Here is a 140,442-nt window from a genome sequence, read left to right on the forward strand (position 1 = left end):
TTGTTTTGGTCCACATCCGAACGTCCACATTCACTTCAATGGGGCTGCAAAAGATACGGACAGCACTCCGTGTGCTGTCCGCATCCGTTGCTCCGTTCCGTGGTCCGCAAAAAAATAAATAACCTGTCCTATTCTTGTCCGCACTTTGCGGACAAGAATAAGCAATTATATTAAAGGCTGTCCGTGCCGTTCCACAAATTGCGGAACGCACATGGACACCATCCGTGTTTTGCGGATCCACGATTTGCGGACTGCAAAACACACAACGGTCGTGTGCATGTAGCCTTATCGGAATCATTACAACCATTATGTCACAATTGATCCCTGATGGCCAGTCTAACTATGTCTATATAAAAAGTTGCATTCCAGCTCACCGTATCTTTCCACTGCACGGAACAGACCGGACAAGTCCTTCATACCAATACATGAAAAAGAACGGTTAACATGTTTTGAACTTAGTAGTTCTTACTTATGAGTAAGAACTACTAAGTTTGAAACATGTTAACCGGGCGGTGGAGGGTGGTGATGTCTACACTTGTATTTTAACCGAAGATTAATAAAGACGACGGCAACATTTATAATCCCGGTTGCTGGAACCTTTTCTTTTTCATGTATCATTCTAACTATGGTTGTGTATATTTGTTAGTTATGTCTAGAATTTTTATGGTACCTTACCTCTGAAGATACGAGTTGCTTATCCGTGCTGCTTGATAATCTTCTCCACCTTCTGGAACCCATTTTATGGATCTATCAACACCGACTCCAACATGTCCTTCTGCACCTGATGATATGGGCATTATTTTCCGAATGGCAGCAAGAATTTCGCTAACTAGAACAAATCTGTAATTCCATTAAATTCATTGGATTAAAAAAATAAAAGATAACGTGAGATCGCACTCTCACAAAAAATTGTATACAAAATTGTAAAAAAAAAAAAAGACAAATTAGAAATTCTTCATAAAATGTCAATAAAAATCTCTCTGAAATGCAAATAACAATAATATATCCTTAGGCTACAGGTGCAGAAAAAGTTTTTGGTTCTGTGACCTGTCACACACACAGTGTAAATGATGTGTAGTGACAGAAAAGTGTGTGTCTACAGTGTATGCGACGTCTTGCAGACCTTCAATGAGACGTGGTTTGTTTGTTAGTGTTGCTTGACTACAGTAACTCTATAAGGTTTTAGTTACCGCACCAAATGCATTGCTGGTCAGGAAGACCTGTCGCTCACAAATGACAAAAGTTAAGAGGCAGCGCCAGCTAATCTTTAATCCTTTGAAAGGGAGACGTAAGCGCCTAAGCCACAATGGAATCTATTTCTCTACTTGATGCGATTTACAAAACTGAGAGCACAGTGATGAGAAAGAATGTTGCTTGTGACAGTTCTTTATAAAATACAATTATGAATTTCTCTGTATAGTTTTCTTTTAAGGGATCACTGAACAAAGTCCAGAAAAATGGTGGCCCCTGGTCAGGACTTGTCTGTCATGTCTGAGTCTTCAGTGTGGATTTATACTGCACACCTTTTAAAGGGAACCTGTCACCAGTTTTATGGTGTCCTAACTAAGGACAACATAAATAAGTGACTGATTCTCTTAGCAAAATGCTGGGTCACTTTCTTTAATTGACCCAGTCAATCTGCCAACATCTTGTATTGAAAAGCTCCAGCTGATAATGATGAGTCCTGAATATTCACGAGCTCCTGACTGTTAGTAGCTGTTAATTAAATAAACGCTGGACTCACTGACATCACGCTGGACTCAAATCAGCTCATTAGCATGCGGCATCTGTGTGTGTATATTATGAGGTAACCATCTGTCACACCAGTAAGTGAATACATCTAAGGTACTTTTTAGTAGTTAATGATTGTATGTTAATGATTGTATATAATTAGTTAGATTATATTCAAATATCCACATGACAGGTTCCCTTTAATCATCTCAAAGAGTTAAAAAGATTGTGTCAAATTTTAAAGTGAATATTTAACCAGGAGCTAGCCTCTACTAGGAAAGACAATATTTCAAACATAGCTTTTAATTTGTTTTTACATTTTAAGAATTGGACCTCCATTCTTGTGATTTGGTTGGACTGATCAGATGATTATACCCTATCCTATGGATATAAGATCACTTTCAAATTTGTCAAACTATAAAAACCCAAGTTATGTGGTGGTATACACTTGAAGGTATGCCCCTAAATAATATTGACAGGGAATCACATTGAATGTGTAACCAGGAGCATGCCTCCATCGGGAAAGACAAAATGTATAATGTAGCTTTTAATTAGTGTAGATGAAATTAAAAAAAAAATATATATATATATATACACAAAAGAGAAACGGTCTTACTGGTTCTAGTAGAATCTGACTACTGTAAAATGAATACTCCAGGTGGGATCAGGAAGGGAAGACCTGGCTGTTCCTAGTAATCCCTACACCTTGATCTGCTTGTCCAGGTGGGCAGATTAGTAGATGTTACCTGCAGTCCTATGTAACACCACAGATAACACAGTCATAACTCTGAGTACTGTGAGGATTTGCTCTGGTAGGCAGGGTAAGCGGATGCAGTACAGAGGCAAAACAAGTTCGTAAATCAAAATGCCAGTGTTTATTCACACAAAAGGCAAAGGAAAAAGGACTCATTACAGTCTTGGTGTTAATTCACACAATGAAAATAGTCCATAGAACAGACACGTCACCTTTCTAGCCGTTTTATCCCCGGCAGTTCACAGCAGGCTTTATGGGACCTGTTTCCCAGCGTGCGGCTCTCAGCCTTCCAGCACAGCACCATGCTTCAGATCCAAAAACAGAGACCCAGCTACTGAGCCCAGCTGCCTATTTAAAGGACAGCCAGGTGCTGCCAAAACCCGGACCGGTATTTGATCTCGCCTGGCTGGAAATCAGCTCAGCCGCCCATGTTGGGAGGAAGATACCTGCCTTCCCAAACAAAACCCCTTGCTATGTCACAGAACATATTACATGGGACAACAGAACAGCAGATTGGTGGAGGTGGTGGAGAGCGCTGCATTTCCATATAATATAGCTAATGCCATCGCTCTACCCCATACTGACTCGTTGTTTTCCGACAGCAAATCGTGTTTACACAGTTCCATCTGCTGCCAGCAAACGTGTGTGTGCACAAATGATTGGATTGCTCGTTCATCGGGTAATCAGCGATAATTTACACCGCCAGATAATTGCTATTCCCATGAATGCTCGTTAGTGATTATTTTTTGGATTCTCTGCCCGTGTAAAGGGCCCTTATGTAACATCACAGATAACACAGTAATAACTTTGAGTACAGATAATTTAGAAGATGTAAGGCTACTTTCACACTGGCGTTTTGGCTTTCCGTTTGTGAGATCCGTTCAGGGCCAGGACGGATCCGTTTTCTATGACACATTCTGGCACAATAGAAAACGGATACGTCCCCCGTTGACTTTCAACGGTGTTCAAGACGGATCCGTCTTGGCTATGTTAAAGATAATACAAACGGATCCGTTCTGAACGGATGCAGACGTTTGTATTATCTGAACTGATCCGTCTGTGCAGATCCATGACGGATCCACACCAAACGCGAGTGTGAAAGTAGCCTTACCTGCAGTCCTATGTAACACCACAGATAACAAAGTGATAACTCTGAGTACAGATAATGTAGTAGATGTTATCTGCAGTCCTATTTACCACTACTAGGGATGAGCGAATCGACTTCGGATGAAATATCCAAAGTCAATTTGCATACAATTTAGTTTCAATACTCTATGTAGCGAGCACTCCGTACAGTATTAGAATGTATTGGCTCTGATGAGCCAAAGTTATTACTTCACGAAGTCTCACGAGACTTTAGAAATTGATTTATACTGTAAAACACCATTTCCCGAACTCGGATTCGGTTCCAAGGTACCATATATGTTTTAACATGTGTTTTCTATTTTGTATCAAATTTTTATATCTGTGTTTTTTAGGTGAAGGTTGGATTGCATTTGGATCCCCCATCATGCGTGATATGAATACAGTAAATATGAAGTTAGACTAGTCAACGTTTTTCATGTTACCAATATAGCGTATACCTACCCTGTGGTTAATTATAGCCTAGGATGATTTTTATATATACTGCGGGTGTGGATCAGCGGATATACTATAGGAAGCAGTCGGTCTCTATGGTGATGGAGACGCTTCTAACTTTAGTATGTTCCGGGCCGGGTCAAGTGAACGAGATTTTCGCGATCGTGTGATCTGTGCAGAGACACATGACTGAGACACAGGACCGCAATGCGTCATAGCCTAGGCGGATCACGTGGACCAATGTCTTGCGGTCACGTGACCTACGTTGGGGGAGGTTCAGAAGTATACTGAACATGCGCATTTGAAATTGGGGAACGCCAAGTTGATGTGCAGACATGCGATATGGGGCGTCCAGCTGCAGCCATCCTTCCTAAGGTATCGAGTTCTCACTGATTGGCTATTGGTGACGATGTATATGACCTACAGTATATAGAGCCTATTGGTGGGTTTACTTTACACAGGTGGTATTACGATGTGATTAAGCACTCCATTGGTACATTGGTATGGGAGGAGTGATCAAATGTACTTTATATACCTTTGTTTTACACTTCAGACGTAGCTTGAAAAATGCTACCATGTAGCCAAAACGATGCTGGTTTTGGACCTTTAGTACTGTCTCATGCACCACTTGTGAATAAACCTTGTTGGGCTGGAGATGCTACCATCTGCTTCAATTTGAACATTGCCGTGGTGACCCCTATGGATCTGGGGCCTTGGATCGGCTGATGCATTCCTAAAGTCCAATGCGAAGGTACTGTTGTGCTGCTCTATATGATATATTGTTTGAAGCAGTAAGGCTATTTTCACACTAGCGTTCGTCGGTCCGCTCGTGAGCTCCGTTTGAAGGGGCTCACGAGCGGACCCGAACGCAGCCGTCCAGCCCTGATGCAGTCTGAATGGATGCGGATCCGCTCAGACTGCATCAGTCTGGCGGCGTTCAGCCTCCGCTCCGCTCGCCTCCGCACGGACAGGCGGACAGCTGAACGCTGCTTGCAGCGTTCGGGTGTCCGCCTGGCCGTGCGGAGGCGTGCGGATCCGTGCGGATCCATCCAGACTTACAATGTAAGTCAATGGGGACGGATCCGTTTGAAGATGCCACAATATGGCTCAATCTTCAGGCGGATCCGTCCCCCATTGACTTTACATTGAAAGTCTGGACGGATCCGTACGAGGCTATTTTCACACTTAGCTTTTATATGCTAAAATAATGCAGACGGATCCGTTCTGAACGGAGCCTCCGTCTGCATTATTATGATCGGATCCGTTCAGAACGGATCCGATCGAACGCTAGTGTGAAAGTAGCCTAACAAGGTCCCTCTGAGTACAGATCATGTAGATGTAGTAGATGTCACCTGCCATGGTGAAGACTCCGTGGAGGAGGGGCCTCCTGTGACTAGGTTTCTGTACAAGCTGCAGCTTCACAGACTATAGGCCTCAGTAAAGGACTGCCTGTGCTGCCTGGCTCCCGCAATTATCAAGCCTCTCTTCTATGAGTCCACACAACAAGCACAGTTTAGTGCATGTGCAGTACGCAGCCCTGCAGGGTACTGCGATGGTGAGGTCACGGTTACTTAGGCAAACGAGGGTTGCTCTGGGTTACTCACAGTTTCTTGAAAGACCCTGGGCAGGCGTACAGCAGTGATGTAGAGGCTGGCACAGGAGACCTCTGGGGCACTCTCAGTGCATAGGGACCCGGCCTGATGGTAGATGAGGTGCCCCGGATGTTGCAGGTGTTTAATGTGCCTGGGGCAAGGTCCCTTTAAGATTCGTGACGCCAGTGCCGGTAACAGTGGCACACCGATTTATGATGGGAATAATTGAGGAACACGATGTTGTGGTGAACCAAAACTTCCTTTTACTGGAAACAGTCAACTATTTACAGTCTGGGTTCAGTTCCACATACAATTAGGTTGTTACAAGCAGGCTTTCACAAATGGCAGGCACAATGTTCTTGCAAGGTACTCAGAGGGTTAAAACACAGACACGGCTGCACTTTTTCTCAGAATCCTGTCTTTATCCCAAGGCCCGTACGCCCTATTGATGGCTTTATCCTTGGTTAGGGAAACTTCCTCAGGTATATACAGTATATATCCTTGCTTTAGGTAAAATCCTTCTGCCCTTCAGCCCTCAGGTTGGCTGGTTACACTTCTGCTCTGCTCTGCTCTGGTTATGGGAACTTCAGGTTTCTCTCAGGAGGCAACTTCTTCTCCTGGTGGCAACTAGAAGCCTGGGCTGTCTAGCTGCATGTCAGGAGGTGGCCTTCAGCTCCTCTCTGGCTAAAGTGCACACTCTCTTCTGGCTCTACACAGACTCCTGACTCTACACTCTGCCTTCCCTGCACAGGACCTGACTATTTATACTAGGGGTTGCCTAGCTCCCTCTACTGTCTAGGAGGAGGAACTACACCCTAACAGGCCTGATACACAGGGAAAATACACATAAAACATAGCAATATACATTAAAATGCAATGTAAAATACGATGCCACTGTTCCACAGGAGTTGGAGAACAACGTGGCCCAATTGACCCTTTTGTAGTGCCCACATTTACCTAGTGGGACACTACATATGGATGCATAAGTGCCTGGGATGGCATAATAACTGGAGGAACTAGGCAGAGTTATGTGTGTAGCAGTGCAGAGAGGACTGGGAGAAGGGCCCAACAGGGCTCTGTGACATCAGAAGGTCCTTAAAGAGGTTTTCCAAGATATTTTAACTGATGATTAGTGTTGAGTGAATCGGATTTGGACGGCTCTATCTGAACCCCATTTGTTTCAAAACTTTGTGTATAATATGCACTTCATACCACAGTAAAATGTATGGGCTCCCCTGAAGCCTTCTTCTTCTAGCCACAAGTAATGCGAGACTTGCTTAGTCTCGTGCCTGTGACATCACGTTCGGTTCTGCGCATACATTACTGTTTCAAAATCCGAAGCTATACTTGGGTTTGTGCCTCATTAACCAATCAGAGGAAGGCCTTAGCAGAGCCCATACATTTTACTGCGGTAAAGACTCTGAACAGCTGTTTCCCCACATGGTTGTAACGATGCATTGTTATATAGCGTTGACAAAGTGTGGGGTGAAGTCTGTAAACAATTAATTGTACCCCAGTCTTATCAGTGGACAGTGCTTGAGATACCAAATAAACATGTGCTGGGTGGGCACCTAGGCACTAAGAAAAAACTTGATCGCATCCTGAAGCGCTTTTATTGGCTAGGGGTATTCCAAGAAGTAAAGAGGTATTGTCAATCATGTCCAGGAGGTCAAATATATGCTCCTATGTCACATTTTCGGAGTCCGCTGGTACCTCTACCCAGTGGCGTACATAAAGAAGTAAGGGCCCCATAGCAAGGATCAAACCAGGCCCCCCCACACAGGACAGAAGGGTTTCTGCCTAAACCTTTTTCAATGACCCTTGAGCCATTTTTCCACTGACTCTTTTGCTAAAAGTTTGTTCTCTTAGAGCAGTGTTCCTCAACTCCAGTCCTCAGGGCCCACCTACCAGTCATGATTTGAGAATATCCCAAAGAATAAATACCTGATGCACTGACACTAATTACATCACCTGCTCAATACTAAAGAAATCCTGAAAACATGACCGGCAAGTGGGCCCTGAGGACTGGAGTTGAGGAACTCTGTCTTAGAGGGTAGAGTCTTGACCAAGTTTTCAACTCCAGTAGAAAAGGAGATAATCCCAACTAAGACTGGGCCCCCTCTTGCCCTGGCCCCCATAGCAGTCACATGGTCTGCTGCTATGGTAGTTACGCCCGTGCCTCTACCCATTATCAAGATACCATTTTAAAGGATTGCCATGAATTTGGTAGGTCCTTTGGTTAAGTCCACATAGGGGCATCAGCATATCCTGAAGCTATCCTACTGCGGCACACATCAGCGAAGTTAATAGATAATAGCAAAAGAGTTGTTTGCCATGCTTTTCCAAATGGGTATACCCAAGAAGATCCTCACAGATAAGGGTATCCCCTTTATGTCAAAAGTCAACAAAGTCACCAAACAGTTGTGCACATCTGTGTAGGGGGTGATGTGACATGGTTTGGAGGGGGAGAAATGTCACATGGATGGAGGGGGAGAAATGTCACATGGAGGGCTGATGTGACATAGGTTGATTTGACATGGTGGGGGAAAAATGTTACATTGAGGCTTGAGGGGGAGAAATGTGACATTGAGGTGGTGAAATGTGACAATTTGTGACATGGAGAGGGAGAAATGTGACATGGGGGAGAAATGTGACATGGGGGTGATGTGACAGAGGGGATTATGTAAAAAGGAGGGGGATAAATGTGACATGGAGGGCTGATGTGACATGGAGAGGGAGAAATGTTACATGGGGGGCATAATGGCTTACATGGGGGGCTGATGGCTGACATGGGTGGCTAATGGCTGACATGGGGGGCTAATGGCTGACATGGGGGGCTAATGGCTGACATGGGGGTCTGATCTGAGGCATTGGGGGTCTGATCTGAGGTCTGATTAACATTGGGGGTCTGATTGCTGGTCTGAGGTGTAATGGAAAATATTTTTTCTTATTATCCTCCTCTAAAACCTACGTGCGTCTTAGAGGGTGAAAAATACGGTCCTCAAACTAGCGATTGTCTGAAGCAGAGAGAAGATACCAGGACCACACAGAGGAGAAGCCAGCTGCTGCAGACGGGACCAGGGCCAGGTGAGCTGTGAGGGGAGTTCTTCTAAGCAGCTGCCTAACACTCTAAAAATGAAAATGTTTGAGGCCTACAAAGCAGGATAAGGCTTATAAGAAAATAGCAAAGTGTTTTCAGGTTGCTATTTCTTCAGTTTGAAATATAATTAAGAAATGTCAGATAACAGGAACAGAGGAGGTCAAGAGAAGGTCTAGAAGACCAAGAATAAATTCTGAGACAGCTGCTCATAGGATTGCTAGAAAGGCAAATCAGAATCCCCGCTTGACTGCGGAATAAATTTAAGAACATTTTGCAGGCTCTAGAGGTTTGGTACATAGTTCAGCTGTTCAGCAACACCTGCACAAATATGGACTTCATGGAATAGTCATCAGAAGAAAACCTCTCCTGTATCCGCACCACAAAATTCAACTTCAGTTTTGAAGTTTTCAAAAGAACATATGAAGAAGTCTGATGCATTTTGGTAACAAGACCTGTGGACCAATGAGGTTAAAATAAATCTTTCTAGCCACAGTGAGAAAAGGTATGTTTGGAGAAAAAAGGGCACAGAATTTCATGAAAAGAACACCTATCCGACTATTAGGCATGAGGGTGGATCAATCATGCTTTGGGGTTGTGTTGTAGCCAATAGCACGGAGAACATTTCATGGGTAGAGTGAAGAATGGATTTCTGGAAGCAAACATAACACCAGCTGTAAAAAAAAGCTGAAGTTGAAAAGAAGATGGCTTCTACAAATGCATAATAATCCCTAAGACGCCTCAAAATCCACAATAGACTACCTCAAAAGGTTCAAGCTGAAAGTTTTACCATGGCCCTTACAGTCCCCTGATCTGAACATCATTGAAAATCTGTGGATAGATCTCAAAAGAGCAATGTATGCAAGGCGGCCCAAGGAAGAATGGATGAAAATCCCTCAAGAACTGAAAGACTCTTGGCTGGCTACAAAAAGCATTTCTAGACTGCGATACTTGCCAAAGGGGGTGCTACTAGATACTAACTATACAAGGTGCTAAAAGTTTTGCTTCTGGCCCTTTTCCTTTTTGTTATTTAAAAAAAGTAAAAGATGAAAATTGAAAAAATATTTTTGATTAAAATACAAATGGAATGTATCATCTTTAACTTTATGCCTTTTGGAGATCATTTCATCTTCAACTGTTTACAGTAACAGTAATTTCGACCAGGGGTGCCCAAACTTTTGTATACTGCTGTAAGATACATAAATCTATCTAATGCAGAATTATGTTTATTCAGTTTGGATATTTTTCATGAACAATGGTTTTACCACTGGAGGGAGCACTTGTATTAGTAAACACTTGCAAAATTCCCAGGAAATCGGGTTTCCCCTCTTTTACACAATGTGTATGGCTGAGTTCACAGATGTGTCATAGCAAACCTAAACCACAATGCAGTGTTGGACTTGTCACAGGACCGAAACCAGACTGACAAGGATGGAAATATAGCCTTAGGGTCCATTCACACATCAGTGTGTGTTTTGCGAATTCCCGGATCCGCAAAACACGGACAGTGGCAATGTGCGTTTTGCATTTTGCGGACGGCACATTGCAGGCACTAAGAGAATATACCTATTCTTGTCCGCTATTGCGGACAAGAATAGGACATGTTCTATTTTTTTAGGGATCGGAATTGCGGACCCGGAACTGCGGGTTCGCAATTCTGGATCATAGAAATGAATGGGTCCGCAATTCCGTTCCGCAAAATGCGGAGCGGAATTGCGGATGTGTGAATAGGGCCTAATGCTGTCATTTTCAACTTTTGCATGTTCCAGAAAACAAATGGATCATAAAAGTTTCATGGTACAGTGCATATCAGCAACCACAGACTGAGTGGTTACATCAGAGACAGGACCAACAGCAAAATGCTCTGCAAATCTGGTCTAGTAAATAAATGAATAAAATCATAGGCCTATTTTACTAGTACAATGCATCCTACAAATACACTACCTAATGGCCACATCTGTTAATAATTTCATATTTTGCACCAATGTTGTTTGTGAGAATAGCACCAAAATTAATTCGTTAGTAAATCTGATGCATTTGTAATATTTTAACGCCTGCTATGAGGAGCCATACAATTACAATACTAACATGCAACTTTTTTACCTTTGATGAATCAGTCTAAGAGTACATGTACTGTATATGTACTGTATATGTACAGCTTGACCACATTCTGGCCTGGTCTCTAAAGAATGCAGGGTGGATAAAAATCAATGATTTAAAAAAAAAAAATTTTTTTTATTTAAATCAGATTTTTTTTATATAAAATGCTTTTTGAGGAAAATATATTACCATCCAAAGGTTATTTCATTATGAAATAAAGATTACTTTTTTAATTATGTAGAATAAGGCTATATATGTTTTATTTTTTGTTAAATTCCATTAATCCATTCACCATGTCATGCTCTTCCAGAGGTTTTTGTAAGAATATTGGGTAGTTTCTCTGCCTACAAGGTATTATCACAGATGCTTGGTTTAATTTTGGAGTTCTCAAAACTGAATTTATAGCATGAAAAGAGTTGAGAAAAAGATCTTAATCCTAACTTCTACAAACCTATAAATACAGAATCAACCCCTACAGTGCTAAGTTTAAAGTTCAGTGAATAGAAATATATGTTTGCTGAAGATATTTTAACCGCTCCAGGACCGCCTAACGCACGGATGTGTCCTGGAGGCGGTCGATTCATTCCTCCTGGACGCATCCGAGCGCCATCTCGCGAGACACGAGATTTCCTGTGAACGCGCGCACACAGGGGCGCACGCTCACAGGAACGGAAGGTAAGAGACTGGATCTGCAGCCTGCCAGCAGCGATCGTTCGCTGGCAGGCTGTAGATGCAATTTTTTTAACCTCTAACAGGTATATTAGACGCTGTTTTGATAACAGCGTCTAATATACCTGGTCCTCTGGTGGTCCCTTTTGCATGGATCGACCACCAGAGGACACAGGTAGCTCTGTAAAGTAGCACCAACCACCACTACACTACACTACACCCCCCCCCTGCCACTTTTTAACCCCTTATGAACCCCTGATCACCCCATATAGACTCCCTGATCACCCCCCTGTCATTGATCACCCCCCTGTCATTGATCACCCCCCTGTAAGGCTCCATTCAGATGTCCGTATGTGTTTTACAGATCCACGCATCCATGGATCGGATCCTCAAAACACATACGGACGTCTGAATGGAGCCTTACAGGGGGGTGATCAATGACAGGGGGGTGATCACCCCATATACACTCCCTGATCACCCCCTGTCATTGATCACCCCCCTGTCATTGATCACCCCCCTGTCATTGATCACCCCCCTGTAAGGCTCCATTCAGACGCCCACATGTGTTTTACAGATCCACGCATCCATGGATCGGATCCGCAAAACACATACGGACGTCTGAATGGAGCCTTACAGGGGGGTGATCAGGGAGTCTATATGGGATGATCACTCCCCTGTAAGGCTCCATTCAGACGTCCGTATGTGTTTTACGGATCCACGCATCTATGGATCGGATCCGCAAAACACATACGGGCGTCTGAATGGAGCCTTACAGGGGGGTGATCACCCCATATACACTCCCTGATCACCCCCTGTCATTGATCACCCCCCTGTCATTGATCACCCTCCTGTAAGGCTCCATTCAGACGCCCGCATGTGTTTTACGGATCCACGCATCCATGGATCGGATCCGCAAAACACATACGGACGTCTGAATGGAGCCTTACAGGGGGGTGATCAGGGAGTGTATATGGGATGATCACCCCCCTGTAAGGCTCCATTCAGACGTCTGTATGTGTTTTACGGATCCACGCATCTATGGATCGGATACGCAAAACACATACGGACGTCTGAATGGAGCCTTACAGGGGGGTGATCAATGACAGGGGGGTGATCACCCCATATACACTCCCTGATCACCCCCTGTCATTGATCACCCCCCTGTAAGGCTCCATTCAGATGCCCGCATGTGTTTTACGGATCCACGCATCCATGGATCGGATCCTCAAAACACATACGGACGTCTGAATGGAGCCTTACAGGGGGGTGATCAATGACAGGGGGGTGATCACCCCATATACACTCCCTGATCACCCCCTGTCATTGATCACCCCCCTGTCATTGATCACCCCCCTGTCATTGATCACCCCCCTGTAAGGCTCCATTCAGACGCCCACATGTGTTTTACAGATCCACGCATCCATGGATCGGATCCGCAAAACACATACGGACGTCTGAATGGAGCCTTACAGGGGGGTGATCAGGGAGTCTATATGGGATGATCACTCCCCTGTAAGGCTCCATTCAGATGTCCGTATGTGTTTTACGGATCCACGCATCTATGGATCGGATCCGCAAAACACATACGGGCGTCTGAATGGAGCCTTACAGGGGGGTGATCACCCCATATACACTCCCTGATCACCCCCTGTCATTGATCACCCCCCTGTCATTGATCACCCTCCTGTAAGGCTCCATTCAGACGCCCGCATGTGTTTTACGGATCCACGCATCCATGGATCGGATCCGCAAAACACATACGGACGTCTGAATGGAGCCTTACAGGGGGGTGATCAGGGAGTGTATATGGGATGATCACCCCCCTGTAAGGCTCCATTCAGACGTCTGTATGTGTTTTACGGATCCACGCATCTATGGATCGGATACGCAAAACACATACGGACGTCTGAATGGAGCCTTACAGGGGGGTGATCAATGACAGGGGGGTGATCACCCCATATACACTCCCTGATCACCCCCTGTCATTGATCACCCCCCTGTAAGGCTCCATTCAGATGCCCGCATGTGTTTTACGGATCCACGCATCCATGGATCGGATCCGCAAAACACATACGGACGTCTGAATGGAGCCTTACAGGGGGGTGATCAATGACAGGGGGGTGATCACCCCATATAGACTCCCTGATCACCCCCCTATCATTGATCACCCTCCTGTAAGGCTCCATTCAGACGTCCGTATGTGTTTTGTGGATCCGATCCATGGATCCATGGATCCGCAAAACACATACGGACGTCTGAATGGAGCCTGACAGGGGGGTGATCACCCCATATACACTCCCTGATCACCCCCCTGTCATTGATCACCCCCCCCCCCCCCGTCATTGATCACCCCCCCTGTAAGGCTCCATTCAGACATTTTTTGGGCACAAGTTAGCGGAAATTGATTTTTTTTTTTTTTTTTTCGTTTTTTCTTACAAAGTCTCATATTCCACTAACGTGTCAAAAATTAAAATCTCACATGAACTCACCATACCCCTCACGGAATCCAAATGCGTGACATTTTTTAGACATTTATATTCCAGACTTCTTCTCACGCTTTAGGGCCCCTAAAATGTCAGGGCAGTATAAATACCCCACATGTGACCCAATTTCGGAAAGAAGACACCCCAAGGTATTCCGTAAGGGGCATATTGAGTCCATGAAAGATTGAAATTTGTGTCCCAAGTTAGCGGAAAGGGAGACTTTGTGAGAAAAAACTAAAAAAAATCAATTTCTGCTAACTTGTGGCAAAAAAAAATTCTATGAACTCGCCATGCCCCTCATTGAATACCTTGGGGTGTCTTCTTTCCAAAATGGGGTCACATGTGGGGTATTAATACTGGCCTGGCTTTTTAGGGGCCCTAAAGCGTGAGAAGAAGTCTGGGATCCAAATGTCTAAAAATGCCCTCCTATAAGGAATTTGGGCCCCTTTGCGCATCTAGGCTGCATAAAAGTGTCACACATGTGGTATCGCCGTACTCAGGAGAAGTTGGGGAATGTGTTTTGGGGTGTCATTTTACATATACCCATGCTGGGTGAGATAAATATCTTGGTCAAATGCCAACTTTGTATTAAAAAAATGGGAAAAGTTGTCTTTTGCCGAGATATTTCTCTCACCCAGCATAGGTATATGTAAAAAGACACCCCAAAACACATTGCCCTACTTCTCCTGAGTACGGCGATACCACATGTGTGACACTTTTTTGCAGCCTAGGTGGGCAAATGGGCCCACATTCCAAAGAGCACCTTTCGGATTTCACAGGGCATTTTTTACAGATTTTGATTTCAAACTACTTCTCACGTAATTGGGCCCCTAAAATGCCAGGGCAGTATAACTACCCCACAAGTGACTCCATTTTGGAAAGAAGACACCCCAAGGTATTCCGTGAGGGACATGGCGAGTTCCTAGAATTTTTTATTTTTTGTCACAAGTTAGCGGAAAATTATGATTATTTTTTTTTCTTACAAAGTCTCATATTCCACTAACTTGTGACAAAAAATAAAAACTTCCATGAACTCACTATGCCCATCACAAAATACCTTGGGGTATCTTCTTTCCAAAATGGGGTCACTTGTGGGGTAGTTATACTGCCCTGGCATTTTAGGGGCCCAAATGCGTGCAAAGTAGTTTGAAATCAAAATCTGTACAAAATGGCCAGTGAAATCCGAAAGGTGCTCTTTGGAATGTGGGCCCCTTTGCCCACCTTGGCTGCAAAAAAGTGTCACACATCTGGTATCGCCGTACTCAGAAGAAGTAGGGCAATGTGTTTTGGGGTGTCTTTTTACATATACCCATGCTGGGTGAGAGAAATATCTCAGCAAAAGACAACTTTTCCCATTTTTTTTATACAAAGTTGGCATTTAACCAAGATATTTATCTCACCCAGCATGGGTATATGTAAAATGACACCCCAAAACACATTTCCAAACTTCTCCTGAGTACGGCGATACCACATGTGTGACACTTTTTTGCAGCCTAGGTGGGCAAAGGGGCCCACATTCCAAAGAGCACCTTTCGGATTTCACCGGCCATTTTTTACAGATTTTGATTTCAAACTACTTTGCACGCATTTGGGCCCCTAAAATGCCAGGGCAGTATAACTACCCCACAATTGACCCCATTTTGGAAAGAAGACACCCCAAGGTATTTCATGATGGGCATAGTGAGTTCATGGAAGTTTTTATTTTTTGTCACAAGTTAGTGGAATATGAGACTTTGTAAGGAAAAAAAATCAAAAAAAAATCATCATTTTCCACTAACTTGTGACAAAAAATAAAAAGTTCTATGAACTCACTATGCCCATCAGCGAATACCTTAGGGTGTCTACTTTCTGAAATGGGGTCATTTGTGGGGTTTTTCTACTGTCTGGGCATTGTAGAACCTCAGGAAACATGACAGGTGCTCAGAAAGTCAGAGCTGCTTCAAAAAGCGGAAATTCACATTTTTGTACCATAGTTTGTAAACGCTCTAACTTTTACCCAAACAATTTTTTTTTTTTACCCAAACATTTTTTTTTTTTTAAAGACATGTAGAACAATAAATTTAGAGAAAAATTTATAAATAGATGTCGTTTTTTTAGAAAAATTTTACAACTGAAATTGAAAAATTGCATTTTTTTGCAAAAATTTCGTTAAATTTCGATTAATAACAAAAAAAGTAAAAATGGCAGCAGCAATGAAATACCACCAAATGAAAGCTCTATTAGTGAGAAGAAAAGGAGGTAAAATTCATTTGGGTGGTAAGTTGCATGACCGAGCAATAAACGATGAAAGTAGTGTAGTGCAGAATTGTAAAAAGTGGTCTGGTCATTAAGGGCTGTTTCACACGAACGGATGCCGTGCGTGGCATCCGCTCCGTGAAAGAGTGCCAAGACCCGATGCAGACTGCAGAGGCACGGAGCATTAACATGACTGATAATGCTCCGTGCCTCTCTGTGACCTCTTTACTACGAAATCACGGTGACAACTTTATCTCACAGTGATTTCGTAGTAAAGAGATCACAGAGAGGCACGGAGCATTATGAATCATGTTACTGCTCCGTGCTTCTGCAGTCCGCATCGGGTCTTGGCACTCTTTCACGGAGCGGATGCCACGCACGGCATCCGCTCGTGGGAAACAGCCCTAAGGCCCCTTTCACACGAGCGAGTATTCCGCGCGGGTGCGATGCGTGAGCTGAACGCATTGCACCTGCACTGAATCCTGACCCATTTATTTCTATGGGGCTGTTCACATGAGCGGTGATTTTCACGCATCACTTATGCGTTGCGTGAAAATCGCAGCATGCTCCTCTTTGTGCGTTGCGGTGCGATAATCCACGCAACGCAGGCCCCATAGAAGTGAATGGGGTTGCGTGAAAATCGCAAGCATCCGCAAGCAAGTGCGGATGCGGTGAGATTTTCACGCATGGGTTCTAGGTGACAGTCTATTTACTGTATTATTTTCCTTTATAACATGGTTATAAGGGAAAATAATAGCATTCTGACTACAGAATGCAGAGTATAATAGTGCTGGAAGGGTTAAAAAAAAATAAAAAAGTTAACTCACCTTATCCTCTTGATCGCGTAGTTCCCGGTCTGTTCTTTGCTAGCTGTGGGCTTGGGCTAAAGGACCTGTGGTGACGTCAGATCACATGCTCCATCACCACGGTGATGGACCATGTGATTGGAGCATGTGATCTGACGTCATCACAGGTCATTCAGCCCACAGCTAAAGAAGAGACCGACCGGGAACTACGCGATCAAGAGGATAAGGTGAGTTAACTTTTTTAATTTTTTTAACCCTTCCAGCACTATTATACTCTGCATTCTGTAGTCAGAATGCTATTATTTTCCCTTATAACCATGTTATAAGGGAAAATAATACAATCTTCAGAACATCAATCCCAAGCCCGAACTTCTGTGAAGAAGTTCGGGTTTGGGTACCAAACATGCGCGATTTTTCTCACGCGAGTGCAAAACGCATTACAATGTTTAAGCTAGGGGGGCTGAAGTGGTTAAAGAAAGTCACACCAGTGAACTGGTGGAAGTCACTTAAGCACTTGGATTTAGAGACTGTTCAAGTAATGATTTCACTTTTAACAGCAGTAGCTTCTTCTGCGGGCGTTGAAAGAATATTCTCTTCCTTTGGACTCGTTCATTCTAAATTGAGAAATCGTTTGGGTCCCGATAAAGCAGGAAAGCTTGTTTTTCTTTTCCAGATTATGAACAAAGAAGAAGATGAAGAAGACGAGTGAGCTACAGAGGACATTATTAAGCTTTTCTTGTGTAGGCTGGGCTGACAGTCTAAGTTTCTTAATATATATATATTTTCTTTCGCCAAATTAGTTAACAAACATGGATGTTTAAGCAAATAACATGCTGTAATGTTATTGTTCCAGTTGAATAAATCCTATTTAAATTGTTATTATTAAGGTAATGATTATTTTTCTCCTTCCTAAGTACAACAGAAAAATTGTCCAAATATGAATCTTTATGTAAAAAACTATGATTTAAATCAAGCCTTACTGACTAGTGATTTAAATCGGTTTGATTTAAATCAAATCCACCCTGAAAGAATGTCACAAAGTTTTGCACAAATCTGTAGCAATTTTAGATGTAGCTTTTTAACCTATGCAAGTTCTACCAAAACCATGTATAAACTGAGAATAAATGTGAGCCTTGCAATAGGGACTTTGCAAATAATTTGGGATCTCTTGCGCAAATATTTTGTGAATTTGCGGTCTGCATCTTCCAGTGCCTCCTACAGATGTAAAGCGTAAATTTGGTCAGCATTTCAGAGTGGATCACCTTAGGCCTCCTGCACACGAACGTGTGCTGCCCGTTGCCATATTGCGGACCGTATTTGCAATACACGGGCGCAGTTCCGCGGGCATTCCGCATCACAGATGCGGACACATTCACTTCAATGGGTCCGCAAATCCGGAGATGCGGCATGGTGCGGAACGGAAGCACGGAACGGAAACTTATGGAAGCACTACGAAGTGCTTCCATAGTAACATAGTAACATAGTAACATTGTACATAAGGGGGGTTTCCGAGGGTTTTTGTCCCGTACTTCCTTCCGCAAAAAGATAGAACATGTTCTATCTTTTTGCGGAATGGGCGGATAGCAGACCAATTAGAGTGAATGGGTCCACGATTCGCTGCGGCTGCCCCGCGGTCGACGTTCGTGCAATTTGCGGGCCGCAGCATGGCCACGGGGAGCATACGTTCGTGTGCAGGAGGCCTTAGTGTCACATTTATAAAGTGCAACTTTAAAAAAAGTTGCAGCTCTATGCCAGGTATCCCCCAGGGGTACTTTCCCTGAAATAGATGCAACTACATTGTACTTGCACCAAATTTATTATTTTCATGTGATATTTTCATAAATTTTGGGCAGGTGCTAATAGTATTCTGTATATTTTGTCAAAATAAAATATATTTAAAAAATAGAGCGTTTCTTGAGTTGATGGAAAACGTTCTTGTTGGAGATATTATACAATAATAAAGTGATATAACATATACTAACCAGTTAAATCCCCCTGCTTGTCAGTGCCGCAGCTCTGGTTCTCCTTGCTGGTATGTGTTTAATTAGGGGCAGTTGTGATGTAGCCACATACCTTGCTAACTGCTATAGCCAATAACTGGCCTCAGCAGTATATGGCCGATACCCTAGCTTTGTCCATATATTGAGCATAAGGAGAAGACTGTCAATTTGCATTGGGGCCTCAATACAAGGACTTCACGTTCTTCTCCCACTGCAACTGATAAACAGTGATTTTATGAAAACTTCTGCAAGACATGTATGGTGCGCCGAAAACCAGTCATCGTGCACTGGTAACCATGCTAGGAAGGTGGCTGTCCATGACAGACAGCCATCTTATCTAAGGGCATATGGGGATTTTAACTCCCCCCTGCAGCTTCAATTGCTACGACTGGCAGGTCAGTGCTGACCAGCCAATCAGAGCCTCCTCACTCTACTCCAGTGAGTGAGGTGACTGCAGGTGGGCTCTGGTGGGGGTGATTAGTGCCTTAGAGGGCAGCACCAATCACCACCAAGGTTACAAAGGGGACAACACTGTCTGACATCCCCTGTAGGTCCCATGCCGGCCCCTCATGCATCTATGCACGCAACTAGCCTGATGAAGGGCATGTGTTTTGCCCGAAACGTTGCCTCAGTTCCAAAAAGGACCTTTATGTCCGGCAAATAAAAAAGCATTAATCGCATACTGGAGTGCTGTCTAAATTATTCAAAATATTTACTTGTTCCGAGAGGTGGAGCAAGGAACGCACCTAGACGCGCACCCTAAATCTATCAGCCTTAGATAGAGTGCCGTGATCAACACGTGATTTTATGTCCCCTGTAGGTGCTGTGATTGGCTGGTATAGCATAACAGACAATCACAGCACAAGAGTGGCGTATAGAATACCAAACGCCTTTCTAGCAGGCAGCAATTTCAGTTGGTAACTGCATGCAGAGAGGTACTGTGTGTCTCTCTGTGCTGTGTGCTGTCTGCTGGGACTTGTGGTGCACCTGTCCTCCATTGCTATTCAATGTAACGTACTGGGCTGTTTTAATAATCTAATCATACATTTGCAGATGTTCCAGATCCCTCTTCCTCCCTCCTTTCGAGGGATGTCTGTGAATGATTTTTGGTAACTTTTTTTTGTCATGCACAGCAGTTATTCTATGTGTGAGCTGTGACTGGCAAGCACTGATCAACGTGTACGTCACTGATCAACACCTGTGCTCAACTTTGAGCGCAGAAGAGTTTTTTTTTTTTTTTAAGCTCTGCTCATTTTTTGTCCATATACTAAGATCTATCTATCTATCTATCCTTTCGCTAGCATTCAGATTTTTCATGTGGTTGCATGCATCCTGCAAATGCTGATCAGTACTAATCTCATCTGTAATCTGTTGATAGTTTTATATACAGTATCTAACAAAAGTGAGTACACCCCTTACATTTCTGTAAATATTTTCTTCTCTTTTGCTGTGAGAACACTGAAGATATGACACTTTGATACAATGTAAAGTAGTCAGTGTACAGCTTGTATAACAGTGTAAATTTGGTGTGCCCTCCGAATAACTCAACACAGCCATTAATGTCTAAACTGCTGGCAACAAAAGTGAGTACACCCCTAAGTGAATGTGCCCAAAGTGTCAATATTTTGTGTGGCCACCATTATTTTTCAGCACTGCCTTAACTCTCTTGGGCATGAACTTCACAGGCTGCCACTGCAATCCTCTTCCACTCCTCTATGATGACATCACGGACCTGGGGGATATTAGAGACCTTGCACTCCTCGACCTTCCATTTTAAGATGCCCCACAGATGGTCAATAGAGTTTCTGTCTGGAGACATGCTTGGCCAGTCTAGCACCTTTACCCTCGGTTTCTTTAGCAAGGCAGTGGTCGTCTTGTAGGTGGGATTAGGGTCGTTATCATGTTGGAATACTACCCAGGGGCCCAGTTTCTGAAGGGAGGGGATTATGCTCTGCTTCAGTATGTCACAGTATATGTTGGCATTCATGGTTTCCTCAATGAACTGTAGCTCCCCACAGCCGGCAGCACTCATGTGGCCCCAAACCATGACACTCCCATCACCATGTTTGACTATAGTTAAGACACACTTGTCTGTGTACTCCTCGCCTGGTTGCCGCCACATACACTTGACACCATCTGAACCAAATAAGTTTATCGTGGTCTCATCAGACCACAGGACATGGTTCCAGTAATCCATGTCCTTAGTCTGCTTGTCGTCAGCAAACAATTTGTGGGCTTTCTTGTGCGTCATCTTTAGAAGAGGCTTCCTTCTGGGACGACAGCCATGTAGACCAATTTAATGCAGTGTGTGGCATTTGTTCTGAGCACTGACAGGCTGCTCCCCCTGCCCTTTTACCGTTGCAGCAATGCTGGCAGCACTCATATGTCTATTTTGAAAAGACAACCTCTGGAAATGACGCTGAGCACGTGCATTCAACTTCTTTGGTCTACCATGACGAGGCCTGTTCTGAGTGGAACCTGTCTTGTTAAACCACTGTATAGTCTTGGCCACTGTGCTGCAGCTCAGTTTCAGGTTGTCAGCAATCTTTTTACACCCTAGGCCATCTTTATGTAGAGCAGTAGACTTTTTGGGACTTGTGCTGCTTATGGTTCTTTAAACAAAAAAAAAAACAAAAAAATTAAACAGTACTGCATTAGAGATGCTTTTTATCACACTCCAATTTTACCGTATTGCCATACCTGCACACGATTTGAAGCAATTCTGAAATTTTAATTATAATCATAATGCCTGCTCCAAAATGACCCAAGGTATGACTATCTATTTAAAATTATGCCAATACCTGCCAAGGCTTAACCCTTTCCCGACCAGCGCCGTAATAGTACGCCGCTGGTAGGGTCTTTAAAGATGGCACCCACTCCTGAGCGGAGCTGGAGCCATAGCCGCGGGTGGCCTGCTGTTTCTTATAGCAGACACCCGCGGATAATGTCTACAACCGGCAGTAATGCCGATCGTGGACATTTAACCCCTCAGATGCCATGGTCAATCATGACCACAGCATCTGAGCATGTGAAACACCGGAAGCACGTGCTTCCGGTGATGCTTTGGCTCCCCTGTGCGGCGATCGGAGGAGCCAGAGCGTGTGTGCAGCAGCCTCTGTTTTTGTGAATGACAGGAGGCTGCTGCATAGTATTTCCTATGGAGCCCTTGCCTGTAATAGGGCTCCATAGGAAACTAGCAATTTTCTTATAGACTCCAATGCAAGTGTATTGGGGTCTATCAGAATAGCAATCTAATGATTGCTTGTTATAGTTCCCTACTATAAAAAAGTGTAAAAAAAAATTTAGTTTTAAAAAATTAAAAAAATACCGTATTTTTCGCCTTATAGGACGCCTTTTTCTCCCCAATAGTGGGGGTGGGGGAATGGCCGTGCGTCTTATGAAGCGAATACTTGGGAGCGCTTCCATTATGAAAGCCCTCACTAGTATGCATTAGGTCCAGGAGCGGGGAAGAAGAGCTGCAAGCGCTTCCGGTACTCACCCTCCCTTGTCTTCCGGCGCTGTCACCTGTAGCAGTACTCATGTGTGCAGTCGTTGTGCATTTTTCTGCTTACTTGCGTGGATGAGGGCGGGGCCTGCAGTATCGTCAGGATCGCTAACTTCCTCATTCTCTGCACTGACAGTGACTCCGTCTTCTATGGTCTATTAGCAGACTACAGCCGCCAGGATATCAGCACTGCCTCCGCTCACACTATGTCCAAGCTGCCACCTAAACCAGCGAAGCCAGGTGAGAGAGGCCTGCCCTAGGCTGCCATAGCTGCCACTATATACTTCTCCTGGAGCCTAATGGCTACTGGTAGGTGCTGTATAATATTATACAGCACCTACCAGTAGCCATTAGGCTCCAGGAGAAGTATATAGTGGGCTCAGCATGCATGTTGGTACTTGCATCCCTGGATCCGATGAAAGCTGTAATGGCACCGGACGGGGTTAAAAGCAGATTGTGCTTGGCGTGCATGCTGTACCTGCGCTTCCTGGACTTTGTGTGGCTGTCATGGCCCATAAAAGGTAGGAACTAGTGTTAGGGACCACTCATTAAGGCGACCTTGACGTGGTGAGTGGCTTATTACGCTTTGGCCAAAATGTACACCAATGCCTTATTCAACATCCAGCATAAAGTCTCTTCTGCTTGTTGCCTGTCGTTAGCAGTGGTTTCCTAGCAGATATTCTACCATGAAGGCCTGATTCACACAGTCTCCTCTTAACAGTTGTTCTAGAGATGTGTCTGCTGCTAGAACTCTGTGTGGCATTTACCTGGTCTCTAATGTGAGCTGCTGTTAACCTGCGATTTCTGAGGCTGGTGACTCGGATGAACTTATCCTCCGCAGCAGAGGTGATTCTTGGTCTTCCTTTCCTGGGGCGGTCCGCATGTGAGCCAGTTTCTTTGTAGCGCTTGATGTTTTTTGTGACTGCACTTGGGGACACTTTCAAAGTTTTCCCAATTTTTTACTTACTGACCTTCATTTCTTAAAGTAATGATGGCCACTCGTTTTTCTTTACTTAGCTGGTTTTTTCTTGCCATAATACAAATTCTAACAGTCTATTCAGTAGGACTATCAGCTGTGTATCCACCTGACTTCTCCACAACGCAACTGATGGTCCCAACCCCATTTATAAGGCAAGAAATCCCACTTATTAAACCTGACAGGGCACACCTGTGAAGTGAAAACAATTTGTTTATTGCTGCCCATTCAGACCCAAATATAGCTATATATTTATGTGTATATATATTTATAGATGTGTCCCATAGATATATATCCCCGTTATATATATATTTATCCCCCAGTTTTATATATTCCCCAGTTTTATATCTATGCATATATATTTATAGATGTGCCCCAAGTATCTATAAATATATAGGTGCAGTAAAAATGTGGCCAGTAGCTCCCATGGTTGCCCCACCCCCCTCTGGAATGTGCCTGCTGGGGAGGGGGGGACCGACAAATTGACAATTATGTCCAATTTCAGCCTCTTAAAAGGACAGAGGATCAATAAAGATCCTCTGCCCTTGGAGATGGTGTGCCTAACAGGGACATGGGAACAAAGAGTTCCCATGCCCCTGTATGTGGCTCACCTCCGGCGCTGTAATTAGAGTCTGCATCCTCTTCACAGGCGCTCCAGGATGCGCGGGCCTGCACGGTGACTTCATATCACCGCGGAGACCCGCATGGAGCGGGCGGAAGTACAGGGAGACGGGAGCGAGCGCGGCCGGGTTTAAATACCCCAGCTGTGCTATGCTCGAGAGTTGAGCCGTGCAGCCGAATCAAGAGAATTATCGCCTAGAAGAACGAGCACCCCTGGACAACGAGCATTATATAGGCTCAGTATATTTAACCCCTGAGACCTCTATACCACCAACGCTATAAACCCCTTGCATTTAACCCCTGCTACCCTGGTATCCTCTCTAAACCCCCTGCAATTCCTCTCCTGCATTAACCCCTTATTATACACCCCTGAACCACCAACCCATACCCCTGCCATATCTGCCCAGCCAAGCCATTAACCACTTCCTTCCCCGCATTTGCTCTCTGCACCAGCCCCAGCAGTGTAACCCCTGCTATAAGTCCCCAGTGTAACCCCTTCACTGCTGCACAACTGATTTGACCCCCTTCTGTACCCCTGCAGCAGTGTATTAACTCTTTATTTTCAGTAGGGATATTATAGATCTAGGAAGGGTGGGCTGCTATTGAAGTATATGTGTGTGTGTGTCTGTATTTTTAGGTAGAATGTGGGAGGAATGAGTCTAGTTTAGATTAGGCTTGTATTGATTTTAATAACATTGCTTACTATAGTGTTATTGCTGTATTATGGTGTGTGCGTCTATATGTATATATATTTATAACCATTGATCTATAAATATATATAGATATAGCGTATTATTAGACTTGTATAATTGTATTGTGTAATAAATATTCTTTATTGTTCATAATACAGTGTATAGTGATTTTAGTAGTCGCCGCCATAGTAAAGTAGTAAGTCGCATGTAGTTTAGTTCAGTGGTGTGTATAGGCAACAGAGGTAGCTAGTTAGTCAATCAATTAGCTAGCTTTTATTTAAGGTATAAATAGGCAGAGTCATCACTAGACGACTCACGCAAATTTATGAATATTAATTGTTGATATTATCCAAAATATCAATAGATAATATTTCCCTTAACAGGGACTTCGTGCACTCACTGCTAGATCAGGGTTACCACCTTTATGTGGATTACGGTACTTCTACGTCAGAACAACACTGTTTAAGTTCCCTAAATCCATAGGTACTGTAGCTTGTGGCACAGTACACAAAAATCTGAGAGGCCTTCCTAGATCCCTGCTTAGGCAACCCAATCAGAAAGGATGACAGCAGGCTCTCCTCAATGAGAACATGTTGGTGGATGAGTGCAAGGACAAAAGGGATGTCATTGTATTGACCTTCGTTCATGGAAACACCACCTCCCCTGCTCCTGTACAAGTTGCCACTACCACTACCCCCAAGCCAGACTGCATCCTGGACTACAATACATATATGCAAGGGGTTGATCTTCCAGATCAAGTTCTTAACCCATTAGTGACCACCTATACGTGTTTTTACGGCAGTCACTAAGGGGCCTTGATCTGGAGTGCCTTGATCTGGAGCAGCATTTCAGCCCAAGTTAGCACTTTAATCAAGCGCTCGAGATCCATGCCCGCAGCCAGCAGAGGCAGCTGAGGGCTCGGGGCAGTGATCAGAGACCGTGACAAGAGGTCTCTGATCACGTGATTGTCGTGATACACTGTATCACGGCGATCACCGAAAAGCTCTGCAAGTAAAAGAGGAGGGAGAAAGTGTCCGCTGCAAGGATCGGGTTCCCCAGCCCAGCCCCCCCCCCCCCCCCGAAAGAAAGTTTAAAAAAATAAAAATGGCGCAGGAATGCGCAATAGTTACTGTGCTTTAGATCTGCCTTCAGCACAGTAACCATCAGGGACCATTACTATTGGTCCCTGATCATGTGCCTCCATGATAACCCTATCATGGAGATCACATCCATTATATTTACTAACACAGCCAGGACATGGGCTGTGCTTCTCTCTCCCCTCAGTGCAGTTGTTCTGTGAGGAGAGAGAGATCAGACATCTGTCAAGGCTATGCGATTTACTGTGGAAAAAAAAAGAAAAATCAATTGATAAACTGTCCGTCTGTAACTTCCGTCCGTAATTGGCGGGTAATGGGCGTCTGTCACTAAGCGCCTGTTACAGTCGGTCAGTGGGCGTCTGTCATTAGGCGTCTATTAGGGGCGGTCAGTTACCTCCTTTCATTAGGGACCGTGTGTCCGTCTGTTACTGGCGACCAGAGGCCATCTGTCACTGTCCGTCTGTCACTGACGGTCAGCCATCTGTCACTGTCCGTCTGTTACTGGCGGTCAGAGGCCATCTGTCACTGTCCATCTGTTAGTAGGTCAGTGGGCATCTGTCACTGTCCATCTGTAAGTCTGTCAGTGGGCATCTATTATGGTCCGTCCTTAATTGTCGTTCAGTGGACGCACCGCTACTGACGCTAGCGAACACTTACTTTTAATTTTTAGGGTGAAATATACATAATCATTTTTTTTTCCTTTCTGAGCTTTTTAGTATATAAAATGTCTCAAAGATTATATAGTGCAGAGCAGGCATATGAAATTCTAAGACGGAAATATTTTCCGATAGCTAGCTCCGCTTCCATCCCCAGACCCCGTAGCCCTATGGTGGTAGAAGTCGCCACCTCATCGCATTCACAACCCAGCGGTCCCATCCCTACCACTACGTGGGTTCCTGCTTCAAAATTTTCCCCCCAAGTACCACAATCTTTATCTACTCTCCAAATTAATGTGGACGTCACCAATTTTACCCCATTATGATTTTTTCTTCATTTATTTGTGGACAATAAAGTCCTGGAATTAATTGTGCAGCAGGCTAATCTGTACGCCACAGTTTGCTGTACAAAAGCCCACATCTATTTATATAAGATGGTGGACCCCCACAAGTGTCCCTGAAATAGAAAAAAAAATTGGGGCTTACCCTGGACATGGGCATTGTAAAAAAAGCCATCTGTCCGATCCTATTGGGCTGCGAGTACTGTCGACTTAAGCCGTGTTTGCAGCAGTTGTGTCCCGAAACCGCTATGAAGCACTAATGCGGTTTATGCATTTTTTAGACAATTTCCAATTCCCCCCCAGAAATTACCCAGCCTACGACCGCCTAAATAAATTAAGACCCCCTTATTTCCCTCCTTAGGGATTTATTCTTAAAATGATATACCCCTGATAAAAATCTGGCCGTTGATGAATCCCTTTTTAATTTTAAAGGCCACCTTTCCTTCCGTCAGTTTATTCTCTTCAAGCGTGCTAGATATGGGGTAAAATGATATAAGGTGTGCGAGAGTATATGTATATGAGGGCAGAGACTCCCAACTTAACCCCCCAGGCTGCCCTGAAAATATTGGGACATAGGGAAAAATTGTGTGGGATCTATTGGTGCCATTCCAGTACAAAGGGTACCACGTGTACACTGATTATTTTTATACCAGCATACCCCTTTTTAAATCCCTCCATGCTGCAAACACAGGGCTTGTGGGACAGTCCGTAAAAATAGAGTGGGATACCCACAACCGCTGGTGTCCAAGCATTTGGAGAAAGGAACATGCTTCGCCCTTGCAACTGACCAGCTGCTTGCAGTAAAGTGGAAGGACAGGAAGGATGTCTACATGCTAACCACCGTGCACCACCGTGCACGCAGACACCACACAGACACCTGTTTGAGTGCCCCCCACCTGGGCACTTTCAGAACTCCATTTCCCTCACCCCATCCCTGCCACTGCCAGCAAGACATATCCTCAGAAACGATGCAAAGACGGAAGGAGGAGGGACACCCGAATTTACTGCCCCAGTTGCCCATCACAACCAGGCCTCTGCAATTACCCCTGTTTTGAGGCATACCATACGGTTGCTAAATATTAATTTTATTTAATACCAAAAAGGGTGGGGGGATGTTTTCAGGAAGTCAATTTATTCAAATTTTCGGCTTAGTTTGTAGGCTTTTCAGGGAGGGAGGGATCCTTTTGGGATGGGTTGTCGAGCTATATATTTTTTTTCATACATTGGAACAAATTTTGCCTTTTCTGATTTGTTTTCTTAATTTTTATAATAAATTTTTTTTATGACTATGTCCTGCCACACAAAGCTGTTAATTCCATTCACATTACTGTATCATCATATTGGCATGAATTTTTTTTATTTGGAGGATCGCTAATGATTGAGTTGTTACTCACCAGTACACTAAGGGCTTTATTAAGAATTTTTTTTTTTTTTGTGGACACGCCACAAGACATCTAGAAATCCTGACATCATTTTGGGAATTAGTGATCCATTACTGTTCCTACAGACGGTTCTGGACACTGTCCTTTTATATATCCTGTAGGTGACTGGTTGATTGTGTGCATAGCGGTTTCTACCTTGCCTGGCAGGGGACTGTTATGGTGCACCGCGTCACTTAGCACGTTTGTCTCTCATATAGGGATTGATGGGGCTAAAGAGACGTTGTACGCCCAGTCACTGTCCTTAAATGCCAGCTTGTCATTATAGCCCTTTCTGTGTTCCTGTATCTTGTAAACAAACTGGAATTTGCAACATAGTTAGTGACATTTTGCAGAGTTTTCTTGGACATGTTGCTTTTCATTACAGTTCAGTTTTTTTCTGCAATAAGTAATTATACGTCAGACCAGAACGCTGCTCACAACAGCATCAGAATGACAGAAATGCGGGACAACTGCATATGTACAGGTAAATGCCTTTTTATAAATCTGCCTCCCTTATAAGTGCACAGCTTCACTTCTCATCTGTACGCGCCACAAAGATAGGAATGTGGCGGATTTCTAAGACAGTAACATAGTTACCCATCTGAAAATATTTTTTCTCCAATTTCATGTGAAAATGTTATTAACAGTTTAAATAAAACCATATATACTCATTATTACATTTTATAATAATTTTGCACTTAGCATGCTCACTACACCACTAGATGCATGCTGTAAGGGATCTAGTTTTTAAAATGGGGTCATTTATAAGGGTTTTCTATCATTTTGCAGCTCAACGCCATTACATGTGTGCAATGGGGCCTGAACCATTTTCCGTTTATTATCTGAAAAGCCCCAGGTGCCCCTTTATGTTTGGGCTTTGCCGTGTGTCAAGACATAAGATTAGGGCCACATTGGGGGTATTTCTGAAGACAGGAGAAATGGGGTGATACATTTTGGGGTGTACTTCTTCCTTTTTATGTGCTCTGAACAAAAAAATATATCTTTAAATTGACATTTTTGTGTAAAAAAATAAATACATTTTTTTTTTGCCTGCTTAGCATTAGTTTCTTTAAAAAACTAGAAGGTCTAATAGCTCACTACATCCCCAGATGAATAGCTTAGGGGGTCTAGTTTTCAAAATGGGGTCATTTATGGGGGGTTTTCTATTGTTTTGGCAGCTCAACACCATTACAAGTTACAAGTTAATTTTGTGTTCTGAAAGCTACTGGGTGCTCCTTTAGTTTGGACTCTGCCATTTGTGAAGACATAAGGTTAAGGCCACATTAGGGGTATTTATGAAGACATGTATCTTTCTTTAATGGGGAGGTGGAACCCAGTAGTGTGTTTGATCACCTCTACTTTCCCAAAATCTGTGGGGTGTAGTCTTGGGCGAGCATGCTCAGCCGAACACCATTGACTCGAGCATCGCGATGCTCGGCACATAACGGTGTTCGGTTGCTCTAGCGCAATGCTCGAGTCTCCTCACCGCACATTTGTTGGCTGCTAGTACTGGCACTACTGGTAATGCCGTAGCCATGTTGATTACTGGTATTACAGTGATTGGCTGGCCGAAACGCGTCATCGGGTGCTATATAGCACCCGATGATATGTGGTTTGGCTCAGTCTTAGTCAGGGCGAGCTGCAGCAGAAGGGACAGATAGTGTAAGGACAGGAATTGGTTTTTTTAGGCAGGGTTTAGTGTTGAAAGGTGTTAGAGACCCAAAAGTCCTTTTAAGGACTATTGTTTTATCTGCCTGCAACATACCAATATATATTATTAGCGCAACCTGCGCTAAATTGAGTGCAATTGTTTGGCCGCTGCTGATAGTGATACAACCTCTGCTACATCTGTTGTGTTACATTTGCGCATCCTAATTATCTGTGACATTCAGCGCAATTGTTTGGCCGCTGCTGAAAGCGATGTTACCTGCGCTACATCTTCTGTATAATGTTTGCACATCCTAAATATCTGACATTCAGTGTAATTTTTTCTTAGCCGCTGGTGACAGCGACATTACCTGCGCTACATCTCCTGTATAACGTTTGCGCATCCTAAATATCTGACATTCAGTGTAATTTTTTTTGCCGCTGGTGACAGCGACATTACCCGCACTACATCTTTTGTATAACGTTTGCGCATCCTAAATATCTGTGACATTCAGTGTAATTGTTTCGCCGCATTACCTGCGCTACATCTCCTGTATAACATTTGCGCATTGTAAATATCTGTGACATTCAGTGTAATTTATTTGTAAGCATACACTTACAAAACCTGCGCTACTGTAGGTGTGACATACATGCTGGCATTTATACTATTTAATATGCTGAAGGCAAGCAGTAAGGGACGGGGAAGTGGCCGTTCTGCTGATGGTGCACGCAGAAGCCGTTGCCTTGGGCACAGTGAAACTGTGCCTGCTGCCAGAGCACATGAAACACACTCATCTGCGATACCTACGATGTCCCAGTTTGCAGGGCGGTGCAGGACACCACTCTCGAAGTCACACCAGTGCGACCAGGTGGTCGGTTGTATTGCAGCAGATAATACTTCCAGTCGGTCAAGCACCACCCTGTCTTCCACAAAGTCCAATCTAAGTAGCCAAAAGTCTGGTCAAAAGATTCCTTAGGCCGAATGCACACGGCCGTGTTCCGCTGCCAAGAGCGGTCTGTGGTATGCCGGGCTGGATTCCTGTTCAGAGCAAGAGCGCACGGCGTCATTGGTTGCTATGACGCCGTGCGCTTCATGCCACCGCTGCTGTACAGTAATACACTATACGAGTGCATTACTGTACAGCGGCTGCGGCATGAAGCGCACGGCGTCATAGCAACCAATGACGCCGTGCGCTCCTGCTCTGAACAGGAATCCAGCACGGCATACCACAGACCGCTCTCGGCCGCGGAACACGGCCGTGTGCATTCGGCCTTACCCTGATCCTCCTTTCTCCCACCATGGAGAGTCTTGGCAAACAAGTGATCCCACACTCGGATATTCTGAGGAGCTCTTTTCATCGCCATTCCTTGATTTGGGCCTCTCACCATGCCCGCTTGAAGAGGGACATGATGAGATCTTGTGCACTGATTCCCAAACTCTTGAGCATCCACGTTCAGAAGAAGATAACGGTGGGGAATGGCAATTAATGTTTCACAAGGTGGATGATGATGATGAAACACAGTTGCCAATAAGTCAACAGCAATTAGTGCCTCAAGAGGTTGATGATGAGGATGAGACACAGTTGTCAATAAGTGTTGAGGTAAGTGTTAGATTTAAATATATATGTATATATGCCCTTACATATATGCATATACAGTGGGATGCGAAAGTTTGGGCAACTTTGTTAATCGTCATGATTTTCCTGTATAAATCGTTGGTTGTTACGATAAAAAATGTCAGTTAAATATATCATATAGAAGACACACACAGTGATATTTGAGAAGTGAAATGAAGTTTATTGGATTTACAGAAAGTGTGCTATAATTGTTTAAACAAAATTAGGCAGGTGCATAAATTTGGGCACCACAAAAAAGAAATGAAATCAATAGTTAGTAGATCCTGATTTTGCAGAAATTACAGCCTCTAAAAGCTTCCTGTAGGTTCCAATGAGAGTCTGGATTCTGGTTGAAGGTATTTTGGACCATTCCTCTTTACAAAACATCTTTAGTTCATTCAGGTTTGATGGCTTCCGAGCATGGACAGCTCTCTTTAAGTCACACCACAGATTTTCAATTATATTCAGGTCTGGGGACTGAGATGGCCATTCCAGAACGTTGTACTTGTTCCTCTGCATAAATGTCTTTAGTGGATTTTGAGCAGTGTTTAGGGTCGTTGTCTTGTTGAAAGATCCAGCCCCGACGCAGCTTCAGCTTTGTCACTGATTCCTGGACATTGGTCTCCAGAATCTGCTGATACTGAGTGGAATCCATGTGTCCCTCAACTTTGACAAGATTCCCAGTCCCTTCACTGACCACACAGCCCCACAGCATGATGTAACCACCACCATATTTTACTGTAGGTAGCAGGTGTTTTTCTTGGAATGCTGTGTTCTTTTTCCTCCATGCATAACGCCCCTTGTTATGGCCAAATAACTAAATTTTAGTTTCATCAGTCCACAGCACCTTATTCCAAAATGAAGCTGGCTTGTCCAAATGTGCTTTAGCCCACCTCAAGCGGCACTTTTTGTGCTGTGGGCAGCAGAAAAGGCTTCCTCTGCATCACTCTCGCATACAGCATCTCCTTGTGTAAAGTGCGCCAAATGGTTGAACGATGCACAGTGACTCCATCTGCAGCAAGATGATGTTGTAGGTCTTTGGTGCTGATCTGTGCGTTTACTCTGACTGTTCTCACCATTCGTCGCTTCTGTCCATCAGAGATTTTTCTTGGTCTGCCACTTCGAGCCTTAACTTGAACTGAGCCTGTGGTCTTCCATTTTCTCAATATGTTCCTAACTGTGGAAACAGCTGAAATCTCTGAGACAGCTTTCTGTATCCTTCCCCTAAACCATGATGGTGAACAATCTTTGTCTTCAGGTCATTTGAGAGTTGTTTTGAGACCCCCCATGTTGCTACTCTTCAGAGAAAATTAAAAGAGGATGGAAACTTACAATTGACCCCCTTAAATACTCTTTCTCATAATTGGATTCACCTGTGTATGTAGGTCAGGGGTCACTGAGCTTACCAAGCCAATTTGAGTTCCAATAATTAGTTCTAAAGGTTTTGGAATCAATAAAATGACAACAGTGCCCAAATGTATGCACCTGCCTAATGTTGTTTAAACAGTTATAGCACACTTTCTGTAAATCCAATAAACTTCATTTCACTTCTCAAATATCACTGTGTGTGTCTCCTATATGATATATTTAATTGAAATTTTTTATCGTAACAACCAATGATTTATACAGGAAAATTATGACGATTAACAAGGTTGCCCAAACTTTCGCATCCCACTGTATATATATTGGCCCTTTCGCATGGGCCAGTCCAGGTGGTGTAGGTGTATACATAGAGATGTATGTATGCCCCCTTGTCAGCATACATCTCTAAGTATATAATATATATGTATAGGTGGGCTTATTGCTGTCCATTCAGACCCCCAGTTTTATATCTTTGTATTTATGTGTATACAGTGCTGCCCATAATTATTCATACCCCTGGCAAATTTTGACTTAAAGAGGACCTTTCACCGATTATGACATTGTGAACTAAGAATACAGACATGGAGAGCGGCGCCCGGGGATCTCACTGCACTTACTATTATCCCTGGGCGCCGCTCCGTTCTCCTGCTATGCCCTCCAATATCTCCAGTCACAAAGTTATGGTAGGCGGAGTCTGCCCTTGTTCTTCTGTAGCGCTGGCCAATCGCATTGCAGAGTTCACAGCCTGGGAGAAAATAACCTCCCAGGCTGTGAGCTTTGCGCTGTGATTGGCCAGCGCTAGAGCAGAACAAGGGCAGACTCCGCCTACCATAACTTAGTGACTGAAATCTCCGCCTACTATAACTTAGTGGCCGGAGATACCGGAGGGAATAGCGGGAGAACAGAGCGGCGCCCAGGGATAATAGTAAGTGCAGTGAGATCCCCGGGTACCGCTCTCCATGTCTGTAGTCTTAGTTCACAGTGTCATAATCGGTGAAAGGTCCTCTTTAAAGTTATTTTTATTCAACAAGCAAGTAATTTTTTGACGGGAAATGACATAGGTGTCTCCCAAAAGATAATAAGACAATGTACAAGAGGCATTATTGTGGAAAAAATGAATTCTCAGCTTTTATTTACATTTGAGCAAAAAATACAAGATGTTCCGCACTGTGGAAAATCTCAGAGGACGTGGTCGGAAGCCAAAAGTTTCACCTGTGCTGGACGGGAGGATAGTTAGAGAGGTGAAAAAGAATCCAAGGATCACCACCAAGGCCATCCTGAATCTGGACTCTGCTGGTGGCAATGTCTCAAGGCAGACAATCCAACGGACACTGCACAATGCAGACCAAGGAGGACACCACTTCTCCAGATAAGGCACACAAAAGCTTGCTTTGCCTTTGCAAAAGCTCATCTGGACAAAGAAGAAGACTTCTGGTCATCTGTGTTATGGTCAGATGAAACAAAAATTTTATGGTTTGATCACAATAATGTTTCCTTCATTTGGCGAAAAAAAGGAGAAGCCTTCAATGCAAAGAACACCATCCCCACTGTCAAACATGGTGGTGGGAACCTAATGCTTTGGGGGTGTTTTTCAGCCAATGGACCAGGGAACCGAATCACAGTAAACGGCACCATGAAAAAAGGGCAATACATGAGGATTCTCAACAACAACATCAGGCAGTCTGCAGAGAAACTTGGCCTTGGGCACCAGTTGACATTTCAGCATGACAATGGCCCAAAACACACAGCAAAAGTGGTGAAGAAATGGTTAGCAGACAACAACATTAACGTTTTGGAGTGGCCTAGCCAGAGTCCAGACTTGAATCCAATTGAGAATCTGTGGAGGGAACTAAAGATCAGGGTGATGGCAAGAAGGCACTCCAACCTGAAAGATTTGGAGCTCATTGCTAAAGATGAATGGGCAAAAATACCTGTGGAGACATGCAAAAAGCTGGTCTGCAATTATAGGAAGCGTTTGATTGCTGTAATAGCCAATAAAGGCTTTTCTATTGATTATTGAGGGTATGAATAATTTTGGACTGGATACTTTTTGCTCAAATGTAAATAAAAGCTGAGAAATGTTTTTTTCCCCACAATAATGCCTCTTGTACATCGTCGTATTATCTTTTGGGAGACACCTATGTCATTTCCCGTCAAAAAATTACTTGCTGGTTGAATAAAAGTCAAAATTTGCCAGGGGTATGAATAATTATGGGCAGCACTGTATGTGTGTAATTGTAAATAGGACTGTATTGTATTGTTATAGTGTGAATAATATATATATATATATATATATATATATGTATATATATGTTATATATTGCTGTGTGCTGCTATAAATATATATATCTATTCCATTGATATAGATATATATAATTATAAGGGATAATTAGACTAGAGACGTGTATAATGTTAATAAATACCTTTTATTTAAACACTGTGTGTAGTCTTTTTGTTGTAGCAGGCGCCGCAGCAATAGCCGCAGGTAGTTTAGTATAGAGTAGGGCAATCAGAGTGTATTTGTATTTTAGGTATAAATAGGCGGAGGCATCAATAGACGACTCACGCCTATTTATGAATAATAATTATTGAGATTACCCTAAATTTCAATAATATTTCCCTTAATAATAAGTGAGGTTCTTGTTAGGTCAACAAGTCAGGAAGATGGAAGAGAAGGTCGTGGACGATGAAATAACTGACCCAACCTAGGAAGGTGGTAAGCCAAGAGAGGACAGCAGTACAGAGGGGGAAGGATTCGCAGTACCGAACAGGCTGGAAGAGGCAGTGGGTTGGCAAAAGGGAGAAGGCGGTCCACACCAAACAGGCTCGCAACTGTTCCCTGGAGCACCCTCTTGCGGCAATCTCACTTGCCAAGGGGTAGGTGTTCCGCAGTATGGCGCTTTTTGAGGAAAGTGCGGACGATAAAAGAATTGAGCAGGGGCGTGAACACTAGCAACCTCACCACCACCAGCATGATCCGCCAGATGGCATCAAAGCACCCTAATAGGTGGGCTGGACGCCTGGGTCCACAATCAGTGCCTGCGGGTCACACCACTGCCTCCTCTTGCCCTGTGTTACATGCTGGCCAATCCCCTGTTCAAGACGCAGGCCCGGATGCCTCCTGCCCTGCACCTGGACCTTTGCAAGCACCATCAGCTAGCACATCCACTTCTGTGTCCCAGCGCAGCGTACAGCTGTCCATACCCTAGGCCAGTGGTGGGGAAACTTTTTTGTCAACTGGGCCAAATATCGCCAAAACGACGATTAAAATTTATTTCGAGAGCCACATTTTTAAAACCTAAAATATTGCGTCAACCGTACCAGTGAGGACTATTAGGGCTCATGCACACGACCATGTGCCCGTCGTTGCCATATTGCAGGCCGCATACGGCAGGTCCGCAATACACGGGCACTGGCCGTGTGCAGCCCGCATCAAGGACCCATTCACTTCAATGGGTCAAGGATCCGGGATATGAGTGCTACAGTGTGCTTCCTTGATGCTTCTGGCTGTGCCTCCGCACTGCAAAAAAGTAGCGCATGCACTACTTTTTTGCGGTGCGGAGGCACAGCCAGAAGCACCACGGAAGCACACTGTAGCACTCATATCCCAGATCCTGGACCCATTGAAGTGAATGGGTCCGTGATGCGGGCTGCACACGGCCGTGTGCAGCCCGCATCATGGACCCATTCACTTCAGCATGCGCTTTTTTGCGGTGCAGGCAGTCGGATGCGGATCGCGAACCCCATTCAAGTGAATGGGTCTGCGATCCTCATGCAGCTGCCCCATGGTCTGTGTCCGTTCATTGCGGAACGCTATTTGCGGTCCACAGCACAGGCCCGGCGCCCTTACATTCGTGGGCATGAAAATAATCTACAGAGCCGCCGGTCTGGCAACGCTGCAGCAGCGCTTGCAATTACCAGCTCACCGACTACTCAGCGACATGAGCACACGCTGGAACTCCACGTTCCACATGTTGGCCAGGCTTTGTGAGCTTCTGGTATTCACTAGCGATGAGTGGGCATGGATGTCTGACCTCTGTGAGGTTTGACGCAACTTTGAGAAATCAACACAGATGGCGAGCGGCGATGCCCCAATATCAGTTTAACCATCCCATTTCTGTGTCTACTGAAACGCTCGCTGCTTACAATGAAGGCAGACGCTTTGCATGTGGAAGAGGTGGAAATGGGGGAAGACAGTACACAGGATGATAGCCAGACCACCCTCAGTTCGTCTTCTCAGTGCGAATTGAATGATGATGAGGGGGAGGAGCAGGAGACGGTTGCCCCTCCGCTACAGAGGGTAGTACCCATAGCAGGTTTATCCCATCTGTTCAGCGTGGATGGGCCAAAGAGGAGGAAAAGGATGAGGAAATTAAGAGTCATGCTCCTGATGAGAACGGTGAAGTCTTGTCTGGGACTTTATGTTATGCTGCCTTTCCTGTGACCCTCGCGTTATACGCATTTTGGCCAACACCGATTACTGGTTGTTCACCCTTCTCGACCCCTGCTACAAAGAGAACTTCTCATCTCTCATTCCTGTGATGGAGAGGACTAGCAAAAAGGTGCAATACCAGAAAGTCCTTGTAGAAAAATAGCTCCAAAAATTTCCAACTGATATCGCTGGCGGCAGAGTACGTAGTTCCTTGGGCAACCGAGGAGGGGAGACGAGGGGAACACACAGCAGTTCCAACAGAGGCAGGGCAACACTCTCCAAGGCCTGGAACAGTTTCATGACACCCCGCCAGCACCCTCACCCAGATGTGCAGCCTAGTGTCACAAGGAGGAAAAAGTTTTGGAAGATGGTGAAGGAGTATGTAGCAGACCGTGTCAGCGTCCTCAGGGATCCCTGTGTGCCTTACAACTATTGGGTGTCCAAGCTGGACACGTGGCACGAACTGGCGCTCTACGCCTTGAAGGTGCTGGCCTGCCCTGCCGCCACAGTTTTGTCAGAGAGGGTATTTAGTGCTGCTGGGGGCATAATAACCGATAATGTCAACTAAAAATGCTGACATGTTGACTCTTATCAAAATGAACAAAGCCTGGATTGCCCCTGACTTCTCTACTCCACCAGAGGAAAACGGCTGAACATAAAGGCGCTTTAAATGTGGCTTTTATGGTGTATTGAATACACTGTATCCCCATGCACCCCTTCCACCATAAAAAAGGGTATATATGGTTCAATCTTCCATTTCTCATCCTCCTCCATCATATCAACATGCTTGTTAGGCTGCCCTCGCTCCTGTTTTAGAGGGTCAGCTCAGCAGCGGGCCCTCACCCCTAATGCTTTAGAGGGTCACTAGCAGGCCCTCGCCCATAATGTTTTAGAGGGTCAGTTCAGAAGCAGACCCTCACCCCTAATGTTTGAGATGGTCATATCGGCCACCAGGCCCTTGCTCCTAGTGTTTTTTAGGGTCACCAGCAGGCCATCAATCATAATTTTTCAAGGGTGTGTATGATGCCCTCCTCTATGTGTAATAAAGGGTGTATTGGAGTGACGGTTCCTTGTAATTTTTGGCAGCCCTTTCATTTAGTTCATAGGCTTTATGAGTGTAGGAGTCCCACTACCTGAACTATTGTACCACAATGTGAATGAGGCCCTCCTTTATGTGATATACAGGTTGCCTCTTCCTTGTAATTTTTGGCAGCACTTGCCCTTTGTATACAAGTAAATATACAGGAAAGAATGTTTCCTCTAAAATCGATTTTATCTTCGGTTTTGTGCGTATTATTGTCAGTCTGTAAAAGTGGCGTACTACTCGGACAACATTGTTCCCAGCAGCGACCTGGGAGTCCAAGATGCATCCAGACATCCTGCCCATGCTGTTCCCGAACCATTTCAGTGGTGTTTCCATCAATTTCTGACCTTCCCCTGTGAGCCAGACCCCCTTCCCCCTTCAGAGCAGGGTGTGCCTGGTTTAGTGCTCTGGTTCTCCAATTGACTTCCATTGTGCTCTGTAGAGCACCCAAGCAACTTGAGCACCCAAGCACTTTGGTGTTCGATCAACACTAGTAGCGTGTTTACTGAAAGCAGCCTCATGCCCCTTAACCTCCTTCAGGACACCCTCCTTCCACTCAGCAGGGGTGTTATGATCCCCAATGTGCAATTGTTCCCACCAGAGAACCTCAGGACAGACTTAAGGCCTGGCTGGCAGACTGAGTGACTGGACAGTTGAACAGGACAATATTATCATTCCCAATATAAAAACAAGACGGGATGTCCAGCTTCCAAAAAAGACGTTGTTCTTTATTCCAAAATGACACAGGATAAAAACAATCCAACACGGCAAGCAGGTCTACATGTTTCGGATGCTCTAATACTGATCCTTGGTCATGAATAAGGATCAGTATTAGAGCCTCCGAAACATGTAGACCTGCTTGCCGTGTTGGATTGTTTTTATCCTGTGTCATTTTGGAATAAAGAACAACGTCTTTTTTGGAAGCTGGACATCCCGTCTTGTTTTTATATTGTTTGCAACTGGTGCCCCTTCCAAGCACCGTCTGTGCTTTCACTGCAAGACTGACCAGGTGAGCGCCGCCTACGGAACTTTTATACTTTTGTGCTATCATTCCCAATATATAATAATTTAGCAAGAGTCTGGTATTTGTTTAACTGAATAGGCTGGTCACTAATGTTTAGCATGCAGACTGGCACCCTGCAACGTTTCACAGTAACTAGACTGCGTGCAGTGAGCAAGTATTCCTTACCCCTACCAGTGTAGGTTCCACAAGAGCCTGGTAAGCTTGCTCACTTAGTCCTATACGTGCTTTACCCCAAAGTAATGTCTCATAGTGAGGTTGTAACCATATGGCTTTAGCATCACTTACCCTTACATTTCCAATCTCACCCTTGTGGTCACTGAAATGTTTATGTCCTTTTACTGACCTCAGTGTATGTAAGGCTACTTTCACACCTGCGTTAGGTGCGGATCCGTCTGGTATCGGCACAGATGGATCTGCACCTATAATGCAAACAATGGTATCCGTTCAGAACGGATCCGTTTGCATTACTATGAAAAAAAAAAATATGGGGTTGTTGGATATGAGTTTTTTTCTTTTTTCCCCTTTCTCCTCTCTCCTGGCTAGCTTTGCAATAAAAAGTCTGGTGGCTTTTTTCCTTATTTTTTTTTTCTTTCTTATATACCAGTATCTCACAAAAGTAAGTCCACCCCTCACATTTTTGTAAATATTTTATTATATCTTTTCATGGGACAATACTGAAGATGTGACACGTTGATACAATGTAAAGTAGTCAGTGTACAGCTTGTATAACAGTGTAAATTTGGTGTGCCCTCAAAATAACTCAACACACAGCCATTAATGTCTAAACTGCTGGCAACAAAAGTGAGTACATCCTCAGGTGAAAATGGCCAAATTGTGCCCAAAGTGTCAATATTTTGTGTGGCCACTATTATTTTCCGGCACTGCCTTAACTCTCTTGGGCATGGAGTTTACTGGACCTTCACAGGTTGCCACTGGAATCCTCTTCCACGCATCCATAATGACAACACGGTGCTGGTGGATGTTAAAGATCTTGGGCTTCTCCACCTTCCATTTGAAGATGCCTCTCAGATGCTTAATAGGGTTTAGGTCTGGAGACATGCTTGGCCAGTCCAGCACCTTTACCCTCAGTTTCTTTACCGCCACACACGCTTGACACCATCTGAACCAAATACGTTTATCTTGGTCTCATCAGACCACAGGACATGGTTCCAGTAATCCATGTACTTAATCTGCTTGTCTTCAGCAAACTGTTTGCAGGCTTTCTTGTGCATCATCTTTAGAAGAGGCTTCCTTTTGAGATGACAGTCATACAGACCAGTTTGATGCAGTATGTGGTCTAAGCACTGACAGGCTGACCCCGCACACCTTTAACCTCTGCAGCAATGCTGGCAGCACTAATACATCTAGTTTGAAAAGAAAATCTCTGGATATGACGCTGAGAACGTGCACTCAACTTCTTTGGTTGACCATGGGTGGAACCTATCTTGTTAAAACGCTGTATGGTCTTGGCCACCGTGCTCCAGCTCAGTTTCAGGGTGTTGGCAATCTTCTCATAGCCTCAGAGAGTTCTTTGCCATGAGCGACCATGTTGAACCTCCAGTGACCAGTATGAGAGAGTGCAAGAGCGATTACACCAAATTTAACACACTTGTTCCCCATTCACACCTGAGACCTTGTAACACTAACAAGTCACATGACACCGGGAAGGAAAAATGACTAATTGGGCACAATTTGTCCATTTTCACTAAGGGGTGTACTCACTTTTGTTGCCAGCGGTTTCGACATTAATGGCTGTGTTGAGTTATTCTGAGGGCACACTAAATTTACACTGTTATACAAGCTGTACACTGACTACTTTACATTGTATCAAAGTGCCATATCTTCAGTGTTGTCCCATGAAAAGATATAGTAAAATATTTATAGAAATGTGAGGGGTGGACTCACTTTTGAGATACTGTAGATGTTTCGTTGGAATTTGTGGAATTTGTTAAATGTCTTGACTTGAACTAAAGATAACCAAAAAAATAAAATAATAAGATATGGTGCAAGTTAATTAACATTTTGTTGTCAGGTATCACACTCTGTCTTGAAAGCAGAGAAATGTATATGTAAAAGTTCCTCTACATGTTTTGTAATTTTTTTTCATAAATAAAAGGTTAAATATATCAACCCAAATTTACTTCACTAACAAAAAAGTTTTCAGAATTGCTTGGATAAGTAAAAGCATTCCAAAGTTATTACCACATTGGTGACATCAGATTTTCAAAAATAGGCCTGTCTGGAAGGTAAAAACTGGGTGCCTGAAAGGGGTTAACTAACAATGGCTGTATACAATTCAATACTGTCACAGCATCAATCAAGAGTGATCCTTATGAGCAGAGTGTGGACTTACAGGCTCACCACATACTGCACACACTCTCACCCATACATCTGCTTACACTGACATGCATAGACACCCTTACAGACTCACTTACCTGACTCCAGGCCAGGAGCAGACAGCAACAGGAGCTAGGCATGTGGAAAACAGACAAAATTGGCTTGCTGCCGACCATTCTTGAGGGCATACAAAAGTTGTGCTTAAAGGGGTTATCCGAGACCCTAGAAAATGCCCCTCACACTGAATTTACTTACCTGGCTCTGGTGTGGGGATCAGGAGCGGCACAGGGAGCCAGGTAAGGCTACTTTCACACTTGCGTTCGGGGCTCCGCTTGTGAGTTCCGTTTGAAGGCTCTCACAAGCGGCCCGAACGCTCAGAATGCATCAGTCTGGCACTGTCTGTCCTCCATTCCGTTCAGCAGGCGGACACCTGAACGCTGCTTGCAGCATTCAGATGTCCGCCTGGCCGTGCGGAGGCAAACGGATCCGTCCAGACTTACAATGTAAGTCAATAAGGACGGATCTGTTTGACGTTGACACAATATGGCTCAATTTTCAAACGGATCCTTCCCCTATTGACTTTCAATGTAAAGTCTGTACGGATCCGTCTGAGCAACTTTCACACTTAGAATTTTATCTAAACTATAATGCAGACGGATCCGTTCTGAACGGATCCATCGTCTGCATTATAGGAGCGGATCCATCTGTGCAGACACCAGACGGATCCGCTCTGAACGCAAGTGTGAAAGTAGCCTAAGTAGATTCAGTGTGATTCAGGGCCCGGGCATATGGGGGACATTTTTTAGTCTCGGATAACCCTTTTAACTAGATGGACACATACAAACAGCAAAAATAAATAAAAAATCATGAAAATGTAACCTCAAACTTGACTGCCATGCTTAGGTAGCTGGAGATGTGCTCCCAGCTGCCTCATCTAAACTGATCCTGGCCCTGTGTTCTATGTAGCACTCAGTAATATAGCACAATCAGCCAAAAAAATAGGCCAACACTTTTCAAGCTTGATGAATGCTAAGGTGTAGCCGGAACGTTGTAAGTACCTATTATATGGATTAACAGAACACAATTTATTTTCACCACTGCAAATTTGGGTGCTGCCTCTACTGTGGGGCTCACATTCTAAGTTCCCTATCAGTATGTCTTTGGCGTGTGGGAGGAAACTGGAGTACCTGAAGGAACCCACACAAGCACAGGGAGAACATACAAACTCCATGCTGAACCTAGGACCCCAGTGCTGCAATCAAACGTTTAAAAGTGGACATAGAATATAAAAGGGTTGTCCCATTAGTTCCCCCCTACTGACAGACACTTATCCTCTATCTTGTCTTATAAAGATTAGAAGAATATGGCCAAACCCACTGATGTGACAGAGGTATCGTCTCCTGGCTGGACGCTACAGCTGTCACTCAAAGCAGAGAGAAGGGGCTGGGAAGCTGCTCAATGCAGAGAGCATTTGACAGTGAAGCTCTGCCTCCGGTGCACTCGGGAAAGCAGAATCTGACTTCATATTCACACTACTCCTGATGAAAAAAGATCCACAGAGGGGATGTTTGTACTGCTGTCCCCAGCCCCTGCCTAGTACTAGCAGCAGTCCAGCATGGTCAAAACCGGATGACACGCTCCTTTAAATTAGTGAGCATATGCCCTGGCCCTCTAGTGCCACCTATTGAATAGCGATTCTATAAGTCAATGTCTGGCTTTTTTTATTATTATTATTATTTATTATTAAAGCGCCATTCATTCCATAGCGCTGTACATATGATAAGGGGTGCACATACATAATACAGACAATTGCACTAATCATAAACAAGACGAGTTACAAACTGGTACAGAAGGAGAGAGGGCCCTGCCCATGAGGGCTTACAATCTACATGGTATGGGAGGACACAGTAGGTGCGGGTGAAGCTGGTCATGGCGGTATAGAGGCAGCAGGGTCACTGGTTGTAGGCTTGTCTGAAGTGGTGGGTTTTCAGGTTTCTTTTGAAGGATTTCACTGTAGGTGAGAGTCTGATATGTTGGGGTAGCGAGTTCCAGAGTAGTGGAGGATGCACGGGAGAAATCTTGGAGTCGATTGTGGGAAGAGGCGATAAGAGGAGAGGAGAGAAGGAAGTCTTGTGAGGATCGGAGAGTGCGTATGGGGATGTATCGGGAAAGTAGCTCAGAGATGTAGGAAGGGGACAGGTTATGGACGGCCTTGTATGTATTTGTTAGTACTTTGAAGTGAATTCGCTGGGCAATGGGGAGTCAGTGAAGGGACTGGCAGAGGAGTAATAGGGTAAGAGGTGGATTAGTCGGACAGCAGAGTTGAGGATAGATTGGAGGGGTGCGAGAGTGCTAGATGGAAGGCCACAGAGGAGAGTGTTGCAGTAGTCTAGGCGGGAGATGATGAGGGCATGTACAAGCATTTTCGCAGTCAATATAACAATATTTCCCAGTGAGCATTGCCTTCACACAGGGCGGAAAAATCTGCCAGAAAACACATAGGTGAGGATTATTTACCACAGTGCATATTTTGATGTGGGTTTTTAGCAGTGGATTTTGTTGGGGATTTCTATATGGATTACATCTCCCATCAAAATGGATGGAGACATTCTGCACTAGAAAAGCCTCAGCACATAATTATATATCCAGAATCTTATCCTACAGCAGAACATAGGCCAGGGATTGACACTGTTCAACCCCACATGATGACATGGGGGAAATCTTTATGTGGTGCACTTTCTGGAGAATTGTTATGCCAGACTCCCAACCTGGCGATCTCCACAAGGAGAAACTTAATTCCCCCAGACGATCATTTAAAAAAAAATACATTTAGGGGCTTGGAAGAGGTTTTCATATGTCAAATAACTCCTTGAGACCCCCTTCCCACACTTAATGTGTGAGTTTACACAAATAATTTGGTGAAGACCTCAGTAATTGCACGCTCTTCCAAGGTGTATATAAATATGGATAAAGGCAGATATGGGCAGGCAGATATGTCACTGTCTATAGATTGCCTCCTTCCCATGCGATAAGAATAGTGGATATGAAAAAGAGGTTTTTCCCCATTATTGGAAGCACTTGTTCTTACCCTATGGCAAGCATAACCATAACAGTCCCCTCCCCCGCCTGCAGCCGACAAAGCTTTAGAAAATGAACTGCAGAACAATCTTCAGGTCAGCTACGGGGGGCCGGAGGGAGGGTGACTTTATCCCTGCAGCCCATGCTCAGACAGCACAGTGCTGCTGTCTGAGCCTGAGCTGTTAAAAAGGACATCCCTGCACCGGATGGGAGGACAAGGGGTCAGAAAGCCGGACTATCCCGCCTAAAACCCTACCTTTAAGCCCCTATTACACTGCACGATATTTGGGACAATTCCTGGAAACAAGTCTTCCTAGATACGCTTATTCCTGATATCTGGCAGTATAATCGTATCGCTGCTCAGTTGATAAACAAGGGATCGTTCGTTTGTCGGCTGATTTGCATATTTTATCAGGGTGAAGGATGTACAATTATCGTCAGCACATCTCACCATGTAATCACGGATGGGCTACCGATAATCAATATAACTAAATGAAGGAGGAATGACTGGTAGCGATCATTGCTCCCCATTCACTTGGCTGATGCAAATTAGTGCTGATCGACAATTTTTTTTTTGCGGCTCCTTGAAATAAAGCAATGTGACAATGCGACCCCCAGACCAAAAAAAGGTTGTGCACCCCTGCTCTAGACAATGCTTTGAGAGTTAGGCTACTTTTACACTGGCGTTTTGGCTTTCCATTTGAGAGATCCGTTCAGAGCTCTCACAAGCGGTCCAAAACGGATCAGTTTGCATTCTGATGCATTCTGAATGGAAAAGGATCTACTCAGAATGCATCAGTTTGCATCAGATCAGTCTCCATTCCGCTTTGGAGACAGACACCAAAATGCTGCTTGCAGCGTCTTAGTGTTTGTCTGACAAAACTGAGCCAAACGGACGCGCCCTGACACACAATGCAAGTCAATGGGGATGGATCCGTTTTCACTGACACAATCTGGCACAATAGAAAACGGATCCGTCCCTCATTGATTTTCAATGGTGTTCAAGATGGATACGTTTTGGCCGTTAAAGATAATACAAATGGATCGGTTCTGAACGGATGCAGACGGATGTATTATCTGAAAGGATGCGTTTGTGCAGATCCATGACGGATCCGCACCAAACGCGAGTGTGAAAGTAGCCTTAAATACATCAGCAGTAGCCGCCCAAATGTCACTGACAGTTGCTACTATGTATCAGTCTGGAATCTTACTCAGGAAGTATCCATTTCTCAGCTGAGAGAAGGGCTAGCTATGTGAATGTTTGCAGGCTATGAATGTAAACAAAAATGTTCTCATTCATTGACAGCAAACAAGCATCTTAAAATGGTGAGAAATTGAAACCTAAAGTATATTAGAAAGTTTGGGGAGTTTATTATTTATACGGTGACTAAGCTCTATTTGTATAAAATTATAAAACCTCTTTAGATGTACGTCCGTTACACTTTACATCTCACTTCCGAAGTTGCCCTTGTGAGGGTCTACACCATGGATGTCAAACTCATGGCCCTCCAGATGTTGCAAAACTACAACTCCCATCATTCCCTGATAGCTGTAGTATGCCCAGGCATGATGGGAGTTGTAGTTTTGCAACAGCTGGAGGGCCACGAGTTTGACGTCCCTGGTCTACACTGAATGCCAAGGTGAGATTTTCATCTTTTAGCTTTTTGTTCTTGGGTTAACAGGAAAAAATGTAGGGTCCTATCTATGGGCGCTGTCATCAGGAACGATGAAGACTACAGTGCTGTGTCCACGAAAACTGGATAAAATGTTTAACCGTATGCATGCTGAACACATTGAACATGTCATGTAAAGCACTTTAGGAAACTTTGACCTTGCTCAACTCCTAATCAGGTAAAAACTTCCAGTGCGTTTGAGTAAATTCTAGCCATGATTGAAATATTAGAGAAACCTGAGTTGAAATCAAAATGGCGGCAAAAACAGTTTCCCCCACAAAATAATATGGCCTCCCCCCAAATAATACTTTTACACATTGGAAGTCAATTTTCTACAAATACACCAGTTAAGGGTGCGTCCAGTCTTTTGCTTGACTAATATACTGTATATATACATATTTGTACACCGGTCATTATACATTTGGTTGCTATAAACATTCCCTCACAACACAAAAAAATGCACATTATTACCACAATCAGATTTTGAAAGATGTATAAATTTAATGTGCTTTTTCTTTTGTACAGTATATATAAAAAGAAAATGATATTTTGTTCAAGTCAAATCCCAATGATCTTTAGCGGACTTTGACATTTGAAGAGCATATATTCACAATGCGACAATGTGACATGTCATGGCTTATAAGTGCATGGCAAGCAAATCCCTGAGAAGCCATTAACATAGCCATCTGTTTAATTCCCACAACCTCTCATGTGATATATAACTGCTGAAAGATATCTATACAGTAAAGTAAGAACATAACCCAATACCAACAACAATCTTTATTGTCCATAAAAGTCCACGTCGTGTCCAGGGTTGCAGAACATCCATTTCTGCCCATAAACTGTAAGCAGCAATAAATTAATATATTCTTTATGTTTCCTGCAGAAAGACAAGATAAGTATTAAGAAAGAAAATAAAATACAAATCACAGTGTTATTTTTCTTATATTAACACCAGTAAACGTATAAAAGTCTTATACTATGTGTGCCCCCAAAAAAAGATCATGTCAAATAAAAAATGGTATGTTCAGCTGATAAAAATCCATGGGGCATAAGTTACACAGGTGATTTTTTAGTAATATTATAAAGGAATATTATGAGTGCGCATAAAGACCAGAGGGGGCACTACCATTCTTACACCTAGATATTGTCTCTAATGGCTAGCTGAGAATGTCATCTGTGTATCTAATTCCAGGTCCTCTGACATTGTGCCTTAATAATACTGCTCTGTAACCTATGTATTGGATTTCATGCACTGTGCCTGGTTGTCCAGCAGGTGGCCGTGTACCTGGCAGATTACCTTTAGAAAGAATGGAACTTACCATTCCATTCTCCCCCTTTTGGGCAGACGTTTGGCTAGTCCTGCTTCTTATAGAGAGTTCAGTTTTAGAGTCCAAAGGGACCAGACATGGTGCTTGAGGGGAGAATTCCCCCCTTCTGCAGCAGGAGTCTTCCAGGGGAAGCAACTTGCAAAGCACCCCGACTCCTCGCAGTTCATAGATGGAGTATTGCGAGGGGGTCAACTGCCAAAGACACTCTACTCAATGGTACCAGAGCCTCCAGAAAGTCCAGTAACCAGACTGAAGCCAGAGAATACCACAGCAGCAGAGGAATAAAGCAAAGTATTCAAGTTTATCTGCCAGTTTACCCTTAGCCTGCTGGAGCCAAGAGAAAGATCAAGTACTGCTTGGATAACACAAGTCTATTGCAAGTTTATTCAAGTAAAAACCATTAAACTTCACCAAGTCTGGACTCTGGCTCCCCGCGCCGCTGCTGCTTCTCTCCGTGTCACCCACGATACTAGGGAGGCTCGTCCCCATCACCGCCTGCCATTGGCTGCTCCCCCCGACACCAGATGTTTTCATCCACGCACTGGGAGACGCGGCAGCCACTGTGGAGGGACCAGGAGCGGTGTGGGAAGCCAGGTAAGCAGATTCAGTGTGAGGGGCCCGGGCATATGGTGGACATTTTTTTTGTCTCAGATAACCCTTTTAAATACAAAGTCCATTAGTGACCAATTTACCTTTTTAAGGCAGTCCTTAATGGGCCTTAGGTCAGGCCGTCACCTTTTTATGGCAGCCCAGTCTAAGCGCTGCACGGATCTCTCACATGAGAGCCTGACTCCAGTTCTAACGGCCTGCATCGGCAGAACCCCCCATCCGGGCCGTTTAGTCCCTTAGAATCACTACACAGAGACCTGGCCGAGGAGAAAATGACCACCAGCACTCCACTCATTGTGTACGGCGCTGTGCTTCGCACAGTATGAAGGGGCCCCCACCGATCCAATATGGATTTCTTATCCCTAAGACAGGTGATGAATATTTAAGCCCTGGAAACCCCTTTAAATAACTACCCATTATACTTTTGTCACAGAGTCTTTGAAAACAAAAACATGTTCCGTACCTTTCCTCTGAATCATATTACCAGAATACATGAAGAGTATAATAATTCATGCAGTTTGTTAGGCAATATGTAATTTCATGACCTGAAAAGAACCTGGATGTTCCTCTTTAATACAGTTTAATACCGTTTTCTCCTTACATAAAAGTTGTTTACTACATTTTTCCTGCTTTACACCTATAATTCACCACCCCCCAAAAAAAAGAAAATTCAACTTTTTTTTTACTACACGTGTACAAACATTACTGTAGGCCACACAATGTAGGCAAAATTCTGCATTCTGTTTTCTAAAACGTGTGTTTGTCCCCTTTTTATAATCGTCGTTTTAATATATCGGATGCAAGAATAAGGCCTCTTTCACACTACCGTTTTTTTTTTCCGTTTTGCGGTCCGTTTTTTGCGTTCCGTATACGGTCCGTATACGGAACCATTCATTTCAATGGTTCCGCAAAAAAACGGAATGTGTTCCGTATGCATTCCGTTTCCGTATTTCCGTTCCGTTGAAAAGATAGAACATGTCCTATATTTGGCCGCAAATCACAGTCCGTGGCTCCATTCAAGTCAATGGGTCCGCAAAAAAAACGGAACACATACGGAAATGCATTCGTATGTCTTCCGTATCCGTTCCGTTTTTTGCGGAACCATCAATTGAAAATGTTATGCCCAGCCCAATTTTTTCTATGTAATTACTGTATATGCCATACGGAAAAACGGAACGGAACGGAAACGGAACCACAACGGAAGCAAAAAACGGAACAACGGATCCGTGAAAAACGGAACGCAAAACACTGAATTCAATATACTGTAGTGTGAAAGAGGCCTAAGGCTGGTTTCACACGGGCGTTGCGGATTGGGGCCGGATGCGTTCAGAGTGCGTTCAGTGAAACTCGCACTATTTTGCAAGCAAGTTCAGTCAGTTTTGTCTAAGGTTGCGTTTAGTTGTTCAGTTTTTTCCATGTGGGTGCAATGCGTTTTGATGCGTTTTTCATGCGCGAGATAAAAAAACAGAATGTTTACAAACAGCATCTCTTAGCAACCATCAGTGAAAACGCATCGCACCCGCACTTGCTTGTGGATGCAATGCGTTTTTCACACAGCCCTATTCACTTCTATGGGGCCAGGGCTGCGTGAAAAACGCAGAATATAGAACATGCTGCGATTTTCACGCAACGCAGAACTGATGCGTGAAAAACAACGCTCATGTACACAGACCCATTGAAATGAATGGGTCAGGATTCAGTGCGGGTGATATGCGTTCACGTCACGCATTGCACTCGCTCGTGTGAAAGGGACCTTATAGGTGCCAAGGGTGGGACTAGAATTTTTTGTGTTGGAGTGTGGTGGCTTTTTCTATTATTTTGCCTAAAAATTTTTTATTTACTATTTTCTTATTTGATACTTTAAATGCCCTCTCACAGGTTTTGTACATTACAGGAGGAATACTGCCCCTGCAGTTGAGCCTCAGTGCAGAGCTGATCCCAATTTATTATGGGAGGGATGGCAATGTGGGGGACACTACTGTGTGGGGGGGGCAGCGTGGGGGACACTACTGTGTGGGGGGGGGGGGGGCAGCGTGGGGGACACTACTGTGTGGGGGGGGGGCAGCGTGGGGGACACTACTGTGTGGGGGGGGGCAGCGTGGGGGACACTACTGTGTGGGGGGGGGGCAGCGTGGGGGACACTACTGTGTGGGGGGGGCAGCGTGGGGGACACTACTGTGTGGGGGGGGGCAGCGTGGGGGACACTACTGTGTGGGGGGGGCAGCGTGGGGGACACTACTCTGTGGGGGGAAAGGCGTGGGGGACACTACTGTGTGGGGGGGCAGCGTGGGGGACACTACTGTGTGGGGGGGGCAGCGTGGGGGACACTACTGTGTGGGGGGGGGGCAGCGTGGGGGACACTACTGTGTGGGGGGGGCAGCGTGGGGGACACTACTGTGTGGGGGGGCAGCGTGGGGGACACTACTGTGTGGGGGGGGCAGCGTGGGGGACACTACTGTGTGGGGGGGCAGCGTGGGGGACACTACTGTGTGGGGGGGCAGCGTGGGGGACACTACTGTGTGGGGGGGGCAGCGTGGGGGACACTACTGTGTGGGGGGGGCAGCGTGGGGGACACTACTGTGTGGGGGGGGCAGCGTGGGGACACTACTGTGTGGGGGGGGCAGCGTGGGGGACACTACTGTGTGGGGGGGCAGCGTGGGGGACACTACTGTGTGGGGGGGGCAGCGTGGGGGGACACTACTGTGTGGGGGGGGCAGCGTGGGGGACACTACTGTGTGGGGGGGGCAGCGTGGGGGACACTACTGTGTGGGGGGGGCAGCGTGGGGGACACTACTGTGTGTGGGTGGGGGGGCAGCGTGGGGGACACTACTGTGTGGGGGGGCAGCGTGGGGGACACTACTGTGTGGGGGGGCAGCGTGGGGGACACTACTGTGTGGGGGGGGGCAGCGTGGGGGACACTACTGTGTGGGGGGGGCAGCGTGGGGGACACTACTGTGTGGGGGGGCAGCGTGGGGGGACACTACTGTGTGGGGGGGCAGCTTGGGGGACACTACTGTGTGGGGGGGCAGCGTGGGGGACACTACTGTGTGGGGGGGCAGCGTGGGGGACACTACTGTGTGGGGGGGCAGCGTGGGGGACACTACTGTGTGGGGGGGCAGCGTGGGGGACACTACTGTGTGGGGGGGCAGCGTGGGGGAACACTACTGTGTGGGGGGCAGCGTGGGGGACACTACTGTGTGGGGGGGCAGCGTGGGGGACACTACTGTGTGGGGGGGCAGCGTGGGGGACACTACTGTGTGGGGGGGCAGCGTGGGGGACACTACTGTGTGGGGGGCAGCGTGGGGGACAACTGTGTGGGGGGCAGCGTGGGGGACAGCGTGGGGGACACAACTGTGTGGGGGGGCAGCGTGGGGGACACAACTGTGGGGGGGCAGCGTGGGGGACACTACTGTGTGGGGGGGGGGCAGCGTGGGGGACACTACTGTGTGGGGGGGGCAGCGTGGGGGACACTACTGTGTGGGGGGGGGGCAGCGTGGGGGACACTACTGTGTGGGGGGGGGCAGCGTGGGGGACACTACTGTGTGGGGGGGGCAGCATGGGGGACACTACTGTGTGGGGGGGCAGCGTGGGGGACACTACTGTGTGGGGGGGGGCAGCGTGGGGGACACTACTGTGTGGGGGGGCAGCGTGGGGGACACTACTGTGTGGGGGGGCAGCGTGGGGGACACTACTGTGTGGGGGGCAGCGTGGGGGACACTACTGTGTGGGGGGGCAGCGTGGGGGACACTACTGTGTGGGGGGGGCAGCGTGGGGGACACTACTGTGTGGGGGGGGCAGCGTGGGGGAAATTTTGGGGGCAGCGTGGGGGACACTACTGTATGGGGGAAATTACTGTGTGGGGGGCAGCGTGGGGGACACTACCGTGTGGGGGATACTACGGTGTGGGGGACAGCATGGGGGCATTGCTATTGGGGAGGCACTGTAGAGGCCAGTCTATTATTTCTGGGGACACTATAGAGGTATTATTACCAGGAGCACAATATAGGGTGTTATTACTGGGGGCATTATAGGGGATGGTATAGCTGCTGTGGACACTATAGGAACATTTGGGGTCATTTATCAAACTGGTGTAAAGTAGAACCTGCTTAGTTTCCCATAGCAACCAATCAGATTCCACCTTTCATTTTTGACAGCTCTTTTGGAAATGCAGTTCTACTTTAGACCAGTTTGATAAAGGACTCCAATTATGTCTATTAGGGTAAGTATTTTTTCAGCAGTATAGTACCTAGGGGCATTGGGGAGCACAACGGGCACAGGTATTGGGGGTGGCAGCAGGATGACACCAGGATGGAGAGGTTGATGAAAAAATTGAGAAATCTAACATGTCTGTTACAAACTCTGTAGAGACGAGATGCGGCTGAAAGAATTTCTCATGGCGGTCTAATGGAGGAGAAGAGGAAAGAGAAGATCTACATGACAGGAGATGTCCCTGGATGTAAGAGGTGTGTGGTCAAGTATTGGGGGGGGGTGCCAGAGAAATGACCCACCCCAGGTTGTCTAAGTGAACCCCTCAATCTTCACAGTACCCCTGATGGTGGTGATATACTTTCCCAAGGCAAACACCAGGTCACTACCTCTTGAGAAGGATAGGCACACGAGGCAGCTGGTCCAGGCAGACCAGGAGGTACCTGAGAAAGATACCAGAGGTACAGGCGTTGTCAACAGGCTGAGTCATAACCAGGAGCAACAGTGCAGGACCGAAGGATAAGACAGAAGTCAGACAGGCAATAGGTCAGGGAAGGCAGAACAGGTCAGGCAATTCAGATCAGCAACAGGCAAGTCAAGCAGGGATCAAACAAATAGCAGAGACCAGGCCCACAAGCAGCTATCAGGAACCTTAGCAGGACACAAAGACCTTGACACTAAGGCATCTGGGAAGGGGGCTGAGCCACTTATATATGTGCAGGAGGGCTAGGATTGGTTGGCGAGGTCACATGATCCAACCCATAAAACACAGGAAGTGACGCGCGCCAGCCCTTAAGGAAATGCTGCAGGAAACAAGCAGCAAGCATGCGGTGGCCAAGGCTGAAAGGAAACACTGGCAGCAGATCACCGCTGAACACGGCGCCCGGGACCGCGGCGGTAAGCAGAACAGCGGCGCACAGCAGCTGCTGTTACAGTGACATGTAAACTGCTTAGCTCTGCTATGTTATGTCTTCCATTGGAGCTTATGCTAGAGAGAGTTAGGAAGCAGAATCCTCTGTTTGTCCTATGTATGGGCAGACATGGTCTGTCCCTGGCAAACTATGAAGCCATGCTTTCAGACAAGCTCCCACTGTAGATTGCATGTGGGCCGCTTGTGTGATCCTCCTAATGTACATGTACGTCAATGACTGGTTATGCGTATTATACTACAAAGTGGATTCAGTCACTTGGCTTTGGTTATAATATTGCATGATATAAGGGACAAACATATGGATTTTCTGTAATGACATAATCCATTCAGATAGGTGTATGAATCAGGCTATAAACACGCCTTAACATCTTCCAGCCTGAGTACTTACCTTAAAGCTTTGAAGTAGTATTGGTGCCCGTCAGTGAATAAGAGGTGTGCCTTTGCTGCATTCCAAAATGTTCAAATATCCAGGTTCTTTGAGAAATATCTCGGGGGCTCTGATTGTCTCATTTGTAAAATTTTCTTCCTTTCCAACTTTGCTTTGACAGTTCCTAAATACGGCAGCAGAGAAGCGGATGCCGGGTGGTTACTTGGAGCAGGGGCTGATCACTGTGGGAGTAGGGGGATAAACCAGGGCGACGTTCACTCGCTCACTGCCATTTTTAGGACACACTATTTCTTTTATCCCTTCTGGTCTTGGCTGAGTCAGTAACTCTCCTACAAAAGAAACAGAGAAAGATGATATTGCCATATATTCATTACGATGTTCATTTTTAATTAAGATATTATAGATTAAACATTCCCAACCTTTGTGAGGCCATAAAGGGAACCTGTACATACTGAGGGCGGCATAAAGCACTGCCACACACTGATATCAGCTGCGTGTCACTTACGTGTGACTGTTTGTTGTGCACGATACCAGCACTGTGAGATAAGACATATTTATGAGCCCTGCCCTGCCACAGACAGCATTTCTCCTTATGCAAGTAAGGCCTCCTGCACACAGCAGTATCTAATGCGGTCCGCAAATCACAGATCCGCAAAATATGGATGTAGTTTATGTGCATCCCGAAATTTTGCAAGACCCACTGTAAAAAAGCCTATTCTTGTCTGCTAAATGGAGAATAGGATAGGTTCTATAATTTGCGGCCCGGCCACACGGATGCAGACAGCACACAGATGACATTCATGTGCTGTCCAATTTTTTTGCAGACCCATAGAAATGAATGGGTTAGTGTGCAATGAGCGAAAATGCAGATAGGACATGGACGGGAAATAATAGGCTGGGTCTACATAGCGACGTGTCACACGACATTGAATCTAATGATTATCAATGGTGTTGCAGTGCGACTTTACTGTGTTTTATGAATACATCAGACTGGTGTCTCAGTGCTGGCACCATGCTGTAGCTCTCACTCCTTTGTTTCCAGACCATCTAATACACACTGTGCAGCCTGCTCCTCCTTTCTATTGTGTTCATCGTCCTCTCCATCCATAATCACACCAATCCATGGTCCAAGTTTGTGTTGATAACAAGCATATAAACCATGTAGAGAAACGAATAGTAACTAATGTTTGGCGATCAGATACGATGATATACAACTCCATCTGCACTAAATACCTTTCACACTCCCTGGTGTGGAGTGAAAGAAGGCTGAATGATTGGGGGATAAACGATCGTATTAACAATCACTTTGCTTATTGTTGGTTATTCTCCTTAGTCAGGTGGCATCTTTACAAGGGCTAGTTATTGGCATATTCAGAAGAGGTAGATTTGTTGCAGAACTTTCTGTAACTACCATTCATTTGAATGGAGCTTGGTGAAATCTATGCACATTTGGATGCATGGAACTGTGTTTCAGTTACAGAAAGTTCTGCAAAAAATACGTTGCATGTGAATATACACTAAAGGGGGGTTTCCGCATATCCCCATCTTCACCCCTCCGGCCCCCCTGACATGAGCATCAGAGCATTTTATGTGTTTTGGTTTATATTTTTACACTGCTAGGCGGAGGCTTCTGCCTAGCAGTGTTCCCAGTCACGTCACGGGCTCTGATGGGTTGGCTTTAATGCTGCCCTAGCCGTTTAACATGCTAGTGCAGCGGTAAAGCCCGCCTATTGGTACCGGTGACATCATTGGACTCTGCTGGGCGGAAGCTTCCGCCTAGTAGTGTTAAAAACAGAATGTACTAACTTAATCACACAGGCTACAGTTCTATGACAAAGTCTGATACACACTTCCTGATCCAAAACTAATATCCCCCACTAGGTCCAGCTCACTGAAGAATCAGATTACAGCTGTCCATAAACGTCTATAAAAGTAAACTGCTGGAAGCAGAGACAATTTTCTCCAATAAGATATATTACAAAGTTTCTTATATTCATTCACATGTACTATTAATTTATGCAAAGCTTATAGAAAAGTGACTAGACACTGAAAGGTGAAGGGAGAAAAAGGAACTTTGGAGCAAAATAATTTGCACACCCCTATGGATTTTGTAGCAACACGAAATATTTAATTTTGACCTGCTTTAAGGGCTAAACCCAGCAGACTATAGAATGGATCACCGATCAAGCGAACTGCAGCCACACACATCACTAGTTAAATAGCAGCAAACATTTTCTCTTTGTGGCGCCTGCAGTATGCAAGGATTAACAATACTCTTCACCACAGGCCTCCATTTGTGAATAAAAAGCTGCTATGTAAGAGAATGCTGATATTTTCCACATAACATTTGACTTGTGTTTGAGAATCCTATAATCCCTCTAGAGATTTAATCCAAGATTGTAACCAATACCATGTTAGGACACTTTTAGATGGATGTTTACAGGGCAACCAGACTGTAACAGGAGATAACTATTGTAATTCTGGCAGTGCTTATTTACTGAGCAATTTCAGCATTAGCAGTTGGACATAAAACACTAGATATTGGTGAAACATGTTCTGAAGAATGTACTAGCAGGCCAACATGGCACTCGAGTATGTTCAAGTAGCAGCACTGTGGACAGTCCACTTACAATTCAGGTATGAGATGAACTACAGTCAGGTCCATAAATATTGGGACATCAACACAATTCTAACATTTTTGGCTCTATACACCACCACAATGGATTTGAAATTAAACAAACAAGATGTGCTTTAACTGCAGACTGTCTGCTCTAATTTGAGGGTATTTACATCCAAATCAGGTGAACGGTGTAGGAATTACAACAGTTTGCATATGTGCCTCCCACTAGTTAAGGTGCCAAAAGTAATGGGACAGAATAATAATCATAAATCAAACCTTCACTTTTTAATACTTGGTTGCAAATCCTTTGCAGTCAATTACAGCCTGAAGTCTGGAACGCATAGACATCACCAGACGCTGGGTTTCATCCCTGGTGATGCTCTGCCAGGCCTCTACTGCAACTATCTTCAGTTCCTGCTTGTTCTTGGGGCATTTTCCCTTCAGTTTTGTCTTCAGCAAGTGAAATGCATGCTCAATCGGATTCAGGTCAGGTGATTGACTTGGCAATTGCATAACATTCCACTTCTTTCCCTTAAAAAACTCTTTGGTTGCTTTTGCAGTATGCTTTGGGTCATTGTCCATCTGCACTATGAAGAGCCGTCCAATGAGTTCTGAAGCATTTGCCTGAATATGAGCAGATAATATTGCCCGAAACAATTCAGAATTCATCCTGCTGCTTTTGTCAGCAGTCACATCATCAATAAATACAAGAGAACCAGTTCCATTGGCAGCCATACATGCCCACGCCATGACACTGCCACCACCAGGGCTTCACTGATGAGGTGGTACGCTTAAGATCATGAGCAGTTCCTTTCCTTCTCCATACTCTTCTCTTCCCATCACCCTGGTACAAGTTGATCTTGGTCTCATCTGTCCATAGGATGTTGTTCCAGAACTGTGAAGACTTTTTTAAATGTCGTTTGGCAAACTCTAATCTGGCCTTCCTGTTTTTGAGGCTCACCAATGGATTACATCTTGTTGTGAACCCTCTGTATTCACTCTGGTGAAGTCTTCTCTTGATTGTTGACTTTGACACACATACACCTACCTCCCGGAGAGTGTTCTTGATCTGGCCAACTGTTGTGAAAGGTGTTTTCTTCACCAGGGAAAGAATTCTTCGGTCATCCACTACAGTTGTTTACCGTGGTCTTTCGGGTCTTTTGGTGTTGCTGAGCTCAATGCCAGGTCTTAAAAAGGAAGGTGTTTGGAGGATAAGTTCATCCGAGTCACCAGCCTCAGAAATCGCAGGTTAACAGCAGCTCAGATTAGAGACCAGGTCAATGCCACACAGAGTTCTAGCAGCAGACACATCTCTAGAACAATTGTTAAGAGGAGACTGTGTGAATCAGGCCTTCATGGTAGAATATCTGATAGGAAACCACTGCTAGGTAGTCACCTGAAATGGTCTTCCAACAGTCTTGAAGGAGTTCCCAGAGATACTTAGCACTTGTTGGCCCTTTTGCCTTCACTCTGCGGTCCAGCTCACCCCAAACCATCTCGATTGAGTTCAGGTCCGGTGACTGTGGAGGCCAGGTCATATGGCGCAGCACCCCATCACCCCCCTTCATGGTGAAATAGCCCTTACACAGCCTGGAGGTGTGTTTGGGGTCATTGTCTTGTTAAAATAAATGATGGTCCAACTAAACGCAAACCGGATGGAATAGCATGCCGCTGCAAGATGCTGTGGTAGCCATGCTGGTTCAGTATGCCTTCAATTTTGAATAAATCCCCAACAGTGTCACCAGCAAAGCACCCCCACACCATCACACCACCTCCTCCATGCTTCACGGTGGAAACCAGGCATGTAGAGTCCATCCGTTCACCTTTTCTGCGTCGCACAAAGACACGGTGGTTGGAACCAAAGATCTCAAATTTGGACTCATCAGACCAAAGCACAGATTTCCACTGGTCTAATGTCCATTGCTTGTATTCTTCAGCCCAAACAAGTCTCTTCTGCTTGTTGCCTGTCCTTAGCAGTGGTTTCCTATCAGATATTCTACCATTAAGGCCTGATTCACACAGTCTCCTCCTAACAGTTGCTCTAGAGATGTGTCTGCTGCTAGAACTCTGGGTGGCATTGACCTGGTCTCTAATCTGAGCTGCTGTTAACCTGCGATTTCTGAGGCTGGTGACTCGGATGAACTTATCCTCCGCAGCAGCAGTGACTCTTGGTCTTCCTTTCCTGGGGTGGTCCGCATGTGAGCCAGTTTCTTTGTAGCGCTTGATGGTTTTTGTGACTGCACTTGCGGACACTTTCAAAGTTTTCAGTGTGAATCTACAATTTTCATAGTCATGAAAATAAAGAAAACTCTTTGAATGAGAAGGTGTGTCCAAACTTTTGGTCTGTACTGTATATATACATATATATATATATATATATATATACACACACACACACAACAGCATATCATTATGGCTCTAGGCCAAAAAGCTGTGAAACTCACAAAAGTGAAGACAAAATATTTGGCCCTGAGTTTAGAATATTGTGTTCTAGAGATTATGTAAAAATGCAAGCATCAGTATGAGAATAAAGGAGGGGAAGAGTCCACTGTGAGGAGAAGGCGACAAGATGGAGTCTATATGACTTCCTTCACATGCTGTTTTTAATATAGTGTGCCATCCTGTCACTGCCCCCCATGAACTGAATATAACATAGCACTGCCATAACGCCCCCCAATAACCTCTGCTTGCGGCTGATGCCAGTTATATAGCGGATAGTGTGCCCCAGGCAGGCCCCTAAACCATTAACTTCTTTTTGACTCCTCAGTGCACCCTGGACACTACTGCTGGCTTACTGACTGTGGCTGTGCATCGTGTACAGCTTCCTGTCACTGTGGCCAGGCAGATCCTTACAGGCAGCACTGGATTAGAGGCTCAGTTCTATCTGCTGGGTGCTAGGCTAGCCAATCAGCAGCAGGCTGTGCTTCCACTGCTAAATGCTGATTGGCCAGTCCATCGCCCAGTGGGCAGTATGGGCTCTTGTAGACTGCGGGCAGGGACACAAACTGTGTAATAGGGAGGGGGCCCATCCAACCCTGGCACATGTACAGTGAGGAGCCCCAGACAGAGCAGCCATTGTATTTAGTGTAATTAGGACCCTTAGCAGCTGCCACTATTAGAGGAATGCCCCTGGTGGTCATTTATTCCATGATGTAGGCTTGGGGAATGCACTGTATATGCAGATTTGCCTAGGAAATGGACGAAGGGCACTTTTAATACTGATGAATAATATAATAAGATATATCCTGGCAATGTGCATTAACAATAATCGCATGATTAGCCCCACAACATGTTTTGTGTACTTCATGGACATATTTCTCGCTTCTGTCCAGTATGTTCTTAGTAACAGTGACTGGAGTCAAATAAGATAGCAAAGAAGAGCTGATCTCTGAAAAGCACATGATATTTGCTGCAGAAGCATAAGACACTGACAGATCATCAAAGAAGTCAATTGTTTCGTCAAATACAAGAATCTGAAATGTAACTAATAATAAATGCAAAAATGCATAAAGAGGGCATATGAAACTAAACCGAGCAGCCTGACTGACGCATGCCCCGTTGTAGGATGAAAGCTGGCAGCTGCAGGTCACCCCCTGGCCAATGTTTCAGTCTCATTTGTCACATATTACAGTCTATAAGGACAGTCGCTAATATAATGTTACTACTGGAATCACTCGCCTTACAAGTTGTAGTTATTTAGACACAAGAGGAGAGGTCCACAACATGCTGTCGTGAAACTACAACTCCCAACATGCTTTTCACTTCTACAGGAGTTCTAGGAAAAGCTGACCCTTGCAATAGAGCAAGGCATGATCTCTTTTGAATATGCCGTCGACAGAATATGCAAATTACGAAAGCCTGAATCTGTGTGCCGCCATATTCTACTCCTAAAAGCTTCTAGGGGAGAATACCAGTTACAAAGAGTCGCATAACCCTTTTAAAGGCAAACAAATGCAAATACATAGTGCATCACTGCGCATTACAAATGGATATCCAGGTGATCCACTGACATCCTGGACCATGAAGAATGTGAACTGGTAGGAGTTCTTCAGTCAGGTTATTGGCTGTGAAGAGCTCAGTTCTACCAGTAAACAGTTTTTATAGACAATCTTATTGCTGTGAAGGGTTTCTCCACCTGAACAAAATTTTAGAAAAATCTGATTAATACAGAAATAAAGAACTAGAAGGGTAAAACAGTAAACTGCTCTTGGTGCCAATTGATAATGTTAAGGCCAGTCTATCTACACTCTCCCAATCTCCTGACTCAAAGATTATGTCAATGAGATGGATCCATTTCAGTTTCTAAGCTGCTAATTCTAATATGGGATCAGGGCATTATAGAAGGAAAGTTATTATCCAACGAAAGAGTGCTGTTGGCTTTTCAGGAATTAATTCTTGGGCAGAGTCCATGAAACAACAGACAGGTGGCCAGAAAGCCTGTTCCACTGCAGCAAATATAGAGACGATGGACTAGGTCAACAATTGATATCACAAATGGAAAAGCTGTTCTTGATTGTTGTCAAACAATTTTGGTACTATATATGTATGTCCAAGGTATTCATTTCATGTTAAAGGGAGTGGACATTTTGTACAAATATTTTACAATAACCCTTAATCTATAATTGTGCAGCAAAAGTCCTCTGAGCCCCAATCAGTGGGTTGTAAACTGCTACAATCCTCGGACGCTCCATCCTTAGGGTCTGAGATGGTGGCGGTGACGTCATTCATCCACATCACCCCTTTCTGTGCTGTCCCTGGACAGATTCTTGTCACGCTCGTGTGTGGGAGGAAAACACAGCATAGGAGGGAAAAGGAGATATCGGAATAAAGCCTGGAAACTAGGGAAGGAAGATGGACGCCTTCTAGAGAAAACACTAACTCCAGTCCTGACAGACTACCAGTATGAACAAGCCCCAAAGGTAGGTAAGTTCATACACCGGATACCTAGAATCCTCTCTCGCCCTATAGGACCCTGGAACTAATGTAAGGACTGAGTCTACCTGTTCCTCCAAAGGGAAGGACGAACAGGAGTCTCCCTCAGGCCTAATGACAAACAGGGAAAGGCAACACACACACACACACATATATATATATATATATAGATATATATAAAATATAAAAACTAAATTCAAAAGGGAAAGGAAACACTTATCTTCAATGAAGCTTTGGTAGCACCAGGAACTTAGCTGAGAACCAAATACAAGCTAACCACAAGTCCAACAGAAGCTATAAACCACAATAAATAGAGAAGGTAAAATGACTGCAATAGCCACACCTAGGGAAACAGGGTGTGGCAAGCACCAGAAACAACACAGACGTCATTTGATCCAAAAGGAAAACATGTCAGATCAAACCACGTGTTGCCAGTCTCACAGATCTCCTGCCACCTGTCGCGGGAACGTCTGTATGTCTCGGTACGTCCGTGACAATTTTCTTCTGTGCAGGAGCTGAAGAGTATATAAAGTTCAGTTCAAGCGCAGAAGAAGACCCATCCAGCGACAGCACAGAAAGCAGAGACATAGGCGAATCATGTCACTACTGCCATCGTCTGCCCTAGGGAAGCAGTGCCTGAGGATTGTAGCAGTTTACACAGCCCACTGATGGGGAGCTTCTGCTACGGGGAAGGTGTGACAGATGTAGGTCACACCAAAAATACATTAGGGATAACTGTAAAATAATTTTACATATTGGCCAACCACTTCCAAGTCCTATCATATAGTATTATATATAATTTGAATACATATTTTACTGAGGCATCATATCATATTTTTGCAGAGCCACAGAACAGGCGACACACGGCCCCATTGAACTGCATGGGTCTGTAACAGTTCCAGAAAATTGCGGAACGGATGCGAACACTGAAGTACGGTCATCTGAATGAGCTCTAAGTGTCCAAGAACCTCTGAGAAAGTAAAACACAATTTAATTATAATGAATGACCACTGACTCATTTATCTACCACATAAAGGGAGAGATTTATCGAGCTCCATAACCCTAGACTGTGGCATCAAAAAGTCACAAATTTTGAACTCCCAAAAAATAAATCCACTCTTCCTGCCTCACAGGCGCTTGGTGTTGTGAAAGGTTTTCTATAATTCTATTTTCATTAGATATTTGTTGACTGCTCTGCCTACCACACAATGTCTATAATTTCTAAATAAATGTCAGACAAAATGGTCAAAAACAGCTACAGTGCCTTGCAAAAGTATTCACCCCCACCTTGATTTTTTTCGTATTTTGTTACATTACAGCCTTAAGTTCAATGTTTTGTAATCTGAATTTTATGTGATGGATCAGAACACAATAGTCTAAGTTGGTGAAGTGAAATGAGAAAAATATATCAATAAAACTATTGTTTAGAAATAGAAAACAGAGAATTGGCATGTGCGTATGTATTCACCCACATTGTTAGGAAGCCCATAAAAAGCTCTGGTGCAACTAATTACCTTCAGAAGTCACACAATTAGTGACATGATGTCCACTTGTGTGCAATACTAAGTGTCACATGATCTGTCATTACATATACACACCTTTTTTGAAAGGCCCTAGAGGCTTCAACACCTAAGCAAGAGGCATCACTAACCAAACACTGCTATAAAGACCAAGGAACTCTCCAAACAAGTAAGGGGCAATGTTGTTGAGAAGTACAAGTCACGGTTAGGTTATAAAAAAATATCCATATCTTTGATGATCCCCAGGAGAACCATGAAATCTATCATAACCAAATGGAAAAAAACATGGCACAACAGCAAACCTGCCAAGAGACGGATGCCCACCAAAAATCACGGACCAGGCAAGGAGGGCATTAATCAGAGAGGCAGCACAGAGACCTATGGTAACCCTGGAGGAGCTGCAGAGTTCCACAGCAGAGACTGGAGTATCTGCACATAGGACGAAAATAAGATGTATGCTCCATAGAGTTGGGCTTTATGGCAGAGTGGCCAGAAGAAAGCCATTACTTTCCGCTAAAAACAAAAAGGCACGTTGTGAGTTTGCGAAAAGGCATGTGAGAGACTCCCAAAATGTAAGGAGGAAGGTGCTCTGGTCTGATGAGACTAAAATTGAACTTTTCGGCCATCAAAGAAAACGCTGGCGCAAACCCAACACATCACATCACCCAAAGAACACCATCTCCACAGTGAGACATGGTGGTGGCAGCATCATGCTGTGGGGATGTTTTTCAGCAGCCGGGACTGGGAAACTGGTCAGAGTTGAGGGAAAGATGGACGGTGCTAAATACAGGGATATTCTTGAGCAAAACCTGTACCACTCTGTGCGTGATCTGAGGATAGGACGGAGGTTCACCTTCCAGCAGGACAATGCCCCCAAACACACTGCTAAAGCAACACTTGAGTGGTTTAAGGGGAAACATGTCAATGTGCTGGAATGGCCTAGTCAAAGCCCAGATCTCAATCCAATAGAAAATCTGTGGTCAGACTTAGATTGCTGTTCACAAGCTCAAACATCCAACTTGAAGGAGCTGGAGCAGTTCTGCAAGGAGGAATAAGCAAAAATCCCAGTGGTAAGATGTGGCAAGCTCATAGAGACTTATCCAAAGCGACTTGGAGCTGTGATTGCCACAAAAGGTGGCTCTACAAAGTATTGACTTTAGGGGGGTGAATAGTTATGTACATTGACTTTTCTGTTATATTGTTCTATTTGTGGTTTGCTTTACAATAAAAAAACAAGCACCTTCAAAGTTGTGGGCATGTTCTGTAAATTAAATGATGCAAATCCTCAAACAATCCATGTTAATTCCAGGTTGTGAGGCACCAAAATACGAAAAAAATCAAGGGGGGGGGGGGGGGGTGAATACTTTTGCAAGGTATGATTTATGTAGATGGGCAGCTTAATACCTAGAGCTCAGTATGATTATATTCTTACCGGAATGATTCATTACTATAAAACTGACCTCCTGAATGGAAATATGATGAGTAAATAATCATGTCACCAATCTCTGACAATCTGTCCTAGTCAGCGCCTAATGCACAATAGGAGACTTTTCTGTCCCCTTGCAAGTTGATTCTAAACTAGATTAATAGAGTTCAGTACATTGAAGGTCTTCGAAATACGCTGAAGAATAAATCCTTTATGAATGTGCATTGGTCCTTACAGTACACGGATATAGGGGCTTTATTGTGAGTCAGCTTTATATCTTTCTGGCAAGGATTCCTATTATTGAGATGAACAATTCATTATACTGTCTTTTAGAAGCTCAGTTGAAAGTGTCCAAGGTCTGGCATAAATCCCATACAAGATAACAGCAGACATGATTTAAGAAATGGAAAACCTTAATGGTCTAGGTTTTATGCATAATGTGGAGGAAACTTCTAGAACTTTTTTTTTAAATAAGTTGATTGATTAACATCAGCACAGAACATGCCAGAAGCTTTATGGCATGGGTTCCATGGCTGAACATCACAAAGCATGGTAAGAAGTGGTGCAAAGCATGCTGCCACCAGACTCTGGAGCAGAGGAAACATGTTCTGCGGTGTAAAGAATCACTTATCTATCTTCTAAACCAGGGATGCCCAACCTGCGGCCCTCCAGCTGTTGCAAAACTACAACTCCCATCGTGCCTAGACAGCCTACAGCTACTAGGGCATGCTGGGAGTTGTAGTTTTGCAACAGCTGGAGGGCCGCAGGTTGAGCATCCCTATGCTAAACTAATGGAATCTGGATTTGGCCAATACCAGGAGAATATTACCTGCCTGACTGTATTGGGCCAACTGTAAAGTTTGCTGGAGGACTGATGGTGTTATGGGGTTCTTTTTCAGGGGCTGGCCTATGCCCCTTAGTTCCAGTGAAATTAAATCTTAACGCTTCACCGTACAAGACATTTTAGACAATTGTATGCTTCTAACTTTGTGGGAACAGTCTGGGGAAGGACCTCTTCTGTTCCAGTCTGACTGTGCATAAAGCAAGGTCCATAAAGGCATGGCATGTTTGGGGCAGTTTGGTGTGGAAGAACTTGACTTGTTTGCATGCCAGGCTCACTCGTCCATCACCAGTGGTCGAACTGTGCACATTTGTGTGGGAGTAACAGCTGTCAGTCGAAAGATGTGAAACTTGATGCATTAAAAACACTGTTGCAGCAAACTTTAAATTGACAGAAGTAATTGATAGTATCAAGTTTATGTCTGCTGAAACGGTATTTAATGTGTTAAGTGTCAAGTAAATATTAGCTATGCCAGTAGCAGAAGGAGAAGATAGCAGACTGCTTACAGCATGGCCAGGTAGTAAACTGTGCACCCAATAAACAAAGTGAACTGAGCCGTGGTCAAACATCTCTTTTGGCTTATGTTCTGATGCTCATGAATTTACCATGTCATTCTTCTTAGGATGCTCCTCGCGTTATTTGGACACATTTGGAAAAATCAGGAGACATTTTCATAAACTCAATAGGAAATGGTGCAGCTCTCCAAACTACAAAAGGTTGAGGGTTTCTTTATCCCATCAGCCGCAGGCAACTTTGTGTTTTTGTTTTTCACTCCCTGCCTTCCCAGAGTCATAACTTTATTTTTCCGTTTACATAGCCATATGAGGGCTTGTTTTTGTGAGACAAGTTGTACATTTGTAATGGCATCATTTAAGGGGGTTATCCAATACTAAAAAAATGTCCCCCATATGCTGGGCTCCTCACCGGTAATATAGTTAGCCCGCTCACTGCGCTGCTCCTGGTCCCCGCACTCCTGCTGCTGCTTCTCCCTGTGCAGGGCTGAAAACAACCGGTTGGGGGGGGGGGAGAGCAGCCAATGGCAGGAGGGGATGGGGAGAAGCCTCCCTAGTGTCACCCACGATGCTAGGGAGGCTCATCCCCGTCCGCCATTGGCTGCTCCCCCCGACACGGATGTTTTCGTCTGAGCCCGGGGAGAAGCGGCGGTGCGGGGACCAAGAGCGGCATAGGGAGTGGGGTAAGTATATACCAACCTCTTGGACAGTCGTTTTTCAGCCTTTTGTTCATCACGAGCCACTATTTTAGGCGAGAAATGAGTTTGAGCCATGGTAATTATTAAAAATGGAAAAGTCTATTAAATATTTAACTGCAGGGACATGGGTTTTGACCTTTTCCAGAATAGTATCTGCAGCTACCAAAAGCCATGGAGCCACATGCTGGGTGCTTGTCACATGTGCCTCTCAATCCACTGGTTGAAGAACACTGCCCTATGGTTATTATTTCAACACAATGGGGAAGATTTATCAAAACTGGTGTAAAGGAAAATAGCAACCAACCAGATTCTACCTTTCATTCTCCAAAGGAGCTCTCAAAAATGAAACATTGAATCTGATTGGTTGATATGGGCAACTGTACCAGTTTTCCTTTCCACCAGTTTTGATAAATCTCCCGTGCTAGATGTGGTAGCATTTCCTTGAGGAGAATCACGATTGGTATAAAATGGTACTGCTAGCTCAGATGTTTACTTTAATGCCTTCTATTCTTACTCAGAATACACAGGCCTATTCATGCAATATGCAACACTATTTACAGCCACCTGGAATCCTACTGTGTACAGGACGCTCCATGTTCCATCTAGCAGAGTGCATTATTTCCTGTGACAGAAGATAAACTATTTCCCTTCATTGTCATCTTGTTCTTTTTATGGAGCGTGTGTTCTTTCAAGTTCTTCCAAGATATTCATTTTTATGGATTAGCCTGCACTTCCACTAAGTGGACAGACCATGAATGGTGATGCTCAAACTATTACGTTCTTCAAATTAACATGTCTTTTGAAACAAAAAGAAGACTTAAGAATTATGGCAAGTATAAATAAGTATAAAGTACAAGCTACACTTCCACCCCATAAGGGTTTTTGCCTTTCTTTGGATCAACACAGTAGAATTATTATTCACTTTATAAGAATTCGGGAGATAGAGACATGTCCTATCTTTTGCATAGCGGAGGCACGGTTTGGAAGCCCACTGAAACACTTGGAAACCCCTCCGTGGGCTTTTGGGTCCATGCCTCAGCACCGTATCTTGCAGATCGCGGATCCATTGAAGTCAATGGGTCCACACTGCAGCACAGAGTTCACACGGCCGGAGACCCTGTATTGCGGACTATTTGCCGTCCGCAACACGGGCGCGAGGGCCATATGTTTGTTTTAATGAGTCCTAATTCAGAGGATTTATTATATTTTACTGAATAGCGCATTTTTTTGGCTTAAAGGGACACTGACAGGCCCTATAAACATATTTAGTTATTCCTATGCAGTCATAGATCTATTAAAGTGTATTCCAACGATATAAGAGTACCCCCTGTCCGCATTGTAAACCATGTAAAAACAACTTTATATTCATCTGTCAATCACATTTCTTTATGCCCAAGGGGCGTTTTTTCTCATACCTTTGTGCCCAGCCGCGCCTCAACTGTCGATTCCTAGTGCCGCCCAGCTCATTATTATTCACTGCGCTGGGCGGCTTTTACAGTCCCCGATCCTATCAGATCCCACGCAATGAGGGCGGAGAGAAGATTTTCTTGGCCGGCGCAGGCGCATTAACTATCAGAATTTCGGATGACATCAGCGCTCTGAAGCGCTGGATATGAGTGCCTTGGAGGAGAGATCCGGCGCAGGCGCAGGCGCAGCAGGAGACAGAGAGCAGCCGCATAGAAGAAAACGGGACGCAGGCGCATTCAATTTCAGGCTTGGGAGGGTGCCGGATACAGGTATGTATCCGGTGCATGCGCAGATGGTCTGATTGAGGCCTGATGCCCATAAGTATCTATTGGGCATGCGCAGGAACTGACAGGATCGGGGAATGTAAGAGCCGCCCAGCGCAGTGAATAATAATGAGCTGGGCGGCGGTAGGAAACGACAGTTGGGGCGCGGCTGGGCACAAAGGTATGAGAAAAAACGCCCCTTGGGCATAAAGAAATGTGATTGACAGATGAATATAAAGTAGTTTTTACATGGTTTACAATGCGGACAGGGGGTACTCTGATATCATTGGAATACACTTTAATAGATCTATGACTGCATAGGAATAACTAAATATGTTTATAGGGCCTGTCAGTGTCCCTTTAATTATCGATTAGAAACATCTAACTTTGATTATATTTAAAGGGTTTCTGTCATCAGAAAAATCATTATGTAGCTGGCTGACATTAGGGATGTGCTAATCTCAGCAGAACATAAGAGTATGATTTATATCTGCCCTGCCGGCCTCCGTTTGCGCTAAATTATGACTTTTATCATATGCAAATGAGCTTCTAGGTGCTGGTGGGGCATTGCTGCAAGATGCCTGCTACCGTCATTCACTCACTGCGCCAAATACTAAAATGGTCACCGCGGGATTTGCGGGGCACAGAGGAGACAGAGGATGTCAATCACCTTTACAAGGGCGTGCCAAACAGTGAGAGGACGGAGCCTCTAGGTGCTGCAGCAACGCCCCACCAGCACCTAGAAGCTCATTTGCATATTATAAAAGTCATAATTTAGCGCGAACGGCGGCAGGCAGAGAGATATAAGTCACACTGTTATGTTCTGCTGACATTAGCACATCGCTCATGTAAGCCAGCTACATAACGATTTTTCTGATGACAGAAACCCTGTAAAGTAACCCATAGTTTGATTGTATAGCCTATAGACATACTAGTTACAATACGACAGTGGTGGCAAACCTTTGGCACGGGTGCCAGAGGTGGCACTCAGAGCCCTCTCTGTGGGCACCTGTGCCCTGGTAAAAGTCTATGGTGTACCAATATGCCTTAGACTTTTCCTGCCATTCACCAGCGCAGGACGCACTATGAACAGTACAGGCAGCACTTTGAATGTAGGCAGGTTATTCTAGCTAAATGATAAAGTACATGGAAGATATACTGTATTGGATTGCAGTATTCAGATTTCATTGCTGTGTTGGCACTTGGCAATAAATAAGTGGGTTTTGGATTGCCGTTTGGGCACTCGGTCTGTAAAAGGTTCACCATCACTGATGATCTACCTTAACATATTCTTTTATAATGTATGGTCACATTATAGTATGTTTTAGTAATACAAGGCTCTTATTTACATGTAATTACGCTATAGGTTATGTTTTTTTTTGTGTTTAAAAGGGTTTTCCAATGTGTGCATTTAAAAGAAAAATAGAAAAAAACTGCCGTTGCAGTCTCCTAAACATCCTGCCCTAGCTCAACACACCAGACATGCCAGGCTTACCCTTAAAGGAATTGTCTCACTTCAGAAAATGGTATTTGCTATTGAGGTCTTAGGTGGCATCTTGCATTTGGCCCACTATTACAGAACTTTGACTATGAGATCATGCAACTAATTTAAAGGGAACCTGTCGCCTCCCCAAACCATCCCAAGCCGCCAGCAGTAACTGCGTGTAGCCAGCAGCACGTTTCTGATGATGCCTTTCTCCCTGAAGGCTGATGCAACAAAAGTACTGGAATCATTGTTTTATCCCCTGCCCGGCGCGCTTCTCCACACATGCTTGAAGTCACGGGGGCAGTGGCCTTCTTGCTTCAAGTCACGGTAACCACGCCTCCTTCGCTGTGAGTGACAGCGCTTATGTAGAGAGTTCGGCTGGCTTTGCCAAACTGCCGGCTGTCAGTCACAGCGAAGGGGCAGGCAAGGGGGCGTGGTTTCCGTGACTTGAAGCAAAGAGGCCGCTGCCCCCGTGACTTCAAGCATGTGTGGAGAAGCGCGTCGGGCAGGGGATAAAACGTTTCCAGTACTTTTGTTGCATCTGCCTTCAAGAAGAAAGGCGTCATCAGAAACGTGCTGCTGGCTACACGCAGTTACTGCTGGCGGCTTGGGATGGTTTGGGGAGGTGACAGGTTCCCTTTAAAGGGTTGTGCCACCATTGAACGGTATGGTGATATAGTTCTGCATAAAAAACTAGTTGCATTTCATTAACTTTGTTTTCCGAAAATGCTCCAGTTGTAAGCTGTTCTCTTTACTTCATTGTAATGGTGCCTCCCGGTTTTTATGGTGTGCACGTCCACCTACTGATATGGTCACACATTCTCAGTTTCATCCTTCAACTGCCACCAGCTGTATTTACTGTTAGAAGCTGTGGCAGTTATAGGGAGAGAGTTGCAGCAGAAAGGATATGCTCCCGTAATCTGTGATAGGAAGAGAGCTGCAGCAGAAAGATCCCACCCCCGGAGCTGTCAGCCTGATATAAATCCAGCAGAGCAATGAATGGGGGAGCTCTGGATCCATGTGAGGTACAGGGCTCGTGCTAGCTTTGTTAGAAGAGATTACCTTGTACTACCGTATACGGTGTCTTCTTTACATCAATCATGGGATAATCCCTTTAAGGAATTGATAAGAACTACACACAGTGCCTGATGATAGAGCGTTTCCTAGTGGAGGGGATTTTGTCTTCATTTGGTACTGGGTATCTAAAAACATTCATTTACAATGCACTCATCAGTCCGGGCTGTTACGTGTGGGGTTTAACCTGTTGTGGGCCAAGAAACATCTCCTGGAGTGGTGTGGATGATTTGGGAGCAGACCTAGCGCAGCCGCTTCCCCATATGTATCACCATACGGCTCAGTGTATAAACAGTAGGTCCAACTCTGACTGATGCTAGAGGCACAATACTGCTTTACTGGGGCTTCTTCTCGGCATATTTCCTAGGGGTCTAACCACCGCACATAATGAGGCCACATTACAGTAAGAAATGAGCATGTGCAGGTTTGTACCACAGCGTACGAATGGGATTTTTAGCTGTGAAAGCTTGTGGTCTGGTGCTAAAGAGCAAGTGAGGAGCCGCTGACAGAATGTGATACCCATTGTAACCAATCAGATCACTGCTTTCACATTCAAAACGGGCAACACTAAGGACCTCAAGGGGCCCTGTTCATCATTTACATTTCTTGTTAAACTTTAAGGGAGAGTATCACCACATATCAACGCTTTAAAGGGATTGTGCCAAGTTTTGAAGTTATACTCTATCCTAACTAACTGATCAGTGGGGTCCCCAACAATCTCAAGAATGGGGGTACCATTCCTCTGCCCTAATGGCGCAGCAAGTCGGGCAAGGACCCTGCCTCTCCATTCATTCTATGTGAAATGAATGGGTCCGCATCCTATCCGCAAAAAAAAAAAATGAACGGACACAGAAACAAACAACGTTCGTGTGCATGCAGCCTTACACAAAGTAAAATAGAAATGATGGAAATGGCAGTTTGTGGCTCCAATGAGCTTGCACATTTTCCCGCTCTCCACTCTATTGTAGCTGCTAAGTCATAGAGATCAGCAGTTTGGAAACCTGTCATACGAGGAGAGGTGCCTGTTTCCCCCGTACAGTAGATAGCAGGCATGGCCAAATTTAAATGGCATTTAACTGACAGCAGGATTAGCTGCCCAGCTCAGGGAGCCTCATCAGCATTTATAACACTTCTATGTTTGAAGACCTGGAACATGGAAAGGCTAAAGGGGGGTGTCACCAGTTCTCAGTTTATTTTTGTTTCAGGGGGTTCTAATTTCCCCTGTGTTTGTGATAAGTTACTCCCCGATTAGAAAATGTACACTGTATGACATCTGTGTTTTTAAAGGGGTTGCGTCACTTCAGTAAATGACATTTGTCATGTAGAGAAAGCATTTTTCCATCATATTATACACTGCTCATTTCCAGGGGTTACGACCACCTGTAAATAGTGGTGGTCATGCTTCCGCACCATAGGAAAAATTGCTGGCCTCTCTAGTGGCTGGGACTGTGGCAGCTCACATCCTGGCCACCTCGTATCTGCACTGCAGCAGTGACCGTGACCCCTGGCTATGTGCAGTGTATAATGTGATGGAAAAATGAATCCAGCCAGCAAAGGAAGCATTATGGACAACCACAATACATTAGTAAGTGCCTTGTATTAACTTTCTCTACATAATAAATGCCACTTGCTGAAGTGAGACAACCCCTTTAAGACAGGACCTGCAAGGTCGTTCTAATGAAATTCTAACATTCGGCATCATAACAAGTCAGTGCAATAAATCTGCTCCCATTGACTCCATGACAGAGTATGTCATGTCATCCATAGGATAAAATAATATAATATACCAATATTGGGAAATATGTCGGTTTTAGTAGCCAACACATGCGTTTATTGTGTCTGGATTGGAATTACAAATGAGATTACAGTTTGCTGTCCTGCATCTTTTGGGTGCAATGATTTCCATGTAACAACCAGTATCAATAGTCTATTGTTGACATATGTCTACCAATGTAATCTCACCAGCCACCTGTGCCAATACCTAGTGCTGCAATGTCAGAGTGGATCGCTCGAAAGAGCCTCAATACACAACTTATACATGTATGCCGGTCAGCAGTCTCTAGCCAAGGCCACTTACTGGAGGACAGGGCTGTCCTCAAGTGCCACCTGCACGTCCCTTCTTTGAGTTTCAGAGACAGCTGCCATTGCCACTGCGTGCCAATGACAGTCGAGATGCCCTGATTCTACAGTCAGACTTTGATAATTTACAGATTATTAAATGTTCTATCTATTAGATTTTATGTGAGTGAAATAACAGTTGAGATGAACATTTCTATATTCCATATACCAGCCAGAAGAAGAACTATGATGAGAATCTGTTGTGCAGTTTGAGTGCCAAGGTTGGCAGAGTCATTGTAAATATCCCACAATATTCATGCCCAGGTTTTGCAAAAGTTGCATCTTGACTGTCAGGCATGGAGTGCTTCCAATCAGTCCAATCTCCATGAGGTGAAATGAGGCAAATTCAAAGTCATCCAGAACATGCAGAGGAACATAATGAGGGACAATAAGCAGCTTAAAGCCTGTACTATAGATTTATCTGCTAGACAGCTTTCCAATCAGCCTTATTATGCTCATACACGAATCAACATCATATGCCAGCGTTTTCTGTCTTCTCACTGGTTTACAGGCATGTGTAACATGGTGCCCGTTTACTGGCTCCCAATACTATGTCATTGAATTTCTTTTTTAATTAGACATTGATTGGGGGGGGGGGGGGGGGGTCTTCTAACTATTGGTGTTTATAGACTGGGTAAAAATGCTCAAGGGGTTGTCTGAGACAATTAAATATCTCAGGGAAGGCCTAAAATGCTTTAAAATGTAAGAAAAAAAACATTACACCCACCCCTTCTCGTCAGTGCAGCGGGTAACTGCAGGGAGCAGGGGTCAGCTACCTCCAGCAATACAGATGTTGTGAAACTGCAACTCCCAACATGCTCCATTCACTTCTATGGGAGATCTGAAAACAGCCAAGCAAGTGTGCATGCTGGGAGTTGTAGTTTTACCACAGCTGTGGGGCTGAAGGTTGCTGATCCTTAGTAGAGATTGGCAGGGGACCTAGGGAGCATCAGAACTGAAGTGGCAGTAGGTCGATGAGGTATAACATCATTCTAAGCTTTCGTAATAATTTGCAGATTATCTCCCACAAATTTGGAATTATACACAATAGGCTGAGATTTAAACATGTCCGTACGATAATCAGGACAATTTCCCATCATGCAATGCAGAGTTGAGTTCAACCTTCAAGAGATACTACATATAAGGCTACTTTCACACTAGCGTTCGATCGGATCCGTTCTGAACGGATCCGATCATATTAATGCAGACGGAGGCTCCGTTCAGTACGGATCCGTCTGCATTAATAACTTAGAAAAAATTCTAAGTGTGAAAGTAGCCTGAGCGGATCCGTTCAGACTTTCAATGTAAAGTCAATGGGGGACGGATCCGCTTGAAGATTGAGCCATATGGTGACATCTTCAAGTGGATCCGTTCCCATTGACTTACATTGTAAGTCTGAACGGATCCGCTCGCCTCCGCACGGCCAGGCGGACAGCTGAACGCTGCAAGCAGCGTTCAGCTGTCCGCCTGTCCGTGCGGAGGCGAGCGGAGCGAAGGCTGAACGCCGCCAGACTGATGCAGTCTGAGCGGATCCGCTCCATTCAGACTGCATCAGGGCTGGACGGAGGCGTTCGGGTCCGCTCGTGAGCCCCTTCAAACGGAGCTCACGAACGGACCTATGAACGCTAGTGTGAAAGTAGCCTAAATTGGTCTTATCTTACAACTGATGTGAAAAGGTCAAGAATAAGACCTATTCAATGCAAGCCCGGCATATTCTGCAGGTTCATTTAGGGTTCTGGAATACCATGCCTTCTCTCCAGAATGTCTTTGAACATTGTGAACTATTTTTATTTATTTTTTTGCAAAGGGCTGATTTACAAGATTGTGCTGAGGATGAGAGACATTTACTTAGATATACTGACGTAATTCCACAGTCTCAAGGTGATCTGTAGTTGCTGACACAAATAAAAAAAATCATCAGCCTTGAATGTTCTTATGAATGCTCTAAAAAACTGAAAAAAAGACAAAACACTCCGCGGAAACTAACCAGCTTGCACATAAGTATTCCGTACAATGACAAGTAGAAGTATGAGACCTTAAGAAATATGAACTGCACTGCAACTCAAGCAAGGGTGCTGAAGGCCAAGCGACCCTTCCAGTAGGTCAGAAGAACCCGAGCTCACTGTACCACACAAGACGCGTCACCAGCAGACTGACTTAGATTTCTTCTTGCTCTTGGGAAGAAAAGAATGTTTGAACCTGGAGCCCCAAGTATGTGCAAGGTCAGCTCCTAGTCGCACGTAGTATGAAGTGTATAGTTATATAGAACAGATGGGGCCTTATTTGCACACTGTAGCTAGCAAATCAATCAGTACAGTTCCACAGACATAAAGGGCGCATTATGGCGGCTAAACTACAAGTACAAAATACTTATGTACAAGCTAGGTTGCCCTCATCTTTACAGTGCTGAGCAGCTGAATGTGAACGCTCCTATAAAGACCAACTATACACAGCATCAGACATCAACATTAAGCATCACCAAAAAAAGGAAGTGTGGAATGGGGGACAAAAAGCTGCCAATAAGCTGTAGACCAGGCATGCTTAACCTGCGGCCTTCCAGCTGTTGTAAAACTATAACTCCCAGCATGCCTGACCAGCCTACAGCAGGGCATCCCTGCTGTAGACTAATTGCTATGGCCACTTTTCCTTTGTATTCCATTTCAGACCTCATGCAGACAACTGTATACGTTTTGTGGTCTGCAAGCTAGGGATCTGCAAAATATGAATTTTATGCAGACTCATTGACTTTTAATGGGTCCGTGGACCTCATTTTCTGGACTAGGACATGTTCTATAATTTGTGGAACAGACATACGGATGTGTGCTGCCCATATCTGTACTTCAGTTTAAAAAATTATAGAACGTGTCCTATTCTGGTCTGCAAATAGCAAAAGCACTGAAGTCAATGGGTCTGCCAAAAATGTGGATGACACACGGTCAGTATCCATATCGTGCAGATCCCCGGTTTGTGGACGGCAATTACTTAAAATGACCCTGACAATTCCTTTACAGTGGACGTGTCTCCACCCCGACATGTCTACTTAATCATTTTATTCCCCATGCAATAACAATTCTGGAGTATTTCCTATAACTCTGTGCTGTCGATGGACGCTGTCGAGGTAGGTCAATGACGTATATATTTGCATATCTCTTAGGCAAACAAAGGCTCCAGCTTTCTCTCCTGCACTCTAGTTGCCTTTCATTGTATGACTTGGCTGTTGGAATACATCCAGGGCACAGCTCATATGTTTCGAGTAAAAACATGCAGGGACTCAGGTCTGCAACAAAGCCAAAGTTCAAATGTGCAGTTAACGGTGATTACAACCCATTTATGATCGTGTGTATGTGGAATTACATACATCGTTGATAACAAGGGTGAGATGTGAGGTTGTCAAGGACAAAAAAATATATGTTGACAGACAACATTGAGACTAAATGTTAGAATGGCGGTTCACGGCTGCCGCTGTCCAGTGCGCCGGCTTTCTGTGTGTAAATGAGGGCCATTGTTCCTTGTATCTCTCGTCAGTTGCAGTACTGCAAGGGCTAACCTAGCTCTGTGAGCTGCTGCCAGGCTCGTTCCAATTGCTCATCAGCCTGGGCTATATCAGCCGCGTGCTTTCATTTCTGGCCTGAGCAATTGGTCTCTACGGATCTTGCTAGGTCTCCCTAGCTTAATAGAGCCTGTAAAAAAGCTATAATTCATTTGTCTGACTGTGTACCAACCTCTGCTTGATTCCTGGATCCTAACCCTCTGCTGCCTGCCCTGACCTGTGCTTGTTCACCATACTGATCCCCTGGCGTCAGCCCTGACCTTTGTTTTTTTTTTACAAACTTCCAGCCCTGACCACTGATTCTTTCCTGACTTCGAGCATAGCCTGATCCCTCTGTGCTTGGCACCCGGTGTCTCCGATCCCTGTGGGTCAGCTGCCATTCACACTGGGACTATTCCAAGAGGTAGCATCCTGGTCACGCCCCAGCAGAAATAACCTGCTTATCAACTAGTCCTGCAGGAAGCATGCAACAATACCTAAGCTGGTTGCCGTGGACAGCAGAACCACTGGTCTGCAGAGCTGGTACTGATGGGATACTACCTGAACAGAGCACTTATCAGTCATTGCACGGCATGGGTGTAATGGAAGACTGCCGTGACTGGAGGGATTGACTGGAGGTATTAAGATTATTCCATTTCTACTTCAGGTAGAGACTTTCAGTTTTCCACATCTTTGTGTATGTGAGGGCCATGCAATAAACCACAGCTCAATCCACAATTCCTCTTCCTGTGACAAGCATCCACTCAACACGGGCAGTAATAACTGACTGTTCCTATTTCAGTCCTGGAATTCAGGTTTATGGGAACAGAGTCTTATTTGTCACACTTCATTAATTATTAAAGAATCACTGCTAGCAAAACTTCTACAGTGTGGTGGTAATGTGCATAAGGTGTGTAGTGGGGAGGTTCATTTGCTTACTGGAGTTACGCGCTTTGTTCAGGTCCTCGACCATGTCATGTGGACATCACTACATTGTCTTGTATGTGGACCAGGAGCCAGTTTCTTTATTCAGGCCTATAAGACTCATTCCTTATACACATTACCACAGGATCACTGGCAGTGCTTCTTTAAATGTAAGGCATCCTCAGAAAATGATTTGATTCAGGTGTTATGGCCACCTCCGCAGTGAAGATACGCTGATCATGGGTGCCTATGTGCACTCCCACAGTTCCAACCACCAAAGAAGCCGTTGTAAGCACGACCACCACTACTGGATTACAGGGTGGTCATAACCCCTTAATATGTGCAGAGTATAATGTGATGGAAAAATGAATCCAGCCAGCAAAGGAAGCAACATGGACAATCACTATAGATTAGTAAGTGGCTTGTATGAACTTTCTCTACATGATAAATGCTATTTGTTGAAGTGATACCCCTTTAATAGTCTCCCATAAAAAAAATAACTGTTTAGTGTCAAAACCAGACAAGACAAAAACGAGGGACAGGGGTTAACTTTTTATCAAATCATCTATCATAGGTTACAAAGAGAGCATAGTTTCATGGTTTTATCTGCTTATAGTCTTTATCTTCTTAACAGCCTACATAAGGCAAGGTTGTCTGAAATGATCATCTGCAAACAAATCAGAATTGCACTCATGAAACCTGAAATTCCATTTTCCTTATCATTTTATTAATGAAGGCACTGCAACATCGCTAACCACTGAGCCACTGTGCTGCCCACATATTTTAAAACATTATTATTCTTGTTTATGTAAAGACTTCAACATGGTTTCCTGTATCTGTATGGGTACGGATCTGCTTCTAAATCTTTGTGATTTTTAGCTATCATATAATAGAGAGGAGTACGATTTTATATTTTAAACCGCTGTGAGGTTTTCATTTTGGAGGTTATTGTCCTATACAAAGAACACCTTGTAGTTACAGTGTAGGTACTAAGCCACATTTGTTGATGGGCTGGTAAAAGACACGGTATTGGGTCACTTTGGGGATCCATCAACTTGTTAAGCTGGTAGCTAGCTTGTGACTCTTAAAAAGAATATCTGTCAGACCTCACAGTGTATTCATAAGGTCTCATCCTTGAGCTAAATGAACCCATCACCCAAGGAATTCTAAAAAGCCAGATTATAAACAAGTAGGGCATATTGCTGTACAGTGTATACCTTCCAGTATCAAACTAGGGGCTGTCTTGCAACACCCGGCAGTCACACACGGTCATAAAATGAGCAATCCGGAGAGCGTAGCTCTGTATTTTTAGATTAGTGCCTTGCAGGATGTTCTTCTCCAGACGGATTCATTATTCATACATAGTGATTAACAAAGCCATCTTCACAGTGATCTCATTCCTTCCTACCCAGTTCCTCCACTTCGCCGTGCACAGCCAGAAGATTTTGCAACTGGCTGGCTAAGTGCTGGGGCCATTCAGCACTAAATCAGTGATAAATATGTTAACTTCAAATAAAATGTGCAGGACAACGTTATATTTAGGGTCCCCTGTGGGCACAATAACATTTGCTATGTACAGTATATAACAGGCATTTAGTTGATGCATCTGCCGGGCCATGCCTACGCTTGATTCCCATGTTTTTCCTCTAGGTTTGGAGTAGGAAGCTGCCATGTGAAGTGATACCCAGAATGCCCCACCACTGTGGAAGCTTGATATTGCACAGGATGTCTATGGTGAGGCAGCAATACTGTCAGTGTGTTACTCACCCGCCCGAAGATGACATCATAGGTGGCACACTGAAACCCAGTGTTAACAGTGTAACTAAGGAATACGAGTATTCCAGAGCTACCACTACTTGCAATTTTGCTTGATTTTGGCTTCTCTAGTGTTACTGACCACAGTTACTACTACAGCCCCGCCATCAAACCAAGACTAGGCATCACACGGGCATACGGTGAAGAATATCTAATTCCTTAGATCCTACACCACGTAGAGAATCCATCAGAGTGTTACTGCAGGCACAGATACTACCAAGGGATCCTCAAGTTACAATGTTATTTGCTTCTGGGACAATTATACCTTGAATATGCTGAAATCTGAAACCATACCTAATGTAAAACAGTAATTTGTTCCAAAAGATCTAAAATGTCAACTAAAACAATGCAAAAGTAAATTAAAGGGCACCTGTCATTTCAGACAAATCTTCAGAGTAGTGACGTAACTACTATTTAACTGGCCTGGGCGCAGATCAGCAGAGAAGAGGGGGCTGAAGGACCTGCGATGACCTCACCATCATGTGACCAGAACAGGAGGAGGAGCTCAGCAGTGCAGTAATGTAATGAAGAAGATCAGTGATGCATGGGAAGACGTGAAGGATTCAATGTAAGTGCCAGGGAAGTTGTAGTCCACTCCTCTTATACCTCCTGTTATATAATATCAGAGTACATTACAACATGAGGTATGAGGAGAGGACTAAAACTCCCAGCATGTCCAGGCCATCATTATGTAATATCAGGGTACATTACAACATTCTGGATATGCTGGGAGTTGTAGTCCTCTCCTCTTATAATGTACTCTGATATTACATAATAATGGCTTGGATATGCTGGGAGTTGTAGTACCATCCTCTTATAATGTGCTCTGATATTAAATAATAATGGCTTAGACATGCTGAGAGTTATAGTCCTCTCCCGTTATACGTCCTGCGGTAATGTGCTCTGCATTAAGGAGGGGACAATAGATAGGCGAGGGTAGTCATCCGCCTAGGGCATCACTTCGCTACCCAGAAAGGGAGGCACAGATAACACTGTTGTCTGCATCACACACAGCGGAGGGGAAAAACAGAAGTGAGGAGAGTTTTTTTTTTTATTATTAAATGTCCACACTGCTGGGGGCACCAGGAAAGGTGGGAAGGAGATTATTATATATAGCTGGCACTACTGGGGAGGAATGGAGGAGCATTATATACTGACACTACAGGGAACATTATATATACTGGCACTATGGTGGGGGGGGGGGGGAGCATTATTATATGGAACTAGTGGGAGGCACTAAAGGGAGAAATTAGAGCCACTGGGAGCATTAGTCCCCTTTCACATGAGCGTGACGGATTCGGTCAGGGTGCGTTCAGTGAAACTCGCACTATTTTGCAAGCAAGTTCAATCAGTTTTGTCTGCAATTGCATTCCGTTTTTTGCGTGCGCGTGCAATGCGTTTTGATGCGTTTTTTTCACGCGTGAGATACAAAACTGAAGGTTTACAAACAACATTTCCTAGCAACCATCAGTGAAAAACGCATTGCATCCGCACTTGCTTCTGGATGCAATGCGTTTTTCACTGAAGCCCCATTCACTTCTATGGGGCCAGGGCTGCGTGAAAAAACGCAGATTATAGAACATGCTGCGTTTTTCACGCAATGCAGAACTGATGCGTGAAAAAAACCGCTCACATGCACAGACCCATTAAAATTAATGGGTCAGGCAGGATTCAGTGCGGGTGCGATGTATTCACTTCACGCTTTGCACGCATGCGGAAAGGTGAAAGGGGCCTTATGGTTATATTATTACTACTAGGGTACTGTAGACACACCCGGCACCCCTGACGATCAGCTGTTTGAGGAGACGGCGTGCTCTCCCTTCTCACCACTGTATGTCTATGGGACAGCAGCAGTAAACAGCTGATCGGCAGGGGTGTCAGGTGTCGGACTATGTTTTTAGCACATTACAAGATTTGGGGCCCCACTTTTGATTTTGCTCAGGGACACATTTTGTCTAAAACCGTCCCTGGCTGCAGACATGCTCCATGAAAATCTGTAACAGCAAACTGGCAGCGCTTTAGTCACGTGTGGGTGTGCCCTTAGGCTCTATACACACTGAAGCTTTTCTCCAAAAAATGCTTTTGTTGACATTCCAGTTGGTTTGAATAGGATTTAACATGCTACAACTTCCCATCTTTGTGGCTGCTCCCATTTCAGAGGTCCCCACCTTCATGCCCTTCCTGTTAGGTAAGCTGAATACTCACTAATATCATCGGAATTGTTCCCAGTTTACTGGCAGACTGACATTATGCCGAGCCAGAATGACTCATCACAGCTTCGCATTGATTTTCATCAGTAACGAGAATATAAAAGGTTCCTTGACCGAATCTAATTGCACCGCATACCTTGAGATGCAAGCACCTTCCATACATTAAAAGTCTGGGCATAAAACTGCACTTTTTGGCTCCATGCACACGGCCATTGCTTTGATCCGCATCCGAGCCACAGTTTTTGCAGGCTTAGATACGGACCCATTCACTTCAATGGTGCCGCAAAAGATGCTGACAGCACTCCGTGTGCTGTCCGCATCCGTGGCTCCGTTCAGTTTTTTTTGTGGATAGGATGCAGACCCATTCATTTCATTGGGTCCGCAAAAAATGCGGACTGCACACCGTGTAGCCCTGCAAAAAAAATATAACATGTCCTATTCTTGTCCGTTTTGCGGACGCCCGTTCCGCATGGTCGGTCGTGTGCATGAGGCCTAGCCCGACAGTCCTACAAACGTTTGAGAACTCACAACATATTCAAAAACTGTTTTCTTTTCTTATATACAGTATTCAATTGTGAAAACGCTGCCAATTTTTGGGTGTTTTTGTGCAAATTCCATTGCAGAATTGCTGCTGTTCTGACACAGATTTTCCAGTTTCCATTGCAAAGGGCAAAATCCACAATGAGAATCCGCAGCATAAACGGACATGCTGAAGACTTCAAATCTGCACCACAGGTCACTTTACACTGCGCAGCGTGTGGATGAGAACTGCTAAAAACGTGCTCACTTTGCTGGTACTGTAAAATGCTGTGGATTTTCTGCATGCATAAATGCAACACAATGGGCCAGATATATCATTAGGCAAAGTCACTTTTGTGGAGTGGAAAAGTCGCAAAAAAGTCCCAAAGGCTAAAACTGCGCACAAATTTGCAACTTTTTTCTGCTCTGCACTATGCTCGCCAGTTTTCTGAAAGTGGGCGTGTTTTCGTATGTAAATGAATCTCTAGACAGATTTACTATTGGGACTTTTTTTAAAAGTCGCAGAAAAGTCGCAAAAAAGTCGCAACTTCACTCCAGTGAGGACCATGCTTATCTTTAGGGCTGCAACGATTAATCGATGTAATCGATTACATTCGATAACTGGATTCGTTGTCGACGAATCCAGTTATCGAATAATCGCTGATTCGTTGCTATGCGGGCGGGCGCTGCATCTTTATTTTACCTTTTTACAATGACGCTCCTGTAACAGCCAGGCAGAGCGGACGGCGGCGTAACGTCACTCACTCACGTGACACACCTGCTCCGCCTCCTTCATTCATGAAGTGGGCGGAGCAGGTGCGTCACGTGAGTGAGTGACGTTACGCCGCCGTCCGCTCTGCCTGGCTGTTACAGGAGCGTCATTGTAAAAAGGTAAAATAAAGATGCAGTGATTAGTGCGACTTACAAGCATCGGGGCCGGGGCTGTTATGGGGAGGGGGGAGGATCTGTCTATGGCACTGCTATGGGGAGGGGGGTCTGTGTATAGCACTGCTATGGGGAGGGGGGAGGATCTGTCTATGGCACTGCTATGGGGAGGGGGGTCTGTGTATAGCACTGCTATGGGGAGGGGGGTCTGTGTATAGCACTGCTATGGGGAGGGGGGAGGATCTGTCTATGGCACTGCTATGGGGAGGGGGGTCTGTGTATAGCACTGCTATGGGGAGGAGGGGGGGGGGGGTCTGTGTATGGCACTGCTATGGGGAGGGGGATCTGTGCACTGTTATGCCCATAACAGTGTACATATCCCCCTCTCCATAACTGCGCCACCCACAGATCCCCCTCTCCATAACTGCGCCGCCCACAGATCCCCCATAAGTGTCGTCCACAGATCCCCCATAATAGTGTCGTCCACAGATCCCCCATAATAGTGTCGTCCACAGATCCCCCATAATAGTGTCGTCCATAATTTGTTTTAATATAGCCTTTGAACATAATTTTTCAAGTAAGATCATATAAACCTCTGTTTTGTAATTTTGTCGTTTTTCCCGATTAATCGATTAATCGTAGAAATTAATCGGCAACTAATCGATTATTCAAATAATCGTTAGCTGCAGCCCTACTTATCTTATGAGACTTTTTAATAGAACATGCGACTTTTTCATAAAGATGTGCGACTTTTGTAAAGCTGCTTACTGACAGATAAACTGCTACCGTCAAACCACATTTATTACAGTCTTAAAGGGGCGATCATAAATCTGACTTGGCTAAAACTGACTTTAGCCATATGTGAAAGTGGAGTGAGCTGTCAGAGTCGTGATAAATCTGGCCCAATGTCTGTTGTATTTCCACAATGTGTGAACGGACCCTTAGGTTGCAGCAACAGTGACAACAAATCTGCCAAAGAAGAAAAGGAAGGGAAAATGACCAAAAGTCAATAACAATAAAGTATTGTCATTAATCAAAAACACATGAAAACAAGATAAGAAACAGAGGGGTCATTTACACAAAGACTGATGCTTTACGCTGGTCTCTGTCCCCACACTGCTCCAGCGGAGAATGCGCCTAATTTATGACTAGGCAAGCAGTCCATGCCACTGGAGTAAAGACGACTCCGGTCCAACTGGAGTAGTGTACACTCTACTTTTACGCTTGTTTCCAGGCGTTAAAGATATGTAGTGCAAAATATTGTCACATGGCTTTAGCAACTTTTAAATGTCAAAAAGTGGCATAGCACCCATTGTAAATGACCCACAGAGTTACCAAAAGCAAGCCTAGGTGCACAACACCATAAGAACATCACATATAACAGTAAGTTGGTGGTGCCTGGAAATATGCTAAACCACCAATAACAATGGTATATTATTCACACAAAAAGAAAGAAATAATCATCCAAGGTGGCAATCCAGAAAGTAAAAAAAGCTATACTATATACCGTTGTGTTCAAAATAATAGTCAGACATCACTAACCTGATCGGTCAGTTTTTTGGTAGAAATGATATTTCTACATGGCAAATAATTTAATAAAGCATGCTGCGATTTTCACGCAACGCACAAGTGATGCGTGAAAATCACCGCTCATGTGCACAGCCCCATAGAAATGAATGAGTCCGGATTCAGTGCGGGTGCAATGTTTTCACCTCACGCATTGCACCAGCGCAGAAATCATCTTTATATTGTTTGGAAAAAGATCTGTTACACAATACACATATTAAAAATTTCTTGAAAAGTTTTGTTATTTGTATACATACAGAAGAAAATAATATATCCCGATATATATCGCAGATGCTTCAAATCATATCGCCAACCCCCTAGAACTACCTTGATTGAAAAGTTGATTGGAGAAAACATAAAGAAGTGCAGAAAATGATAGGCTGCTCAGCTAAAATGATCGCAAATGCTTTAAAATGGCAACCAAAACCTGAAAGACGTGGAAGAAAGCGAAAAACTACCATTTGAATGGATAGAAGAATAGCCAAAATGGCAGGGACTCTGCCAACAATCAGCTCCAGGAAGATCAAAGAAGGTCTAAAGTTACCTGTGAGTACTGTTACAATTAGAAGATGCCCATGTGAAGCCAAGCTATCTGCAAGAAGCCCTCGCAAAGTCCCACTGTTGAAAAAAGACGTGCTGAAGAGGTTACAATTTATAGGAACTAATTTTTTTTCAAAAATGAAAATTAACTGAATATCGGTATAAATTATCGGCTATCGGCCTGAAAGTTCACAGATTATCGGTATCGGTCCTAAAAAATCAATATCGGTCGATCCCTAGCCGATAAAGCCACAGGTCACCTGGAGGGAGGGCAGCATACAAGTGTTGTGTCATCACGCATGAGGTCACAGTGAAACCCCACCATGAAGGATGACATCTGTGTCCTACCCCAAGTTAACTAGTGTGAAAAAGATAGGCAGGGTTATTCCCTTGAGTGATCCTGTTAATGAAGTGATAAGTATACAAGTATCTAGTAGTGAAAAGGCCCTCTACACTGTCCATTCCCTGCAAATGTAGAAAATTAACAGTAATGTAATGCTATAGAACTAGTGTACACTCATGTGAAAGAGTGTTCATTCTCTTACCTGCAGGCCACAAATAAAAGGTTGGCTCTTACTGGTTACTATGACATTTAAGGTTTTTTTATTTTTATTAAAAGGCTTGGCCACGTTCTGGCTATTGTTGACCAATGTGTTTGTAAGATACCTATATGGCACTTACTAATATAGCCTTTGTTGAAATTCTGCACTATTTTCTATAATTTATAAGGTATGCCCCCTTATTTTCTATCCACACAGAGGTCCGATCCATAAAATGGCCGCTGATGAAGGGTCATGTGACCAGACAATACCTCCATGTGATGTCTCCGCTGTGCAAATACACTGCACCTGCCCTGTTGGGAGTTTAGGCAGGTGCACTGTGTTTGAAGGCAGGAGACATCACATGGAGGTGATGTGTCTGGTCACATGACCCTCAATCAGCAGCCATTTTATGGACCAGACCTCTGTGTGGACAGCACAGAAGACAAGGAGGCATGGCTTATGAAATACAGCAAATGGTACAGAATATCAACAAAGGATATATTGCCAATTGTCATACAGTCATCTTACATATAGATTGGTCATAAGCAGCCAGAAAGTGGCCAACCCCTTTAATGACGGCAAGCCTATTATAAATACAGGATATAGATTTTATATATATATATATATATATATATATACATACACACACACACACATACACACACACACACACACACACCACGCAATGGTTTACATGAGATTAATATCTATATGGAAACATGCACGTTGTAGGTTGGCAGTAAGAACATATTGATCAGTTTTTGGTCTCCGATGAGACAGTGATTCAGTACTTTCCATACAATCCACTTCCTTAGTCCATTACTTTCCTGTATCTACTTTGATCATTATTAGTGCTGTTATTTTCAGAGATATATTATGTAACTGTATATTTCTAATCTCATTACATGCCCTTATATTTTATATATTTCAAGCAGGTATTAGGGTACAGCCACACAGAGTGGCCAACCTGTGGACGAGTACCACGAAGCTGTGCAAGCCACGGCCTGATATGGATGGATTAGAACTGAATTGTTTATTTGCTGTGACCACGCTGTAACCCATAAAACTGTGTGGCCAGTGAACACAGAATAAACAGTTCAATTCTAATCAGTAAGCCTAAGGCTACGTTCACATCACCGTTCAGCCTTTCCGGTCTCCTGCTCCGTTTAGGGGCAGGAGAACGGAAAGGACGGATAAGCACATAACTGACACCAAGCTGAGCCTGAGGACCCCATAGACTATAATGGGGTCCGTTATGTTTGCTCTCAGAAGATTTTTAAGCAGAAACAAAAGTTGTGCATGCAGGACTTTTGTCTCCACTTAAAAATCATCTTCTGAGTGGAAACATAACGGACCCCATTATAGTCTATGGGGTCCTAAGGGCTCCGTTTGACTCAGTTTGGTGTCAGTTATGTGCTTATCCGTCCTTTTCGTTGAAACCTTAGGCCTCTATCACATGACCATATGGCTTTTTCAGTGTTTTGCGGTCCTTTTTTTATGGATCCGTTGTTCCGTTTTTTTGTTTCCATTGTGTTTCCGTATCTGTTCCGTTTGTCAATTCCGTTTGTAGATGACCGTTCCGAAAAAACGGATGCGGATCCGTTCCAGCCACACAAAGTGAGAACGAATGCGGACCCAAATTACAGATGTGTGAATAAACCCTTAAGATGGATTTATATGGTCCGATATTCAGGCCAATTATTGGAAAAGAACATTCGTTCCTGATAACCTGCCCATCTAATAATTCCTGATAACCTGCCCATTCGTTCCTGATAACCTGCCCATCTGCTGCAGATCATTGGGTGCCGAAATGATCTGAGGTGCGAACACTTCAGTCATCGTTCCTAGGCAGCAGATTGTAAAGTCTGAACAGCGCTCTGCTGCCCAGAAGCAATGATTCTGTACGGGGGCGAGCGATCGCTTATCCTCATACTGTGGAGGTGATCGCCATCTCCACTTAATGAACAGCTGACTTTCGGGAAGGAAGAACTCAGTCCTGACAGTCAGCTGCTCGTTAAGTGGAGGCGAAGCGCCTTCTCTGCGCAGCATCTAAATGCACCATTAGGCTATTAGCGCGCAGATGCCAGAATACTACTGTCAGGTGATAACTATTCATCTCTATCACAGCGGCTCAGAGCACAGAGGTCTACAACCTTCTGGACGGTCGCGTTATCTGGGTGCATGTTTACAGTCTCTGCACTGAAAATACAACGGGGCAAATCTTCTGTATTAATATGCCACAACCTATTAACGCAATTCTATTGCAAGCCTTGTAGCAATATCTACATTTAGCAATCATCAGGTAAAATATTCACAGTTGGGTCGGTTGTGTAGATGACCGCTGTGCAAACAGACTTTCCTTCATGAAACTGACAAATCATCATGTAGGCCATGGAGAGTCCATTCTGAAAAGATAAGCCTCTGGTGAACACAGCTTATTGACTGAGCAAAGTCAGAACGCGCCATGGAAAATGGCTTGACTGATCCTTTGACTCACCCATCTAAAGTACATGAAAATGTTTAATGAGAATAGTAATTACCACTTATGGAATATCAGAAATATTTTATGAAGAGTCCATTATTTAACTATTTAAAAGCTGAAAACAGTATTAGCTATTATACGCTACGTATTATAGCTATAGCGCCAAATGCACACAACACAAGCTGATTGACCTAACATAGGCCAAGAGTGCCTTCCTGCCTCAGGAGCTCCACTTGACGTATACATATAAGTGCAGTATCTGTCCAACTAATATCGTCCTCCAGCGCTGTCTGCTCGCCACATACAAATGCTTTAATAAACTAGCTGACCTACTTCAGAAATGGGAAAAAAAGAAAGAAATCAGACTTACAAAGTCATATTTAAGCCCCTTGTAGCTATAAAAGATATTGTACTCCTTAATGGATATCCCACGGCTGTTCCCATTGTGACTGTGTTCGTTCATTCTCTCTTTATATATATATATATATATATATATATATATATATATATATATATATATATATATATATATATACACACACACACCAGATCTCCACCGGATCACATTATAGTTAAAGGGCTTCTGTCACCCCACTAAAGTGATTATTTTTTTTTGGGCTGGTGAAATTAGTTATATTGCGATATATCACAATATAATTGTGTCACTTACTTTGATCCAGCAGTTTCTTCAAAAAACGAAGTTTTATCATATGTAAATTCGGTCTCTAACAGCAAGTAGGGCGGCTACTTGCTGCTAGCTGCTGCAGAAATCCGCCCTCTCGTCGTGTTGATTGACAGGGCCAGCCGGGATCTCCTCCTCTGGCCAGCCCTGTCGGCATTTCAAAAATCGCGCGCCTCTGTGGATTCGGCGCAGGCGCTCTGAGATGAGGAGGCTAGTCTCCTCAGCACTCCCTCAGTGCGCCTGCGCCGATGACGTCTTCTATTTCGGTGATGTCATCGGCGCAGGCGCACTGAGGGAGTTCTGAGGAGACGAGCCTCCTCATCTCAGAGCGCCTGCGCCGAATCCACAGAGGCGCGCGATTTTTGAAATGCCGACAGGGCTGGCCGGAGGAGGAGATCCCGGCTGGCCCTGTCAATCAACACAATGAGAGGGCGGATTTCTGCAGCAGCTAGCAGCAAGTAGCCGCCCTACTTGCTGTTAGAGACCGAATTTACATATGATAAAACTTAGTTTTTTGAAGAAACTGCTGGATCAAAGTAAGTGACACAATTATATTGTGATATATCGCAATATAACTAATTTCACCAGCCCAAAAAAAAAAAATCACTTTAGTGGGGTGACAGAAGCCCTTTAATGGGGCCGGAGGGCATTTCAGTACTGTCTGGCAATGCTGGATCGAGAGCTCCAGCACAGCCTGCCTAATCTCTTACCGCATACATAAAACTAGCCTAAACCTGTCTACAAGAGAACTCTTTAATTACCCACCCCATGTCCATAAAGACATCATACATTGAAAGGCGCAAGACAACACCCCAAATTAGTCATAACAGGCTTTTTCATTGCGAGAAGAGACCCTGCGTGATGCAAACTATGGAGGAAAATAATAATGGAATACAATCCTTAGGCTAGGACTATACTGCAACATTGGTCGTACCCCAGCTGTGGCAGCGAGGATCGCTGAACAGTGGTGATCCCATAGAAATGAATGGGATCGCTGCGACCGCCACAATATATCCAGCTGTGGTGAATTTCTTGTGACTGTCATGGTGATCCCATAAATTTCTATGGGATCACCACTACTCTGTGATCCTGGCTGCGACAGCTGGGGCACCAGGTAGCTGGCGAAACATGTCGGGGGGCAGTGTATGAGGTGATTTTAGACATTAGGAGTACCCATCACGTGCAAATACATACAAGGCAGTAATAACCGCTAGGAATAATCTGGAGCCAGCGCGCCGCTACCAGACCTAGAAATAATATATGTTACACAGCACGGGAAAAGGGGAACACCTGATATATTTTTTAACCCCTTAAGGACCGAGGACGTACCGGTACGCCCTATTTCCCGAGTCCTTAAGGACCGAGGACGTACTGGTACGTCCTGACTTAAAATCTGAATTCCGGCGCCGCGGGGGTTAATCGAAACGGGATTTCGGCTGAAATCATTCAGCCGGCATCCCGTAACAACGCAGGGGGGGGTCATTGGACCCCCCCGTATCGGCGATCGCAGAAAACCGCAGGTCAATTCAGACCTGCGGTTTTCTGCGTTTCCGGTCCATTCGGGTGTCCTGTGACCCGATGAACCGGAAAAAGACTGCGATCGGTGGCGTAATTTTACACCACCAATCGCAGTCCGAGGATTTGAGGAGGCGGTGCTGGCCCTGGTGCTGAACGCCGCTGTCCAGGGTGCTGATTGGTGCAGGGGAGAGAGGCGCGAGATTCAAACTTCCTGCGCTCCTCTCTCCCCTCCTCTTCCTGTCCAGCACCCTGACCGCGCAGCATCGTCCAGCACCAGCTCCTGTGTCCCCCTAAATCGGCATCCATCACCCTCCTGCACCCATCGCCACCCAGGTAGGTTAGGGTCAGTGAGGGAGAGGCACCTTTAGGCAGGGATAGAAGGGAAAAGTTAGGAAAAAAAAAAAAAAAAAAAAAGCACATTTATTCCAAACTTTTTTGTTTCAACTTTCAGACACCAGACCCCCCCTGCCACTTTTTTTCAGTAACCCACTGGTGAATTTGATGGTGGAGCAGACGAATCTGTACGCCCAACAGTTCGTCGCTCAAAACCCAGGCTCAGTTTTGGCTAGACCCGGTGGCTGGACGCCGGTCAGTGCAGCCGAGATGAGGACATTTTGGGGCCTCGTGCTGCATATGGGTCTAGTCCAAAAACCCAGTGTCAGGCAATACTGGAGTGGGGACGTCCTGTACCAGACCCCACTGTACAGTATGGTCATGATACGTCACCGGTTTGAGGCCATCCGGAAATGTCTGCATTATTCCGATAATGCAGCATGTCCACCCCGAGGTGATCCTGCCTATGACCGGCTGTATAAGATACGGCCGGTCATCGATCACTTTGGGGCCACATTTCAGCAGGCCTACGTACCTGGAAGGGAGGTCGCGGTTGATGAGTCTCTCGTTGCGTTCAAGGGGAGACTCAGTTTCCGCCAATACATTCCCACAAAGCGGGCGAGGTATGGCGTGAAGCTATACAAAATTTGTGAGAGTACCTCAGGGTACACTTGCAAATTTCGTGTGTACGAGGGGCGAGATTCCCGTATTCAACCCCCAGAATGTCCCCCCACTCTGGGTGTTAGCGGGAAACTCGTGTGGGACCTTATGTACCCACTGCTGGATAAGGGTTACCACTTGTACGTGGATAACTTTTATACCAGCATTCCCTTGTTCAGGTCCCTTGCCGCCAGATCCACGTTCGCTTGTGGGACCGTGCGGAAAAATCAACGCGGCCTCCCTGCCTACCCCCTCCAGGTACCTATCCCCAGGGGTGAGACCCGTGCACTTACCAGTGGAAACCTGTTGCTGGTCAGATATAAGGACAAGAGGGATGTCCTTATGCTGTCCCCAATCCACGGTAACAGCACCACCCCAGTCCCTGTGCGAGGTACCGCGGCAACGGTCCTCAAGCCCGATTGTATCGTCGACTACAATCGGTATATGGGAGGAGTTGATCTCTCTGATCAAGTCCTCACGCCATATAACGCCATGCGCAAAACCCGGGCATGGTACAAAAAAGTTGCGGTCTACTTGGTGCAGGTTGCCATGTACAACTCTTTTGTACTATCCCGAAGCGCTGGCAGCACAGGGACATTCCTCCAATTCTATGAGGCAGTCCTCAAGGACCTGATCTTTTCGGACCGGGAAAGAGCAGGCCGGAGTACCTCGGGAACTGGAGGCGCCCGGATCGTCCCTGGCCAACACTTTCCAGGTGTGGTCCCCCATACTGGAAAGAAGGGACGAACCCAAAAAAAGTGCAGAGTGTGTCACAAGAGGGGGATACGGAAGGACACCACAACTCAATGTGACACGTGCCCCGATCATCCGGGCCTCTGCATTATCGATTGCTTCAGGGAGTATCACACTTCCATGGAGTACTAAATTTTTATAATCCCCAACAGTTCACTAGAGAACATAAAACACTATGGCTCTCAGACTTTGGAGACACGAAAACAATTTCTCTTTCCCCAAAAAATATTAGTTTTAGTGCAGGCATCCTCAAACTGCGGCCCTCCAGATGTTGTAAAACTATAACTCCCAGCATGCCCAGACAACCTACAGCCATCATCAGGGCATGGTGGGAATTGTAGTTTTACAACATCTGGAGGGCCGCAGTTTTAGGACGCCTGCTTAGTGTCTCCAAAGTCTGAGAGCCATACATATTGGGCATCGTCGCGTGCGTAAAAGTCGTCGCTATAAAAATAACTTTTTACCAAACGCCTCGGATGAACGGTGTTAAAAATATAAAATAAAAACGGTGCCAAAACACCTATTTTTGGGCAAAATTTAAATTTAAATCCATTTTGCCGGTAATAAAGCAAGGGTTAACAGCCAAACAAAACTAAACATTTATTGCCCCAATTCTGTAGTTTGCAGAAACACCCCATATGTGGTCGTAAATGGCTATATAGCCGCACGGCAGGGCATAGAACGAAGGGAACTCCATACGGTTTCTGGAAGGCAGATTTTGATGGACAGTTTTGTTTTTTACACCATGTCCCATTAGAAGCCCCCCCTGATGTAGCCTAGACTAGAAACTCCAAAAAAGTGACCCCATCTAAGAAACTACACCCCTCAAGGTATTCAAAAGTTACTTTACAAACTATGTTAACCCTTTAGGTGTTCCACAAAACTAAATAGCGAATGTAGAAACAATTTTAGAATTAAATTTTTTTGTTACATTGCCTCAAAAAAGAGTAATATAGAGCAACCAAAAATCTAATTTACCCCAAAAATTGTCCCAAAACAACAACCACCTTATCCCGTAGTTTCCTAGATGGGGTCACTTTTATGGAGTTTCTACTCTAGGGGGGCATCAGGGGGCTTGAAAGGGTACATGGTGTAAATAAACCAGTCCAGCAAAATCTGCCTTCCAAAAACCGTATGGCGTTCCCCTTCTTCTATGTCCTGCCGTTTAGCCAAACAGTAGTTTACGACCACATTTGGGGTGTTTTTGCAAACTACAGAATCAGGGCAACCCATTTTGAGTGTTGTTTGGCAGTTAACCCTTGTTTTACTCCTGGAAAAAATTGATTATATTGGAAAATTTTCCAAAAAATAGAAATTTCAAAATTGTTTCTCCATCTGCCATTAACTCTTGTGGAACACCTAAAGGGTTAACAAAGTTTGTAAACCCAGTTTTGAATACCTTGAGGGGTGTACTTTCTTAGATGGAGTCACTTTTTTGAAATTTCTATTCTAGGGGTGCAACAGGGGGCTTCAAATGGGACATGGTATAAACAAAACCAGTCCAGCAAAATCTGCCTTCCAAAACCCATATGGTGTTCCCCTCCTTCTATGTGCTACCGTTCGGCCAAACAGTAGTTTACGACCACATATGGGTTGTTTTTGCAAACTACAGAATCAGGGCAACCCATTTTGAGTGTTGTTTGGCAGTTAACCCTTGTTTTACTCCTGGAAAAAATTGATTATATTGGAAAAATTTCCAAAAAATAGGAATTTCAAAATTGTTTCTCCATATGCCATTAACTCTTGTGGAAGACCTAAAGGGTTAATAAAGTTTGAAAAAACAGTTTTGAATACCTTGAGGGGTGTAGTTTCTAGAATGGGGTCATTTTTGGGAGGTTTCTATTATCTAAGCCTCACAATATGACTTCAAACCTGAACTGGTCCATAAAAAGTGGGATTTTGAAGATTTCTCAAAAATTTCAAAATTTGCTTCTAAACTTCTAAGCCTTGTAACATCCCCAAAAAATAAAATATCATTCCCAAAATGCTACAAACATGAAGTAGACATATGGGGAATGTAAAGTCATCACAATTTTTGGGGGTATTACTATGTATTACAGAAGTAGAGAAACTGAAACTTTGAAATTTGCTAATTTTTCAAAACTTTTGGTAAAAAATGTATTTTTTTATGCAAAAAAATTAACTTTTTTGACCCAATTTTAGCAGTGTCATGAAGTACAATATGTGACGAAAAAAAAAATCTCAGAACGGCCTGGGTAAGTCGAAGCGTTTTAAAGTTATGAGCACTTAAAGTGACACTGGTCAGGTTTGCAAAAAATGGCCTGGTCCTGAAGGTGAAAATGAGCCTGGTCCTTAAGGGGTTAAACAAATTGTGGTTAGATAGAAATAATAAAATAAATGAAGTATTAAAAGTTAAGTTTTAGTAGTAAGAAGTACACATGGCAAGATGAGGCAATCAGTAGTCTAAGACTAAATGTAAATAAGTATATTTAAGCCTCTACATGTGTGGGGTACATATGTAAAGTAACCAATGTTGCAGTGTAGACCTAGTCTAAGAGCTGCAGACAGATTTAAAGAAGTTCTCCAAGATTTTGTAAAATACGCCAGAAAGCTCCTCCCCTTTCAAATTTCTCACTGGACCTGCACCACTGCTCCAGTCCCTGCCATTCCAATCTCCACTGCAAATACAGCAGTCAAATGCCAATCACTGCCCTCAGCAGTGATGTGTCACTCATGAACATGTGACCGCTGAAGCCAGTGATATGCTGTAGTGGTCACAGGACTGATGCCCCAGCGGGGTTCAGAGTGGCAGGAATCATAGCGGTGGTGTGGTACATTTTAAAGATTAAAAAAAAAAAGTTAACACTTCCCCCTGCCAAGTTTTACACAATCCAAGCATGCTGCAGTGACACAGCATCCCTAACGCACGTGCTCGGTTTACGCAGCGGGACTGTCTAATGTTACATGACAGAAAATAGAAGGGTATGTTAATGAGAAGTCTATAAAAGCTCTCTCCTTCCCACCTACTACTGACATCTGCACTGGATTGTCAGATTTTCCTCTTTACCAGGGGAAAGGAAGGGGCTACTTTCACAATTCTTGAGAACAACTCCCCCAACAGAATTCAAAGATGGAAGCTGTAATGGAGGGCTGGACACAGAACGGCGCCAGTGATTTCACATCACCACTGGTTACACAGGACATTTGGGGAGCGAGTTACGGTTTTGTGTACCCATAAATCACAATTCTGTACAGATCTGTAATGAGCGAAAGGTCACCAGTTTAGCATTGGCGCAAGAGGTGCTAACTGGTGAGTTATATTTCCAGGCATATCTAAAATAGCGTTACCACTTCAGAAGGGTATGAGGGGACATGAAAGTGAAGAAACAGAACCCGCTGGAGAAGTAGCAACACACAGCCATTAAAAATGGATACACTGTCAGTTTTTCATGGCCATTTTGCATGTATGTATGCATCCATTTTATGGCGTTTATCCGTTTTTAACAGCAGTTTTGCATCAGATTTTAACAGCTGGTAAAAATGGATGAATGAGAGTTTTTTGGTTAGTTTTTTGCCCCCATAGTGCTCCCGGTATAGATAATGGGTCCCTTTGTGCCCCACATATTATAACATGCCTTTAACCCCCAACCCATGATAGTGCAGACAAATAATAATAATAATACTCACCTCACCCACTTGAACGCCCTGGGACGCTCGTTCCTCACTGGATGCTGCAGGACCGGAGCTTACAGCCTGGTCATGTCATGTCTTCACGCTGCATCCCAGTTAGGAGCAAGGGTTTGAAGAGCTGGTGTCCCCGCACACTCAGGTGGGTAATTTTTTTTTTTTAACCCCTGAAACGCCCTTGTAGCCTGTCTATATTGCCATTAAAAACAGGTCCATTGATTTCAACGGGGTCCATCTGGTCGAAATAGGGCATGTCCTATTTTTGGAAGGCGGCTGTCCATTAAAAAAAGGCCATGTGAATGAGGCCTAGCTACAGCGAAAAAAGCTTGAGTGAAAACTGACTGTTCAGCCATTCAAGGTACTAAAATCTAGGGAACCTAGGCAGAGGCCGGGACCATAACTAGAGGTTGGGTGCCTGGTGAAGACCAAATTCAGGGCAGAGGGTGCCTTGTACTAACATTTTTAGTGGTGGACAACTAATTTTAGATCTTATGAGGTGGTTCACATACATCAGCCGTGTCAGACATACAGTCACTGATTACATTTTTGGATTAAAAAATAAAGCTGTAAAGGACAGTTTTACGCCGCCCTCTCCACTATTCAGAAAGAAGGTGTGGCAGGGTCAAAAACGGGCATGGCCAGACGCCCTGACAAATTTATCTTAATTTATGCCAATTTTCTGGTGCAAATGAAGCTAGAAATCTACAGCAGCTCAGGGCTGTCAGAGATTTCTGTTTAGGCGCACGGACTGCGGGGTGATGTGCCTCATTTATAACAAGGTATGCACCTCATCATAAATGTGACATCCTCCGGGAGTGCAGGGAATATCAAGACCGATGCTTAAGGCCTCTTGCACACGACCATATGCCCTCCGAGATATACAGTCTGTGAGCGGGCCATATGTCCCGGAGCGGCGTTACACACAGCATAAAAGATTACAATGATGCTGTGCATGTCGAGCAGCATCATTGTCCCGCACTCATATGATCGTACGAGTGCGGGATAATAGCCCCGCGGGTGGCCTGATGGGCACAGCATCATTGTAATCTATGATGCTGTGTGCTCCCGATCTATGCCACTCCGGGACATGTGGCACACTCACGGACCGTATATCTCAGAGGGCATACAGTCTTGTGCAAGAGGCCTAAATCTACCCCTATATGCTAAGTTTTCTCTATGTACTGCATACCATAGAAAACCAAGGAATGTTTTTTTAAATAATGTTTCTGGTCCAGAAACATGGGCAGTGTTTTGGCCGCATCTCCCGGATCGACCGTGGCTCCCCTGAAGGATGCAGGAAAGACACGGATGAGCGGTCATGTGAAACCACTCCGTAGCCAGACGAGAACTCCCAAAGTCTCCACAGAAAATAGCCCAAAATATTAGATTCCAGCAGCAAATTTCTCCCTAGCACATGGAGGACCTGGCTCCTGAATATATTAGTTGAATACCTTTTGTCACCACCATCTTGGACTAGAGAGACTGATCTGCATCTACATCCTCTGGGGCTGCCATTTCTCTCAGCAGAGTACAGACGGCCATTGCTTACCCTGCTGATTGCCAGAGTTTTCTGCAGACAAATCCATAGCGGGGTTAGGCTACTTTCACACTAGCGTTGTTTTAATCCGGCGTTCAATTCCGACACTGGAACTGCCCACCGGATCCGGAAAAACGTGTGAAAACGGATTACATTTAAATCCTGATCAGGCTTTCGATCACAATGGAAAAATGCATTGGAAAAAACGGATCCGCCATTTATGGACTTTAACTTTTTTTTCACATTTTTCGGGTTTAACATGCAAAAGCCGGATCCGTTTTGACTGAACACACGGGGCCGGATCCGGCGTTAATGCAAGTCAATGGGAAAAAAGCCTGATCAGGCGTTCAGTCAAAGTGTTCAGGCTTTTTGGCCGGAGGTAAAAATACTGCATGCTACGTTTTTCTGAAAAGCCTGATCAGTCAAAAAGACTGAACAGAAGACATCCTGATGCATCCTGAAGGACTGACTCTCCATTCAGAATGCATTAGGATAAAACTGATCAGTTCTTTTCCGGATTTGAGCCCCTAGGACGGAACTCAGCGCCGGAAAAGAAAAACGCTAATGTGAAAGTACCCTTAGCTTCACACAGGCCTCAAGTTGCTACAGAAAGAAGTAATGTAATATATTTCTTCATAGGGCCCACACCCCCTCCCTGTGGACAGCCGAGAAAGCCACCATTAGGGTAAATCACGTGACAGACGCCATCTTGCTTCCTATGGTTCTACACTGTTTACACAGCCCACAGATAGGCCGCCACGCCTTCTACTCAGAGGCTGAGGTAAATTATGAGGAACATTATGTTACTGTGTCACTACAAACTGTTTAGCAGCTTATAAAGTGGTTAACCCCTTCAAGCCATGACCTCAGTGTGCGCTCTCTCTGTGGGGAAGGAAATGCTACCTAACCTGTTGTACAAAGCACGCACTTATGCTGCTACATTACCCGTCATTACTAGCCTCGCAGCTAGAAGAACTGCTCATGTGTCACACCCAGGCTTTCAACCTGCACATAAAAACAGTTAGGCCGCAATGTCTGTTTTGCCTGTAAAATGACCATTACGGTGACTGGTTATTTATGTCTGTCACTCATTGATCTGCCCACTGGAGAAGAAACACCATTACTCACACGTCATGAAAACGTACAATGGCCTATACAGTAATTCCTTAAAGGGATTCTGCCATGAGATTTTACCCCAGGATATGTCAATGTTCGTACTAATAACATGAATTCTAAGCTGGCTTTATTAACCTGCTTGTGGCTCTATTAGCCCAAAAAACAGGTTTTTATAACCTGTCAATGGCCTACCTAAGGGGACGTCCGTTAATACAGGGTGCCCGGCCGCACCCATCGCCGTCTGGTGCCCAGCTCCCTGTCTGCAGTGCCGTCTTCCTCACCTCAGCGCCGCCTCCGCAATCCTCCCGTCCCTCTGCCAGATCCCGCGAGTGCGCACTAGGATCAGCCTAATGCACCCGTGGGGACTCTAGGCAGCGGCTTCGTTGAGCGAAGTGCGCATGCGCATCAGGATACTAATCTGTCTGGTCATGTGATGGAGCTCATTATAATACACAGGCCTGATTCCCTGTACTGTAATGTCCACACCTGTGGGACCTTCACATGACTGGCACAGATTTTTATCCAGTAGACAATGAAGGACAGCAAGCAGAGGTCTTGAAATGGTAAACTCATACATTAAATATACTGGAAATCAGTGTAGCTTTTCATTAGACACAGAATGACATTTACTATCACTATGCAGGTCTTAAAAGCTTACACACAGGACGGTATTTGGTATACGTGTTATATAGATCTATGATAAGGTAGTAAGCATGACAGGGAGGCATGCATGCGGTCATATTTAAAAGGCAAAAAAAAAAAGCTGTATCTTTCATTAGACACTGTATGTAATACTATACTCCATCTATTGTAGAAGTGCTATAAGAGAATACAGTGTGATACAAGACATACAAAACAGTTGTGTATTGGGGTCCACAGCACACGCTGTTAGCCCTAGTTCACACAGTCAGTGACTGAGCCAAAACCAGGTGCGGCTCTAAACACAGAACAGGTGCAGATCTCTCCCTTAGGCCTCTTGCACACGACCGTATGGTTTTTTCAGTATTTTGTGGTCCGTTTTTAACGGATGCGTTGTTCAGTTTTATGTTTCCGTTCTGTAGTTCCGCAAAAAAATCTCTGTATGGTTTCCGGATGCGATCCGTTGTTTGTGGATCGCAAATGGAAACACAATTTTTAATCACAAATGTATTTTAACAGTATACACATGGGCAAAGTGGGCATGGATCCGCAAAAAAATAAATAAATAATGATGACATACGGATGTGTTCCGTATTTTTTGCGGACCCATTGACTTGAAAAGAGTCACGGAACATTATTTGCGGACAATAATAGGACAAGTTCTATCTTTTAGCAGAACGGATATACGGAAACTGATTACATACGGAGTATATTCCGTTTTTTTGCGGAACCATTGAAATGGATGGTCTGTGGAGGCTCCACTCCTGGTTTTGGCTCACAATCACACTGACATGTGAACTAGGCCTTATATGTGCATAAGCCCTAGAGACAGATTTAAAAACTGGACCTGATTCTATCAGTTTCTAAGTTGTAAATGACACAAAGTAACTATTACTATATAGAAACCATGCTGTATTAGGTGACGGATTTAGTGGCAGGTTCCCTTTAAGCTTCCTCCTGGAATGAACAGCAGGAATTCCTTTGTGCTCCACTAGTCACACCAAAAAGTCCATTCATCTGAGAGCATCCGGCATCATCAGCAGCACATACTTGTACCCTGCGGCCACAAGACAATGCCCGTAACCAGCAACGCTGACAGTCACAGCTCCAACAGACAGCTGCATGATGGAACTTGTGTCCCTGCATTAGTCCTATAACCAGCCAAGGTCACGAATGCCAAGCTCGGCCGTCATTCTTCCCTCCACCTCACATGGTCATAGAGGCTGATAAAGAAAAAGTAATATACAGCATAACCAGTATGCAGACATCTGCAGGTCAATAGAAGGAATCACCCATGTAGGTGCCAGTGCTCTGTACTGTATAGACACAGTATGACAGGGCGCTGTGGACAGCATGCTGGAGCTGACTTTAATCCAACACCGAGGTATTCGAGGAATCTGTAAGGCCTACAGCCAGAGGGAGAAATGTTTAGTCTTGGGCTGAGCAGCAAGTCATCGGTGGGAGAGCTGCAGCACAGCTATGTCCACCAGTTCTTCTGTCACTGCCTAGTCACACTGCCATTACTATGCGGCTGCCAGGACAATCAGGGGGACACCCTGAAGGAGCTCTGCTTCTTTCTCGCTATACACAGAATACACAAGAATTTTTTTTTTTTTAAGGAATACGAAATTCAGATGTTAGTTTCTGTAAATCTGCATAGATAAGCTGGAAAATAAAGGTTCATCCCTCCGATTACCTAGTAAAGTGAAACACTGAACCCTATGCTAACATCTTTTTATAGCAGTCATATTTGTATTTTTTTTCACGTATAAATTGGGATTTCCATCCTGTTCGTACCACAGGGAACAACTGGCAATTTACTTCCATGACAGTCCTTCATGAACCTCTGAGTATATGTTGCACTAATGTTGCGCGGCAATTTTTTTAATGGCAGTCTATGGTGTTGCACTGCAACATGCGACATGTTGCGACTGCGACGCGACAGTCACAGAAAAATCCATCTTGAATTGATTTTCTGCGACTGTCGCGTCGCAGCATGTCGCATGTTGCAGTGCGACACCATAGACTGCCATTATAAAAATTGTCGCGCGACAAATGTCGTCGTGTAGACCTAGCCTTAGGGCTCATGCACACGACAGTATTTTGCGTTCAGTATACTGGACGTTTTTTTGAGCTCAGTATACGGAACATATACTGAACCATTCATTTCAATGGTTCAGCAAAAAATACTGAAGTGTCTCAGTGTGCATTCCGTTTCAGTATTTCAGTATTTCTGTGCCGTGAAAAGATAGAACATGTCCTATACTTGTCCGCAAATCACGGTGCTTGGCTCCATTCAAGTCAATGGGTCCGCAAAAAAAACGGAACACATACGGAAATGCATCCGTATGTCTTCCGTTTCCGTTCCGTTTTTTCCTGAACCATCTATTGAAAATGTTATGCCCAGCCCAATTTTTTCTATGTAATTACTGTATACTGTATATGGCATACGGAAAAACGGAAAGGAAACGGAAACACAACGGAAACAAAAAACGGAACAACGGATCCGTAAAAAACGGACCGCAAAACACTGAAAAAGCAATACTGTCGTGTGCATGAGGCCTTAGTCTACTCAGGTCTCCTTGGTACCTACAATTTTTTCATCCAATTACCACTTACAGGCCTATTGGACTAATAGTTATCATTTCAATTTTCACATAATTATTTGAATTTGAGAAATTATCCTGACGTGTAATAACGTGCAGAGATCGAACGACGAGTGATAAACCATTCATTTTCTGCGGATTATACATCTCTGCCCGACTGAAAGATTGCTAGTCCCCACCACATTCCCTTCCCTGATCAGAAGTTATTAGGAGGGCAAGGTCGGGTTCAAACAGGACTGAAAATCCAGCTGAAAAATCTGCTGCTGTTTCTGGTGCGTTTCCGCAGTAAAAATCCTCAACAAAACTGCATGTATTACATGTGGTTTTTGCTACAGAAAAGTCAGATTTCACCCTTTCCATTGCAAAGGGTGAAATCTGCAAAATTTGACATGCTGCAGATTTTAAATCCACAATGTCGCATCCTTTCCCTAGCATGATGGATGAGAATTCAGAAATTCAATGCAAACAGTTTGCTCATTAATGAAAAAATATCTGCCCGTCTAATAGGACCCTTACTCACTATCCTCCAGGTGGTGCTTCAAGTAAATGGATCTCTTAGGCCTCTTTCAGACAGGTGTTGCGGGAAAAGGTGCGATTTTTCCGCGCAAATGCAAAAGATTGTAATGCGTTTTGCACGCGCGTGAGAAAAATTGGCATGTTTGGTACCTAAACCCGAACTTCTTCACAGAAGTTCGGGTCTGGGATCGATGTTCTGTAGATTGTATTATTTTCCCTTATAATATGGTTATAAGGGAAAATAATAGCATTCTGAATACAGACTGCATAGTACAATAGCGCTGGAGGGGTTAATTTTTTTTTATTTAACTCACCTTAATCCACTTGCTCACGCAGCCCGGCTTCTCTTCTGTCTTCTTATTTGCTGTGTGCAGGAAAAGGACCTGTGGTGATGTCACTACGGTCATCACATGATCCATCACCATGGTAAAAGATCATGTGACGGACCATGTGATGACCGGAGTGACGTCACCACAGGTCCTTTTACTGCACACAGCAAATAAGAAGACAGAAGAGATGCCGGCTGCGCGATGAAGTGGATTAAGGGGAGTAAAAAAAATTATTTATTTTTTTTTTACCCCTCCAGCACTATTGTACTATGCATTCTGTATTCAGAATGCTATTATTTTCCCTTATAACCATGTTATAAGGGAAAAAATTTATGATCGGGTCTCCATCCCAATCGTCTTCTAGCAACCGTGCGCGGAAAAAAAAACAAAAAAAAAAAAACGCACCACATCCGCACTTGCTTGTGGATGCTTGCGATTTTCACGCAGCCCCATTCACTTTTATGGGGCCTGCTTTGTGTGAAAAACGCACAAAATAGAGCTTTCATGCGATTTTCACGCAACGAACAAGTGATGCGTGAAAAAAATCACCGCTCATGTGAACAGCCCCATAGAAATAAATGGGTCCTGATTCAGTGCGGGTGAAATGCGTTCAACCTGCGCGGAAAACTCGCCCGTGTGAAAGGGGCCTTAGGCTACTTTCACACCTGCGCTTTCTGCTACTGAGATCCGTCATAGGGTTCACACAGATTTAACAAAAAATGTTGCTAAAAAAAAGGCCATAACAATCAAATATAAATATATAGCAATTAGCTAGCCACGACAGCGTGTAGCACTGCAGCCACTTAACTGAATGGGGTTCCAATGTGACTTGCATGTATCACGGTGGGGAGTGGGGGAAACCCCCACTGTACAATGTCAAGTATAAAGGGGGAGCAGCTAGGCCAGGATCAGGTCACCTCCTAAAGTATCCCTAATCCTCACCCTAACTCTTAACCATATGAGCGGACCTTGATGGTAGGACGGCTCATACCCTGGATACCTTTGGCCCTGAGAATCCCTCACATAGGAGCAGGGATTCTTCCAAGACACGGAGGAACAGGAGTCTCAAATGGCCTAGCTGCAGGGAAAAGTGGAAGACTGAATACAGCAACAGAGTCGGCAGGTAAGAACACCAGACAACACGCTTACCTGCCGCTGCCACCACAACTGGAACCTGTGCATACGTACAGTAGCTCTCACACCACACAGGACTCCGTACCAACAACACAACACACAGGTATCCAGCACACCAGATACTGCCTGGGCCCAATACAGCAAGGTGCACGGCAGCCCCAGGCAGCACCGCATACAGACTTATAGTTCACCCTTCCAGGAAACCAGCCCCCTCACGGGGCTAGCATACATGCTGGATCACAACACCAAACATGGAACCGCAAGCTAGACATAACGCCACACCACATGTAAGGGAGGAAAGACATCAATATCCTACAAGGTGGCCCTCAAGGACTGGGCAGACAGAGCTCCAGCACCAACGACGGCTGGAGTACCACTGACTCCAGCCATGGAGCCACAGGTAATAAAACCCAAGTGACCACACCCAGTCAGGGAGTTAACCCTTCCAGCACCAGACAGAAGGAGGAAACCACTAAAAGGGTAAGTGCACCACATGCCATAACAGAAACACGTTGCCCAGGGCAACTGCAAGCGTGGCAAAAGTGTCACGGCGCACACCGCAAAGGCTGTGACAGCATGTTTCCATGGCCTCAATCCCTGACTTGCAGAAAATCCAGCACTGCTGCAGTGCTACGCAGTGATTGCTGGTTGTGGCCAAGATTGCCTCAACCCAAGGCCACCTGCACAAGTTGCAGAATATGTCATTTTTCCATGTGGAATCCCATGCAGAAAAACCACAGTGTAGTACAGTACCAGCAAAGCGTATAAGACTACACAAACCTCATGTACACTTTGCGCATTATTTCTATGCGGAAATTGACCTGCCTGCACATTTCCGTAGCACTACATGGGCTCACCAGACATATGAGAATGTAACTTCACGTTTTCATGTAGATAATTTTGCTAGAAAACATCTTGATGTCAATGACCTGAAACAGGAAAACGTTCCAGCGATACCATTATGGGACATGAAGCAGCTGTTCCCGACTCCATACTGAACATATGTACAATGAGTAAAACCTCTGGTACATGGACCCACAATGGTACTTTACACTAACCCGCATCAGGAAACAGCAATGGTTTACCCCATATATATTAAAGGGAGACTCCAACATTTCCCATTGTAATTAACCATTACATTGACATAACATAAAAGTACATTCCCTGTGGGTGACAGTCCACTCACATTGAAATGAAGTGCTGCATTAGCTATCCTTGCGCTTGCCACTGACATGAATGGACTAAAGCTGTCATTAAAGGGGTTGTCCAGGATTTCCATATTGATGGCCCATCAATATCTGATTGGGGGATGTCCAACAACCAACACCCACAGCAATTAGCTGTTCTATTGTGTAACGGATGGAGACGGTAACTGAAGTGCCACAGTAACACAATGGATGGAGATGTCCAGCTCCAGTGCTGCTGACAAACAGCAGGGATGCAGGCTGTTAGGCCCCTGATGACCAGATATTGATGGCCTATCCTGAGGAATAAAAAAAATGACAACCCCTTTAAGGAGCCAAAAATGCACCCCTCCATGTCAGTATTGGTGGTACTCCGCTACATCAGCTCTCATGCAGCACCATAGATCTCAGCTGCCTGATTCACTGTACAGCAGGCTATACCCATCAGATTACTATATCATCCATTAGATCCTTTGTGCCTTCACCATGCCAGACTAACCTGGCACTGAAGGATGATAGTGATCAGATGATCGACCTAAAGGGCATATAAACCTTTTAGAAATGAGCTTAATAAAAGATGAAACTTGCCAATATTACCAAACTGCAACCAGCAATCTGAATGTGAAGGAATACCGGTCTACACATAAGCACTGTACGGCCTATGGTGTGCACTGGGTGGCCCTGATCATAACCACAGCAACCGGAAAGAAACATCCACTGCTTCCATTTCTGCCTGCATTCAGGACTGCACAGCTTTATTTATAAGACATTACCACACCCTTAACAATAAAGCTCTTTCCAGTTCTCTCATATGTATAGTTATCCTTCTGCTCCATTTATATCTAATACATTCCAAGTATAAGGTGTTACATGCACAAAAACTCAACCATGGAGAAATAAAATCTTACCTGGGAAGGTGTGTGGATTTGGTGATCCCCTTTTAAGGCACTTGGAGCACAGAACATGTACTGTGTAGTATAGGCCTGGCCATTCCAGTAATAGTGCATTCAGCTCTTCCACCAAGGGTGTTATGGCCTGCCATGCCGTCCAGATATTAGGCAGTGAGGCATGGCTGGCAATAGACAAAATGTCTGACCGTAAGGCTCCTTTTGAAGGTCGAAAGCTCACCACAACTGGCACTTTTCCCCTGTAGGCAAAGATCTGAAATTTACCATCTGAACGGTGCACTATATGACTATTAATCTGGACGCTAAAGCGGGCAAACAAGCCAGGTGGGAACAGGAACGGAAAGCTGTATTCTATCTGAAGCTGTTCCACCGCCAGAGATTGTCCTGATAAGTTGGTACCATTGATCCAAGCCTCTGCATGAGGCACCTCATTCTTTACGTAGCATGGGAACTTATACCAAGCTGTGGCCCCATTCAACGGCTTGGACTTAGGTTTATTCATACAGTAACAGAGGCCCATCTTCTCCAGAAGTTCTAGTATGAGTTGCAAGTCTTGTTGGGTTTTGATATGTGGTTTGAGTAGTAACTTAATGACATGAGTGGGCAAAAGTCCATGAAGTAGAAACCCTTCCACATAATGATGGAATTGGGTAGCCCTCAGGTCATCCACATTAGTGTCACTCATAAGTTTCTGCAGTAGGACAGAGGCATCCCTCTGGAAAAAGACATTCAAAATGTCAATCAGTTTAGTCAGATTATGAAAAACGTACTCTTTAAGAGTCGCATTGTCTTCAAAGTAGAGCAGCTTGCCGCTCTCGTGTAAATAAGACAGGGCACTCTGTAGCCTGTCCTCAGTTAGGCCAGCCTGTAGGCCTAGGCGTGCCGAGTCCCACCAGGTCAGCCACAGCTCCTGAGGCTTAAAGTGCAATTCCTCCAGCATTTGCCAGGATTTGGGAAGAACTCTATGCAAATTTGGGAAAATCTCTCTGTGCTCCGCCACAGAAAGGAGCTTTTCCCTCAAGCGCCTAATGTTAGAATAATTGTGGCAGCTAACACAGAGGACCGGGGAGAGGATCTGAAGACGGTTATTCATTAAATATTGGTAATGGGCTTTCTTCCTCCTCAGGTTCTTATCACTGACACCATAAAAAGCTGCATGAGGGTTTGAGGCACGCATGTCATAGTCTTGGCTGAGGGCTTCATCAACAGTCTGTGCCAGACTCTGTAAGGTCTCTGAATCCTTCTTCTCCTGCAGAGCTATCTGGTGGTGTATATCAAGGCATTTCTCCTCAATGTCCGTCTCCTCACATAAATCTGCATGAGTCCCTACGATGCATACAACTGCATGTGGTACCTTGGCACTGATAAAATGTAGAAAATGGCCTACAGACATATAAAACTGCTTAGAAACATAGGACTTTAGATTAACTGCTAGGATATATAAAGCACCGGGGGAGAGGAAGAAGGGGTTGATTATGTCATAGCTCTGGTCCCCAGCTAAATCATACACTATGAAAGTAATTCCCCGCTCCGCATCAGCTGTCCAGTTGGTGACCTCAATCCCTGTATTTCCCAGTATGCAGCTGGCCTGCTGACCATCAGTCAGACAATGTCTCAGTACAGTTTTGCCTGCTTCCTTCAGGCCTGTGAGGACCAGTTTTAACCTAGGCTTTACTGCAGGCTGTGAATGGGCAAGTTCCTTCTGATAAGCAGCAATGTAAGGGATCCCTTTCATACACACCTCATAAGGAGGCTGGATTAAAGGGTTGTCTTTGATCTTCCAGATATTGACTTTTGACAGCTTCCCAAAGTTATCTGGGAGAATTGCTATTTGGTTACCTTGCAACACCAGCTCCTCCAGCAAGCCCAGCTCCACAATGGAGTCCGGCAGGTACCTTATCCTGTTGTTATCCAGCCACAAAGTGACCAGCCTGAACAAGCTGGAGATGCCCTCTGGTAGCACAGTCATTTTATTCCGACTCAAGTAGAGCTCCTCCAGTTCCTGGAGGCACAGGAGGATCTTGGGGAAATCCTGGAAGGAGTTGGAGGACAGGTTGATCATCCTCAGCTTCTGCAGAGCCCCAAAGCCCTCAGGTAAGGAGGAGAGGTTATTGTTGTCTAGCATCAGGCTTTCCAGACTGGTCAGCTCACAAAAAGAGTCCGGCAAGGTGCAGAGGCCAGTGCTGCTCAGCCACAGTATCTTCAGAGGCTTCATGGCCCGTATGCCATCAGGAAGGGAGCCGCTACTGCAGAGCATCTTGTTCCCAGAGAAGTCCAGCTCCTCCAGGGCAGGCAGCTGCAGGATCTGCTGAGGGAAGCTGCACAGCTCGTTGTGGTCCAGGTCCAGGGCTCTGAGGCGGGCTAGACCCTGCAGGGCGTCGGGCAGCTGGCTGATCCGGTTGAAGCTCACGTCCAGCTCCTCCAGGTGGACCAGGGAGCCGATCTGCCTGGGCAGGGTCTGCAGCTTGTTGTGGCTCAGGCAGAGCTTCTTCAGCTGGCTCAGCAAGCCCACCGCTTCTGTCAGGCAGCTCAGCCGGTTGTGGCTCATGTCCAGCTCGGTCAGCCTGCCCAGCTCGTACACGGCGGAGGGCACGCTGAGGAGCTTGTTCCTGCGCAGGATGAGGACGTGCAGGTTGCCGGCAGACAGGCTCCGCAGGCCATCGGGCACGTCCTCCAGGGAGTTGTTGCCCAGATTGAGCACCTCCACGTCGCCGAGGTCCTCGGGGAGGATGAGCTTGTTCTGCTCGCCGCAGCTGAGGGTGAGCTGGCGCAGGCTGCTCCGCAGTTTCCTGGAGCGCAGAGCCGCGTCCCTCCATAGCCTGGCAGTCTTCAGGTCACAGGCATCCTTTGGCGCTGCCATCATCATGGAGACGGGGAGGGGGCGCCTGTCAGTGCTGCTGAAGCGTCATGGTGCACCATTCACGAGACACTGACAGCCTAGCGCAGCGATGGTGGACTGGAGAGGGAGCACAGCACGGGGGCCAGGCAGCCGGTGTGTCGGGCACCTCCACCCACCAGCCCGGGCGGACATGCTTCTTCTCCCCCCTCCATGGGAGGACAGAATGGGGGCAGGTAGGATGCGCGGCAGCTATTGTCTCGGAGAAGAATGAGGTGGCGGCGCCCGCTGCTCCTACATTGTCAGGTCTCCCTCTCTGTGGAGATGACTCTTAACCTGCTTCCCTCTCCCCCTCCCTGTAAAATCACAGGGTGGGGACTGCCTGGGAAAGGGAAATATCCCACTAGTGGAACTGCACTTCCCTGTTCTCGGCGCATCAGGCGCCATCTAGCGCTCACGCTGAGAATTGCGGCTGTTTTCACACAGGCATAAAGTGGCTAGGGCCAGACAAAAAAGGGTCAATTCACACTGAGGTTTTTTTTTTTGCGTGTTTCCGTCTCAGAATGAGCTCTAAAATAGCCTCCTATTCATTTCAATGGGATGCAGCACTTGCTTTTTTTCCCCCACATAAAATAAACGTGGAAGTTTGAACATTCTCTACAGAACATGACATTCTTAGGTCTCGGATGCGGACCCATTCATTTCAATGGGGCCGCAAAAGATGCTGTGCGCATCCGTGGCTCCGTTCCGCGTCCCGCTAAAAAAATATAACATGTCCTATTTGTGTCCGCGCTTTGCGGACAAGAATAGGCATTTATATTGCCGACACCCGTTCCGCAAATTGCGGAAGGCAACACAGGCGCCTTCCGTTTTTTGCGGATCCGTGGTTTGCAGTTGTGTGCATGAGGCCTTAGAAAGAGTCATCTCTGGTCTGGCAATCTGGAGCATAGGGATAAGGGATAGTTGGGTTAGGGTGGGGGAAAAGGATGATTCTGAAATAAAAGTAAAATGGTATGTAAAAGGCATTATTTACAGTACTAAATGGACACTATGACTTCTATATGTATTGTACTATATGCTTTCTTTGTTTCATTGCCTTAATAAAGAGAGGAAAAATGGAGCAGCATACCCTGGTTTGGGGCAGAGTCTCCCTCTGAAATGAATGGGAAGCATTAGTAAAGTTGTCCACTGCAACATCCACAAGCTGACAATGCAGTTTTGTATTAAAGGAAAATGTTTTGAAAAACTGCATCAAAAACCGCACACAAAAAAAGTAAAACAAAATGCACAGATTCTGCCTTGAATTTTGTAGGCAGATTTTCAAAATCCATCATGCGAACAGAATGCTCACACAATGCGGTATCCACATCAAGTTTTTACCCGTGCTTTTTTTTCAGACAGGTTTTCTAAAACTCGTTTTTAGTGCAGTTTCAGCGAGGATTTTTGATTCCTGACCATTTTTAATGGAAATTCTAAGCGCGGATTTCGCATCAAGAATGGAGAGACTTTTTTTCTTCTTCAGCGCAGATTCAGCTTGTTTTTTTTGGCACCGAATCCACGCTGAAACCCAATCTTACTCTGTCTGAACATACCCTTAGACAGAAAACAGCAGCATGGCCAATAGAGAGAGAATGATGGTGACATGAAGGCGCTAGATGAGGAGTAGAGGGATTCAGTATCCTGTATGACATGTCACTTGCCCTTTACTATTGATAGGTATGAGCAGACTCACCAAATACCAGGTAAAGGGGGCCCAGTGCGGTTAGTGAGGGCGGTGGAAGGGGGTGTAGAGAACTGAATCGTTTGTGAGGCCCCATCAATACTTTCTGAATCCCTGCTATGTGCAGTATCTCTTTACTGCATTATTCCTGAGCTGTGACATAACTGTGTGCATTATATTTGCATGATGATATCATTATATGTGTACATTATCCATCTACTATGACATCACTGTATACATTATTCTTGTTCTATAACTTCAGTCACTAATCCTTGCACTGTGACATCACTGTATTATAATTGGAATGTGACATCACTCCAGCGTCACTGAATTCATTTTACTGAAACATTATATTGTACATTATCTCTGCACTTTGACATCACTGTGTGCAGTTCATTATCATTTTACGGTGACATTACAGAACCAGGAGCACTTGCCCCTCCACACCCCCACTTCCCCCAGTCCCAGTCATGTCCCTGATTATTCCTGTGCATTTGGGAGACACAGAAAGGAAAATAAAATGATATACTTTTGCTGTGGACATAGCCATGATAAAGTTTTGTTGTGTCCCTCATCAGTAACACTCTCACTCTACATTGTCAACAGTTTTTCCTTTATAGCCTACACTGCACTTGTAGATTGTCGTTGATTCTCCTTTGATCTGTAGCTCTTAGGCCCCATGCACGGGCAACGTCTGTGCGGCGGCCGAGAGGGATAAAACAAGTTCTATATTTTTTTTTTGTGGTGCAGAGGCACGGACAGAAACACCACGGACTCCGTACTGCTTCCGCGGGGTTCCGATCTGTGCTTCCGTTCCGCATCTTCATGATTGTGGACCCATTCAAATGAATGGGTCCGCATCCGTGATGCGGAGTGCACACAGGCCGGTGCCCGTGTATTGTGGACACGCTGTATGCAGGCTGCAATACGGCCACGGGCACACAACGTCCGTGTGCAAGAGGCCTTATCTTTACACTCCTGACAGCTCTTAAACACTCGTTTAAGCAAAGTTCTTAAAGAGGACCTTTCATCGGTCCAAACATTGTGAACTAAGTATCCTGACATATACAGCGGCGCCCAGGGATCTCACTGCACTTACTATTATCCCTGGGCACCGCTACGTTCTTCTGTTATGTCCTCCGGTGCTGTGAGCTCTGCTCTGCGATTGGTCAGCGCTACAGCCTAGGAGAAGGAGACGCCCAGCAGAACAAGGGCAGACTCCGCCTACTATAACCAAGTCCCCGAACATACCGGAGGACATAACGTGAGAACGGATCGGCGCCCAGGGATAATAGTAAGTGCAGTGAGATCCCTGGGCGCCGCTGTATATGTCAGGATACTTAGTTCACAATGTTTGAACCGATGAAAGGTCCTCTTTAACAACGCAATAAGAATTTAACTTACAGTCTGGAAAACAGTCTAAAGATGCAATGTAAGCTGTAGAGAAAAACATTTTGAAGTTTTTTAACAAACCAGGAGCTAGAGTGAGGATGAACGGCACTCTTTCTGCGGCATTCTCCATAACTAATGGGACCCGTCAGGGGTGCCCACTGTCGCCCTCACTCTTTATACTTGTCATGGAAACATTACTCCAAGCATTCCGGGAACACCCTAATATACAAGGGCTAAAGTTACCAGACCCCTTGCCGCAACAATATTCGGCCGCTTTTGCGGACGACTTATTGATCTTTATTTCCAATCCCCTGGAAGCGTTCCCGCATTTATTGGAAGTATTTAAAAAATATGGCGCGCTTTCTAACTTTAAGGTAAATTGCACCAAGTCTGAAGCCATGAATGTTACAGCACACCCCTCAGTGATTACTAAATTACTAGGACTTACTCCTTTTAAGTGGCAGTCGTCCTCCCTTACCTACCTGGGTATTAAAATCCCCAAAGACCCTATAAATACTTATAACATCAACTTCCCTCCTTTGGTAGCTAAAATCCAGAGCCAGCTTGCATCACTAGCAATCCCATATATCTCTTGGATGGGCTGAAAGAATCTTCTCAAGACCTTTATTATGCCACAGCTACTATATGTTTTACAAATTCTTCCAATTTTCATCCCCAAAAGCTTTTTTCAGCAGAATAAAACTGCCTTCTCAAAATTCCCATGGAATAAGAGAAGAGCGAGACTACCCTATGCTAGATTGGCTATGAGGAGGGAGCACGGGGGCTTTGGGCTTCCAGACCCATACATGTATTATAAAGCTATACTTATGAAGAGGTGGCTCCAGCTTAACTGTAAGAGTAGGCAAATCCTTGGGGTTGATCTGGAACTTCTCTCTCTGACCCCTTCCCAATTAGCAGGACTTTGGGGACTGAAGAAAAATATTCCCTTCTTAGCTAACCCATTACTTCAAGGCATAGTAGTGTTGATGCGTTTAGTAGCTGAGGACAGGGACATCCTGGGTTCACCTTCGCCGTTAATGCCGACTTCATTGATCCCTTTTTTGTTGAGACCTCAGACTACAAGTGTGCCTCTGGTTTGGAATAAATTCAAGGACCAGACATGGGCTGCCTTCAACTCTAATATTGTATGCAAAGATGGGACTCCCCAACCTCTAGATATTAACAAGGTAACCTCCAACTTCCTTGAAAAAGCGGAATTGTTGGCGACTTGTAAGACCCTCTCTGCCAATAAAAAATCAATAGAGAACTCACATGGTTTGAAAGATTACTAGCTAAGGTGGAATTACCTAAGAAACTTATCTCTATCCTATACAACTCACTTCTAACAGGGCAAAGTAAAAGTACGCCCGCCTACATTGCTAACTGGTCAAAAGAGCTAGGTAAATCTTTCACAGAAAGAGACATACTTAGAGCACACTTATGTTCTCAAAGGTTTTCGCGGTGTGTTAGAATACAGGAACATTCCTACAAGGTTCTGACACATTGGTACAAAACCCCACAACAATTATACGCATTAGGTCTAAATGAGTCAGGAGCTTGCTGGCGCTGTGGGGAAAGCCCAAGTACATTGAGTCATATTTTCTGGTTCTGTCCTAAGATTGTTGAGTTCTGGCGTAAGGTTGCTTTAGAAACTAACCGTATCATTGGCAGGCGTATATTGTTGTCTCCAGAATCCGTTTTGCTATGGCTCCCTAACGATACATGGTGCCCGAGCAAGAAGGATCTTGCGAATTAATTCAGGCGGCTAGGCTGCTCACCCCCTCAAAAGGTTGGACACTAGCCCCCCGACACTGGGGTTCGAAAAAGTTGACCAAGTCTACAGACTCGAGGAACTAGTGAGCTGGGAATTCCGTAAACACCAGGGATTTGTGAAGTTCTGGGACCCATGGAAAAAATATAGGAACCAAGGTTCACAAGCTTAAAATGGCACTCTTATATATACACCCAAATCGCATGCTGAATACTGCCGCATATTGATGTATAGTCTTTAGTCTTCTCAGGAAAAATTGATACACCCTATGGGTAGATTTCTCTACAACCCTCCCTCTCTTTCCCCTTCCCCTTTCACCTGCTCCTCCCCTCCCCCTCCTAACCCCCCCCCCCCTTTTTTTTCTTGTGGTACATATTCTATGTATGTTCCTTATTTGCACTACTTTAAATACATTCTTGTGAAAATATGTACTGTGATGCTGACGACAGGTGCTATAGTTAAATACTTATTTATGTGTGATACAATTTCTGCCACCAGTATGTAATTTGTCTGTAGACCGATTGTCATTGGCTATTGTCTACACATAACTGTATTACTTGTCCTCTCCTTTCAATAAAAAGAAATTTGAAAGAAAGACATTTTTTAACAAAGACCAACTCCAAAAATGAAGGGGGAGATTTATCAAACAGGTGTAAAGTAGAACTGGCTTAGTTGACAACAGCAACCAATCAGATTCCACCTTTCATTTTCCAAAGGAGCTGTTGTAGCTTCTGTTGTAGGGCTGGGCAATTTTGGCAAAAAAATAATCTGAATTATTTCATTCAATCACTCCGGTCATCACATGGTACGTCACATGATCTTTTACCATGGTGATTCACCATGGTAAAAGACCATGTGATGACCGGAGTGAGGTCATCAAAGGTCCTTTACCTATATTTAATGTTCACCACAGGTCCTATTCAACAAAGGAGACACAAGGAGATGCCGGGCTTCGCGATCAAGTGGACTAAGGGCAGTTACATTTAAAAAAAAAAAAAAATTTAACCCCTCCAGCGCTGTTTTACTATGCATTCTGTATTCAGAATGCTATTATTTTCCCTTATGACCGTGTTATAAGGGAAAATAATACAATCTACAGAACACTGATCCCAAACCCAAACTTCTGTGAAAAAGTTCAGGTACCAAACATGCGCGATTTTTCTCACGCGAGTGCAAAACGCATGACAATGTTTTGCACTCGCGCGGAAAAATCGCGCATTTTCCCACAACGCACCGGCCTCTTATCCGGGCCAAAAATAAGACGCCCGTGTGAAAAAGGCCTAAGGCCCCTTTCACACAAGCGTGACGGATTAGGTCTGGATGCATTCAGGGTGCGTTCAGTGAAACTCGCACTATTTTGCAAGCAAGTTCAAATCAGTTTTGTCTGCGATTGTGTTCAGTTGTTCAGTTTTTTCCGCGTGGGTGCAATGCGTTTTGATGCGTTTTTCACGCGTGATAAAAAACTGAAGGTTTACAAACAACATCTCTTAGCAACCATCAGTGAAAAACGCATCGCACCCGCACTTGCTTGCGGATGCAATGCGTTTTTCACGGAGCCCCATTCACTTCTATGAAGCTAGGGCTGCATGAAAAACGCAGAATATAGAACATGCTGCGATTTTCATGCAACGCAAAACTGATGCGATAAAAACAACGCTCATGTACACAGACCCATTGAAATGAATGAGTCAGGATTCAGTGCGGGTGCAATGCGTTCACGTCACGCATTGCACCCGCGCGGAAATCACGCTCGTGTGAAAGGGACCTAAGACAGATCTCAATACCGGAAAATAGAAACGCTAGTGTGAAAGTAGCCTTAAAGATAATACAACCGGATCCATTCATAACAGATGCAGATGGTTGTATTATCAGTAATGGAAGAGTTTTTGCTGCACCCTACCGGATCCAGCAAAAACGCTAGTGTGAAAGTAGCCTAAAAAAAAAAAGGATCAGTTATTTTTAGTGCAAACTGATGCTTAAAATAACATTTTTGGGCTTCAGAACCAATGTATTTTACTCTCTTGCTGCACCTACAATCACCTTTTCCTCATGAGCTTCATTCCTTGTCTGTAAAAAGCCTGGACAAAGGAAACACAGAGAGCGCAGACATTCCTCACATTCCAAGACACTTGATATTGATTAAACTTCATGGAGAGTTGGTGCAGTTTTGAGTATCAGGGAATTATTAGCTGTGCTTGTGTCTGCCTGCTGTTAACTCAGATTTAGGGCTTGTTCACACGAACGTAAGGGCTCCGTGCCTGTGCTGCGAGCCGCATGCGGCGGTTCTGCAATACACAGGTCACCAACCATGTGCATTCCGCATCACGGATCACTTAAATGTGTCCGGAGATGCAGTGCAGAACAGAAGCACGGAAACCCCACGTATGCTTCCATGGTGTTCCGTTCCGTAAAAAGTTATCTTTTTATGGAACGGATGGATCGCGGACCCCATTCAAGTGAATGGGTTTGCAATCCGCATGCGGCTTCCCCACGGTCGGTGCCTGTGCATTGCGGACCGCAATTTGCGGTCCACAGGACGGGCACGGAGCCCTTACGTTCGTGTGAACAAGCCCTTAAGATGTATGGAAAATAAATCTTCATTTAGTCTACAACCATGTTTAACCTCTGCTATAAATTATGTACAGTTGCATACAGAGTATGGCACAACTGCAAGCATACCAAGACATGGTCGCCCACCTAAACTGACAACACAGGCAAGGAGAACACTAATTAGAGAAGCATCCAAGAGACCCATGATCACTCCACAGGAGCTGCAGAGATCCACAGCTCAGGTGGGAGAATCTGTCCACAGGACAACTATGATTTGTGTTCTCCACAAATCTGGCCATTATGGAAGAGTGGCAAGAAGAAAGCCATTTTTTAAAGCAAGCCATAAGAAGTCCCAAAATTTGCAGTTTGCCACAAGCCATGTAGGGGACACAGCAAACGTGGAAGAAGGTGCCCTGGTCAGATGATACCAAAGTTTGGCTCAACAATTGCTATGTGTGGCAGAAAATGAACACTAATAACAATGAACACACCATCTCCACCTTGAAACAGTGGGGGAAGCATCCTTCTATGGAGATGGTTTTCTTCAGCAGGGACAGGGAAGCTGGTAAGGCTACTTTCACACTTGCGGCAGGACAGATCCGACAGGCTGTTCATCATGTCGGATCCGTCCTGCCGCTATTTCGCCGTGCCGCCGGACCGCCGCGCCATCCCCATTGAATATAATGGGGGCAAAGCTCCGACGCAGCACATTGAAAGCCGCCGGACTAAAAAGTCCTGCATGTCCGACTTTTTAGTCCGGTGGCTTTCGCCGTGCTGCGCCGGAGCTCCGCTCCGTCCCCATTATAGTCAATGGGGACAAAGCGGCCGTCCGGCGGCACAGCGAAATAGCGGCAGGACGGATCCGACATGGTGAACAGCCTGTCGGATCCATCCTGCCGCAAGTGTGAAAGTACCCTAAGGCCTCTTTCACACGGGCGTCATGTTTTTTGCCCGGATAAGAGGCGGGTGCGTTGCGGGAAAATGCGCGATTTTTCCGCGCGAGTGCAAAACATTGTCATGCGTTTTGCACTCGCGTGAGAAAAATCACGCATGTTTGGTACCCAAACCCGAACTTCTTCACAGAAGTTCGGGCTTGGGATTGATGTTCTGAAGATTGTATTATTTTCCCTTATAACATGGTTGGAAAATAATAGCATTCTGAATACAGAATGCTTAGTATAATAGGGCTGGAAGGGTTAAAAATAATAAAAAAAGTTAACTCACCTTCTCCTCTTGTTAGCGTAGATCCCGGTCTGTTCTTTAGCTGTGGGCTGAATGACCTGAGGTGATGTCAGATCACATGCTCCAATCACATGGTCCATCACCATGGTGATGGAGCATGTGATCTGACGTCATCAAAGGTCCTTCAGCCACAGCTAAAGAACAGACCGGGATCTACGCTAACAAGAGGAGAAGGTGAGTTAACTTTTTTATTATTTTTAACCCTTCCAGCCCTATTATACTATGCATTCTGTATTCAGAATGCTATTATTTTCCCTTATAACCATGTTATAAGGGAAAATAATACAGTGAATAGACTGTCACCTAGAACCCATGCGTGAAAATCGCACCCGGATGCTTGCGATTTTCACGCAACCCCATTCATTTCTATAGGGCCTGCGTTACGTGAAAAACGCACAAAGAGGAGCATGCTGCGATTTTCACGCAACGCATAAGTGATGCGTGAAAATCACCGCTCGTGTGCACAGCCCCATAGAAATGAATGGGTCAGGATTCAGTGCGGGTGCAATGCGTTCACCGCACGCATCGCACCCGCACGGAAAACTCGCCCGTGTGAAAGGGGCCTAAGAGTTGATAGGAATATAGATGGAGCTAAATACAGGGCAATACTGGAAGAAAACCTGGTAGAAGACTTTAGACTTTAGACTGGGGCGGAGGTTCACTTTTCAGCAGGACAACGACCCTAAACATACATCCAGAGCTACAATGGAATGGTTTAGATCAAGGGATATTTATGTGTTAGAATGGCTCAGTCAAAGTCCAGACCTAAATCCTATTGAGAATCTGTGGAAAGACTTGAGAATTGTTGTTCGCAGATGCTCAACATCCAATCTGACTGAGCTTGGGCTATTTTGCAAAGAAGACTGGACAAAAAATTCAATCTTTAGATGTGTAAAGCTGGTAGACCTACCCCAAAAGACTTGCAGCTATAATTGCAACAAAAGGTGGTCTTACAAAGTACTTATTCCATGGGGCTGGAGATAAATGCAAGTCATACTTTGTAGATTTTTATTTATTAAAAATTTTGAAAACCATGTATCATTTTCTTTTCACCTCACACATACTTGCTACTTTATGTTGGTCTATCACATAAAATCCCAATAAAATACATTTAAGGCCTCATAAACATGACTGTTGGATGTTTTGCAGTCTGCAAATTGCGGATCCGCAAACACGAATACCGGCCATGTGGATTACATATTTCGCAGAACGGAATGGCCGACCCCTAATAGAATAGTCCTATACTTGTCAATAATAGGACATATTCTACTTTTTTGTGGAACACTCATACAGTCATTTCCGTTTTTTGCGGCCCACATGGTTCCACATGCAGGCCACAAAAGAGATGGAACGGCCACAGCAAAAAAATACGTTCATGTGTGTAATGGGAAAAAATTTGGAAAAGTTCAAGGGGTAGAAATACTTTTTCAAGGCACTGTACATACACTGTGTGGCTTGGTAGCTAGACAGGAGATTAATAAATAGGTGTTTGTGCATCTGTTAGAGTCCATTCACACGGCTACAACTGTTTGGCGGATCCGCAAAACACGGACGCCGGCCATGTGTGTTCCGCATTTTACTGACCGCACATGGCCGGCACTATGATAGAAATGCCTATTCTTGTCTGTGGCTGCAGACAAGAATAGGACATGCTCTATTTTATTTTGTGGGGCCACAGAACAGAAGTGCGGATGCTGGCAGCACACGGTGTGCTGTCTTTTGCGGCCCCATTGAAATGAATGTGTCCACATCTGTTCCGCAAAATTGCGGTATGGATGCGGACCCATTATGTGGATATGTGAATGGACCCTAACAGTAACAAGAATGAGTGATTCTAAAGAGCTCACTGAATTTGTGTGTGGAACTGTAATAGGATGCCACCATTGTACAAGTTCATTCATGAAATGTCTTCCCTCGTAGATATTCCACATTCAGCTGTAAGTGGTATTATTGTTGAAGTGTTTACGAACCACAGCAGTCAGTATATAGTGGAAGATTTATCAATCTGCGCCAAAAAGTAAAATGAGCCAAAATTACATGTAAACTAAATAGTTCCAAATTTATCACATGCCCACGTTAGGCTACTTTCACACTCGCGTTTGGTGCGGATCCGTCTTGTATCTGCACTGACGGATCCGCACCGATAATGCAAATGCTTGTATCCGTTCAGAACGGATCCGTTTGCATTATTCATAAAAAAAAAAAAGTCAAAACGTTATTTAGAAGGTCACTAAAACGCAGCTTGCAGCGTATTGGTGACAGTCTGACTATGCGGAGCCTAACAGATCCGCCTTGACATACATTGAAAGTCAATAGGGGACGGATCCGTTTTCAATTGCACCATATTGTGTCAGTGAAAAACGGATCCGTCCCCATTGACTTACATTGTAAGTCTAGACGGATCCGTTAGGCTCCACATAGTCAGACAGTCACCAATACGCTGCAAGCTGCGTTTTAGTGACCATCTAAAAAACGTAACACAGCCAAATTGATGCATTCTGAATGGATCCTTATCCATTCAGAATAGAAACATAGAATGTTTCTGCAGATAAGAACCATTTGGCCCATCTAGTCTGCCCAATATACTGAATACTATGAATAGCCCTTGGCCCTATCTTATATGAAGGATGGCCTTATGCCTATCCCATGCATGCTTAAACTCCTTCACTGTATTTGCAGCTACCACTTCTGCAGGAAGGCTGTTCCATGCATCCACTACTCTATCAGTAAAGTAATACTTGCTGATATTACTTTTAACCCTTTGCCCCTCTAATTTAAAGCATGTGCTCTTGTAGCAGTTTTTCTTCTTTTAAATATTCTTTCCTCTTTTACCCTTTATGTATTTAAAAGTTTCTATCATATCCCCTCTGTCTCGTCTTTCTTCCAAGCTATACATGTTAAGGTCCTTTAATCTTTCCTGGTAAGTTTTATCCTGCAATCCATGTACCAGTTTAGTAGCTCTTCCCTGAACTCTCTCCAAAGTATCAATATCCTTCTGGAGATATGGTCTCCAGTACTGAGCACAATACTCCAAATGAGGTCTCACTAGTGCTCTGTAGAGCGGCATGAGCACCTCCCTCTTTCTACTGGTAACGCCTCTCCCTATACACCCAAGCATTCTGCTAGCATTTCCTGCTGCTCTATGACATTGTCTGCCTACCTTTTAAGTCTTCTGAAATAATGACCCCTAAATCCCTTCCCTCAGATACTGAGGTTAGGACTGTATCACTGATTTTATATTCTGCTCTTGGTTTTTTACGCCCCAGGTGCATTATCTTGCACTTATCAACATTAAATTTTAGTTGCCAGATTTTTGACCATTCCTCTAGTTTTCCTAAATCCTTTTCCATTTGGTGTATCCCTCCAGGAACATCAACCCTGTTACAAATCTGTGTGTCATCAGCAAAAAGACACACCTTACCATCGAGGCCTTCTGCAATTTCGCTGATAAAGATATTAAAGGGGTTGTCCCACTTTGCTTTTTTAATCTTATCAGCAGTAGATGTCCTGATAACTTCCTGGTTCTCAGGCAGTTGAGTGAAGGCCACGCCTCCTCATGACTCACCCTGCGTGCTCGTTCATGTGTATGAGGTCATCCACATGGAGCCGTATGTGAGGTCCCGCCCCCCCCCCAGTATAATAAACATTGAGTGCGCCCCCCCCCCCCCAGTATAATATACATTTAGTGCGCCCCCCCCCCCAGTATAATATACATTCAGTGCGGCCGCCCCCCCCCCAGTATAATATACATTCAGTGCGGCCACCCCCCCCCCAGTATAATATACATTCAGTGCGGCCACCCCCCCCCCAGTATAATATACATTCAGTGCGGCCACCCCCCCCCCCAGTATAATATACATTCAGTGCGGACCCCCCCAGTATAATATACATTGGTGGCGCAGTGGGAAGTGCCAATGAGGGTTAAAAAAATAAATAAAAAATTAACTCACCTCCTCCAATTGTTCGCGCAGCTGCCGGTCTCCTGTTCTATCTTTAGGACCTGTGAAAGGACCTTTGGTGACATCACTGTGGTCATCACATGGTACATCATATGATCCATCACCATGGTAATGGACCATGTGATTAGCTCAGTGACGTCACCAAAGGTCCTTTCACAGGTCCTAAAGATAGAACAGGAGACCGGCAGCTGCGCGAACAATTGGAGGAGGTGAGTTAATTTTTTATTTATTTTTTTAACCCTCATTGGCACTTCCCACTGCGCCACCAATGTATATTATACTGGGGGGGTCCGCACTGAATGTATATTATACTGGGGGGGGGGGTGGCCGCACTGAATGTATATTATACTGGGGGGGGTGGCCGCACTGAATGTATATTATACTGGGGGGGGGGGGGGTGGCCGCACTGAATGTATATTATACTGGGGGGGGGGGGGGGTGGCCGCACTGAATGTATATTATACTGGGGGGGGGGGGGGCGCACTGCGCCACCAATGTTAATACAAATGCAGGAGGTGGGTGCCGGAGTGAAATAGCCGGCACCCGACCTCTATGATAGGGGGCTGCGATCAGCGGCAGTTAACCCCTAAGGTCCCGCTCCCTGTCATAGAGGTCGGGTGCCGGCTATTTGATTCCGGCACCCGCCTGCTGTATTTGCGCATGCGCGGGCGTGCGCGTACTTGTAGGAATGGAGAGGCGGCCCGAGTACTTGTTCAGCCGTTGTGCGCAGGCGCGGCACAGCGATGCGGCCGGACGAAAGAGGCCGTATCCATGGGATACAGAAAACAACAAAGGAATCGCTTTACATGATTTTTTGAATGAAAGGTAGCTTTTGGATAATAACATGGATAGGAAGATATGTTGTGTGGGGGTAAATAGATTAGATAAAACCTATTTTATGAAGTGGGACAACCCCTTTAAACAATATGGGTCCCAGAACAGATCCCTGAGGTACCCCACTGGTAACAAGACCATGGTCTGAATATACTCCATTGATTACAACCCTCTGTTGTCTGTCCCTCAGCCACTGCCTAATCCATTCAACAATATGGGAGTCCAAGCCCAAAGACTGCAATTTATTGATAAGCCTTCTATGTGGGACAGTATCAAAAGCCTTACTAAAGTCTAGATAAGCGATGTCTACTGCACCTCCGCCATCTATTATTTTAGTCACCCAATCAAAAAAATCAATAAGATTAGTTTGACATGATCTCCCTGAAGTAAACCCATGCTGTTTTTCATCTTTCAATCCATGGGATTTTAGATGTTCCACAATCCTCTCCTTAAGTATGGTTTCCATTAATGTTCCCACTATTGATGTCAGGCTTACTGGCCTATGGTTGCCCGATTCCTCCCTACTACCTTTCTTGTGAATAGGCACAACATTTGCTCATTTCCAATCTTCTGGGAGACTCCTGTTGCCAGTGATTGGTTAAACAAATCTGTTAATGGTTTTGCTAGTTCACCGCTGAGCTCTTTTAATAGCTTTGGGTGTATCCCATCAGGCCCCTGTGACTTATTTGTATTCATTTTAGACAGCTGACTTAGAACCTCTTCCTCTGTAAAGACACATGCATCAAAAGATTCATTAGTCTTCTTTCCTGAGGTCTGTTTCCTTCATAAAAACTGAACAGAAGAAGTATTCATTGAGGCAGTCAGCTAGTTCTTTATCTTCTTCCATATACCTTCCTTCTTTTGTTTTTACATTTGTAATTCCTTGTTTTAGTTTCCTTTTTTCATTGATGTATCTGAAGAATGCCTTATCGCCTTTTTTCCCTGACTGAGCTAATTTCTCTTCTGGCTGTGCTTTAGAAGCTCTTATAACTTGTTTGGCCTCTCTCTGCCTAATCTTATAAATTTGCCTGTCATCCTCGCTTTTTTGTTTTTTTTTAATAATTCCTAAATGCTATATTTTTGTTTTTAATGATTTTGGCCACTTCTGCTGAGTACCACAGTGGTCTCTTCCCTTTTTTGCTTTTACTGACAAGCCTAAAGCAATTTTCTGTTGCCTTCAATAGTGCCACTTTTAAGTAGTCCCATTTCTCCTGGACTTCAATGAAACTGTTCCAATCTAATAGGGACTCGTATACCACTAATCTAATTTTAGAAAAGTCAGTTTTTCTAAAATCTAAAACTTTTGTTTTTGTGTGGTGTGACTCAGTCATTGTACTTATAGTAAACCACACTGACTGGTGATCACTAGATCCCGAGCTTTCCCCTACAGTAATATCAGATACCAAATTCCCATTTGTGAATACTAAATCTAAAATGGCCTCCTTCCGGGTTGGCTCCTCAACTACTTGCTGTAGAGATAATCCCAGTAGGGAATTTAGAATATCTGTACTCATGGCAGAACTAGCTATTTTGGTTTTTCAGTTTACATCAGGAAGATTAAAGTCTCCCATAATGATAACTTCCCCCTTCAATTTCATTTTAGCTATTTCCTCAACTAGTAGATCATCTAAAATTCTTTGACTTAGATAGGTGGTCTATATATCACACCTACATGAGTTACCTTATGATTATCAAGCTGCAAGGTAACCCAAACTGACTCTAAATTGTTCTCGCTAACTTGCATCAAATTAGATTTTATGCTATCTTTCACATACAGGGCCACCCCTCCCCCCTTCTTGCCTTCTCTGTCTTTCCTGTATAGAGATAACCCTGGTATTGTTATATCCTAGTCATTACTCCCATTGAACCATGTCTCAGTAACAGGCTCTACATCTATATTCTCAGATTCCATTAAAGCCTCAAGTTCATTGATCTTATTCCCTAAACTGTGAGCATTTGTAGACGAAAATCTGAGCTTGTCATGTCTTAACCTTTGTGCTACTGGCATATTCTGGCATTGTTCCGGGGGCAGTTGGACTGCTGGATTATCACTCTTTTGCCCCCCTTTCCTTGTTTAAATGCTCCTTAACAAATACTTGGAACTGTTCACCGAGGACATTCATTCCCTTGAGAGAAAGATGCAAACCATCTATCTTGCACAGTTCTTTTCCATTCCAACAAGAGCTAACATGAGACACAAAGCCAAACCCTTGGTTCAGACACCATTCACCAAGCCATACATTGAATTCCTTAATGCGCATCTTCCTGTCATGCTGAAGGTTATGCACAGGCAAAACTGCAGAGAATGAAACAGTTGATGCAACCTCCCATATATCCTTTCCAAGTGTGTGAAAAGCTTCTTTCCCCTTTGAAACCTCATTGCAAGCCAGAATGCATTAGGGCTGAACTGATCCGTTTTGGGCCGCTTGTGAGAGCCCTGAAACAGATCTCACAAGCGGACCCAGAAATGCCAGTGTGAAAGTAGCCTTAGAGAAAAGTGGGCCTATTTAATAAAGTGGACAGTCACATTTATGTTATCAGAGAAAAGGCTCAAATATAGGCGATATAAGCATACCTTTGACAAGTGTAAACTCATGAAAGGTCGCAGGCTGTAAGCGAAATTGTGACTTTCTTAAAAAGTCACAGGTTCCTGCAGACCTTGCCATATTCAGTACATTCTACTCTTCTACAAACTGGAGTAAAAATTTCGCAATAGCCTTCAAAATGTCATAAATCTGCACTATGTCTGACTTATAATGCTCTGTACATTTGATAAATTTGATGTCAACTTTCACCACTTTTATCTCCAGCGCTAAAAGTTAACTGCAGAGTTGAAAACCTCCTCTGCCATAAACATCATCACAAAAATTCTGCTCCAGTAGCTTCATGGCCTAGAAGCTGCATGCAAGCCTTACATCACCAGGCACAATGCCAAGTGTCAGATGGAGTGGTGTAAAGCATGCCACCACTGGACTCTGGAGCAATGGAAATGTGTTCTGTGCCGTGGTGAATCGCACTTCTCTATCTGGCAGTCTGATGGACAGGTCGGGAGAACATTACCTGACTGACTAAATTGTGCCAGCTGTTAAATTTGGAGGAGGGATAATGCAATGGGGATGTTTTTCAGGGGTTGGTGTAAGCTCCTTTGTTCCAGTGAAGGGAAACCTTTGACAATATAAACTGCTTACCCAAGATTCCAATGGTACCTTTGTTGTAAACTTCTGACTTTCACCAGCTGAAAAAACGTAGTTTGATCGATATGCAAATGAGGGCTCGCAAGTGCCCAGGGGCAGGGTTCTTGTAGGTGCGGTTCTTATCGTAGGTGCCCAGGCTGCTTTGCCTTCTTTTCATATTACCCCTCTCCAGCCTCTTGCCCTGTAAGGCCATTTCATCATCCCAAGTACCGTCTGCAAATGTGCAGTTCACTACTGGCCCGGGCCGGGCATGCGCACTGCGATGCCCATTGTGGGCAGTGGCATCGCTTCATGTTGTGTGCATGTACATGGGATGGCACGAAACCATCGGCGAGGGGGCAGAGCGGAAGCAAGCAGGTAGACTGGAGGCAAGCATATTCCCCTCGCAGTGCTCATGCCTGTGCCAGCGCTGAACTGCGCACGTGCGGGATCTCGGCCGGTACTTGGGATGATGAAACGGCCTTACAGGGCAGAACCAGCAAGAGGCTGGAGAGGGGTAATATGAAAAGAAGGCAGAGCAGCCTGGGCACCTCCAATAAGAACAAAGACCATAAAGACGAGGTTGGGCGACTGTTGTTGGAGAACTTGACTGACCCACACAGAGCCAGGGCTTTGCGTTCATTGTCTGACCTCACAAAAGAGTGGAAGCCATTTTAGCCGCAAAGGGGTGGGGGAGCCAAATCCATATTAATGCCTCGGGATTTAGAATGAGATGTCATAAAAGCTCCTGTAGGTGTAATGTGCAGGTGTCTCAATAATTGTGTCCATATAGTGTAGTTGACAACTCCTGTACATGTACCAGAGTGAAGAAGCAGTTTCATTCACATCTACATTCCAAGAGCCATAACTTTTAATTTTGCCATTCACATAGCCATAAGAGGGCTTAATTTTTGCAGGATAAGTATTTTTAATTTAATTTACTATAGCTGTATTGGAAAGTACGAAACTTTGTCGGGTGAAATTAGAAAAAGACCACAATTGTTTTTTGGGTTTTGTTTTTACAACGTGTCCTAAAAATAACATGCCTATGGCACCCATACGTTTTTGTTTTTCTTATATTTATGTCCAGAGAACTGCGTGGGGCCTCATTTTTTGCAGGGTGGGCTGCGTTTTTTTTTTTTGGTACCATTTTTGGGTACATACAACACTTTCTTTTTTTATATTTCTGTCCAGAGAGCTGTGCGAGGCCTCATTTTTTGCAGGACGGGCTGCGGTTTTTATTGGTACCATTTTTGGGTACATACGACTTTCTAATAATTTTTTTTTTTGTTGCAACATGATTAAAAAAATAAAATAAAAATTATTTACGGCATTTACCGTACACAATGCAGCGATACCAATATGTATTTTAAAATTGGGAAAGGGCCTTTTTGAATTTCTGACCCATTCTGCCACTTTTCTTATTATTTCTTTTTTATCAATTGGACAATCCCTTTAATCAGTATGCTATTTTTTGTGTTCCACTGGATTCATACCCATTTACTGTATTGGTGTTTCACAGTAAAGTATTACACATCATTTAAACTAATTTCTGAGACAGATTACTTCAGCCTGCCTGGAAAAAAAGAAAAGAAATGGCCCTGTGTTGCCAAATTTCCATGTAAGGAATACCTTTGAGTGGAATTTGACTGGCTTGAGTTCTTTATTACAAGTACCATCACAGTACTTTTCCAATGACACTGCAAACTGGAACATATTTCAGGTCTTCTGTAATTGTTGCCCTTCAGCTGTAATAGAATTATTTCAAATGTTCCTTTAAAAACAAGAGTATTTTCAGAAACGTCTGCTCGCACAGAATGCACTGTACCCTGTTTATTGGTTACCAGGCAATTGTTAGTTAAACAGAAAGATGTGTAATAATAAGATTTCTATTTGATGTTTGCTCAGAACTGGGAAAAGAACAGTCACACTGTTCAGAATCACGAAAATGATGGTGACTATCAAAAACAGGAAGCTCATTTACTATTTATTTACCAAACCATGAGCCCTAAGGCCTGCTTCAGATGAGCAAGTGAGGAGCGCATGGCTTTATACTGATTTATAATGCCGTGTGTCTCTGCATGACCTGTATCTACTGAATTATACTGCTCTTGAGAAACAAGCAATGTCCATACCAGGGAATCTTGCTCACACACGGAATGTCAATTTTCTTGGGGGCATTATTACTTTGTAGAGGGCACAATTAGGGTGGCCACTTGCTTCACCCCAAAAAGCTGGAAACTATAGCTCATTCCCCCAACCCCGCTAAGTTACGCCCTTTGCCTGTAACAGTGCCGACAAAAATGATTTTGTACCTGTAGCTCACGCTCAGACAGCGCAATGCTGCTGTATGAATGTGGAGTCAATGAAAAAGAGGACACCCTAGCATCTGTCCAGGCCTTGCACCGGACAGAGGACAGGGAGCGTGGAAACCAGACTATCCGACCTAAAGGCTGACGTCTGGCCACTCTAGGCACAATGGTTGCCATTTTACTGTGTGGCAGGCACAAAGGAGGCCAATTTTTTAAGAGCTGCATTATCACTGTCTATGGACAAAAGGGTTGTCCAAGTTACTTTTATCCTCTTTGTAGGTTTCTAAACTAAGCAAATGTAAGGGGGTTTTCAATTCACTTTCTTCATCTACAGTGTCCCTGTTCTCCTAGTTAGCTGAGCGTCACATGCCCTGTGATGTCAGCTTCTTTTCCTGCTCTGATGACGTTCTGTGCACAAGCCCGATGGAGCAGGCCTGTGCACAGAACCTAACTGTGACGGCTGTGCTGGTTGGAGCTACAAGCCATGCTCTGCACTGACCACCATGTCTCCCCTCCCACTGGATTATTCAGCAGAGATTAACCCCTTCTACCATCAGCAGCACATACTCAGGATTTGAGGCTTTGCTTTAGGTACTGAGGAGCTACACAGTTTCCTCTTCCCCAGCCACTGAAGAGACAAATGCTGTGCACAGGATCTTCCCTCCCTCCTCACCCTGCAAACACAGAGCTGACAGAGAATGGAGGAGCTCTCTCATCTAAATTCTGGGGGGGGGGAAGAGATGTAACAACAAAAGGGGCCAGAACAAAACTAGGTAAATGAGTAAATATTTTTCTTGCCCAAAACTTGCTTATCTTATGTATATATTGCAGACCATCCGATTTTACAGTGTGTGTGTGTGTGTGTGTGTGTGTGTGTGTGTATATATATATATATATATATACACACACACACATATACACACACACGCGCGCACACACACACACACACACACACAATCTCAATCTCTCAGACAACCCTTTTAGGAAGGCATAATTACTATGCAGGACAAAGAAGGGGCAGTATTACTATGTAGAAGGTACAAAAACGCCGGATCCGTTTTACCGAAACACTCGGGCTGGATCCAGTGTTAATGCACGTCAATAGGAAAAAATTCCAGCAAGTGTTCTGGAATTTTGGATGTGGATAAAACCGCAGCATGCTACGGTATTAACTCTGTCCTGAAAAGGCAAATAGACTGAACTGAAGGTATCCTGATGCATCCTGAACGGATTGCTCTCCAATCAGAATGCATGGGGATAAAACTGATCAGTTCTTTTCCGGTATTGAGCCCCTAGGACGGAACTCAGTGCCGGAAAAGAATAACGCTAGTGTGAAAGTGCCCTAAAAAGAGTTTTCATACTGATCAGGCTTAAAAAGCTTACAAAAACTAAAGCGTTTGGACTCCATCAATCCACTCAGATTGTGTACTAACGTATGAAAAAGTGTACCTTTTCGATGATATTCTCCATTTATTGAGATGCACCTGTAGCTCCTCACAGCAGCTGATCAGATTAGTTTGAGAGGAGTGGTCTTTCATGAACCCATACCTATATTGTTTTCATTGAAATACTCTGCTGTTCTCAGCACAGACATTTAGGCTTCATGCACACGACTATCACTTTTGCGGTCTGCAAAGCAAAACACAGATCCCGGCCGTGTGCATGACACCATTTTCCCCCCAAACTCCTGCAGAAAAATGGTCAATAGGACATGTTCTATCTTTTTAGCGGAGCACCGCAAGATTCATGGGGTGCTGTCCTCATCTCTTGCGGTTGCATCAAAATAAATGAGTCTGCATTCAATCCGAAAAAAATGCGGAGCGGATGCAAACTGAAAATAGTCACGTGGATGAGGTCTTAAGGAATATAAACATCTTAAATTTCAGCAACCAGTCACTACCTAGACAGGGCTGGGGGAATCCTCTTCTCGGACATTTATGTTTATGATTAGAATACCCCTTTAGTACCCTTTGCTCCAAGACAGACACCCACCCTTGGGTTGTAATTTTTTAGACGCACTTAAGAGTCCCTCAAGTTACCCTTTGTCTCTTAGATTGGTAGGAAGAATTAATTACTTAGACATATTCTCCCCAACTTTCCGATTTTTCTCCCAGGTACATTTTTTGACTCTGTCCATCACCTATTCACCGATTCCTCTGGAAAGTAAACTACCGTGCCTCCTGCATAGACTATTCATTCTGAAACCTTACTTTTTCTGTACTACAGGGCGAATCATTTGAGTAGATGGGTAAAGCTACTCTCACATCTGCATTGTTAATTTTGGAATTAAACTGATCTGTGCCATTTAATACATCCGGATGCATCTGATACAGCTGGATCCAGTTTGAAAGTCATTGTAAGTCAATGGTAGTGGTTAACGTATCCAGCACCACTGACTTACATTGATTTTTATGCTGGATCCAGTTTGTTCCTGCAAACTGGACAATAAAAACTGCAGCTTGCAGTGGTTTGTGTCCGGCGACAAAAACGCAACAGAAAAGATCGATGCTTATGCATCCCGATATGTTTTGTCCCCGTGAACACTGAATGGAGACAAAACTGAACAGTTTAATTTTGGTTTTGAGATCCTCTGCCGGATCTCAAAACAGGAATTGAAAATGCAGACGTGAAAGTAGCTTAACCCTCACTAGAACTAGCGCTCCTTCCCCACATATTGAAGCAGAATGCGGCTTATTTCCAGTGAACAGATGGCCCTTTATGGAGCACCCTAGCACCATGTCCCTTACCCACCAAACTATTCAAGGAACCATAAGTCTTCCATGCATTGTCTTACCTACCTAACCCACACATTTTCTTCATCTCAGACACTTGATAACAGGTACTCAACCATTGCAATCGCTTTGGGATAGGTTGACTACCAGTTCTATAGCAGACACTTTAAGAAACATACAAATCCCAGAACTTGGCACGTTACCAACACATTGTAACAGTGGTTGCTGTCCACCGATGTTCCCCTGCTTACCGCCATTGTCTTGGGCTCCATGTTCAGCGGTAATCTTCTGCTGGTGTTTCTCCATTCACTGCCGCAGTCCTGGGCTCTGTCCTTACAGGCACGCTTCCTGTAGCACTGCCTATGACACTTAATGCATCACCAAAAATTTTACCTGTCAGTTAAGATCAGATAGTAGCACATGTGTTTTTCTGATTGTACTTTTTTTTATATTTTCTGAACAGGATTATGGGGCTGCCCTCTTGCCTGAGCTGTTCTTAACAGCACAATTTTTTTTTCTTTTTAATGGTCCATAGACACAATGGTCAGGAGGGGGGACCTCATTGACTTCTATGGGAGAGTTTTCTAGGCATGGTCTGACCTGTGCAGAGGTCATTGTACAAGGAAAGAATAGATAAGCTTTGACAATCGCCTATTGTGAATGATAGATCCTGTATTATATATATATATATATATATACATACATACACACACACACACACACACACATACGATATAATTACAGGCAGGATTTGCAGTAAAGTAATCTGTACTAACCAAGAAGTGGCACCAATTATTAGACAGTGGACAGTGCAAAAACCACAAGATTTTTGTTTTTAGTTTAAATATAAATGACATGGAAATTTTTTATAAAAAAACATTTTCTGTTTTATGTTAAACAAAAAAGTAATTTAACCACTTCAGCCCCGCTAGCTGAAACCCCCTTCATGACCAGAGCACTTTTTACACTTCGGCACTACACTCCTTTCACCGTTTATCGCTCGGTCATGCAACTTACCACCCAAATGAATTTTACCTCCTTTTCTTCTCACTAATGGAGCTTTCATTTGGTGGTATTTTATTGCTGCTGACATTTTTACTTTTTTTGTTATTAATCAAAATGTAACGATTTTTTTGCAAAAAAATGACATTTTTCACTTTCAGCTGTAAAATTTTGCAAAAAAACGACATCCATATATAAATTTTTCGCCAAATTTATTGTTCTACATGTCTTTGATAAAAAAAAAAAATGTTTGGGCAAAAAAAAATGGTTTGGGTAAAAGTTATAGCATTTACAAACTATGGTACAAAAATGTGAATTTCCGCTTTTTGAAACAGCTCTGACTTTCTGAGCACCTGTCATGTTTCCTGAGGTTCTACAATGCCCAAACAGTAGAAAACCCCCACAAATGACCCCATTTCGGAAAGTAGACACCCTAAGGTATTCGCTGATGGGCATAGTGAGTTCATAGAACTTTTTATTTTTTGTCACAAGTTAGCGGAAAATGATGATTTTTTTTTTTTCTCTTTTTTCCTTACAAAGTCTCATATTCCACTAACTTGCGACAAAAAATAAAAGATTCTAGGAACTCGCCATGCCCCTCACGGAATACCTTGGGGTGTCTTCTTTCCAAAATGGGGTCACTTGTGGCGTAGTTATACTGCCCTGGCAATTTAGGGGCCCAAATGTGTGAGAAGTACCTTGCAATCAAAATGTGTAAAAAATGGCCTGCAAAATCTGAAAGGTGCACTTTGGAATATGTGCCCCTTTGCCCACCTTGGCAGCAAAAAAGTGTGACACATCTGGTATCGCCGTACTCAGGAGAAGTTGGGGAATGTGTTTTGGGGTGCCATTTTACATATACCCATGCTGGGTGAGAGAAATATCTTGGCAAAAGACAACTTTTCCCATTTTTTTTATACAAAGTTGGCATTTGACCAAGATATTTTTCTCACCCAGCATGGGTATATGTAAAATGACACCCCAAAACACATTCCCCAACTTCTCCTGAGTACGGCGATACCAGATGTGTGACACTTTTTTGCAGCCTAGATGCGCAAAGGGGCCCAAATTCCTTTTAGGAGGGCATTTTTAGACATTTGGATCCCAGACTTCTTCTCACACTTTCGGGCCCCTAAAAAGCCAGGGCAGTATAAATACCCCACATGTGACCCCACTTTGGAAAGAAGACACCCCAAGGTATTCAATGAGGGGCCTGGCGAGTTCCTAGAAATTTTTTATTTTTTGCATAAGTTAGCGGAAATTGATTTTTTTGGTTTTTTTCTCACAAAGTCTCACTTTCCGCTAACTTAGGACAAAAATTTAAATCTTTCATGGACTCAATATGCCCCTCACGGAATACCTTGGGGTGTCTTCTTTCCGAAATGGGTCACATGTGGGGTATTTATACTGCCCTGGCTTTTTAGGGGCCCTAAAGCATGAGAAGAAGTCTGGAATATAAATGTCTAAAAATGTTTACGCATTTGGATTCCGTGAGGGGTATGGTGCATCCATGTGAGATTTTATTTTTTGACACAAGTTAGTAGAATATCAGACTTAGTAAGAAAAAACAATGACAGGGGGGTAATCACCCATATAGACTCCCGGATCACCCCCCTGTCACTGATCACCCCCCCTGTAAGGCTCCATTCAGACATCCGCATGTTCTTTTACGGATCCATGGATCGGATCCACAAAACACATGCGGACGTCTGAATGGAGCCTTACAGGGGGGTCATCAATGACAGGGGGTGATCACCCCCCCTGTAAGGCTCCATTCAGACATCCGCATGATTTTTACGGATCCATGGATAGGATCCACAAAACACATGCGGACGTCTGAATGGAGCCTTACAGGGGGGTGATCAATGACAGGGGGGTGATCAGGGAGTGTATATGGGTGATCACCCGCCTGTCATTGATCACCCCCTGTAAGGCTCCATTCAGACGTCCGCATGTGTTTTGCGGATCCGATCAATGTATCCATGGATCCGTAAAAATCATGCGGACGTCTGAATGGAGCCTGACAGGGGGGTGATCAATGACAGGGGGTGATCAGGGAGTGTATATGGGTGATCACCCACCTGTCATTGATCACCCCCCTGTAAGGCTCCATTTAGACGTCCGTATGCGTTTTGCGGATCCGATCCATGTATCCGTGGATCTGTAAAAATCATACGGACGTCTGAACGGAGCCTGACAGGGGGGGGGGGGGGGGTGATCAATGACAGGGGGGGGTGATCAGGGAGTTTATATGGGGTGATCATGGGTGATCAGGGGTTTATAAGGGGTTAATAAGTGACGGGGGGGGGGGTGTAGTGTGGTGTGGTGTTTGGTGCGACTGTACTGACCTACCTGAGTCCTCTGGTGGTCGATCCTAACAAAAGGGACCACCAGAGGACCAGGTAGGAGGTATATTAGACGCTGTTATGAAAACAGCGTCTAATATACCTGTTAGGGGTTAAAAAATTCGGATCGCCGCTGGCAGGCTGGAGATCCACTCGCTTACCTTCCGTTCCTGTGTGCGCGCGTTCACAGGAAATCTCACGTCTCGCGAGATGACGCATATATGCGTGACTGTGCGCAGGGCTGCCACCTCCGGAACGCGAAACTGCGTTAGGCGGTCCGGAGGTGGTTAAACAGCAGGTCATTTTCTGATAAAACATTCCCTTTAAGGGCTGGCACACATCACTTCCTGTGATTTATGGGTTAGCACACATGACCTAGTGCGATATACAAGTGGCTCAGCCCCCTCCCAGGTGCCTTGATATCAAAGTCAGTGTGTCCTGCTTGTGTTCCTGTTTGATCCCTGCCTGCTAGCCTCGACTCTTGTGTTGCCGATCCAGATTGCCTGCCCTGACCCATTGCTTGTCTGACTATGCCTCATCCTTGGGTCCTGCACTGTTGCTCCTGGTTACAACTCAGCCTGCTAACTACATCTGTACCTCTACCAGGACCAGCTGCCTTGTGTCCCAATCCTCAAGATGTAGCGAGCTGGTGTTCACCGCAGGAAAGTCTATCCCCACCATACAGGGTACTGCAAAGAACAAGGGGTGCACTTAGACAACACCCTTAGAGGAGGTAGGACACATAGCACAGTGGGTTCACACCCACTGGTTTGTGAAACACATCTTGAACACAACAGACTTTTCTACATAGTTCACCATATTAGTCAATTTCTGAAAACACTCTTTAACTACTACATTTCCCAAAAGTTCTCTAAAACCTATAACAGCATACTCGCTGCCAAAGCACCAGTCAAATCTAGTTTTCTTTTGGCACTAGAGAGCGCTAAATACAGTCTTCACCAAAGAAGAGACCCTGTGCACACATTCCCTTGGCTTCTCTAAGGCTAGGTCTACACAACGACATTTGTCGCGCAACATTTTGTTGCAATGTCGCGCGGCAATTTTTATAATGGCAGTCTATGGTGTCGCACTGTAACATGCTGCGATGCGACAGTCGCAGAAAATCCATTCAAGATGGATTTTTCTGCGACTGTCGCATCATGTCGCAGTGCAACACCATAGACTGCCATTTAAAAAAAAAGTTGTCGCGCGACATTGATGCAACAAATGTTGCAGTGTAGTTGTGCCGCATCTGTCGTGCAACTTATTGTTGCGCAACAAATGTTGTCGTGTAGACCTAGCCTAAATGTGTGAAAATACCTACAAGATGCTCATTAGGTGGTACAGGACCACAGAATTCCTCCACTAGATATGCACAGATGCACTTACGCACACAGGATCCATATCCCATATCTGGTAGTCATGTCCATCTTTATGTATTAACCCCTTCAGTACCAAGCAATTTTTCACCTTAAGGACTAGGCCAAATGTTGGAAATCTGCCATGTGTCACTTTATGTAGTGATAAAGTTGGAACTCTTACTTATACAAGCCATTCTGAAACGGTTTTCTTGTAGCACATATATCTCTCTCTATGTAAATCTTTTTATTTCAGTTTCATAGGAACATATACATCTGTACACAAAACACATCTTTAACAAAAAAAAATATAATAATCCAGATTAATAAAGTTACAGGTTTTTTCTCCCTTACCAATCCCCATTGCATTTAATACCCACCCACCACCCTTGGGGGAGAGAGGGGGGGGGACAAAGAAAAATAAAAAAATTAAACACGTGTCCAGCCCTATAACAACAACAATTTTGTCCATATTTAGTCAAGATTGTGATTTTTTTTTTACTATGGCCCTCCATCACCCGTTCTTCTTTAATCAAATTATCGATTACTTTTCTCCACTGACCCACTGTAGGAGGGTCTTCCTTTACCCATTTTTTTTTTTTTTAAGTATGAGGAGTCTAGCTTGGAATAATACTACTTTACTCAGGACCGATCTTATCTTTTTATTTAACTTCAGATGTTCGGTTGCCCCTAATATGCAAGTTACTGGATCTTCAGATATTTGAACCTTCAAGAATAGAAATACAGTCTCTGCTATTTCTGTCCAATATCTGAACAATCTGGGGCATCTCCAGAAACAGTGTATTAAATCTGCTCTCTCCCCTACATTTTGGGCACTATCTGAAGCTCTCACACCCATTCTATTCAGCATCCACGGGGATCTATGAACTATATATATATATATATATATATATATATATATATATATAATAAAAAAAGTCTGTGAGCCCCTGTCCAAGACCCTAGCATTACTTCTAAGGGCATCTTTCCATTTCTCTTCCGTAAAAGATTCTAATTCTTTCTCCCATTTTTTTTTCCCGGCAAGCATGATAATCCGTTTTCTCTTTCCCTCCATCAAAATCTTATATCTCCTTGCGGTTATTCCTCCTCTGTTAGAAAATGTATACATCTGATTTTTCTCTTCTGTACTTATCCTCCTGCTCCACTGTCCGCAACGCATTCCTAAGCTGAAAGTATTTATACATGTCCTTTTGGGGGATCCCAAACTCCCTGGCCAGTGTGTTAAAGTCTTTCAACTTATCCTCCTCAAATATCTGGTCTAGATATTTCATCCCCTTTTCCCCCCCCCAGTCTATATAGATCCTAATCGTTTGCAGTTCCTTTAAATTGTAGTTTTTCCAAATAGGTGTATAGTGCAAGAACCCTTTAATCTCTAATATTTTTTTTTAATTTCCACCCATATATACTCCAGTGAATTTAGTATTCTATTACCTGTATTTTTCACCCAATGTACCCGATTCCCACACCTCTAAGTGATTCCATTCCTCTTTCCACCCCAATCTATTTACTTCTTGCCTACCCGCTAAGCCATTCAAACTACCTTTTATGTTACCGTATTGTGTTATTGAATAGAAAAACCAATTCGGAACAGCTAATCCTCCCTATTGCACTGGGAGCTGCAACACTTTCTTTATCCGAGGAATAGCGCCTTTCCAAATAAAATCCCCCATTAGGCTATCGAATAGCTTAAAGATATTCTGCAGTAATCTCAATGGGGCATTTTGTAAAACGTAGAGTATTTTTGGGAGGAAAACCGTTATTTGGTAATCTTTTCCAAATATGTATTTTGGTTCCAAGTTTTTATTAAGGGGAGTATGTTTAATTTTCATATTCTTCTATATTTCCAGAAATTTGTATACCTAAATATTTAAAATTCTCGTGTTTTTCAAGGACGTGCACCCTTGAATCTCCATGTGATTGACCGTCTCCTAACATGTGATTTCCCCCAAATATTTAAACTGGAAAAATAAAAATCTATTACTCTATTAAACTGATCCCCAGTATTGTGCAGAAACAAAATATCGTCCGCATAAACAATTTTTCTTCTCCGCCCACGTATTGAAACCCTTTAATCTCCCTATCATCTCTTATTATACTTGCCAGAGGCTCAATTGCAATAGCAATGGGGAGAGAGGGCATCCCTGCCTAGTGCCACGGTAAAGGGCAATTGGCAGAGACAAGCTCCCATCCACCATTACTCTAGCCCTTGGATTAAGATCTATAAGCTGAATCCATCTTCTAAATCCCTCCCCTATACCAACCCTCATTAATACTGCCCATAAATACTCCCAGTCAATACAAGCAAATGCCTTTTGAGCGTCCAGTGAAAGTACCGCTTTCTCCCCTGCTTCTAATCTGTTGGCTTCAATATTAAGGAACAAACCTTATATTTGAGTAGATCGTTCTACCGGGTATAAAACTTGTCTGATCTTCATTTATTACTACTTTAATAACCTTCAACAACCTATCAGCCAAAACCTTTTCCAGAATTTTAACATCAGTGTTTAGGAGAGATATTGGCCTGCATGACCCAGGATCTAATTGTTCTTTCCCCCTTTTTTGGAATTCATGTGATAATTGCCTCTTTCATGGAATCCGGTAGATATCCTAATTTTTGGGCCTCAGTGTTATTTTTAACTCTGGTACTAACACCTGAGAGAAGGTTTTGTATATTTCAAAGGGGAGCCCATCACCACCGGGTGCTTTCCAATTTTACCTTCCCCCAAAACCTCATTTATTTCCACCACCGATTTTATTTTTCTAAATATTCTTGGGCTATCTCTGTGAAAGTGATCTGATCTAAGTATAGGTCTAAATCTTGTTTTGAATATTGTACCCTGGACTTATATAATTCCAAACACACTTTAATACCTTCCAATGTACTAATTATTTCGCCCATTTTATCTCTAATCGCGCCAATCCAGGATTTCCCTCTTTGATTTCTTACTATACTTGCTAAGATTTTACCAACCTTTTCACTAAGTTTTTGTGCATTTTCTTTTTTACTGTGTTCAGACAGGTAGGATCACATTATATTTTTATAGAGCTGGTTGTTATGGAAGCAGCGACACCAAATGTCGCTATTTAATTTTATTTTGGTTTTACACAAGTATTTTTTTTATCATGATGCAACTGATTAATATGTACCCAAAATTGGTACCACTTTTTAAAACCATTTTTGAGGAACGGAGGTGGGCAAAATTACAATTCTATAGTTTTAAATGGCACTCACCGTGCGGTAGAAGTAATAGGATCCTATTATAGATAAGGTAGTTATGGACATTGGTATCAAACACATTTAGTATATATTTTTTTTAATTTTTAAACCAAATTATGCTGCAAGGGTGAAAACACTGAGGACAAAAAAAAAAAAAAAAAAAAAAAAAAAAAAAGCTTAAAGGACGCCATGTAATTTATGGAAGTTTTCGGTGCATAACTATTTTGAAGGCACTCTGCATTCTACATTCTACAACCAGGGGTTGTGTTGACTGCTACAGAAAAGAAAAATATAAATATAATCACTGTCTCACGGCTTGATAAAAAGGTTCCAGAAAGAGGACCGAAACATTGCTTTTTGGTGAATAAAACACAGAATTCCTTTTACCTGCGAGTGCTGTGGAATAAACATTTTTGACACACACCTCTGATGGACTGGACGTATTCCTTTAAAATATTTATGAGTGCTCCCCACCCTGCATGTTATACCAACTATATATATATATATTTAAAGGAAAGTATTGTGACAAACCCCCTAGTCACTCCCATTGACACAGGTATATAAAATCCAGCCCCTAGCCATGCAGTCTGTAACATTTAGGCCCCTTTCACACGGGAGAGTTTTCCGTGCGGGTGCGATGCGTGCGGTGAACGTATTGCACCCGCACTGAATCCGGACCCATTCATTTCTATGGGGCTGTGCACATGAGCGGTGATTTTCACACACCACTTGTGCGTTGAGTGAAAAATCACAGCATGCTCTATATTGTACAATTTTCACGCGACGCAGGCCCCATAGAAGTGAATGGGAAGCGTGAAAATCGCATAGCATCTGCAAGCAAGTACGGATGCGGTGCGATTTTCACGCACGGTTGCTAGGAGACGATCGGGATGGAGACCCGATCATTATTATTTTCCCTTATAACATGGTTATAAGGGAAAATATAGCATTCTGAATACAGAATGCATAGTAAAACAGCGCTAGAGGGGTTAAAAAAATAAAAAATAATTCGCACATTTTCCCGCAATGCACCCGGCTCTTATCCAGGCAAAAAAAAAAAAAAAAAAAAAAAAACTGCCGCCTGTGTGAAAGAGGCCTAAAAAGCAGGGTCCCAGCATGCTGAGGAACATACTGCATAAAAGGCTCTGCAGACTCGTCCAAAACTTAATCTGGTATTATTACGAGCACAAAAACTGCACCAGGAGTTGCATGGCATTAGAAACATAGAATGTGTCAGCAGATAAGAACCATTTGGCCCATCTAGTCTGCCCAATATACTGAATACTATAAGATAGGGCCAGGGGCTATTTATATGAAGGATGGCCTTATGCCTATCCCATGCATGCTGAAACTCCTTCACTGTATTTGCAGCTACCACTTCTGCCGGAAGGCTATTCCATGCATCCACTACTCTCTCAGTAAAGTAATACTTCCTGATATTACTTTTAACCCTTTGCCCCTCTAATTTAAAAGTATGTCCTCTTGTGGTAGTTTATTTTAAATATTCTCTCCTCTTACCTTGTTGATTCCCTTTATGTATTTAAAAGTTTCTATCATATCCCCTCTGTCTCTTTCTTCCAAGCTATACATGTTAAGGTCCTTTAATCTTTCCTGGTAAGTTTTATCATGGCATTGTGTTTGGCGACATAAGGCTTACACACACAGAAGCCCAAGTGCGGAATGGAGTGGTGTAAAAGCTGATCACCGATGGAATGTGTTCCATGGAGTGAGAACCACATTCCTCTGTCAGACAGTCTCATGGAACATAGTTTGGCGTATACAATGAGAAGGTTACCAGCCTGACTGCATTGTGCCAGCTGTAAAGTTTGGAGAATGATAATGCTGTTACAAGAGGTTGTTTATCAGGGGTTGGCCTAACCCCCTTTGTTCAGTGAAGGAAAATCCTAATGCTTCATCATGCCAAGACAGTTTAGACAAGTTTATGCTTCCAATTTTGGACCTCCTTTGTTCCAGCATGCCTGTGCCCCAGTGCACAAAGCAAGTTAGAAGTTAAAGCTTTGTGAGCCAGTGAAGTTCTTTCACACCAAACACCTTTGGGATGAACTAGAATGGAGATTAAAAGCCAGGCCCTCATTTAACATCAGTGTCTGATTTCACAATACTCTTCTGGATCAATAGGCAAAAATTCCCCACAGACAACATTTTGTAGAAGGCTTTCCCAGAAGGGGGGGGGGGGGGAGCTGCTTTAGATGCAAAGGGTGGACCAAATCTGTATTAAAAAAATATACATTTTTTTGAATTTTTTTCTAACTGTACCCCTACTGTGGATAGGTCATCAGTAACTGACTGGTTTGGGTCTAACACCCAGAACCCCCACCAATAAGCTGTATTGAGGAGGCAGCAGTGCTCCTGG

At 44.3% G+C, this 140,442-nt stretch overlaps 1 protein-coding gene across 1 annotated transcript; it reads right to left on the reverse strand.

Annotated features, from left to right (window-relative positions):
- Nucleotides 1-47,083: 47,083 nt before the first annotated feature.
- Nucleotides 47,084-108,869, reverse strand: MFHAS1 (multifunctional ROCO family signaling regulator 1). Its single transcript, XM_044305248.1, has 3 exons — nucleotides 105,605-108,869; nucleotides 54,073-54,401; nucleotides 47,084-47,487 (listed from the first exon to the last, which is right to left on the reverse strand). Exons 1-2 carry the CDS (start codon nucleotides 108,468-108,470, stop codon nucleotides 54,271-54,273), a joined length of 2,997 nt encoding a protein of 998 aa, XP_044161183.1. The 5' UTR covers nucleotides 108,471-108,869; the 3' UTR covers nucleotides 47,084-47,487; nucleotides 54,073-54,270.
- Nucleotides 108,870-140,442: the final 31,573 nt, after the last annotated feature.

Source organism: Bufo gargarizans, chromosome 1 (assembly GCF_014858855.1).
Source record: "Bufo gargarizans isolate SCDJY-AF-19 chromosome 1, ASM1485885v1, whole genome shotgun sequence".
NCBI lineage: Eukaryota > Metazoa > Chordata > Amphibia > Anura > Bufonidae > Bufo > Bufo gargarizans.

Excerpts from the sequence above, each read along its gene's own strand:
- MFHAS1 (XM_044305248.1), bottom strand. The coding sequence starts at position 108,470 with ATGATGATGGCAGCGCCAAAGGATGCCTGTGACCTGAAGACTGCCAGG. Across the intron at positions 54,402-105,604 it reads AAATCCACACACCTTCCCAG|GAGAGTTACTGACTCAGCCA; the intron begins GTAAGATTTTAT and ends TTTCTTTTGTAG.